The sequence below is a fragment of the Crassostrea angulata genome, chromosome 4 (assembly GCF_025612915.1).
Source record: "Crassostrea angulata isolate pt1a10 chromosome 4, ASM2561291v2, whole genome shotgun sequence".
Lineage (NCBI taxonomy): Eukaryota > Metazoa > Mollusca > Bivalvia > Ostreida > Ostreidae > Magallana > Magallana angulata.
This window is the reverse complement of record NC_069114.1, coordinates 6057078-6201256: the sequence shown is the minus strand read 5'-3', so window position 1 is coordinate 6201256 and position 144179 is coordinate 6057078. Positions and strand designations below refer to the sequence as shown.

The 144179-nt window shown below is 34.2% G+C and overlaps 9 protein-coding genes and 2 long non-coding RNA genes across 16 annotated transcripts; 7 read left to right on the top strand and 4 right to left on the bottom strand.

The window, feature by feature from the left end:
* Positions 1-1474: 1474 nt before the first annotated feature.
* On the bottom strand, positions 1475-12859 carry LOC128179658 (solute carrier family 2, facilitated glucose transporter member 3-like). Its single transcript, XM_052847169.1, has 7 exons — positions 12749-12859; positions 12463-12551; positions 12204-12302; positions 11745-11960; positions 5899-5983; positions 4299-4426; positions 1475-1747 (listed from the first exon to the last, which is right to left on the bottom strand). The coding sequence occupies exons 1-7, from the start codon at positions 12828-12830 to the stop codon at positions 1559-1561; spliced, it is 888 nt and encodes a 295-aa protein (XP_052703129.1). The 5' UTR covers positions 12831-12859; the 3' UTR covers positions 1475-1558.
* A 16472-nt stretch (positions 12860-29331) lies between these two features.
* On the bottom strand, positions 29332-33392 carry LOC128179676 (uncharacterized). Its single transcript, XR_008243116.1, has 3 exons — positions 33224-33392; positions 32583-32642; positions 29332-29476 (listed from the first exon to the last, which is right to left on the bottom strand). It is a non-coding gene; the product is annotated as an uncharacterized LOC128179676 (long non-coding RNA).
* A 3476-nt stretch (positions 33393-36868) lies between these two features.
* Positions 36869-40347, top strand: LOC128179654 (E3 ubiquitin-protein ligase TRIM71-like). The gene is made up of 2 exons (XM_052847165.1): positions 36869-36969; positions 37680-40347. The coding sequence occupies exon 2, from the start codon at positions 37724-37726 to the stop codon at positions 39383-39385; it is 1662 nt and encodes a 553-aa protein (XP_052703125.1). The 5' UTR covers positions 36869-36969; positions 37680-37723; the 3' UTR covers positions 39386-40347.
* A 12432-nt stretch (positions 40348-52779) lies between these two features.
* On the top strand, positions 52780-55719 carry LOC128179652 (uncharacterized). Its single transcript, XM_052847163.1, has one exon. It carries the CDS (start codon positions 53027-53029, stop codon positions 54692-54694), a length of 1668 nt encoding a protein of 555 aa, XP_052703123.1. The 5' UTR covers positions 52780-53026; the 3' UTR covers positions 54695-55719.
* A 3498-nt stretch (positions 55720-59217) lies between these two features.
* LOC128179673 (uncharacterized) lies at positions 59218-63884 on the bottom strand. Its single transcript, XR_008243113.1, has 2 exons — positions 63759-63884; positions 59218-59482 (listed from the first exon to the last, which is right to left on the bottom strand). It is a non-coding gene; the product is annotated as an uncharacterized LOC128179673 (long non-coding RNA).
* LOC128179657 (uncharacterized) lies at positions 59404-61727 on the top strand. The gene is made up of 3 exons (XM_052847168.1): positions 59404-59536; positions 59982-60107; positions 60260-61727. Exons 2-3 carry the CDS (start codon positions 60053-60055, stop codon positions 61312-61314), a joined length of 1110 nt encoding a protein of 369 aa, XP_052703128.1. The 5' UTR covers positions 59404-59536; positions 59982-60052; the 3' UTR covers positions 61315-61727.
* Positions 63885-72929: 9045 nt separating the features above from the next.
* On the top strand, positions 72930-87097 carry LOC128179915 (glycoprotein-N-acetylgalactosamine 3-beta-galactosyltransferase 1-like). 3 transcript variants are annotated; one of them, XM_052847595.1, is made up of 8 exons: positions 72930-73013; positions 77146-77272; positions 80050-80147; positions 80420-80452; positions 80622-80639; positions 82407-82463; positions 82775-83442; positions 83984-87097. In XM_052847595.1, exons 2-8 carry the CDS (start codon positions 77226-77228, stop codon positions 84218-84220), a joined length of 1158 nt encoding a protein of 385 aa, XP_052703555.1. In that variant the 5' UTR covers positions 72930-73013; positions 77146-77225; the 3' UTR covers positions 84221-87097. The 3 variants fall into 3 exon arrangements, with proteins under 3 accessions (XP_052703555.1, XP_052703554.1, XP_052703556.1); XM_052847594.1 differs by having other exon boundaries at positions 72959-73043; XM_052847596.1 differs by lacking the exon at positions 80622-80639 and having other exon boundaries at positions 72959-73043.
* An 826-nt stretch (positions 87098-87923) lies between these two features.
* On the bottom strand, positions 87924-99900 carry LOC128179914 (E3 ubiquitin-protein ligase RNF168-like). Its single transcript, XM_052847593.1, has 5 exons — positions 99821-99900; positions 95832-96134; positions 94343-94413; positions 92095-92244; positions 87924-91753 (listed from the first exon to the last, which is right to left on the bottom strand). The coding sequence occupies exons 2-5, from the start codon at positions 96118-96120 to the stop codon at positions 89729-89731; spliced, it is 2535 nt and encodes an 844-aa protein (XP_052703553.1). The 5' UTR covers positions 96121-96134; positions 99821-99900; the 3' UTR covers positions 87924-89728.
* Positions 99901-107911: 8011 nt separating this feature from the next.
* LOC128181589 (stimulator of interferon genes protein) lies at positions 107912-122839 on the top strand. 4 transcript variants are annotated; one of them, XM_052850049.1, is made up of 7 exons: positions 107912-108063; positions 112567-112780; positions 113274-113506; positions 113727-113825; positions 115328-115560; positions 120881-121067; positions 121561-122839. In XM_052850049.1, the coding sequence occupies exons 2-7, from the start codon at positions 112590-112592 to the stop codon at positions 121725-121727; spliced, it is 1110 nt and encodes a 369-aa protein (XP_052706009.1). In that variant the 5' UTR covers positions 107912-108063; positions 112567-112589; the 3' UTR covers positions 121728-122839. The 4 variants fall into 4 exon arrangements, with proteins under 4 accessions (XP_052706009.1, XP_052706008.1, XP_052706006.1 ...); XM_052850048.1 differs by lacking the exon at positions 107912-108063 and adding an exon at positions 108163-108338; XM_052850046.1 differs by lacking the exon at positions 107912-108063 and adding an exon at positions 108977-109552.
* A 60-nt stretch (positions 122840-122899) lies between these two features.
* LOC128181128 (uncharacterized) lies at positions 122900-125288 on the top strand. Its single transcript, XM_052849397.1, has one exon. The coding sequence runs from the start codon at positions 123551-123553 to the stop codon at positions 125021-125023; it is 1473 nt and encodes a 490-aa protein (XP_052705357.1). The 5' UTR covers positions 122900-123550; the 3' UTR covers positions 125024-125288.
* Positions 125289-125816: 528 nt separating this feature from the next.
* Positions 125817-130733, top strand: LOC128181129 (uncharacterized). Its single transcript, XM_052849398.1, has 3 exons — positions 125817-125886; positions 127934-128089; positions 129447-130733. Exons 2-3 carry the CDS (start codon positions 128056-128058, stop codon positions 129848-129850), a joined length of 438 nt encoding a protein of 145 aa, XP_052705358.1. The 5' UTR covers positions 125817-125886; positions 127934-128055; the 3' UTR covers positions 129851-130733.
* Positions 130734-144179: the final 13446 nt, after the last annotated feature.

Below are 144179 nucleotides of genomic sequence, written 5' to 3'. Positions count from 1 at the left end.
AATAATCCTGAGTATATGTCAGGATGTATGTAACCGTTGTTTACATGATTTTCAACTTGGACATGGTCTCCAGACTTCAGCTTCACGATGACTGTCCTGCTTATTTGGGTTAAAGGGTTTGAATTGAAACCACCAGCAGACACGCAGAGTTTACCTTTAGTTTTTTTGTTGACTTTTATAAATAACCAAAGCCCTGGGTAAGATAAAGAATCGACAACAAACATGTAGGTTCCCGCCACAGGATACGTGAACACTCCCGTTCTTACGTCATATCTGTTCCCGTCATTTGTCAGGACTGTGTTATATTTTACTGTTTGTCTAGCTCCAAGTCTTAGAGGTTTTGACAAATTCACATTTTCTTTACAGACTCATTAAATACTCCATCATGAGTAAAATTCTCTTAAAACACATGTATTCAAAATGATTTCAATCTTCGTTCGTAAAATAAATGGTATTCAGGTACTACACCGAGACTTATACGTTTTAAGACACTACGTCACAAGATGGCAATTTAAATGTTTTGTTAAACTGTTTGTATCAACCGATTCAAATGTATATCGTAATAGCTCAGTAATTAAAGTAGCAGACTATTCACATGGGGCTTTTGTTCATGTTTTCTGAATGACATTTTTGAAAATATCATTTTTTTTATCTAAAATTGCACATTTTTCCGCATACTTGACACATATACTTTTTATTGATCATGCTATCTATCATAATCAAGTAATTTTCTGCTGATTTTAGAAACTATTTCAAGGTGTAGTAAGGCACCTTAATGAGTTATTAAAAATGGTAAATAACGGCTGAAGTCGTAAGTTCCTTAAGCTTATTCATCGACTTGCCAATATTTGTTCGAAATATTTGTTTTTTCAGGCATGTGGAAAAAAAAGGGCTCCTTGTCATAGACTTATTGATCATTGATTTAACCTGACTAAGTACATTTGTTTAAATAACATTGTTGCTGTAGTTGATTGGTTGAGTGTTGAATATACATTATTAAAAAAAACATTGATTGATTCTTTTGTTGTTATGTTGACTAGTTGTACAAGGTTACACGTTTTTAACCTTCGATTACAATTTCAAATATTAGTCAGACATTGTTGTAAACAAGGTTCCAGCTATATGCACACAAATTACAAGTATTTCTATAAAAAGCGTTAGAAATGCATTTCTAACGATCTACCAAAGTGTAAGTGTCAATCTTTGAGTTATACGCAAGATACAGACATAGTAGTTCTTAAGGGTCATGCCTTGTTTTTGTTAACATTGGTCCATATATCGGTAAAATATCTTTCATTGTTTAAAGAATTAAAGAAGTTAATATATTCCAAATACACTTGTAAATGATTTTGCTTTACAATTAGAAATGTCTTATTGAGACATGGTAAATCTGATCAAAATCGTGACTATACCCCTATACAACAATTACACAGTAGTTTTATTTTTCTTCTAACAAGAAATTTAGATTAGTTTTTTCTAATACTAAATGCATACACTGGAATGCAACAAAGAAAGATTTTATGAATCGCGGAGATGCATTTCTATTGTGGACCTTGGTCTATGGTGTATTAATAGAATCTTGCTGAATAATGCTTTCATAAACCATCATGTCAGGCCTTCTAAACAGCAGTGAAATTTGTTCAAAGGTTTTCCCTTTTGTCTCTGGGACTCTTCTGTATATGAAGTTTAAGAAAATAATCAGCAGCGCCACAAACGGAAGGAAGGAGTATTGATGAATTGCCAGCTCCTGAAAATGTATATTTTCAATTCAATTTACAAAGTGAATGAGAACAATATTACTTTATATATGTTGGTAAAATACAGGTCAACAATATTTCTTAAACAGCTATTTTGTTATTGAATGTGATTTATGTCTATTAAAGATGAAATTATGACAACGGAAGAGAAACGGTACGTGCATATGGGTCATTCTCAAAAAAGGTGGTATTGGGTTGTTCAAGGGCACTAGAAAGTATAATCCTTGATTTTTGCCAAGTTTCACTTTTATGCTACCTTTGGATATATATTAGCATACATATTGGCACATAAACAGTTAATTCTAACAAAATCTTAAAATTTAGAAAGTTTATAAGTTGATTTTTTCACATTATTTGACTGTTCCCACTCAGAGTTTGTGACTTTAAATAGGTTTTGTAAGGTAGTAAGACCATTTTTTATTAAAATAATAGGGTCAAGAGATAAAAGGTAAGTAAAATACCTCTCTCAAACAAAAAGACGAAGAAAATATATGAACAATAATTTTCAGCGAGATCGAGTTTGTCTGTACATGTTTTTATGTCCATGGTGTAACGAAACAAAATATTGGTGTGTAAGAGTTGCTATTCTTAGTAATTTGAAAGATAATTGATACCTCCTTATTCCCATCGTATAGCTATAAACAATGATAGAAGACAAAATAGCTGAAGATGAAATTTACTCAATTTTTATAATGATAAGTAAGTAGAAATAAATGTGTAACTTTTTATATTGTCTTTGGGCTAACAGGAAATACTTAGGAAAAAGAAATATTTAGACATCCTGGAAAACAGACAAACTATTGCTATGTGTTGTTGTAGCAGATAATATGCTCTTTTACTCTGAGGGAGCAGTAATTATTTAGCAGAGACAAGTTAATTCATAAATATGTCCTTTGTGTAACAGTCCTTGGTGTAACAAGAACAAAAAGTTACACCATATACTATCACTGTTATCCCAGAGACTATAATTTACATACTTTATTTTTTTGGGAAAGATATGATGAAATTATTCAATAAATATATCACAATGTATCACATTTGTTAGTTTATGCTTATATATAATGTTGAAGCATCTGTTTGCTGTAGATCTAGATTATTTCTCAATCATGCAATATTTTGTTACTCCAAAGACACATACAATTAACACCAAGGACATATGACCTAAAATATTCATTTTAAAAAAATTCAGCATTGTCAAATCAAATCAAATTTATCAATTCAAGTATAATTAATATTGAATTTGATATTGGACTTACAGCTTAAGCCAAATTTTCCCTAAAAAATATTATTTGACTTTAAACAATATGTGTTACCAAGGACTTTTAATTTTACACAAAGGAGTATTTCAATTCCCATGCATGTATTTCTGATAGAAAAATTAATAAAAGAAGTATTGTATAAATACATTTTATGACAGATTATGCAATGTAGTATAATAAAATACTAAAATTATTCATCAACTAGATAAAATGGTGTCCATGGTGTAACATGTTGTGTCTTTTGTATAACAAACTTAAATTTTACGCCTGAACTTGTATAGAATAACAGTAGCATGTATAATATATCCGCTGAAAAGTGCATTTGGTAATTTTGAATTCATTTAAAATACATTCAAGCTTTCAAAACAAATTGAAATATTAAAACTTTGATTCTTATAACAGACAATGTCCATGGTGTAGCATAAGTGTCCTTGGTGAAACATACTGGAACTAAATTGTGTAAATAATTTGACTTTAGGGGCACTATTATGCACATTGATAATGATTACTGTTAAATATATGCATTCATAAGTTATAGCTATGAAAACATTCAGTTGTCTCTATTTTGAAATCTGATATTTTTGTGTTTAAATAAAGGTTGTCCTTGGTATAACATCTGGACTAACAATAATTGTCTTTAGTGTAACATCCCTTATTTTGTTTTTATTTTCAAAGATTTTTCAAGAAATATTGAGGTTTTTTCACTTAAGATTATTTTTCATGTCACTTACAAGTGTCTCCCAAAAAAAAATCAGACATTAAATGGAGAAGAAGTTTTCAGTGTGCAATACAATGTCATGAGATAGATGCATATTTCTCATTCACAAGCCAAATATGAAAAATTAAGGAAAATACATTATCAAATTCTTGTTTTATGATTAAGTTCAAGAAAAACTTCAAAAAATTTAACTTTAACACCAAACCAAATGCATGAACAATAAGATTTAATGAAATTTATGAATATTTCTTATGCGTTACACCAAAGACTGTTTTCTTTTCATGTGGTTGTAAATATCATATTTTTATAGATTTTCATTTGATGTACTGTTGGCATATTTTAGCAACCAAACATCATGATATGCCCGATACAAACTATGATAAATTCAATCTGGTTGTGAGTACTTTGTTTTTAAACAAGTGGTACTTGAAAAAATCCACCTTTTTTGAGAATGACCCATATAATCGTGTTAACATTGTAATTAATGATCATGCAAGACCCTTTTTCTTCCCACGTATACGTTGAAATCAAAATTTTAAACACAGCCGTATAAAATATACTTACATTCAATAAAGGGAAAACTAGTCCAACTGTGAAGTTAGAGAACCAGTTTACCATGGTGGACACGGAAACTGCCGCTGATCGCGGACCTTGCGAAAAGATCTCAGCGACCATAAACCAAGGTATTGATCCTGAAGTAAGAATGAGAGATTAATTCGTTGAGAAATGACTGCAATGTTATAGTTTACCTTCATCGATAATCAAACTAATATTTATCATTTCAATATGGCATTACGAAAAAGTATGATTTGATAAAATTAAAATACAAATGTACATTTTACATAGAGTTAATTAAAGTGTTTTCATTCAAAATCAAAAAGGGGAAAAATAACTTTCCTATTGCTATCAAACATTAGGTATTGTGATAAACTTTATTTGCAACTGATTAAACATTTCTCTTTCATTTAATTGGTAGCTTCATTCTCGAACAATGTAAATAAAAGGAATAGATTTTTAAACGGGCATAATCACAATTTTCTTTAAATTTGACTGTTTACAAAAGGACTATGAGCGGTTTTATGCATTCTTTGCCCCCAAAATCAAAATTTTAAAAAGAGGTTTAAAAAGAAGGGGAAAGATAGTTAAAATCATATTGGAAATAAAGGTGTAAAAAGTTATCACCACAGTGACGTCATAATGTAGAAATGACGTCATGAAGATTGCATTATTTTGATAAATTGATGGTTTTTCGACTGAGAAACATCGAGCGCAGGCTTGCTCAAGTACCACTTTTAAATATAATGTGTATAACTATCTGACAAAAAAAAAATATGTTAAAATCGCACTTGAGCAGACCTGCGGTCTTTACTTCCGAATGAAAAATATGGAGCAAAAATGAGAATATTTTCATTTTTGTGGAAATTTGAGGGAATAAGGGCATTTAAGTGACGTCATAGATAAACAGCGAATGAACAATGATGACTAAAATCAAGATTTAAGTTATAGGCACCCTCTATACAACGATTTGTGAAGATTTTATTTTTATACGATACTATTTAAAGATTGGTTGAAATCGGGGGTAGATATTTGACCATACCGCACATAGTCCTTTTATTAAATGGTCATTACAAATGGTCAGTACAAATTTTGACTTCAGTTTTAATATACGCGAACATCTTACAGATCTTACATTTCAATGTAATATGTTTACCTTAAACTTTTCTATATGAAGGCTTATTATGAACTAAATCAATTTCTAATGTTGATTATCGCTTTTTATTTTATCATAAATAATCTACTTTTTTTATTTGACAACCTAGATGTAAACAATAACCTAACATGAGCCTTAATTACATAACAAAAAATTGTGAGCACTGCATTCTTGCTTATAATTTGAAAACTAGCATTAAAATCTTTGCTTACCATTAAAATATTACATTAAAGTTGTAAATATTAAAATTTGAAATCCGCCAAAGACTGAACACAATGTTGCATGTTCCTCAACTACCCAGGTTTCTGTGAGAAATCTATTTTTACTATGAGAAGTTGCCAGGGGACACTTTTTTGGAAAGTGTATATTGAAATATGAAACATGTTTATATTATGTGAATCATGAATGAAATTAATAGGGATGAAATATTAAAATATATTTTACTGAACACACCTGGACCTGAGGCAAATGCAATGATGTAACATATCACAGACACGATAGCTAGGTAAGGCAGCCATACGACTGTTATGTTCAGTTCCTGTGAAAAACAAAAAAACATTTAATGGTTTTTAAGGATCATTTAATACTGTTAGGCAATGACTAAATCTCGAACATGTTTAAAAATATACTACGACATAAGTGAAACATAGAACAAGACTTCTGCAAACATTTCGTTACTGTAGTGGAAAGACTTCTATTATAGTGAGGTAATGTACAAAGAGAAAATAGGTGTATATCGCTTACCTACGCAACAACGTCCGACTTAAATTTAATTGACAAAATGGCTTCACTATGATTATTTATTTATAGAAATATGATATCCTCTTCCAAAAATTATGTCAATCTGACTATACGCGTTGTTGCATGGACATATTTCAAAATTCTCTTTAAACACCTGCTTTTTTACCTTTATATTTTATCTTTGAATTCTTTATGAGAAAAAAAGGAATTTCAACACCTTTGTTTAACAATTGTGTTGTTATAGTATATGTTTGCCCTTAATAAAGAGCTAGAGCCACGAAGCATCAAAAATTGCCCTATCATTAAAAATTACCATATTTTGGTATAATATAGGGTAGAATCTTAGCTTTTCATAACTGTTTTTCTTTTTTCGATATCTATCATACTTTTTTATAAACGGAGTTTACAATATGGCATTGTTTTGATGAAAAATGTAGAACAGACGTCATTTTTGTTAAGTAACGTCACGAAATGATAAAACTACGTATGACTTGAATCTAATGAAATAAACAAAAAAAACAAATAAATTATCATGTAGACATTATAATTAATTTATGAAAATCAATTTATTGATGAAAATACCATGAAAAGCTTTTTTACAATAAAGTTTCAAAAATATTACAGGGACCAGTGCTGAAGGTCAATATAACAGCGGTACATTTAAATATGTCGGTGTGTTAAAAGTTCTTTTTTCTGCAATTTGAAACGGCCTGAAGTAATGCTGATGATGCGCAGTGTATAACTGAGGATTAATCATTGAATTCTACCAATGTAATAACAAATTATTAAAATTAAATATATAAATATGACAGAGATACGGTAATTGAATTTAATAGAGATATATGTAATCTCGAATTTTGATGCATTACTGTAAAAGTCTGTGTACATTATTTTCATGATTATTTTACTTGTTTCAAGGCTTCAATATTATCACCCAATCCTGGTGCTTTACAGCAGTTAGATGCCAGGGTTCAATCCTTTGAAATGTTTTATTTTCCCATTTTCCCGTGGGCTTACCGTGCGTTCATGTGCGCTCACCTTGCGTTCACTTGCGCTCTCCGCTCCGTTCCCGCTCATCGTTCACAAAACGCCCACCGTGCGTTCACAAAGATTTCGCCTTGCGCTCACTGCGTTCGTTTTGTGTTCACTTATTGTTTAGTCAGATAATATTATATTTAGGCTTATAACAATACAAACATGTAGTTTATTGTTATTATTTCCTGATTACCAACGAAAATTACCTCCCAGGGCACTCCGAATAAATCGTTTATCTTGCGTTCACATAGAGTACATATATCGTTCAACGTTCACTTTGTGCTTGCGTTTGCGCTCTGCGTTTGCTCACAGTTCACCGTTCATAAGCGTTATCCAAATTCGGCTCAGTGTGCACTCACCGCGTTCGTTTAGAGTGCACTCACTGTGCGCTCACCGCTCACGAACTGTTCAAGTGAAAAATAAAACCTTTTAGCGACTGTGTATATGTAATGGATATACTAGTATGCCGAAAGCAGTTCTGTATGAAATAATATAAAACAGTTTCGAGGCCCGTTATAGGGCCGAGAACTGTGATATTTTTGATACATAAGTGTTTGAGGCATATATCGTACTTAAATCACTCCATTGAATATCATTGTTGATTCCTGAGACAGTCCGATTTTAAAGAATAACAGTATTATTAAGAAGCTCTTTAATAATCGGACTGTCACAAGTAAAAATTTTGACTGCTGGAACAAGGGAATGACATTACAGCAGTGTTTTAATGTTCATTAATTAACTGAAAAAAGAATATCGATTTCTTTAAAAATATTCTCATGAGTTAATTATTCCTTATAAATGCCATAACGTCTATTCATTCACATTTCATTTTTTCTAGTGATATTCATGTCTTTTGAGAATTGTTCCAAGTGATAAGCTATCCGTAAGAGAGAGAGAGAGAGAGAGAGAGAGAGAGAGAGAGAGAGAGAGAGAGAGAGAGAGAGAGAGAGAGAGAATGTGGGTTTACTATTTTGAAGCGAAGATAGGTTAAAATGAACATTTTTATTTAAAACATCAAGCAGTAGCACATAAATAATGTCGTAAAATTGTCTTGAAAAGTCGAATTCATAGCAAGCATGTAGAATTTGTGTTATCATTTGTATAGATTTGTAATGAACCCGGCCGTAAATCCATTTTTTCAGAGGGTAGGGAAGGGGGGGGGGGTGGTTGAATGGAAACAAATACCGTTTTAAATCTCTCTGTACTCATCACTTTTTTTTTTTAGAGAAAGGGCCCGGCAATCTGAATTTATTTTTATATGCAATACAAGAAAAATTTTAATTAAATTTAACGCATAAATTGATCAAAGATAATTTCAATCGAGAATTTTATAGGCAAAAGTAAGTCACCGATGTACACACGTTTAGGGTGTATTTTTTATTTTATTGGACAAATGATCAACAAAGACATCGCAATTAGGATTAGACTTCTATATAGTGCACATGCTAATAAAGTATTCTAAGCTGTGTTTACCAAAAGCCGTCTTCATCGAAACGGACACAATCGATCTTTTAAGAAAGGAGTGTAACTGCATGTAACGGTTCACCGGAAATACATTGACCACGCGACGAATCAACACTGATCAACAGTGGCTGATAAAGAAAAGACGTATGCATTGGCAAAATGTTTTTATACAAGGGGCGATGGCTTAATATTCAATTACAGCTGTACTTAGGAATTAAATAATCAGGTTTTTTGACGGAATAAGTTAAGTTTATCATATATGTAGGCCTACATGTTTACACGTGATGTCGACTGTCTTTCTCCCGCGGTATTCAGGAACACGTACTTGTGTAAAAAAAAATCGCTTGCATCTTTCCTTTCGTTTAATGCATTTCACCGTTTGACAAAAAACCCACAACTAGCTACTTATACATGCTATCGCTTATTCTAAAATTATAAAGGTACATGTATAGGAATATATTTACTTACGTACGTACAATGTTAACTTTGCCAATTTAATTTTTTCTGTTTGTTAGCAATGTTCATGTATCTCATACTTTACTGAAATTGAATATTACCGTGGTACATAGAAATAATGCTTTTTAAAAATGCAGACTTTACTGGTAAATTCTATTGGCAAAATACTGAAAGAACTCAAGAATCCATGTACAGATTCAACTGACGTCGCAAACGTCAAACTATGACGTCATTGATGATGCACGTTGTAAGCATGAATCCACAGTATAAAATTACTAGATAAAACATGGTAAAGTTCAGTTTATATGCAATTCTTCCTCAAATATTTAATAAAATAAGGATTTTGTAAATAATCACAAATAATTCTTTATCATTATGAATTAAATTTCAATAAAAAGGAAGCAAATAATTACCCTAAAATAGAGTGGTCTGTTTTATTTTCTGTTACTAAAATTTTCAAAATTTGTAAAATACACATTGGCCACACTTGAGTACCTCTACGAAATTTTGCAGGCAGAAGCATTTATGCAATATCTCTCAGTTTTAAAAGTTTCAAAGAGGTACTCAAGTGTGGCCACATTCAAAATTGGGAAATACTGCAGTAAAATCTACAATTTTCAGCTATTTTTAACGATCATAGTATGTTTGATGATGCGCATGTGCTAAACGGTGGGGCCGAAGTGAAAAAAATTCATATGCCTAGATGCAGAATATTGTGCCCTACATTATAAGTAATTACAATTTGTATTGTTTCAAACTTGAGTTTTGTGAAAATTTTAAGGCACATTTTGATGCTTCGTGGCTCTAGCTCTTTAAAACGCCTTCATTTTCACTACCTTTTTTTATCAATTTATGAATTTTCGCCCTAATTCCCACCATGGTACTATATCTATCAAACACAACCTGGACACATTATCAGCTGCACCCACAATATATCGTGGATTCCCTTATCATATGTTTTGGTATGGATAAAGTAAACAATACTTTCGACATGCTTACTTTAACTATGGAAATTATATTTACAGGAAGTACTTTTTTAAAAAAAAATTGTAACCTGTCTAGTTTAGGGATATCTCTTACATTCTTCCGGATCTTGGCAAAACATACTTCTATTTAATTAATAGGTTGCTTTGACTAAATTTAAAAAGTTTTTACCACTATGTTCTAAATATGAATCCACGTATATTTCTGATATTTCTGTTCAAATTTTTGAATCCCAATATGAAGGGAAGTTATGATATAACTGCCATTTTACTTGATTTTACTGCATACATCCTACATTTTTTATTAAGCATTTTCTCAACATTCCCCCTTGGAAGAGGGATTGGTATTTTCTTTACACAAACGCAAACGTCTATACACAAAGACACTCTGTATTAAGTTTTGAAAATGAATTTATTAATGTCAAAGATGTTAAAAGTTTACAAAATAGAAATTGAAAAAACAAACGTGTACGTACATACAGAATCTATAAGAATTAGATTAGGAAAGTTTAAAATGTTTAAGTACAAGTGGACTAAAAACATGTATTCGTGACGCAAACCTTTGTAGATAATCAATTATGTCAGCTATCAACAGCTTTTAATTGGTTAACAACCATCCAGTAAAAATGGATATCGTTAAAGGAATAGTAAAATGATCGCATGATATATAAACAAGAACATTTAATGCACTGCGCAGAAACTAAAGTACAGGTGGATATCATTACATCGGATATCGGTTATCTTGAATAGCCCGTAAATATCAAGTTTTAACGTCAGTCCCGATTGCATTCTCTAAATAATTCATGTTTAAAATTATCTTTTACCTGACAACCTCTCAAATCATACATTCCATCTAGGCTTATAGATAGTAAAAAACATAAATGAAATCTTATATACAAATCTGTTTTAGGTGTCTGACATTTGATAAAAATAAATAAGACCAACAAAACTCCTTTCTTTAATAATGTATTAATTTTTACTACCGTTAATCATTAAGTAAAACTATATATGATATGACATAATTATGGCCCCCATAATTCGCCATTTTTTAAGTGTTTCGGGTACATTAAAAACTTTTTTAGAAGAGTTGATATAAAATATATTTTTCATATATTTATTTGATTTTTTTGCTCTCACTGGCAGTATATGACGTCAGAAGTGACGCTATTTTTAGAATTCAATCAAAATCAGTCAAAAATTGACATTTTTCTTATCTTTTTACGAATGGTAAACATAGAGCGCATGCTTGAACAAGATTTATTTTTTTTTGTCACTTATAAGTCTTGGCTAGATACATCTCTGATTAAAATATTTTGTTTGTTCAAGCATGCGCTCTATGTTTTCTGAAAGAAAAACTGCTTGAAAACAAGCTGTTTTATGCTAAAAATGCAAAAATGGCGGGAAAAGGTTGTCTTTACGATGTCATATTTCTATATTGTGGGCACTTGAATCAAATGAATATTATGTAAACACATATATATTTGAACTAAAAAATCAAAGAATTACAGTAAAATGATGATGTTCATTTTAGGGGGCCATTTTAGGCCCATATCATATATAGTCCTTTGCTTGCTTGTTCTTAAGTGCCAAAATTTAATTACGAGCAATGTATGTACTTACTTTGATAAGTATTAGAGACAGAGCAAGAATAGCACTGAAGATCAGTAACCCTCCCACTCCGACTAACAGGAGGGTACGGCGTCCGACTCGATCCATAAGGAACGCAGATACTAATGTCATAACGACATTGACCCCTCCTGTTGCTATGGTAGCATACTCAGGCCAATGTGCACTTAAACCAGCTGTTTTAAAAATTTCGGTGGAGTAATATATCACCTAAATGGATATGAAAGGAAGACATGTGCACTGCTTAATTTTTCTAGTCCAACATTGAAATGGAAGAAATATGTTTTGTAAATACTGAATGGTTAGAAAAATACTTACAAAATTGAAAGAATAAAATAAAATAACGTCTGTTAATTTATCGTTGATAGATATATCACATTAATTGTTAAACCCAAAAGAAATTTTGTTCTACAGTAGAATTCGACATGGTGAATTTGTATAGACATTTCTTACAGCGTTGATGCCACTAAACTGCTGTGTCAGTTGTAGAACTACGCTTATAGTCAACGGCTCTCTGAAAAATTTGTTCCGGAACAAATCCATGAAAGCAAACTGGAATAGGGAGAGAAACACGTTTTTTACAAAACTGTCTTTAAAAAAATACCTATTACTGTTAGTTATAATTTTATCCATTATGACGAATATGACTGTTCTCATATTGATTCTTTATATTAGTCGAGTATTATATTTCGCAATTAGCATCTTTTGTTACCTCTGGCATCCTCGTCTGCGTCTCTGCTTCCCTTTTCATTTCATCCATATCCTCTCCTACATCTTCAGTTTCCCTTAACCAGATTAGAGCTATCAAATAAGTAATGAAATATTCATCTTTTTCGTGTATAAATGTTTTATCGTAATAAAAAAGAAAACAATTTTGCAATATGCAATACTTTGAAACAAATAGAATAACTCATTGAAATGATAAAACATTAGATACTTTATACCCATTATGTAATCTTTATTTGCAGAAAGTCAAACCTTACTATTTGGCTTCTGACCTTTTTCAGCCTTGTTTTCATCCATTGCAGTAAGCATTAGAAATCGCGGAGATTCTGGACACCATGGCAGAGAACACAACATTATAACTATTGGTACAACAGTCGCTCCTTCAAATCAAAAAGTAATTTTACTTCCACGTGTATTTCTGGTCTTAGTAAGCATCTTATTAAAGCTATTTTTATATAAGTCGCACTTTCAAATTCAAAATTATTCATGAAATTTTACCAGAGTAATCACAGCATCAACGGTATTGTTATAACAGTCGTACCAACATCTTAGCCATGGAAAAGACAGTCTCGCATTCATACCATAAAATAATAAAAGACATATTTCTTGCTCGTTGTAATTCACTGAAAACATACTCAGCAAATTTATGCCTTCGTATAACAGTGATAGTTTATCTTAATATAATGAATATGGCTTAATACAAATAAAAAAAACAAGTACTGTTTATATTTACTCAAGTCGTATGGCCAAAGGTCTTTAGTACCCATAACAGAATCCAGTCCCAATATTTGAGAGACCAGAATGCCTATGTTGATGGCTAGCTGGTGGACGACCCCAGCAAATCCTCTCAGAGACGTGGGTGCTATCTCCATCAAGTATAACGGGGCAGCCCCTGAGTTTATTCCTAAAGTTTTTTGTTTGAATTAAAAAAAAATAGCATGTACATTGCAGTTATAGACATTATATAAACTCTTTGAGACGAAATGATTGCATGGTTTTATTAGAGTGGGTGTTATTTTCATAAACATAAAAAAGAAAATCAGTTAAATAAGTGATAAAAAATTTCTGCATTATTGCAGGAAAAATATCAGTAGTAGTTTAAAAAGTATCATAATTAAAAAAGTTAAGAAACTACAAGATCGGTTTTTCCTTGTGATAGGAATCCATGATAAAAACAATAGTATGAACTGTTGTCAGTATGATCACGATTTTTTGTGAATATCAATGCAAGTTTGTCAGCTTTGGAAGATATTTATGTTATTTCTTCTCATATATACGAAATGATAATTAACTACGCACAGAGAGGTGTATATTTACAGTACTTGATAATGGTAGAATTGTAAGTATACCTGCACATATCCCGACCAAAAGTCGACCAGCTATCAACATTTCATAGGAGTTTAAAAAGTTAGAATAATACATCAATGCAGCTGATATTAAATGCAAGGCTCCTTTTCTGCAACAAAAATTCCTCATTTAAGTCAATGCAAACTAATTGTAGGCATATATCTAAGACATAATATTTCCAATAAATCTATATACTCCATATAATATTTATATTTCATTCTATTAAAATAAATCCGAGTAGTCTTCCAGTAAGCATTGAAACACAGGAACTTGGAAAGAGGTTTGAGCTACCTTCCGTATTTATTGCACCAATACCCTGCGCTGAGCCCCCCAATCATTCCACCCAATGCAAAAACAGAAACGGTAGTGGCCCAAAGAACTGAGATGCTTATGGTACTGAGGTACTTTGAGGAGTTTTTTCCTTGTCTTTTGTTGTAGCTTGCGTTGTAGAAATCTTTGATTATCTACAAAAAAGGCATAATAGGTGCTTCTAAAATATTCACATAAATTAAATAGAATACAATTACTGACTGTTCCAATGATCCATATACAGTCGTGCGCATGGTACTACATGTAGTTCCTGAGAACATCATGTTAGCTAGCTGTAAAACTTTAATTAAGAAGTGAACAACAGATTGTACTAAATACAGAAGTCATTTAATGACATATTAAAGTATCTTAAATTTTCCCAATTTGAGAAAAAATGTCGATAATTTTCCCAATGGAGAGGAACTCGGCCCCGTACCAAAAAGTGCTGTGACAGCCCTGTACTATTAAGGAGGATCTATTAGTAGGTTCACCAGATCACTTCTTGTACCTATCCACAGAAGAACAGCACAAATTTTTGATTTAATCAAATCTTTCACTATTTAAGCCTATGTAAGTAATTCAAATGTGTTGAAACATTTAAAACATTTAAACTCTAATTTAGTAGACACAGTATTTTTTCTCACCAATTTGGGACTGGGGCTGGGGCCCTTTCAATTGGGAAAAATAGCGACAAAACAAGAAAATTGGGGATATTCGTTTTTAATGATTATGATGAAATCTAATGATTTATATCATTTATTCGTATACCAATTAAAGCACAATACTTCTTTTTCAGATAGGTAAAGTTAGCTACTAGTAACTGGCTACTAGTAACTGGCTACGAGAAGTAAGAAAACCTAGCTACTAGTAACTGGCTACGAGATAAAATCAAAGTTGGCTACTCGTAACTGGCTACCAGTAACTGGTTTCGAGAAGTAAGAAAAGCTAGCTACTAATAACTGGCTACGAGATGAAAGAAACTTGGCTTCTAGTTACTTGTTATTGTTCATGTGAAAACACATACCTAGGATTTTTATCGGTGTTCTTAAGATGTACATTGCACTATATCACTGTCAATTGTCAATATATCTCAAGTAGCTGTATATTTAAATTGAAGATATATGCCAGACTTGCTAATATCAACATTATGTCAAGTCATCCACATAATATTACGACACAATTACTCAGATATCCCTCTTTATGTAGTCAGCTTCTTGTGAATTTTGTTACAAATATCTTTATTTTTTAGCGGGTTTGTCAATATATCTCAAGTAGCTGTATATTTAAATTGAAGATATATGCCCGACATGCTAATATCAACATTCTGTCAAGTCATTCACGTAATATTACGACACACTTACTCAGATATCTCTACTTATGTAGTCAGCTACTTGTGCATTTTGTTACAAATATTCGTATATTTTGGCGGTTTTGTCAATATATCTCAAGTAGCTGTATATTTAAATTGAAGATATATGCCAGATATTGTATTATCAACACTCCTTTAAGTCATCCACGTAATATTAAGAAACAATTACTCCGATATCGCTCTTAATGTGGTCAGCTACTTGCGCATTTTGTTACAAATATCCTTATATTTTGGCGGTTTTGTCAATATATTGCAAGTAGCTGTATATTTGAATTGAAGATATATGCCCGACATGCTATTATCAACATTCCTTCAAGTCATCCACATAATATTACGACACAATTACTGAAATATCTCTCTTTAAGTGGTCAGCTACTTGTGCATTTTGTTACAAATATCGTTATTTTTTACGGTTTTGTAAATATATTGCAAGTAGCTGTATATTTAGATTGAAGATATATGCCAGATATGCTATTATCAACATTCCTTCAAGTCATCCAAATAATATTACGACACAATTACTCAGATATCCCTCTTTATGTGGTCAGCTACTTGCGCATTTTGTGACTAATATCCTTATATTTTGACGGTTTTGTCAATATATTGCAAGTAGCTGTATATTTAAACTGAAGATATATGCCAGACATGCTATTATCAACATTCCTTCAAGTCATCCACATAATATTACGACACAATTTCTCAGATATCCCTCTTTATGTAGTCAGCTACTTGTGGGTTTTGTTACAAATATCGTTAATTTTTGGTAGTTTTGTCAATATATCACAAGTAGCTGCATATTTAAACTGAAGATATATGCCAGACATGCTATTATCAACATTCCTTCAAGTCATCCACATAATATTACGACACAATTTCTCAGATATCTCTCTTTATGGAGTCAGCTACTTGTGCATTTTGTTACAAATATGGTTATTGTTTCACGGTTTTGTCAATATATTGCACGTAGCTGTATATTTAAATTCAAGATATATGCCAGATATGCTCTTATCAACATTCCTTCAAGTCATCCACATAATATTACGACATAATTACTCAGATATCGCTCTTTATTTGGTCAGGTATTTGCGCATTTTGTGACATATATCCTTATATTTTGACGGTTTTGTCAATATATTGCAAGTAACTGTATATTTAAACTGAAGATATATGCCAGACATGCTATTATAAACATTCCTTCAAGTCATCCATATAATATTACGACACAATTACTCAGAAATCTCTCTTTATGTAGTCAGCTACTTGTGCATTTTGTTACAAATATCGTTATTTTTTGGTGGTTTTGTCATTATATCACAAGTAGCTGTATATTCAAATTTACGATATATGCCAGACATGCTATTATAAACATACCTTCAAGTCATCCACATAATATCAGGACACAATTGCTCAGATATCCCTCTTTATGTAGTCAGCTACTTGTGCATTTGCTACAAATATCCTTATATTTTGGCGGTTTTGTCAATATTTCTCATGTAGCTGTATATTTAAATGGAAGATGTATGCCAGACATGCTATTATAAACATTCCTTCAAGTCATCCACATAATATTACGACATAATTACTCAGATATCGCTCTTTATGTGGTCAGCTACTTGCACATTTTGTGACAAATATCCTGATATTTTGACGGTTTTGTCAATATATTTCAAGTAGCTGTATATTTAAGCTGAAGATATATGCCAGACATGCTATTATCAACATTCCTTTAAGTCATCTACATAATATTACGACACAATTACTCAGATATTTCCCTTTATGTGGTCAGCTACTTGTGCATTTTGTTACAAATATCTTTATTTTTTGGCGGTTTTGTAAAAATATCTCAAGTAGCTGCATATAGAATGCTGATATATACAAATCATGTTCATTCTAATATTATATTAGGACATCCACATGATATTACGACATAGTTACTTATATATCTTTCTCAATCTCATCGGCTTTAAGTGCATTTTGTTATAAAAACTTCCATTTTCAACAGTTTAGTTGATAAACCTCAAGTAGCTGTGTAAAAAAATGAAGATATCTACTAGTGGTTGATTTAAACATTCTATAAGGTCACCAACAGGATATTATGACACGATTACTTAGATATCCCTTTAAATCTCATCAGCTTTTAAAACATTTTGTTAAAATGTTGTTTTTTTTTGAGGATTTTGTCAACATTTTTCAAGTAGCTTTATGTATATATTGCTCATATTAAAGAGTCATGTTTATTTCAACATTCTATTAGGTCATCCACATGATATAACGTCACAACTACTCAGATATCACTCATAATCTCGTCAGCTACTACTGCATTTCTTTATAAATATCTTCATTTTTAACACTTTCCATGTTACTCAAGTTTCTGTACATAGAGATTAAAGATTAAAGATATCTAGTTTTTAATTTAAATATTGAAGAACAAACAAAAAAATTTAAAATCAAAAAGATTGTAAAAATCTTATCTGTAAGGGGATGGGGGAAGGGGGGGGGCAAAATTTACTTATAATTTCAATTTCACTGGTTATTTTCTTTCATTCACTTCATCTTTTTACGTGCACACAAAAAACGTATGGGGAGAAATAAAAATATTTGTAACAAAATGCACAAGTAGCTGACTACATAAAAAGAGATATCTGAGTACCTGTGTCGTAATATTATGTGGATGACTTGAAGGAATGTTACTTTAGCAAGTCTGGCATATATCTTCAATTTAAATATACAGCAACTATATATTGACAAAACAGCAAAAAGATAAAGATATTTGACAAAACCGCCAAAAGAGATATCTGAGATATTGTGTCGTAATAATATGTGGATGACTTGAAGAAATGTTGATAATAGCATGTCTGGCATATATCTTCCATTATGATGTACAGCTACTTGAGATATATTGACAAAACAGCAAAAAGATAAAGATATTTGTAATAAAATGCAGAAGTTGCTGACCACATAAAGAGCGATATCTGAGTAATTGTGTCGTAATATTATGAAGATGACTTGAAGGAATGTTGATAGTAGCATGTCTGGCATATATCTTCAAATCAAATATACATCTACTTGAGATATATTGACAACCCAGCAAAAAAATAAAGATATTTGTAAAAAAATGCGCAAGTAGCTGACTACATAAAGAGAGATATCTGAGTAATTGTGTCATAATATTATGTGGATGACTTGAAGGAATGTTGATAATAGCATGTTTGGCATACATCTTCAGTTTTAATATACAGCTACTTGAGATATATTGACAACCCAGCAAAAAAATAAAGATATTTGTAACGAAATGCACAAGTAGCTGACTACATAAACAGCGATATCTGAGTAATTGTGTCATAATATTATGTGGATGACTTGAAGGAATGTTGATAATAGGATATCTTGCATATATCTTCCAATTAAATATACAGCTACTTGAGATATATTGACAAAACTGTCAAAAAATAACGATATTTTTAGCGAAATGCACAAGTAGCTGACCACATAAAGAGCGATATCTGAGTAATTGTGTCGTAATATTATGTGAATGACTTGAAGGAATGTTTATAATAGCATGTCTGGCATATATCTTCCAATTAAATATACAGCTACTTGAGATATATTGACAAAACCGCCAAAATATAAGGATATTTGTAGCAAATGCACAAGTAGCTGACTACAAAAAGAGGGATATCTGAGTAATTGTGTCGTAATATTATGTGGATGACTTGAAGGAATGTTTATAATAGGATATCTGGCATATATCTTCAATCTAAATATACAGCTACTTGCAATATATTGACAAAACCACCAAAAAATAACGATATTTGTAACAAAATGCACAAGTAGCTGACTACATCAAGAGAGGTATCTGAGTAATTGTGTCGTAATATTATGTGGATGACTTGAAGGAATGTTGATAATAGCCTGTCTGGCATACATCTTCAGTTTAAATATACAGCTACTTGAGATATATTGACAGCCCAGCAAAAAAATAAAGATATTTGTAACGAAATGCACAAGTAGCTGACTACAAAAGAGCGATATCTGAGTAATTGTGTCGTAATATTATGTGGATGACTTGAAGGAATGTTGATAATAGCATGTCAGGCATATATATTCACTTTAAATATACAGCTACTTGCAATATATTGATAAAAGTGTCAAAATATAAGGATATTTGTCACAAAATGCGCAAGTAGCTGACCACATGAAGAGCGATATCTGAGTAATTGTGTCGAAATATTATGTGGATGACTTGAAGAAATGTTTATAATAGCATGTCTGGCATATATCTTCCATTTAAATATACAGCTACTTGAGATATATTGACAAAACCGCCAAAATATAAGGATATTTGTAGCAAATGCACAAGTAGCTGACTACATCAAGAGGGATATCTGAGCAATTGTGTCCTGATATTATGTGGATGACTTGAAGGAATGTTTATAAAAGCATGTCTGGCATATATCGTAAATTTGAATATACAGCTACTTGTGATATATTGACAAATCCACCAAAAAATAACGATATTTGTAGCAAAATGCACAAGTAGCTGACTACATAAAGAGCGATATCTGAGTAATTGTGTCGTAATATTATGTGGATGACTTGAAGGAATGTTTATAATAGCATGTCTGGCATACATCTTCAGTTTAAATATACAGCTACTTGAGATATATTGACAACCCCGACAAAAAATAAAGATATTTGTAACGAAATGCACAAGTAGCTGACTGCATAAAGAGAGATATCTGAGTAATTGTGTCGTAATATTATGTGGATGACTTGAAGGAATGTTGATAATAGCATGTCAGGCATATATATTCAGTTTAAATATACAGCTACTTGCAATATATTGACAAAAGTGTCAAAATATAAGGATATTTGTCACAAAATGCGCAAGTAGCTGACCACATGAAGAGCGATATCTGAGTAATTGTGTCGAAATATTATGTGGATGACTTGAAGGAATGTTTATAATAGCATGTCTGGCATATATCTTCCATTTAATTATACAGCTACTTGAGATATATTGACAAAACCGCCAAAATATAAGGATATTTGTAGCAAATGCACAAGTAGCTGACTACATAAAGAGGGATATCTGAGCAATTGTGTCGTGATATTATGTGGATGACTTGAAGAAATGTTTATAATAGCATGTCTGGCATATATCTTCAATTTAAATATACTGCTACTTGTGATATATTGACAAAACCGTCAAAATATAAGGATATTTGTCAGAAAATGCGCAAGTAGCTGACTCCATAAAGAGAGATATCTGAGATATTGTGTCGTAATATTATGTGGATGACTTGAAGGAATGTTTATAAAAGCATGTCTGGCATATATCGTAAATTTATATATACAGCTACTTGTGATATATTGACAAAACCACCAAAAAATAACGATATTTGTAACAAAATGCACAAGTAGCTGACTACATAAAGAGAGATGTCTGAGTAATTGTGTCGTAATATTATGTGGATGACTTCAAGGAATGTTGATAATAGCATGTTTGGCATACATCTTCAGTTTTAATATACAGCTACTTGAGATATATTGACAACCCAGCAAAAAAATAAAGATATTTGTAACGAAATGCACAAGTAGCTGACTACATAAAGAGAGATATCTGAGTAATTGTGTCATAATATTATGTGGATGACTTGAAGGAATGTTGATAATAGGATATCTGGCATATATCTTCCAATTAAATATACAGCTACTTGAGATATATTGACAAAAGTGTCAAAATATAAGGATATTTGTCACAAAATGCGCAAGTAGCTGACCACATGAAGAGCGATATCTGAGTAATTGTGTCGAAATATTATGTGGATGACTTGAAGGAATGTTTATAATAGCATGTCTGGCATATATCTTCCATTTAAATATACAACTACTTGAGATATATTGACAAAACCGCCAAAATATAAGGATATTTGTAGCAAATGCACAAGTAGCTGACTACATCAAGAGGGATATCTGAGCAATTGTGTCGTGATATTATGTGGATGACTTGAAGAAATGTTTATAATAGCATGTCTGGCATATATCTTCAATTTAAATATACTGCTACTTGTGATATATTGACAAAACCGTCAAAATATAAGGATATTTGTCAGAAAATGCGCAAGTAGCTGACTCCATAAAGAGAGATATCTGAGATATTGTGTCGTAATATTATGTGGATGACTTGAAGGAATGTTTATAAAAGCATGTCTGGCATATATCGTAAATTTGAATATACAGCTACTTGTGATATATTGACAAAACCACCAAAAAATAACGATATTTGTAACAAAATGCACAAGTAGCTGACTACATAAAGAGAGATGTCTGAGTAATTGTGTCGTAATATTATGTGGATGACTTCAAGGAATGTTGATAATAGCATGTCTGGCATACATCTTCAGTTTAAATATACAGCTACTTGAGATATATTGACAACCCAGCAAAAAAATAAAGATATTTGTAACGAAATGCACAAGTAGCTGACTACATAAAGAGCGATATCTGAGTAGTTGTGTCGTAATGTTATGTGGATGACTTGAAGGAATGTTGATAATAGCATGTCAGGCATATATCTTCAGTTTAAATATACAGCTACTTGCAATATATTGACAAATGTGTCAAAATATAAAGATCTTTGTCACAAAATGCGCAAGTAGCTGACCATATGAAGAGCGATATCTGAGTAATTGTGTCGTAATATTATGTGGATGACTTGAAGGAATGTTTATAATAGCATGTGTGGCATATATCTTCAGTTTAAATATACAGCTACTTGCAATATATTGACAAATGTGTCAAAATATAAGGATATTTGTCACAAAATGCACAAGTAGCTGACTACATAAAGAGCGATATCTGAGTAATTGTGTCGTAATATTATGTGGATGACTTCAAGGAATGTTTATAATAGCATGTGTGGCATATATCTTAAAGTTAGATATACAACTACTTTTGATATATTGACAAAACCACCAAAAAATAACGATATTTGTAACAAAATGCGCAAGTAGCTGACCACATAAAGAGCGATATCTGAGTAATTGTGTCGTAATATTATGTGGATGACTAGAAGGAATGTTGATAATAGCATATCTGGCATATATCTTCAATTAAAATATACAGCTACTTGAGATATATTGACAAAACCGTCAAAAAATAACGATATTTGTAGCAAAATGCACAAGCAGCTGACCACATAAAGAGCGATATCTGAGTAATTGTGTCGTAATATTATGTGGATGACTTGAAGGAATGTTGATAATAGGATATCTGGCATATATCTTCCAATTAAATATACAGCTACTTGAGATATATTGACAAAACTGTCAAAAAATAACAATATTTTTAGCGAAATACACAAGTAGCTGACCACATAAAGAGCGATATCTGAGTAATTGTGTCGTAATATTATGTGGATGACTTGAAGGAATGTTTATAATAGCATGTCTGGCATACATCTTCAGTTTAAATATACAGCTACTTGCAATATATTGACAAAACCACCAAAAAATAACGATATTAATTTTGTAACAAAATGCGCAAGTAGCTGACCACATGAAGAGCGATATCTGAGTAATTGTGTCGTAATATAATGTGGATGACTTGAAGGAATGTTTATAATAGCATGTGTGGCATATATCTTAAAGTTAGATATACAGCTACTTGTGATATATTGACAAAACCGTCAAAAATTAACGATATTTGTAACAAAAGGCGCAAGTAGCTGACCACATAAAGAGCGATATCTAAGTAATTGTGTCGTAATATTATGTGGATGACTTCAAGGAATGTTGATAATAGCATGTCTGGCATACATCTTCAGTTTAAATATACAGCTACTTGAGATATATTGACAAAACCGCCAAAATATAAGGATATTTGTAGCAAATGCACAAGTAGCTGACTACAAAAAGAGGGATATCTGAGTAATTGTGTCGTAATATTATGTGGATGACTTGAAGGAATGTTTATAATAGCATGTCTGGCATATATCTTCAATCTAAATATACAGCTACTTGCAATATATTGACAAAACCACCAAAAAATAACAATATTTGTAACAAAATGCACAAGTAGCTGACTACATCAAGAGAGGTATCTGAGTAAATGTGTCGTAATATTATGTGGATGACTTGAAGGAATGTTGATAATAGCATGTCTGGCATACATCTTCAGTTTAAATATACAGGTACTTGAGATATATTGACAGCCCAGCAAAAAAATAAAGATATTTGTAACGAAATGCACAAGTAGCTGACTACAAAAGAGCGATATCTGAGTAATTGTGTCGTAATATTATGTGGATGACTTGAAGGAATGTTGATAATAGCATGTCAGGCATATATCTCCAGTTTAAATATACAGCTAATTGCAATATATTGACAAATGTGTCAAAATATAAGGATATTTGTCACAAAATGCACAAGTAGCTGACCACATGAAGAGCGATATCTGAGTAATTGTGTCGTAATATTATGTGGATGACTTGAAGGAATGTTTATAATAGCATGTCTGGCATATATCTTCAATCTAAATATACAGCTACTTGCAATATATTGACAAAACCACCAAAAAATAACAATATTTGTAACAAAATGCACAAGTAGCTGACTACATCAAGAGAGGTATCTGAGTAATTGTGTCGTAATATTATGTGGATGACTTGAAGGAATGTTGATAATAGCATGTCTGGCATACATCTTCAGTTTAAATATACAGGTACTTGAGATATATTGACAGCCCAGCAAAAAAATAAAGATATTTGTAACGAAATGCACAAGTAGCTGACTACAAAAGAGCGATATCTGAGTAATTGTGTCGTAATATTATGTGGATGACTTGAAGGAATGTTGATAATAGCATGTCAGGCATATATCTCCAGTTTAAATATACAGCTAATTGCAATATATTGACAAATGTGTCAAAATATAAGGATATTTGTCACAAAATGCACAAGTAGCTGACCACATGAAGAGCGATATCTGAGTAATTGTGTCGTAATATTATGTGGATGACTTGAAGGAATGTTGATAATAGCATGTCATGCATATATCTTCAGTTTAAATATACAGTTACTTGCAATATATTGACAAAACCGTCAAAATATAAGGATATTTGTAACAAAATGCGCAATTAGCTGACCACATAAAGAGCGATATCTGAGTAATTGTGTCGAAATATTATGTGGATGACTTAAAGGAGTGTTGATAATACAATATCTTGCATATATCTTCAATTTAAATATACAGCTACTTGAGATATATTGACAACCCCGACACAAAATAAAGATATTTGTAACAAAATGCACAAGTAGCTGACTACATAAAGAGAGATATCTGAGAATTTGTGGCGTAATATTATGTGGATGACTTGAAGGAATGTTGATAATAGCATATCCGGCATAATTCTTCAATTTAAATGTACAGCAACTTGAGATATATTGACAAAACCGCCAAAATATACGAATATTTGTAACAAAATGCACAAGTAGCTGACTACATAAGTAGAGATATCTGAGAAAGTGTGTCGTCATATTATGTGAATGACTTGACAGAATGTTGAAATTAGCATGTCGGGCATATATCTTCAATTTAAATATACAGCTACTTGAGATATATTGACAAAACCGCTAAAAAATAAAGATATTTGTAACAAAATTCACAAGTAGCTGACTACATACAGAGGGATATCTGAGTAATTGTGTCGTAATATTATGTGGATGACTTGAAGGAATGTTGATATTAGCAAGTCTGGCATATATCTTCAATTTAAATATACAGCTACTTGACATATATTGACAATTGACAGTGATATAGTGCAATGTACATCTTAAGAACACAAATAAAAATCCTAGGTATCTGTTTTCACATGAACAGTAACAAGTAACTAGAAGCCAAGTTTATTTCATCTCGTAGCCAGTTATTAGTAGCTAGCTTTTCTTACTTCTCGAAACCAGTTACTAGTAGCCAGTTACGAGTAGCCAACTTTGATTTTATCTCGTAGCCAGTTACTAGTAGCTAGGTTTTCTTACTTCTCGTAGCCAGTTACTAGTAGCCAGTTACTAGTAGCTAACTTTACCTATCTTTCTTTTTCTAGAGTTCTTCAAATTATTTATTATTCTGTTCAGTCTTTCTTGAAAATTTTGATTACTCGCGCAAAGTTGTTTTTTTTTTAAAATACAATTAGGAATTTTGGGTCCCAAATTGGGAAAATATTAGGAAATTTTCAGTTGGGACTGGGGGCCCAAAAACACTTACTAGAAATAATATCAATATCTGGTAAAGGACTTTAAAGTTCAACTCACTGATAGAAGCTGTGTCACAAGTTGGAAAATTTCCTTCACCTGCATTTTCTCTACAAGAGGTAACATCACAAGAAGAAGATCCAGCAAAGCTTGCCTACAGAAAGCAAAATAAACAACATTAGGACAAATGGGTGGTATTTTTGAATTAACAATAGCACTGTATACAACTTAGCATTCATCTTAACTTAAAAACCAAAAAAAATTACTGCATCCAACCTTTTAAATGATGAAATGCCTTCTTCATGGAACTTTTTTTTATATTCATCACAGTATGTGTTCACAAGCTGAAAGAGAAATCAACACAACTCCAATCACAAAACAAGCTATCAAGACCAAATTCTTTTTTCCAATGGTTATTTAGTGGTTTGCACAGATTGTAGTACATGTAATATTTAATATTCCACCTTCTCAATCTCATGTCAATCTAAAATAAGAACCTGCATAAGAATGGAAGCCAGTGCTACTGTAAAATAAATACAGCAGTGTCCGCTATGTGTAGGTAACACTTGGTGGTTTCTAGGACAGCAAATCGGGCCGTGTCCTTGGTGTTCTCTGGTTCCGTTGTAAACAGATTGAACAAGATCGGCAGGAAGTTCTTGGCAAACCTTGCCACCTCTTTTTTGCACTCCTCTGTAAAATAAAATTCCCTCACGTCATTGAAACTCTAATGGATGTTTGAGCATCATAAGAGCAACGCTCTGTCACAGACTTGCATGTACGCAGCACTGTTAAGGGCTACTTTATGGTCCTGCCAACCAGAAAGTACGAGAAATGTTAACTATGACATCACACAAAACAACTAGTCATCAAAAATGCCAAAAAATAAAATAACTCTCGATTGTTATTGGTAGAACACATTAAACCACAACTGTCTCTGAACATGGCAAAAAAAACTATCCATGACATGTAACCAAACTCTTCCACAGAATAATTTTTTTCATAGCATCAATAGCATCTTGCAATTGCTCTTTACATTTTCATCAACTGTGGTGTTACCTTTTTCATTAAAGGTACAAGTCTATTCTAAATCTCAGGTTGAGTTATACAAGAGTGATCTCTCTTACAAAAGAGTCAATGTACCTTAAAATAGAAAGAGCATTTAAAGCAGACGGCAACAATGATCGAACCCAAATATCTGTCTTCCTCTAAAACTCGGCAACATAGCTCGCTTCGTGGTATGAACCAATTAGTTCTTCTCAAATCTGAGATTACTCAAAAAAAAATTCTTTGGTATTTTACTGAAAAAAACTAAGCTACCATTGGCAAATAGGTTATCTATCATCTCCACATTTCAGATTTATCTCAAAAAGTTTGTCACAATATCTTTTTCCCCAAATCTCAGCCGAGAAAATTTTTTTCTGAGTTTCTCAGAAAATATTGAGCTTAAAAAACAGAAATCTCACCGTCCTCTTCGCTGTTGTTGATGAGCCTCCTCAGGTCAGACATAACTTCCACCCTCAGGTTTTCTCCCTCACTGGAAAACAACAGTACAATCATTATGTATTACCTGTATGAGGTCTATGGCTTTACTACAGCTTGAGGTTTGTAATAACATAGGTTACAGTTAGAGGATGTATTACCTATGTGTGGTCTGTTTGGTTGGTTACAGTTTGAGGTTTATTAAAGAAATAAACAACGTTATTTAGTGAACATGGCGTTATGAATAGCGCGCTAGCGCATCATGGAAAATATGCCAGCAGAGCAGTTGCTATTCATAACGCCATGTTCACTAAATAATCGTTGTTTATTACTTATATTTGCATTTTACCACTCGCAAATACCCTGTATTAGCCTAGACCTTGACATTTAGCTATTACATCAAAAGTAAACATTTAGACTGTAATGTATCTTTTTAATTCACATAGATTTGTTAACAGAATCAATGATATGTTATAACAGTAATTCCTTTAAAATGTTATCAAAAACATGGTTTAATATTACATGTAAATACGTCAATTTTAATGGAGTTGGAGAAAAACACATGATGTATCGTATAGTGGTTTAAATCTATAACGTCATGGAAAAGTATATATAACGTTACACCTTTATGACGTCATAGTATACTGACAGAGCAATTGCGATTATAGAGAAATAATTGCAGCTCCTCCGTATGGGCTTACAGTGGGGAAGAACAATGGAAATGCAAATATATTACATTAGTTACACTGTGAGGTTGTATTACCTGTATGAAGTTGTATGTGTAAGTTTGTATTAACTGTGTGAGGTTGTTTTACTTGTGTAAGGTTGTGTTACCTGTGTGAGGTTGTGTTACTTGTCTGGAACTGTGTTACATGTGTGTGGTTGTGTTACCTGTGTACGTTGTGTAAACTGTTTAAGGTTGTGTTACCTGTGTGAGGTTGTGTCACTTGTCTGGAACTGTGTTACATGTGTGTGGTTGTGTTACCTGTGTGAGATTGTGTTGCCTGTGTTAGGTTGTTACCTTTGTAAGGTTGTACTACCAATGTGAGGTTATAATACCTGTGTGTGGTTGTGCTTTCTGTTTGAGGTTGTGTTACTTGTTTGAGGTTGTGTTACCTGTTTGAGGTGTGTAACCTGTGTGAGGTTGTTACCGGTATGAGATTGCATTACCTGATGAGGGTTTTTTGTAACTTGTGTGAGGTTGTGCTACCTGTGTGAGGTGTGTTACCAGTGTGTGTTTGTTACCTGTGTGAGGCTGTATTACCTGAGATTGTATTACCTGCATGTGGTTGTGTGGTTTTACTTCAGTTTCAGGTAACAGTTTGAGGTTTATATTACATGTATAAGTATCATTGTGAGGTTGTATTACCTGTATGAAGTTGTATGTGTAAGTTTGTATTACCTGTGTGATGTTGTGCTACCTGTGTAAGGTGTGTTACCAGTGTGTGGTTGTTACCTGTGTGAGGTTGTATTACCTGAGGTTGTTTCACCTGTGTGTGGTTGTTGTTCCTGTGTGGGTTTGCTACCTTTATAAGGTTGTATTACCTATGTAAGGTTGTAATACCTGTGTGTGGTTGTGTTACCTGTTTGAGGTTGTTTTATCTGTGTTAGGTTGTGTTATTTGTTTGAGGTTGTGTTACCTGTTTGTGGTTTTGTTACTTGTGTGTGGTTGTATTACCTGTGTGAGGTCTGTGGGTTGGTTACAGAAGCCAGGTAATAGGGACCAGATCTACCTCTGCAGAGCATCGTAAGACTTGCACACCACTTGGTTACCAGTGGACTTCGCCTCAAGAGCTGTCTAGCAAAATACATCAAAAACTGAAAATACATCACTTCTAAAATCATTCTATAATTATTAAAAAAAAAACCAAACAGCCAATCACAAACAATTAAAACAAAAGCTTCCAACAATCATAGCCCAGATTTCCAAACACAAATGAACGAGAGAATATAAGCAATTCTTTACTGTTAAAGCTAATCAAAATTGACTACCGGGGGTATGTGTAGAAAGTAAGTAACCATAACATTTATCTACCATATATATATCATGCCATTGAAGTATTCTTTAACCAACTAAACATAAATAGACTTATTACCTTTTCAATGCACACAGAAGAAACATTATATCTCTTCTTGAGTTTAGCAGCCAGGGGGAGAAAGTAGGTCGTAAAGAACCCTAACTCTGTGTTTCCAACATTGTCTCTGATTACTGGAATCAGCCAGCTATGAGGAAAGGTGCAGTCATCACTGAAATAAACAACAAACAAAATCTTATGGACAACCAAGTTATTCTTCATTGGTAATTACTGAAATGTCTAACACAAATAAGATGTGTTTTTAACGGAGATTATTTTTGAAGGTTTTATACTACATATATTGTAGCTTCAACACTATGCACTCAATGATAACATGAGGCTAAAACAAGAGGCCCACGGGCCACCTCGCTCACCTGAGCAACAATAGGCATGATAAAATCAGCTTCATGGAGTCATAATACAAAACATCTGCACAATGTGGTGTAATACATGTAGATCCTATTACAAAATCAAAGGCCGGAACGGCCACAAAGGCGTCGAGCTGACATTTTCTTTTATATAGAATGATATCAATAATTTGAATTTCTGTACTAATATATATAGTCGTTTATCAAATAATATTAGAATAAAAAAGGAAATAAATTACGTTTTGTGCTGTTTCAAAAACAATAATCAGTATATTTCGTTATAAAATAGGTAGTGATGAGTTTATAATACAATAACTTATCATGGTTACAAAAATCGAAGAAATTTCAAAGTTCAAAAAAAATTATTATTTTCTTTGCACATTTCACAGGCTCATAATTTGATTACATTAACAGTGTGTCCCTAATTATAATAATAAAACATACTATTATTTATTTCAATTCCCGTTTGAAACAAGATTACCTATGCTATGGTTGTTTACAAACAAATCCACAACACGTGCTATCTAAAATGCTCGACCAAACCAACTGCATTATCGTGTTTATTACTTGCAACAAAATCTCTGGATAAGTTGATCGCTTACAATTATTTTGGAGACCATGCCCGATAACAAATACATTTACATATCAAATTTTATTTCTATCGGGCACAGTCTCCAATCAAAATGTAAGCGATAAACTTAAATAATATTTTAGTGAATGTTTACATTGCACCTTATTGTATTCATCCGCCATTTCTTGATCAAGCAAATTTATACTAATGCAATGAGTTGTCAATAACCAGGGAGGCAAAGTTGGTTTTTTTGTACACAATTTAGTTGAATAAAAGGAATACAAATCTTGTAATACGTTTAATACTTCAAGGAACTTATTTTTTATGCGCATTAAAAAGGCGGTGCAGTGCATGAATTTTTGGACGATTGCTAATCCAGACGATCGCTAGAAGGCTGCCGAGCATTAGCTCGACGCCTTAAAAATCAGTTTCCCCCTGGATTTTCTTATATTTATAATCAAGTCCCTTTTCTAAGATGATATCACATTCAGCATTGCAGTTCTCAAAAAGACCCTTAACAGTTGTTTATATAAAACAGTTATTGTGGTTATTTACAGTTCTTAGCCAATATATTCACTCTAGACACTCTACTGAACCATGATTCCAAATTTGGAAAAATTCAATACATGATAATGGATTTTGCAGCATTGATACACATGCATGAAATCTGAAAAAACAGTCCAGTCATAATTTACCTAAACAACATATAGCTCATTGGCACTCGATGCTCTTCAAATAGCATAAATTGAGGAAACTTTAATCTCAAGGATTAAAATACATGTAAAACATGTACATAAACCTTCAATATTTTACCAAATTTGTTTTGTTCATATTCTTATGAAAAGGCTCAATTATGTCTGATTTTCTAAAACTTTTGTTGTAAAAATCATGCATTTTCTTTTAGTTACAAAAAAGATTGTTTTCAAATACCATGAAAAAGGTATAATAGAAAAGAATATGAATTTCCCTATCCATCAAGGTATTACATGTAGGTATTGGTTTATTAATAATAAAGTTATATGACACTATAATGTGAAGCCCTAAATTCAGTTTTTGCTCCATTTTGATGCTAGCTTGAGATTACCTCACCTATGACGTCATAACGACGTCATAGTGATGATTTGTTTTTACTCACGCAAGTGTAATATTTGCTGAACTTTTATTAAACGAGGCCAGGCCTAATTTGTTCTGCACTAGATTTTTGAATGAAATTTTTACAAGAATTTCTAATGATATAATTATTATTTTAAGATTAAAAAATAAGACATTTACCACACCGTTTGTTTAAGGGGTCGTCTCAAAGTTTGTCAATTTTTAACATAGGACCCTATGGGATTTTGCTTGAAATGTACCAATTTTGCACATTTTTTAAACTTCTGCCCTAGGGATTTCTTTTTCTGTTCTACATATTAAAGTTAGTGCTAAAAGGCATTAAATGGTCAAATAAAAAAAAAACCTTTTACCTCCTGGTTTGTTCCAGGGGTCTTATCAAAGTAATTTTTTGCATGCCCAATTTCCCAGTTTGTCAGATAATGGCTATTTTTTATTTGACAAAGACGGAAATGGTGATCTTTATAATATTATTAAAACATTCAGACATATTTAAGTAATAAATAAATATATAACATCACATATTAAGGGTCATTAATATAAAATACATGGTTAATGTCTTGAAATAAATGAAATAAGCGATATTCAGGCGAGTTGAGAAAACGTGACAGAGGGCTAGGCTTGCTGAACCCTCTTCACGTTTTCGACCCAAGCCCAAATATAGCTTATACTTTGAGACATTTATGTTTATTCCTCAATATAATATCAATTTTACGCATAAAACGAGCTATTTTCAACAAATATCACGGAATATCTGGAGTTGAAACTCTCACGCCATGGCGTCAACAAAGCAAAAAGATGACGTCACAATACAAAAGAAATGCTGCACGAAAGCGTGCGTACTCGTTCTGTACTCGGCCTCGTTAAGCCTAATTTCGGAACAAATGCACCATGACTTAACTCATCAAATATATGTCATAGGGAAAAGAAACTTGCTAATAAGGAGGTTTTTTTTTACTCTTGTATATTGTTACCATGGTAACAAATTTAACAAACTTTATCAAAAGACATATCCTGTGGAAGAGAGTCTACATTTAACTAAAGTTTAAAATCCAGAAGAACAAGAAATACCCACTAAGTCTGTGAAATATGTATAATCAATAAAAAGTTTTCCAGTATCTAATATTCTAAATTATCTGCATGTAAAATACTGGCCAGGGTATATTAGTTTGTACAGGTTCCTTCTTTTAAACTTGGACGAGTGTACTTACAAAATAAATTTTACTTACATCAAGTGTGGCTCATTGTTGTGTTTTATTCTTTGAAGAAGATTTCAATTTACATGTTATCTAAAATGAAATGTTTTGAATTTAATTCTACATGTAACAAACACTATCCCCAACATTTGCAATTCCATGTCAAAAGCAGTCATATATTGAGAGAGAGAGAGAGAGAGAGAGAGAGAGAGAGAGAGAGAGAGAGAGAGAGAGAGAGAGAGATTAAGAGAGTAAGAGAGAGAGAGAATGAGAGAGAGAATGAGAGAGGGAGAGATACAGAAAGAGAGAACAGATAGGCAACAATAACTACATCTTCATGCACAACACATATATACAGCCTAAAGACCAACACCCCCCCAATAACATTCAGTATCAACCCCCACCCCAACATATTGATCTTTTTTTTCAATAGTATGAATAAATCAATACTACTACATACTACTTTAAATGATAACTGATAATTTTTTTTAATCCGGGGGTGGGTGGGGGGGGGGGGGGGGGGTGATGGATATATCCTAGAAAATGTGTTATTAAAATGATAACACTTGTTGATCTTGTTGGAAATTTAGTTTGTTCACATAAATGAGAAGATGTACAAAAGAAAAATGCACGTTTAGCATAATAATTGCAAATTCACAAGAAATATGCCTTACCAGCATGGAGCTCAATATGGGTATAGCCCTCTAATGCATTTTCCATAGGTGGTAATGTTAACGTTTGGATTGATAGCTCCGGCCCTAATTTTCGTTCAGCAACGAGGAACCTCTTGAATGAAAGCTAATCAAATTGTCTCTTTCTTGTTAAAATTTCGTGGTTTGAAGTTATATTCGTTTTCCGGCGCGTCTGTATTGAAAAACTCTGAAAATGAAAGTAAAAGTCGGGAATTTCTCAGTTTTGGAAAGGGTGTACATCAAACAATTTGAATTCTTTTCTTCAAATGATAATTCAATTTTGACACTTGTTTTTAAAATTGCAAATCCTCTTTTCTGACATGTGTCAAGCATTCTGGTTTAAAATGTCCCATTAAATGTATATACACTCTGCAAGTTTAGGGACTATTTTGCTTAAAGGCACTACTTTAATTGTTGTCCTACCGATTCTAAAAATAGTTAGAGGGATATACCCATATACAGGATATAAACCTACATCAAAATCTAAACCCCTTGTGAGGCCAAATAATCATTCAGGGGCCAAAGTTTAAACAATTTTACAGAATCAGCGATATATAAAAATGCTTCCCCAATTAACTGAATCCCCAATGTGGCACTTCTCTTAAAGATTGTGATTTGAACAAATTTGTATCTACACTATCTGAAGTTGCTTCCACTAAAGTTACAGCTTTTACAGGCAAATGTTTTTTTAGAAAAAGATTTAAAGATATTTTTCTTTATATTCCTATGTAAAATTTGTCTCCCCTTCCCCCCTTGTGACCCCACCCTACCCTCAAGAGTCATGATTTTCACGACCTTGAATCTACATTACCTGAGGATCGATGCTTACATATAAGTTTCAGCTTTCCTGGCCAAATAGTTCTTGAGAAGAAGATTTTTTTTAAGATTTACTGAATATATTCATATGTAAAACGTCGCCCCCCCCCCCCCCAAAGTGGTCCCACCCTACCCCCAAGGGTAATGATTTTCACAACTTTGAATCTATGCCAGCTAAGGATGCTTCCACACAAGTATCAGCTTTCCTGGCTGATTGCTTTCTGAGAAGAAGATTTTTAAAGATTTACTCAGATGAGCTGTAAAATTTTCTAATTTTATAATCCTATGTAAATTTTTAAACTTCACCCCTCTCCCCCATTGTGGCCCCTCCTTACCCCGGGGACCATGATTTGAACAAACATGAATCTACACTATCTGAGGATGTATCCACAGAAGTTTCAGCTTTTCTAACCAAATGGTTTTTGAGATGAAAATTTTAAATATTTACACTAAACATTCCTATGTAAAAGTACGACCCCCCCCCCATTGTGGCCCGACTCTACCCCTGGGGATCATAATTTTCACAATTTTAAATCTACACTACATGTCAGGGAGCTTCCACACAAGTTTCAGGTTTCCTTGCTGATTGGTTGCTTTTTAAAGATTTACTCTATATATTCTATGTAAAACTTCGACCCACCATTGTGGCCCCACCTTACCCCAGGGACAATGATTTACACAAACTTGAATCTACACTATCTGAGGGTGCTTCCACACAAGTTTCACTTTTTCTGGCCAAATGGTTTCTGAGAAGAAAATTTTGAAAAATATCAACAAATTTTCAATAAATCCTAATTATCTCCCCTTGAAAGAGAGCGCGGCCCTTCATTTTAACAAACTTGAATCCGGAGAAGAAGTTTAAAATGAAGGAAGATTACAGAGAGACAGACGGACGGACGCTGGACAAAAAGTGATCAGAAAAGCTCAGGTGAGCCAAAAACCAGAATAAGTGCTTCATAAATGCACCCAATGAATATTTCACATTAGCTCACAGCAAAATTAATGAAGAAAATTATCAGACAACAAACTATGGAATAAAAATATTTCTGCCCTCAGTCTCTGTTTTACGTCAGCTACTGACTCCTCTCCTGTGATGTTGAGAGGAACATGCAGCTTCCAGACGTGTCGTGGTCCGAGATAATTGATGGCTGCATGCTCCTATAGTATGGTCAAGCTCTGCTTTGTAAGGATATCAGGGACTGTCCTGCAGCTTGCCAGTTGACAGCACACCCTGTGTAAAGGCACAATACAGGAATCAAGTCAACACAGTCAATACACAATATGAATTTCACCTTGTGGCTTGAAACTATTGTTATCGATAACATTGTTCATATTACTTTTGTTTTTTAGTAACTTAGAGTAACCTTAAGCTTTTAAATACAAAATGTTGTTTTTAAAATTGATCAGCCCGATTCCAATATTCCTATATACATCCACCCTCCTCCTCAAACACACACAACTACAGATTATTTTTTTTAAGTGGGGTGCATGTTTTTTGAAAAAAAAAATAAAGAATCTAAACCGAATGTTTTATACGGTTTCTCTGTTTTCACCAAATAAAGTATGCTGTTTCCCGTTTAAACCTTAAGGTTCCTCGACACACCAAAATTTTATTTTATGGATCGATAGAGAATCTTTTTTGAAACATGATTCCACAAAACAGAGATCAATATCGGCTTCCAGTTATTTTATACGAATTGTTTTTGTATTTTTTCAGTGAAATAGGAAAAACTGTTTTGCAGACAAACAGAGTATATTAGAGCTTAAAACTTGTTGTCAATTAATGTGTAATATAATTATAAATAGATTCATGCCAAAGATCGTTTGGTCAAGTGTTTAATTTTTTAATTAAAAAAATATTTCTAAAAATCAAAATTGTAATTCTTTAATATCTTTTTAATCTATGGATAAAATTTTAAAAATATCATATAGTCACATAAACTATTTACTAAACAATGATATTTTTAAAAGAAATTGAAATGAAAATGCGAAATTTTGGAAAAATTGCTATTTATCAAATTTGAACCGATCCCGATTGAAAAAAACGATCCCGATCAGAATTATTTTAAAATTGAAATTTACAAATAAACTGCAGTTTTTTTTCTAAGTAATTGATATAAATTATAAAGTTAGTAAATGACGAAACCATTTTACAGCTAAACAACCTGAAATTTTTGCAAAATTCTGATTCATTCTAACTTTATGTGATTTGTTCGGGATCAGTTTAATTACAATCGGGATCGGTTCGATTTTAAAATTTTCCATTTATACTTTAATTTCACTATTTGGTTTCAATTTCTTGTTGAAATATGATTGTACAGCAATTGTTAAATGCGAGTAACAGTTTATCTGCAGTTTTTATCCATAGATTTAAAAAATATCTACAATCCTTTTTTTTTCATTTTCATAAATATTTTTTTTACAAAAATATTTCAAAGTTTATCTAGCCGTTTTTGATATGTATTTATAGATAATTGTATTGTGCATTAATTGATAACAAATTTTTAGCTCTAATATATCTTGTTCGCAGCTAAAACGATGTTTCCGGTTTCTATAAAAAAATACAAAAAAATTCATATAAAATAATCAGAGGCCGATATAGGTGTCATTTTTTAATAATCATTTCTCAAAGACAATTCTTCATCGATCCATCAAATAATGCATTGGTGTGTCGAGCCACCTTAACAATGTTTGACCTAGATTTGAGAGTACTCCGATATCTGATTTATCTGTCCTTGTCATAATACAGTTGTGTACCTGACATTTAAGTCTGAATCACGTGATGCTGTACAGTTAGGTAGACCAGGAACAATAAACACCTGCGGCCTGCCATATTGGATTTTTTCAATATTAGAACACTGTGGTTCTGAAGTGTTCATAAAAGTAATCTCTGGAAACCCTTGAACATGCAGGTATGACTTTTCTCTTAATATCAATTGGGTTTTTTCTTCTTAATAAATGTATCTAAATCTTTTTCTATGACTGGTAATTATTTTTCCATCGGAGATTTTTTTTTTTGGGGGGGGGGGGGGGTGCTACATCTAGCTAGTGTGTAGATATTAATGATTGAGACCTTACAAATAATCATGTGCAAGTAATTATTTTGGAATATAAATTGGTTTTTATTATATTTGATTTTGAGAATTTGAGACTTTGATCTTAGAATTAACCATATTGTGTTGACCTGAAGAACAACAATTTGCCATCTACATGTACTGATTGGAAAGAGAATGTTATAATTGCACCTATAAATCCCATGGATAGCTGGGAGACCAGGAACAAATATTAAACACCCAGAACCCGCCATGTTGGGTTGTGATGTTAAGTAGTTTACCTGTGGATTTGAATAAGTAAGTTCTTCAAAAAACTTATTTATAAATAATCTGACAGTTTTATAGACTATATCAAGTTATAAAAATTTATTTACAATAAGTTAATTAAAACTGTTGTTGATTGATAGATAAGTTCCATGCACCTACAAAAACAATAGCATGTAATGGTATAAATTAATATATTGCATGTACATAGGTACTGCATAAAATTAATTTGATGTCAATTACATTTAATATTATTCATGTAATTTTGACAATACACATATTTACATGTTCTAAATTCTTTTCAGATAAATGTCGATCCCCCTAGATAGTACATAAAGGTTCCCTAACCATGGACCCCAGGAACAGCGCCCAGGATGTTGTACGCTGCACCCTGTGTCAGTACTCTGTGGCCCCCATGTACTGTGAAGTTTGTCATATACACCTGTGCAAAGACTGTGTAGAGACACATTTCTCTGATTCCTCTAAAGTTCATAATGTGGTGCCACTTAAACAATATTTAACCACTCTGAACTATCCCAAGTGTAGGAAACACCCCACCAAACAATGTGAACTCCACTGTGAACAATGTGACATTCCTGTTTGTGCACAGTGTATTTCTTCTAAAAAACATTTAGGACATATACAAGTTGACATTCTTAAAACCTTCGAAAGCAAAACAGAACAGTTGCAAAAAGATTTTCAAGAATTGGAGATATTTATTTATCCTAAATACAAAGAGATTGCATCTAACATTCCAGTACAGAAAGCTGATCTGAGTAAAAACTCCCAGAAATTGACAACCGCAATCGACAAACAAGGAAAAGTCTGGCACAGAGAAATAGACGCCATTATCACAAACCTGAAATCTAACGTGGAGGAAATGGGATCCAAACACCTGGTCGTCCTGAATAAACAGGAAGATGAAATCACACACACAATTTCTGAAATCACACAGACCATTGCTGAACTGAAGAAGTTACTGAACTCCAAAGATGTATGCCTTGTCTCTGAGTACAAATCCAGGAACACTGAATTCAGAAGATTGCCTCCTAAACTTAAAGTGTCCTTACCAAACTTTAGGCCTCAGGAAATCCACACAGATCAGCTGATTGAACAGTTTGGTTCTCTGTCAGCATTATCTTTTACAACAGAGGAACAAGACTACAGCATGCCGCCCCAGGGAGCCGAGTCCTCTCCCCCAGACCGGTCACTGATGGATGTCCCCCAGATCATCATAGCTATAGACACAGGGTATACACATCTATACGGTGTGACGTGTGTGAATGATACAGAAGTATGGACGCGTGGTGGTAGAAACAACATGAAACTCTTCAACCTGCAGGGAGAACCAGTGAAGTCCATCCAAACCAAGTCAGGGAACGCTCCACGTAACGTAGCAGTGACAAGGAGTGGTAATCTAGTTTATACTGATTACTATGATAGAACTGTGAACATCGTGAAGAATACACAGATACAGACAGTGATCAGACTTCATGGGTGGGAACCTCGCGGTGTCTGTAGTACCTCCTCCGGTGACCTCCTGGTTGTCATGGACAGTGATGATGATAAACAATCCAAAGTTGTGCGTTACTCTGGCTCCACAGAGAAACAAAGTATTCAGTACGATGACAAAGGACAACCTCTCTATTCATCTGGTAGATACATCAGTGAGAACAGGAACCTAGATATCTGTGTGTCAGACTATGGAGCCCATGCAGTAGTGGTGGTCAATCAGGCCGGGAAACTCCGGTTTACCTACACTGGTCCTCCCTCTACTACCGAGGGATCATTTGATCCACGCGGCATCTCAACAGACAGCCAGGGTCGTATCCTGACAGCAGACACACACAACCACCGTATCCACATCCTGGATCAGGACGGACAGTTCCTCCGCTACATTGACAACTGTGGTTTACAGCGTCCATGGGGTTTATGTGTGGACACCAGAGACAACCTCTTTGTGGCTGAGAACAGAACAGGTAAAGTGAAGAAAGTACAATATTATATGTAAATCAATTAACTGCATAAATTATATGTAAACAAATGAACCAAGTATACATTACATACTGTGTGTAGATATTACATGTAAAGACAGTGTTTGTATTGATCCTGAATATACCATCTACATTAGATGAGAATGCTGTGTGTGTTTACTACATATAGGTATTTATCATTACAGGTAAAATATACATGATCTGTGTTATTGGGTCATGTAAGTTTTTCTATTGGATGTAAACGAATTGTTGACTGTATTTATATAACATGTAGGTTTCCATGTGTATAATTATAGTGCATGTCATCAAACTATGTGCATTTTAACACCAAATTTTTAATGCAAACAATTTGTTTCTTTCATATTACATGTAGACTGTCCATTCTTGTATAGTATATAAACAAAATGGCTGTGTTTATGTAATTGGTAATGTGTATATTAAATGATTCAATATTCATATTACATATCAACAAACTCTCTTCATCATTAGATGCATATACGATAAGAGTTTATCTATAACATGTCAAACAGTCTTTGTTTTTTACATGACACAAGGTAATGGTCTCTATATGATTAACTTACATGTGGTTATCTGAACAAACTTTTTGTTACATGTTTTAATAACGAAGGTTAATGGACGCATAGCACTCAATTCTTTACCAGCAATGGAGCGAGGCCACAAAGGGACTGAGGCCCATTCCTTATAAAGAGGAGTGATACAGGTATATTAACCCAAGTAGAATACAAACTGTCTTAGCTAATTAGCATTACTTACCTTTAAATCTCAAGATTTAGAGTAATTGTGTGTGATTTTTTAACAGCCTTGTTTTCTCTGCTGAATGTTCAAACTTCAGAAAATCCACATCCAAAATATTCAGGTCCTTGTTGGGTTTCTTTTTTTTGAGTGTTTAATTTCCTTATCTGATCAGACATCTTCCTGAAAATGTATTTAGACAATGAGTATATATGTTTTTTGTTTTTTTTAAACATGATTATACTATGTATGGATTTTGTGAGTTTTAAACAATAAAACTTTAGTCAGAGAAATAATGTGTAGTGAATTAAACAAAATTATATACATGTATCTATTTATCATATATAAATTATTAAATTTTTATTCTATAGTTTTTCATCCACTGATCCCTCTGGTGGGAAACATGGGGGGGGGGGGGGGGGTCCTGACAAACTTACCCTAAAAAAATCAAACTTCTAAATCCACATTGTAAAGTTACCTAAAATAGGCCTCGCACTCTCCATCGGCTCTCCTCCCGGAAAACATCTTTATCACTCGGATCGCCATAGGAATTCTTTCTGGATCCGCGTATATGCCATCGAACTGAAACGAATGTCGTATTGATTCAAAGAAACATGAAATATAGACATGTTATGCTATTATCTTGTTTAAAAGAAGTTTGCATGATTAAAAAAAAAACGTTTCTTTGAAGGGCTTACATGTTTAATATTTTATATAATAACTTTCATCTTGATCTTTGTCAGAAACATTCGGGGTTTTTGTTATAAGGCATGAAGACCTATTCTGACTGCTGTGCCCGAGTACATGTATGACAACAACACACAGGGGATTTTTTTTTTATAAATAACACAGCACGCTGTTGAAATTTAAAATAATCCATAGGCCTAATGATATATAAATATAAGCTATATGTATAAAGTACCCTTAAAAATATATCCATCTGTTTCCTCCAGACGACAAGTACCTTTCCGTAGTTGTGACCCGAACCCGACCTTGATATGTACACCCTCCTCTTCCAATTGTAACTAAAACAAACATAAATATATTAAAGTTGGTGTAGTTATCATTTTTGATTAATAGTCAGTTACTAGCCTTTAATATTACCAGAAATATGTATTAAATTTAGGATAAAAAAAATCCCTGCGGCTTGCGCTAATCTAGAGGGGAGGGTGGGTCAGATGGTAGTCAGATCAACTGGAACTATAATGTGAAGCCCTAAATTCAGTTTTTGCTCCATTTTGATGCTAGCTTGAGATTACCTCACCTATGACGTCATAATGACGTCATAGTGATGATTTGTTTTTACTCACGCAAGTGTAATATTTGCTGAACTTTTATTTAACGAGACCGGGTCTAATTTGTTCTGCCCTAGATTTTTGAATGATTTTTTTTACAGGAATTTCTAACGATATAATTATCATTTTAAGATTAAAAAATAAGACATTTACCACACCGTTTGTTTAAGGGATCATCTCAAAGTTTGTAAATTTTTAACATAGGACATAATGGGATTTTGCTTGAAATGTACCAATTTTGCACATTTTTTAAACTTCTGCCCTAGGGATTTCCTTTCTGTTCTACATATTAAAGTTAGTGCTAAAAGGCATTAAATGGTCAAATAAAAAAACTTTCTACCTCCTGGTTTGTTCCAGGGGTCTTATCAAAGTAATTTTTTGTATGCCCAATATCCCAGTTTGTCAGATAATGGCTATTTTTTATTTGACAAAGACTGAAATGGTGATCTTTATAGTATTATTAAAACATATTTAAGTAATAAATAAACATATAACATCACATATTTAGGGTCATTAATATAAAATACATGGTTAATGTCTTGAAATAAATGAATTAAGCGATATTCAGGCGAGTTGAGAAAACGTGACAGAGGGCTAGGCTTGCTGAACCCTCTTCACGTTTTCGACCCGAGCCCAAATATAGCTTATACTTCGAGACATTTATGTTTATTCCTCAATATAATATCAATTTTACGCATAAAACGAGCTATTTTCAACAAATATCACGGAATATTCGGAGTTGAAACTCTCACGCCATGGCGTCCACAAAGCAAAAAGATGACGTCACAATACAAAAGAAACGATGCACGAAAGCGTGCATACTCGTTCTGTACTCGGCCTCGTTAAGCCTAATTTCGGAACAAATGCACCATGACTTAACTCATCAAATATATGTCATCGGGAAAAGAAACTTGCTAATAAGGAGGTTTTTTTTACCCTTGTATATTGTTACCATGGTAACAAATTTAACAAACTTTATCAAAAGACATATCCTGTGGAAGAGAGTCTACATTTAACTAAAGTTTAAAATCCAGAAGAACAAGAAATACCCACTAAGTCTGTGAAATATGTATATTCAATAAAAAGTTTTCCACACTTTTTCTAAATATTCTAAATTATCTGCATGTAAAATACTGGCCAGGGTATATTAGTTTGTACAGGTTCCTTCTTTTAAACTTGGACGAGTGTACTTACAAAATAAATTTACTTACATCAAGTGTGGCTCATTGTTGTGTTTTATTCTTTGAAGAAGATTTCAATTTACATGTTATCTAAAATGAAATGTTTTGAATTTAATTCTACATGTAACAAACACTATCCCCAACATTTGCAATTCCATGTCAAAAGCAGTCTCAGAGAGAGAGAGAGAGAGAGAGAGAGAGAGAGAGAGAGAGAGAGAGAGATTAAGATTGAGAGAGAGAGGGAGAGATACAGAAAGAGAGAACAGATAGGCAACAATTATAACTACATCTTCATGCACAACACATCTGTACAGCCTAAAGACCAACACCCCTCTCCCCCCACCAACATTCAGTATCAACCCCCAACCCAACATATTGATCTATTTTTTCAATAGTATGAATAAATCAATACTAGTACATACTTCTTTAAATGATAACTGATAATTTCATTCAATTTTGATTATGATAAACAAAGATAGGTTTTGTGGATTAAGTACTAACCAATATGGTAGTTTTTTACATGTTTAATAAAGAGTGCATACCTACATCTTCGGTACATAGTCATGTCACATGCATCATTAGACAAATTAATTTACTTAAATTTAATGCGAATCTATCATCATAAATATAGAATTGGAACCTAACAGACACTAATACAATTCCCTTACAATGCAAACTAATCTTAGATACCTGGACACGGCTATACTCTGTCCCAAGATATTTTGGATTCACATTTGGCTTAATTGCTTGATATTTATAAATACCTCAGGATTCAAATGATGTTCATTCAAAAGTATGAAAAATTTCAAAGATTTCTCAGTCAAAACGCCCCTGTTAGCTTATCAGGTTTCAATACAATGCTAAAAAATGTGATGTCTACGGAGATTTTGTATTGCAGCAAGCCCGGATGATAACGTTGAAATATTGCGCGATGTATTCCGAGTGTATTCCGAATGGAGAAAAAATGTAAACATTCCCATTATAAATCTCCGTAAGGAATCTGTTTTCGTTCTTGTGAATTTTTCTGAGTGACAGTTGATAATGTGTCAATGAAATTATCTTGGAAAATATCCCTTTCAACTATTTCAATTGCACTTCTTTCACAGGTAAGTGTATTTTTATTAAAAATCGTACAAATGTGCTGCATAAATATCTTGGGACAGACTATAGAATAAAGTATTTTTCCTCACCAGAAAATTTCTGCTTCTCTACTTTCACTTTTGCTCGCTTGAAATGATCGCACTAACAAGAGGCCCATGGGCCACATCGCTCACCTGAGAAACAATAGGTATCATAAAATCAGCTAAATGGAGTCATAATACAAACTATCTGGACAATGTACACTAATACATAATACATACTTTGTATCTAGACTACCTGAGGATGCTTTCACACAAGTTTCAGCTTTCCTGGCTGATAAGTTTCTGAGGAGAAGATTTTTAAAGATTTACTCTATATATTCCTATGTAAAACTTCGACCCCCCCCCCCCCCATTGTGGCCCTACCCTACCCCAGGAGTTATTATTTTCACAACTTTGAATTTACACTACCTGAGGATGCTTCCACACAAGTTTCAGCTTTGCCGGCTGATTAGTTTCTGAGAACAAGATTTTTAAAGATTTACTCTATATATTCCTATGTTAAACTTTGACACCCCATTGTGGCCCCACCCTACACCTGGGGGCCATGATTTTCAAAACTTTAAATCTACGCTACCTGAGAATGGTTCCACACAAGTTTCAGCTTTCCTGGCTGATAAGTTTCTGAGAAGAAGATTTTTAAAGATTTACTCTATATATTCCTATGTTAAACCTCGACCCCCCATTGTGGCCCCACCCTACACCCGGGGGTCATGATTTTCACAACTATGAATCTACACTACCTGAGGATGTTTCCACACAAGTTTCAGCTTTGCTGGCTGATTAGTTTCTGAGAAGAAGATTTTTAAATATTTACTCTATATGTTCATATGTTAAACTTCGACCCCCCATTGTCGCCCCACCCTACCCCCGGGGGTCATGATTTTTTACAATTTTGTATGTACACTACCTGAGGATGCTTCCACACAAGTTACAGCTTTCCTGGTGTTATGATTCATGAGAAGAAGATTTTTGAAAATTTCTCGAAAATTTTCATAAATTCCTAATTATCTCCCTTTGCAAAAGGGCGTGATCCTTAATTTTCACAACTTTGAATCCCCTTAGGCTAAGGATGCTTTGTGCCAAGTATCACCATGTAAAATGTATATTTTACATATTGCGAACATTTTCTATAGTTTAGCTTGTTGGTAAATTAACGTTATTTACTCTTCTTAATTATCGTGAAATTCCTCCTGACTGTGATGTGATAGAATGTAAATTAATGTTTATCAAACGTCTTAACTGTAACAAAGAAATAAGACATTTAAGTAATCAAGTGTAGCTTTAGGAAATATACTTATTATAGAAGGGCAGGATTGAAGGACAATGGTTTCAGCTAAGAAATGTGTGTTTGACACTAATAGAGTTAATGCAATTACATAACAATTAGCGGATTAACGCAGGTGAATAAATGGGCGTTTACCTGGACGATGGTCAGTTAGGATCAAGAAATATATTCTCTGATTGGATGATTTATACATGTCAATTATTTAGATGGTCACGCCAGTAAAATATTATTATATGTTTTACAGATGATTCTAGGTTAGTTGAAGAGAGTAGAGAGTCAGAGTTGATAGTTAGAGGTTAAGAGTCAAGATACAAGTCGTCCGTCTAACCCGTTACGTTTTACTTCACTGTCATATGTAGGTTAACATTAAGTTAGAATTATTAATAAGCGAGTTCCCCCTTTTTAATGTTTTCAGAGTGGAGAGTAACTGTTTGTATAATTGTGTTATTAACTGGAATAAATGTGGAAAATACAGCGAGTGTTGAGCTAATTCCCTAGTAATCGTCCGGTACGGAAAATACCCCATACGGTACAAAACGGCGGTTATAATTGGTGGAGTATCCTGATTTCCCAAAGATGTACCTCTCACAGGAAAAATAGACATTTCAACCTAGACATGAGGAAACGTATAAGAACGGTAGGACGAGAAGTTACGGACAACTGAACGGACAACGCCTGAAACGCAGTGAAGATGAAGTTCAATATGGATATTTCGAAATTCGCGCCAGCCAACTTTAAAGGGAATTTTAAAGAAAATGCCGAAAAATGGATTTTTCAGTTTAACTTGTTCGCAAAGGCGACACAACTTAACGATGAAGAAATACTACAGTTCCTGCCTCTACTTGACGGGAAGACACCACAGGATATAGAAAAGCGTCTCCGAGTTGCTGAGGTTGCAGAGAGAAGAAAGAAGAAAGCGGAGGCGAGTGAAGTGGAAGCGATCAATTCAGTGTTTGACAATCTGCAGAAAAGGGTCGACGAAATATCAAATAAAGTGCTGCGTGATACAGAGTGTGTGAATCAAGTTTGTGATCAAGAAAATCAAATAGTACCACCATATCAAAATCCTGAAAATGTGTGTATTAATCCAATTTTTCAAAATGTGCTACCATATCAAAAGTGCGAATCTGTGTCTTTTAATACAAATGTGTCCCATTGTACAAATCAACAGAGAAAACCGCCCAAACATTACAGAACACCCTGCTTTCGTTGTGGTAAGTGTGACCATTTTCCTTCACAATGTCGCTGTATTACTAGAATGTGTAGATTATGCAAGAAAATCGGGCATATTGCAAGAATGTGCCCATCAAAATTCAAACGTTCGAAGCCCCGTCAAAAACAAAAAGTTGTTGGGTCTGTTTCTAGCGATGAACATCAAAACAAGGTCAAAGCTAGGGTTGCCGGTCATGTTGTTTCGGCTTTAGTTGATACATGGGCAGACATTTCTATCATATCTGAAAAGCTATACAAAAAGGCGAAATTGCACAGAAATTATCCTCTTCAAAATTCAGTTACGTTTGCACAAGGTGTTACTGGCACTCATCTCAAAATAAATGGTCAAACTACAACTCCAGTTGAAATCGGCAACCTTGAGCTTCATCAGTCATTTCATGTCACAGATCAGTGCTCTCAAGATTTGATTTTAGGCCTAGATTTTCTCAAAACACAAAATGCTAAAACTGATTTTTCTGAAGGAAATTTGATTTTGCAGAAAGGAATTACAGTTGTCCCATTTCTGAGAAAAGATGAAAGTTTTGTGTGCAATATTTCATTAATCAGCAGTGTGAAAATTCCCCCCAGATCTGAAATTATTGTACCAGTTCAATCAAATCACAAAGATTTCTTTAAGTCAAAATTTGGTGTCATTGAAATGAATTCCGCACTGACTGTACTCATTCGGTTGTAGGAGCAACTTGCTTGGTTAAAATGAAAGACAACAAATCTGTAGCAAGAATTATGAACCCGACTAATTCAGAAATTAACATATCAAAAGACTTATCTGTAGGCAAATTCTATGAAATTGAAAATGTTACTTCAATTATTGGAAATGAAAACAAACAGGTTTCTTGTGTGTCACTTTCAGATAAGCGATGCAAAACTTCAAACGCTCAAAAAGCAATAGATATGGGTATTTAGATGGTCACGCCAGTAAAATATTATTATATGTTTTACAGATGATTCTAGGTTAGTTGAAGAGAGTAGAGAGTCAGAGTTGATAGTTAGAGGTTAAGAGTCAAGATACAAGTCGTCCGTCTAACCCGTTACGTTTTACTTCACTGTCATATGTAGGTTAACATTAAGTTAGAATTATTAATAAGCGAGTTCCCCCTTTTTAATATGTACAGAACGGAGGGTAACTGTTTGTATAATTGTGTTATTAACTGGAATAAATGTGGAAAATACAGCAAGCTATTTCCCTAGTAATCGCCCGGTACGGAAAATACCCCATACGGTACAAAACGGCGGTTATACAATTTTGATTGAAATTGGCCAAGTGGTTTTTGAGAAGATGTTGAAAATGTGAAAAGTTTACAGACAGACGGACAAACGGACAGACAGACAAACAGACGGACAGACAGACAGACAGACGGACGACAGACAAAATGTGATCAGAATAGCTCATTTGAGCTTTCAGCTTTTAACAAACATTTTAACAAACTTTTTTTTTTTTTTTTTTTTTTTTATTTTACTCTCAAGAAACATAATAAATAAATTCAATACAGTTTTTTAAATATTCTTTCACGCATGCTCACTCTCTCACACTCAATCTAATTGGTAGAGGCTGCTTAAATTGAAAAAATAACAAAAGAATTAAACCAAAAAAACAAAAAAACAAAAGAAAAACAAAAACAAAAAAATCATATGGTAAATATAAAAGAGTAAGAATATTAGAACGGATGAAAGCACATAAATTGGTAATTAATGAACAAAGTGTTAATTAAGACAAATAACATGACTAAGATTGAATCATAGTGTCAAAAATAGAATACCAGGGTTGCCAGGTATTGACAAATTTTTGCATTTCAAAATTTTTACAAGCTATATATTTTTCAACCTTGTATTTGTTAAATAAATAAGATAAAAGTCCAGAAAGGCATGGCAGTTTGCCTTTTTTTAAACAAGTAAACAAATATTGTTTCGAACATAGAATAATTAAATTAATAACTTTGTTGTTTTTAGACATTGGAAGTTCACCAAACAAAATATTAACTACATTAAAACCAAGTCTTAAGGACGTTGCATGGTAAATATGCAAGCTTAGGTTGCTCCATATTGTGGATACTTTTTCACAGTTTATGAAGACATGCTGAATTGTCTCAACTTCATGTTTACAAAATGAGCAACAGTCAGAGGACACCACCTTAATTTTCTTTAAGTAATGATTCACAGGTAGAATTCTATGAAGTTATCTAAATTGTAACCATTGTAGCTGAGTGTCTTTGGTTGTTTTAAAGCATACATTAAAAGCATCATTAACACATATGTTGGCTCCATATTGAACTAACTCTGATTCCCACTTGGATATGGAAGTAGGAATTACATAACAAGAGTTTAATTGTCTATACACTACATTAGTACATTTATTATGCAACAACAAAGATTTATAATATATTGGAATGTATGGAGTAATAAACCCTTGGTATGAATTTTTTGTTAGAAAAGATTTAAGATATCTTGATATGGCACTTACTACACTGTTATACTGCATAATGCAGACATTCATATTGAATCTATGTTGAAAAATATCATGTGGTAAAAGATTTCCATCCACATCAAGAAAATCACTGATTATTTTGACACCCTTTTCATACCAGCTTTTTATAAATAGTGTTTTCATACCCATTTTAATATTTGTGTTATACCAAACAGGAATACTAGGGAGGTTTTCTTTGACGAAACTCCCATTAAAAGATTTTATAACACAGAGAAAAGAATTGAAAACATCTTGCCAAAAAACATTATTTTTTGGAATTACACATTCTGATATGAATGCATCACCAAAATCAAGTAATTTGTTAACAATTTGTACACCATTAATAGCTTCAAAAATATCTATCCATGATTTTTTACCTTTAATCAACCTTTTCAACCATGAGCATTTCAATGACATAATAAATTTGTTCATTTCTAACATTTTTAACCCTCCTTGTTGATAGTCTTGAGTTATAACTGAACGCCTTATTTTGTCACACTTTGCATTCCAAACAAATTCAAAAATGTCTTTATTGAGAGATAAAATTGTCTCCCTTCTGGGTGTCGGCAATGATATAAATAAGTGGTTGATTGTTGGAATGATTAAGGACTTTACTACAGTCACACGACCAATTGGAGTAAGAATTCTTCTATTCCAATGTTTTATCATACTTTTTATTTTAGGAATCTGCATAGAGTAGTTTAGGTCAGTAATTTGTTCTAAATCAACAGAAAAACAGATACCCAATAAGTTAAATGTTGTTGAACCCCAATCAAGTTTCCATCTAGAGTGATGAAACACCTGATTTGAAATTTTTTTCGATCCTATCCAAATTATTTTTGTTTTAGAGCTATTTACTTTCAACCCAGATAGTTTTGAAAAAAATTCTAAAGTATCAAAAGCTGTAAATAGTGAATTAGGTGAGCCATCAAGAATTAAAGATGTATCATCAGCATATTGACTTATTTTATGTTCCTTACCATGTATCAGAATGCCCTTAATATCATTATTTTCCTTTATCAAGGCTGATAGAATCTCAGCACAAAGAAAAAATAAATAAGGTACAACAGGGTCTCCTTGCCTACATCCTCTCTCAACACAAAGTTGGTCCGATAAAAAATCACTTTGTAAAACAGCTGCCTTGAAATTAGTGTTAAGAATCTTAACCCATTGTATAATGTATTCACCAAATCCGAAAAACTTTAAGACTTTGTAAATAAAAGACCAAGAAATTGAATCGAAGGCTTTTTCAAAATCTATTAACACTAATAGTCCTGGTATTTTCTTAACTTCAGTAAAATGCATTAAGTCATATATAAATCTGGTATTTTCTCCAATGTATCTTCCTTTAATAAAGCCCGACTGAGTGTCAGAAATAAGATAATCTAAAGTAGATTTAATTCTCGAACTAAGACAACCTGAAATAAGTTTATATATAACATTCAAAAGTGTAATCGGTCGCCAGTTTTTTAAAAATTGTCTAGGTTTATCTCCCTTCGGCAAACATGATATAATTCCCAAACGTTGAGAAATAGGAAGTTCCTTTTTGGAGAAAATACAATTTATTGACTTCAGAATAAATTCCTTTAGGTCAACCCAAAAGAATTTAAAAAACTCGACAGTATATCCATCGCTACCTGGGGATTTATTGTTTTTCATGTTTTTTAAGACTTCATAAATTTCATTTTCAGATATATTTCTGTCCAATGATTCTGAGAGACATGTATCTAATTTTGGAATATGGATTTGAATAATATCTTCGAGGTCTAGGTCCAATAGTTCAGAATCTCTTTTTGCATAGAGATTTTTGTAAAAAGTTTTAACTTCATTAAGAATTCCTGCCTGGTCATAGATCATACCACTTCCTTCTAAATCTAATTTTTTAATAGTTTTATTAATATAATTACGATTTTCCAAGTTACAAAAATATCTGGTAGGCTTTTCTCCTTCCTCAACCCATCTAGCTTTACCTCTGATCATATGCCCTATCATCTTTTCTTTCCTAACGTTTCTAGTAATAATCTCTTTTCTTCAACTGCATGTAGATTAATATTTTCCTCAGACTCTAATTTATCTATTTCTTTGAGTAATGATTTTTCTTTATTTTCTCTTTCCTTTTTTTCCTTTCATTTTAACAAACTTGAATCCGGAGAAGACGTTTAAAATGAAGGAAGATTACAGAGAGACAGACGGTCGGACGCTGGACAAAAAGTGATCAGAAAAGCTCAGGTGAGCCAAAAACCAGAATGTACAAGAACATTAAGGTACTTCATAAATGCACCCAATGAATATTTCACATTAGCTCACAGCAAAATTAACGAAGAAAATTATCAGACAACAAACTATGGAATAAAAATATTTCTACCCTCAGTCTCTGTTTTACGTCAGCTACTGACTCCTCTCCTGTGATGTTGAGAGGAACATGCAGCTTCCAGACGTGCCGTGGTCCGAGATAATTGATGGATGCATGCTCCTATAGCTCTGCTTTGTAAGGATATCAGGGACTGTCCCGCAGCTTGCCAGTTGACAGCACACCCTGTGTAAAGGCACAATACAGGAATCAAGTCAACACAGACAATACACATTATGAATGTCACCTTATGGCTTGAAACTATTGTTATCGATAACATTGTTCATATTACTTTTGTTTTTTAGTAACTTAGAGTAATCTTAAGCTTTTAAATACAAAATGTTGTTTTAAAAATGGATCAGCCCGATTCCTATATTCCTATATACATCCCCCCTCCTCCTCCAACACACACAATTACAGAATATTATTTTACATGGGGTGCATGTTTTTAAAAAAAAAATTAATGAATTTAAACCGACTGTTTTATACGGTTTCTCTGTTTTCACCAAATAAAGTATCCTGTTTCTCGTTTAAACCTTAATATTTACATTCTACTGTGTTTTTCCATTAAATTCCGTGATGTTTAAATGCCTCTAAATGCAACAAGTAGTCAAAGGTCAATTTGACGAGTTTTATTATGACGTAACAAACGTTGAACGCTGTAAACTGCAACGTCACAAGCGAAAATCAAAGTTCACGCTTGTGGCTGTTATTGTGGCTCTTCCATTAATAGTAACTTACCCTTAGGATAAGATAGGAATTTTAAGGTATGAATCACATTTGCAGACAAGGCAAGAAGTTAAAAAAATGTAAATATAAGCATTAAATCATGATTTTTTGAAGTATACACTCTCATAACTGCAGCGGTGTGTGCATACAAATTTTCATAACGCGCTAACGCGCGTTACTCAATTTGTATGCACACACCGCTGCAGTTATGAGAGTGTATACTTCAAAAAATCATGATTCAATGCTATAACAATGTTTGACCTAGATTTGAGAGTACTCCGATATCTGATTTACCTGTCCTTGTCATATTACAGGTTTGTACCTGACATTTAAGTCTGAATCACGTGATGCTGTACAGGTAGGTAGACCAGGAACAATAAACACCTACGACCTGCCATATTGGATTTTTTTCAATATTAGAACACTGTGGTTCTGAAGTGTTCATAAAAGTAATCTCCGGAAACCCTTGAACATGCAGGTATGACTTTTCTCTTAAATCAATTGGGTTTTTTCTTCTTAATAAATGTATCTAAATCTTTTTCTATGACTGGTAATTATTTTTCCGTGGGAGATTTGGGGGGGGGGGGGGGGGTGCTACATCTAGCTAGTTTGTAGATATTAATGATTGAGACCTTACAAATAATCATGTGCAAGTAATTATTTTGGAATATAAATTGGTTTTTATTTTCTTTGATTTTTAGAATTTGAGACTTTGATCTTAGAATTAGCCATATTGTGTTGACCTGAAGAACAACAATTTGCCATCTACATGAACTGATTGGAAAGAGAATGTTATAATTGCACCTATAAATCCCATGGATAGCTGGGAGACCAGGAACAAATATTAAACACCCAGAACCCGCCATGTTGGGTTGTGATGTTAAGTAGTTTACCTGTGGATTTGAATAAGTAAGTTCTTCAAAAAACTTATTTATAAATAATCTGACAGGTTTATAAAGTATATCAAGTTATGAACATTTATTTACAATTAGTTAATTAAAACTGCTGTTGATTGATAGATAAGTTCCATACACCTACAAAAACAATAGCATGTAATGGTATAAATTAATTAATATATGGCATGTACATAGGTACTGCATAAAATTAATTTGATGTCAATTACATTTAATATTATTCATGTAATTTTGACAATACACATATTTACATGTTCTAAATTCTTTTCAGATAAATGTCGATCCCCCTAGATAGTACATAAAGGTTCCCTAACCATGGACCCCAGGAACAGCGCCCAGGATGTTGTACGCTGCACCCTGTGTCAGGACTCTGTGGCCCCCATGTACTGTGAAGTTTGTCATATACACCTGTGTAAAGACTGTGTAGAGACACATTTCTCTGATTCCTCTAAAGTCCATAAAGTGGTGCCACTAAAACAATATTTAACCACTCTGAACTATCCCAAGTGTAGGAAACACCCCACCAGACAATGTGAACTCCACTGTGAACAGTGTGACATTCCTATTTGTGTACAGTGTATTTCTTCTAAAAAACATTTAGGACATATACAAGTTGACATTCTTAAAACCTTAGAAAGCAAAACAGAACAGTTGCAAAAAGATTTTCAAGAATTGGAGATATTCATTTATCCTAAATACAAAGAGATTGCATCCAACATCCCAGTGCAGAAAGCTGATCTGAGTAAAAAATCCCGGAAATTGACAACAGCAATTGACAAACAAGGAGAAGTCTGGCACAGAGAAATAGACACCATTATCACAAACCTGAAATCTAACGTGGAGGAAATGGAATCCAAACACCTGCCAATCCTAAATAAACAGGAAGATGAAATCACACACACAATTTCTGAAATCACACAGACCATTGCTGAACTGAAGAAGCTACTGAACTCCAAAGATGTCTGCCTTGTCTCCGAGTACAAATCCAGGAACGCTGAATTCAGAAAATTGCCTCCTAAAATAAAAGTGTCCTTACCAAACTTTAGGCCTCAGAAAATCCACACAGATCAGCTGATTGAACAGTTTGGTTCTCTGTCAGCATTATCTTTTACAACAGAGAAACAAGACTACAGCATGCCGCCCCAGGGAGCTGAGTCTTCTCCCCAAGACCGGTCATTGATGGATGTACCCCGGGTCATCACAGCTATAGACACAGGGTATGGATCTCTATACGGTGTGTCATGTCTGACTGATATAGAAGTATGGACGCGTGGTAATGAAATCATGATAAAACTCTTCAACCTGCAGGGAGAACTAGTAGAGTCCATCCAAACCAAGTCAGGGAACTGGCCAAAGGACATAGCAGTGACAAGGAGTGGGGATCTAGTTTATACTGATGACAGAGATAGAACTGTTAACATAGTGAAGAATACACAGATACAGACAGTGATCAGACTACGGGGGTGGAGACCTCGCGGTGTCTGTAGTACCTCCTCTCGTGACCTTCTGGTTGTCATGGACAGTGATGATGAAAAACAATCCAAAGTTGTGTGTTACTCTGGCTCCACAGAGAAACAAAGTATTCAGTACGACGACAATGGACAACCTCTCTATTCATTTGGTGGCATTAAATACATCAGTGAGAACAGGAACCTAGATATCTGTGTGTTAGACAATAGAGCCCGTGCAGTGGTGGTGGTCAATCAGGCCGGGAAACTACGGTTTACCTACACTGGTCCTCCCTCTACTACCAAGGGATTATTTGATCCACTCGGCATCACAACAGACAGCCAGGGTCAGATCCTGACAGCAGACTATAACAACGACTGTATCCACATCCTGGATCAGGACGGACAGTTCCTCCGCTACATTGACAACTGTGATTTACAGGCTCCATGGTGTTTATGTGTGGACACCAGAGACAACCTCTTTGTGGCTGAGCACTACACAGGTAAAGTGAAGAAAGTACAATATTATATGTAAACCAAGTAACTGCATGAATTAGATGTAAACAAATGAACCAAGTATACATTACATACTGTGTGTAGATATTACATGTAAAGACAGTGTTTGTATTGATCCTGAATATACCATCTACATTAGGTGAGAATGCTGTGTGTGTTTATATCATATAGGTATTTATCATTACAGGTAAAATATACATGATCTGTGTTATTGGGTCATGTAAGTTTTTCTATTGGATGTAAACAAATTGTTGACTATATTTATATAACATGTAGGTTTCCATGTGTATAATTATATTGCATGTCATCAAACTATGTGCATTTTAACACCAAATTTTTAATGCAAACAATTTGTTTCTTTCATATTACATGTAGACTGTCCATTCTTGTATAGTATATAAACAAAATGGTTGTGTTTATGTAATTGGTAATGTGTATTAAATGATTCAATATTCATATTACATATAAACAAACTCTCTTCATCATTTCATGCATATAAGATGACAGTTTATCTATAACATGTCAAACAGTCTTTGTTTTTTACATGACACAAGGTAATGGTCTCTATATGTTTAACTTACATGTGGTTATCTGAACAAACTTTTTGTTACATGTATTAATGACGAAGGTTAATGGACGTGTAGCACTCAATTCTTTACCAGCAATGGAGCGAGGCCACAAAGGGACTGAGGCCCATTACTTATAAAGAGGAGTGATACAGGTATATTAACCCAAGTAGAATTCAAACTGTCATAGCTAATTATCATTACTTACCTTTAAATCTCAAGATTTAGAGTAATTGTGTGTGATTTTTTAACAGCCTTGTTTTCTCGGCTGAATGTTCAAAGCTTCAGAAAATCCACATCCAAAATATCCAGATCCTTGTTGGGTTTCTTTTTTTTGAGTGTTTAATTTCCTGATCTGATCAGCCGTTTTCCTGAAAATGTATTTAGACATTGAGTATATATGTTTGTTTTTTTTAAACATGATTATGCTGTGTATCATGGATTTTGTGAGTTTTAAACAATAAAACTTTAGTCAGAGAAATAATGTGTTGTGAATTAAACAAAATTATATACATGTATCTATTTATCATATATAAATGATTAAATTTTTATTCTATAGTTTTTCATCCACTGATCCCTCTGGTGGGAGACATGGGGGGGGGGGGGTATTTTCCTGACAAACTTACCCTAAAAAAATCAAACTTCTTAACGTAGCTCGCGGGTTTGCTGACGTCACAATAGGAATCGACGTAAAGAGTTGACCGTCATAGCAAACTCATAATTTTATTTTAGAATTAAGAAATGAAGATAATAATTTTTCTATTGATCGACGTATCAAAGAAAAAATTGACCGGAAAACTTCATCAATGCGCGTAGCGCATTGATGAAAAAGTTTTCCGGTCAATTTTTTCTTTGATACGTCGATCAATAGAAAAATTATTATCTTCATTTCTTATCATTTAATAAAACATTTTCAAATTAAAAAATGTGAAGTGTCATTGATTAAAAATGTAAATAATGTAAATGAAGCGGCGCGTATGAATACAAAACAACAACAGCAACAATAGTCAAAATGGATTCGCCTTCAGCTGATGCAAAGCTACTGGGCTGAATTTAATGGATTAAACACAAATAGTGAGTTAAAATCTGAACCAGCTGAATTGAAAATGAAAGGAAAATACATGCGATAGCTTGTGATATCATTCACTGTGCAGAAAAACTCGTATTAAAACTACATTTCATGTGAGATCGCTGGAATATGCAACTGGACATAACCATCCAAGGAAAAGCGATCGTGGACGAAAATAGCATATGTTCGTTATAATATTCCTGGAAAAGGAACAGCCAGCCTCGCTGTAAATGTTGATTGATCTCAAGCAGACGAAATCGTGAGAAGACGCTTAATTTTCTATTTCGTGAATCAAACAAAGTGTTTTGTTTATTTTTGAAGGTTAAACTTTCAAGTTTTTATATTCACAAGTTTGCATTTTGTTTGCTGACAATAAAACAGACACAACTTTACATTTTGTTGACAGTGTTTATCTTGGAAATTCCCGTTCTATAAATAGTGTTAGATCAGAGCAGTTGAGAAAAGTAGATCCGGCTAAAATTTTATTGATGCAGGTATCAAAGAAATTTTTCAACCAATCAGAAGCGCCGATATCTCATCAAACGAATAAATATTAAATGATTGACAAATGAGATATTTAGAAGTATAAAAGAAAATATTTTAAAAAGCTTATATGCGGTTTATGACTGTTAATACAAAGATTTATAATATCAAGTACTGAAAATTTAAAGATGTAACATACATTGTCACATTTTGTTTGATAAAGATAAAGAATGAGTGTGCGTTAGAACTCTTCCATTTAAAGACATGTTTTAAAATAGATTGTATGCATCAACTTCGCTTTTTTTTTTTACAATTATAACTTCCGTAATCTGTACTACCGATTAAATTCTTAAATTTCTTTTGGCTTGAGATAACTGTTTTATTCGATTACTTACTTATAATGTCAGTAGTTGCCTGGCATTTTATTTTTGCATTGATTGACTCTGAGTTTTAAAAAAACAAATACAGTGTATAGCAATTTTCTGTATCTTTACAGCCTTACATTAATTGCATTTAATAACATTCACAATAATGTCTAATAAGCATTAACATGTTCTAAAATGTGTTAAACAGCTAGTCTTGTCAATAAAGGCATTTCAATTTTGGTGTTCTAAGAGGTACGGAAATGATGACGTCAGGCTAACGTCGTAATGAAAATATAAGATTTTAAGAAATCTTTTAAATCTTTAAAGTTTTTTTGCCAAAAATTGGCCGAGAACACATACTGATATTTTTTTATGAATTGATTCATAATTATCTCCTCTGTTTTTGTGTTGAGTATGATTAATTTCGTCTGAATCGTTTAAAAGTTTGGAGCATAGTTTTGTAATGCGTTTCTCGGTTAAAATGTGCATTTTACTATATATTTCATTGAAATGGCGTTGGTTGATTTTATTAATGACACTGTATTTTAAACACGATAACATTATTACCGCGCAGACGAATCTTAAATAAATTTTAGAAATAAACCTATAAAACCTATGGATCACGTGGACAAATTTTCAAGGTAGGTTTTCTCACAAGCAGGTAAACCCGCGAGCTACCTTAAATCCACATTGTAAAGTTACCTAAAATAGGCCTCGCACTCTCCATCCGCTCTCCTCCCGGAAAACATCTCTTTATCACTTGGATCGCCATAGGAATTCTTTCTGGATCCGCGCATATGTCATCGAACTGAAACTATAGTCCAATCCACACTTACGTCATAAAGCCAAAATGGCGTCGGTGTCAAAGGTCATTGGGGAAAAAACCCTGTTGTTTACATTAGTAACGTTATGGCGGATCTAGTAGTCTGTTCGTTGTTTTTAACGTTTCCTTGTTATAGTAAGTTCAATACACATTAATTCTATTGAACACATATATACAATATGGATATTGTGGATATTGATGATAAAAGTTTGACTTTTGATTCCTTTTTGTCGTGGAAAATTGAAGCTTTACGGGAGTTTCTCGGCAAACGCGGGTTGGCTAAAGATAAACCAAAACGAGAGTTAGCTGCGTTGGCATATTCGGCGTACTCTATGAGGTTGCCAGAATTACCTTCATCAAAAAAGCAACAAGAAATAAGAAACATCGAATATAAAAGCCTTCTTTCTGTCGATAAAACTACTATCCCTGATCCATTTTCTTTGCACGAACGGTGGATAAATGAACGTGATGGTATGAAATCGTGGCCACCTATATTCTTGACTGATATTGTTGAGTATGCTGGAATGTCGAACAGCAATGTGAGCATGTCCAAATTTCTACAAGAATATAAATTAGGGAAAGGTCAATCATTTGTCGAGGCCAAACACGTAGGAGAGATATTTTACCATCATATTTCCCCTACATCGAGTGTATGTCTCCTTAGATCTGAGTGTATACCGTCTCAGAATCTCAGAGATGACCCACACAGATTATGGATGTGCGTTGAAAAGAACAGTGGTGTCATCAAATCCTCCTACTGTACATGTACAGCTGGGTGAGTGTTGTAACTATGTATAACAATTAAATTATCCAAATTTTGTTATAGTTCCCTTTGTAACATGCAACTAAATCACCTTCGCTAGCCAAGTGTCCGATTCATTTTTCTCATCTCCCAGATGAGAAAAACGAAAATAAACTGAGAAACGAAAATTAGAAGAAATCAGATAAATAAATCCAGTTCTATATTAAGCACCTATACATGTACTGATGCACACCTTCAAATGTAAATTCCTTTAGATGATATTTATATACATTGTAAGTCATTTTTATCCTAGGTGCGGGGGAATCAACAAGCATTGTACACTCTTCTCCTTTACATATAATCTCATTAAGCTGTATATTTCCAATACTGCAAGTTTATGTTCCGCTGTCTTATATTCACCAAAGTTTGATAGAATTGACACTATGTCAAATTTTTGGAATCTACTTAGTAGGAAAAATGAAACTGACAAACACTTTTCAATCTAATTATTTGTTTAATTGCATTAATAGGCAAATATAAGTACAATTTATTTCTAGATTTTACCAATTGAAAATCATATGCAATAGAATTTTACATAAAATTATTCAGGTTTTTTTTTCAGACTAGGCTCTCCATGCATTCATGTAACTGCTGCACTCTTTCGTATTGAAACGGCACATCGTATTGGAGCCTCAACCTGCACTTCACTGCCATGCTCATGGACTGTTCCGACCTCCAACTTAAGCTCCAGGGCAGTTCCTTCAAAGTTAAAAGACCTCAAAGTTATTAAGCCAAATCATTCATTGAAAAATGGTGATTATTATATTGTTGATAACACTTTAAAAATCTATATTTACTTGCAAATAATAAATATAAAGCTGCATATTGATTCGTCATTTATGAAGATTCTCGAAATACTTTGAAACTTGATGCATTATATACATTAAAAAGATTTATGTAAAAAAGCATGCAGTCTGTAATATATAAATTTAAAACTAAACATGAACATTCTAATGCATTCTGTAAACTACCTGTACATCTACATTTTTTAAATTATAAAATTAGATGTAGAAATATTTTGTTCTTCAAATGTCAGTAAAAGCCTGAAAAAGATTTAACTGGTAACCCTTCTCTCAAGGAGATATCACAGATTCATACACATGAATTTTCAATATGATAAGGGAAAATGAAATCATTTGAAACCAAAGGTTAATACTGACATGTTAAATCTTATCAATAACTCATATTTCAAAATCAGGTAAAAAGCGGAAACTGGTATCAGAAGAAAAGGAAAACTTTGAACCACTACAGAATGATGACAAAACATTCATGGAGTTGACAACAGCACTTAGAGATTCATTGCCAAATGCATGTGTTTTTAAAGGTATTCCTTGAAATTCATGAAATTAAACACAAAGAAAAATATCAATTGTCCAAGTAATTCATAGACAGGAACATTAAAATGAGAACTGCAGAGCACATATTGAGCATTAGTATGCAAATTCACTACCACTGATGATTATCTGAAATTTACAGGTATAGATATCCCAGAAGTAGTATGTCACACAAAACAAGAGGCGAAGGCATCTGACATCGACATCCAAGAGTATACTATACAGCGGCTTGTAGCCAATGGCTTGGAGGGCCCTCTTTCAGAACCAATTTATAGCAATGAAATAATAGAAAGACTGAACATGGCAACTGTTGGACAACACAAAAATGAGCACTGGCATGTTTTACGTAAGGGAAGAATAACATCATCCAATTTTCATTCTGTATCTTGCAAAATTAAGTACAATAGGAGCCAAAATGTAATTAGACCACTCTTGTCCAATATCATGGGATATACATCTATTAATCCTAACATAAAAGCCTTAAAATATGGACGAGAAATGGAACCAATAGCATGTGAAACATACAAGTCATACATGAAAAAAGGTCACAAAAATGTTGTTTTTTCAAACTGTGGTATTTTTATAGATTCTGTTAGGCCATATTTGGCAGCAAGTCCAGATCTCATTGTTTCATGTTCATGCTGCGGTGATGGGGTTGCAGAATTTAAATGCCCAATGATACCAAAATGTGAAAAATGTACTCATTTTTGTCATTGTAAATTGCCAGTTTTCTTGCATTGTGAAAATGAAACATTGTCATTGAATCGTAGTCATGCTTATTTTGCCCAGATACAAGGCCAGATGGCTATTACCGGAAGATTTTGGTGTGACTTTTTTGTCTATTCTTGTAATGGAATTTTCAATGAAAGAATAGAATTTGACAAATATTATTATGACGAATTACAAGATGATCTTGATAACTTTTTCAGTTTGTATATTGTGCCTGAATTAAAAACAAGAAATGTTGAAAACTCTTTAATGAAAGAGGAGACAATGGAAGTAGATGTTCAGAATGTGAAAGAAGGAAATGTGTATTTTTGTCCAGTTTGCAACAAAATTGTCCAAGATGATGTTAAATCCTACAAAGCTCAGAGTGTTCAATGCGGCAAATGTCAGCTTTGGTTCCATTTTCCATGTGTACATGTGACAAAATCATTGTTGAAAAACATTAAAGAGTGGTTGTGTCCATCCTGTTAAAAGATTTTAGTTAAATGCATGATATCATACTGTAGTTTCATCAATACTTGTTCAAAACCAATTTTCGTGGATTTTGTTTTTGACTTGATCCACAAAATTAAATGTTCAATGAAGTGCAATAACTAATAGCCATGATAATATAACAATTATGTATAGAGACTAAAGATCATTGGCCACGTTCAGTTTACATATCATTAAACTGTAAATTTTCACTAAATCCACAAAAAATTGATGATGAAACTATAGGTTTGTTAATTTAGACTTTAATAATGAGTTTCATCATAACACTCATTAGTGCTATAAAATCTGAGGGAAACCATGCAAGTTTTCTACAATGTATGTACTTAAAAGTCTTGACTTTTATATCAATATATTTCACATGGAATAAATCTTCCATAAAATAATCTTAGTTTTTGACTTTATAACAAGGAAGTGGAGGGTACATGTTACAAATGCCAGCAATAATTTTGACAATGTCATCAAGATGGTGCATGAGAGAGAGAGGTACTTCGTACTTGAGAATTCGAAAGCATTTCATACGACGAATAGCCTGTTCAATGTAAATACGCCGATTTGCAATAGCTTTTGTAAGATGAACATCTGAAGATGTCATTTGGTTTACCCCATTTCGACCTGGTGGTATCAGCAAAGTTGCTCTCTTCATGGTCAATTCCTCCCTAATAGGAAATCCACGGTCAGCCAAAACAGCATCATATGGCTCAAGCAAATCTAAAAACCCACTTTGGTTAGTGATCACCTTGTCTGACACACGCCCTCCCCAACATTCTGATATAAAATTTATCATTCCTGATGGATTTATGCTAACTAGAAACTTTCCAGTATGATGATGTTTGTAATCGCTCCATGTTTTTGCTGCTACTTCAAGATTACTTGATTTCTCAAGAAAAACTTCAGAACAATCTACAATATGCCTAACATCATGAAATGTGCTATTTTGAAAGGATGGAGGTAGATTCGACCTTACAACTTCCTTGGGAGGATTAAACACCAAAGACCCAATAGTTTGAGAAAGAACTTTAACCCAGGTTGTAAAAATGTTGGATGCTAATGTTGAAGAAATACCAAACCTATCAGCAAGGTCCTCAAGAAGAAGACCAAGTCTAAGTTTCATCAGACAAAGAATAAATTCTTGTTTTGCATCTAATTTTCTTGAGTTGCTTACAACCCTTTTGTAGCTTACTGGATTACAAGTACGCTTGGGTCCTTTCCAATGTTTCATGTGTTGAATTTTACCCTGCAAAACTCTGAAGATGTCATTAAAAGCTTGAACAGTAGGAATTCCAGTGTAAAACTTTACCTTTTTGTCATTTTTTAAAACAAGAGAAATGTTAAAAGAACTCTTTTTCTTACAACTGTTCACCTGGTTTTTCAGAGATAAATTCTCAAGTTTTAAACTTTTAACTTTTTGCTGCAATTCAGTAATTAACTTATCTTTTTCATTTTCCAAAATAGACACATCAGGGGGATGTGTGTAACTGTGGTCATTCATGCAAGCAACAATGGCATCTTGTGAAATAGGATTGTGTTCTGCTTCTTCAGAAACTTCTGTGACTTTTGCCCTCTTGTTTGGTGTCGAATCTTGAGAAAAGTTTCTTTCTGTAGGTGGAGGCCTTGCTTTAACAAGCTGGACTAATGGTGTGTAGCCCAAATTCAATGTAGGATATGGATTTGCAGGGCTTGCGGTGCCATCAACAAAATGGAAACAGCATATTCGTGAATTTTCATTGGGTATCCAATTTTTGTCACCTGATTTTCTGTTGACAGTGTTAATCCATACCCTTCTTGCTACAGGATCCCTTCTCTCAGTAGGAAACGGTATTAGTGTAAATGGTGGGGGGCAAATGCATGACCCTGTTCCATAGTTGGTGTTGTGAATTGCACACACATTTTTCATCCATTGTTCCAGAGTGTACCAGCTGTTTGTACAATCAGGCATGGCACAGTTTCTCCTTGCTACTTTTTTAAAACTCATTTTAACCAAATTTTCAAACAAACAAATATAAATAACAACAGCAAAAGTTTTCATACATATGCTGCCGTACATGTCACCAACTTGCTGTAAAAATGAAGACATGACTTCTATTGTAAATAACTCTATTAAATGGAAACTGCATACATATTTGATAGTGTTAGAGTAATGTATATTGCATTTATTATGATATATGGTAGGCCTATAAGTGGCTTGTTAAATGCGATGAGATGGAGATTTTTTTATAAATGCTTTAGAACACAAATATAGGCTACGCCTACTATTTTATGTTTACTAAAAATATACTGTTTTAAAACTTGACCGAGAATTTAACTCGTGGAGGAGTAGAGCGTTAATGGGATTGGGGTTATATTACAGTTTAAGTGCCTATTTTTCAAGAAAAAGTCATGTGTCATAATTAAAAAATAACATAAGAATGAAATATAATACTTACCGCTACATGACAAAGCCTTTTCTTTCAATAAAACTCTGTATTCTTCTTCGTATCTAAGTTTGAGCGTGCAATTGTTTACGATTTTCCGTAAGTACACAAGGGGCTTTTTCCCCATTGACCTTTGACATGATAACCAAGGCCGCTTGCGTATCGTAAGTGTGGATTGGACTATTGTCGTATTGATTCAAAGAAACATGAAATATAGACATGTTATGCTATTATCTTGTTTAAAAGAAGTTTGCATGATTCAAAGAAAAAACGTATCTTTGAAGGGCTTACATGTTTAATATTTTATATAATAACTTTCATCTTGATCAGAAACATTCGGGGTTTTTGTTATAAGGCATGAAGACCTATTCTGACTGCTGTGCCCGAGTACATGTATGACAACAACACACAGGGGATTTTTTTTTTATAAATAACACTGCACGCTGTTGAAATTTATAATAATCCATAATAATATATAAATATAAGCTATATGTATAAAGTACCCTTTAAAATATATCCATCTGCTTCCTCCAGACGACAAGTACATTTCCGTAGTTGTAACCCGAACCCGACCTTGAAATGTACACCCTCCTCTTCCAATTGTAACTAAAACAAACATAAATATATTAAAGTTGGTGTAATTATCATTTTTGATTAATAGTCAGTTACTAGCTTTTAATATTATCAGAAATATGTATTAAATTTAGGATGAAAAAAAATCCCTGGGGCTTGCGCTAATCTATTCTAGAGGGGAGGGTGGGTCAGATCAACTGGAACCACCCCCCCCCCCCCCCCCCCCCCCGCTCAACTAGGATAATCAAAACGTATAAGATTAACAGTTAAGTTATGGTAAATTGGTGTTGGAACCTCTGGCAAACAATTTTATTCCTCGAAACACCCCTTACCCCTTTCAGGCGCGTAGCTAGGCGTACGAAAGTACGCAAGTTCTTCAACATCATTTAAAGAAAAAGAAAAAGCCACGAGTAGGTCTTCCGTTGTTGATGCGGGTTGAAAATATATGTGATATGGTGTCAAACGATTATAATGACTCAACTTTCAGTTCTGCTTTTGTTATAAAAACGTGTTGTGATTGAAAGCCTGTATATAAAACGTGTTTTGTAAAAGAAAGGAAAAAAATGTTTTAGGAAAATTATTTGTCGAACACAGTTTGTGTAATCGTTTCAAAAATTCTTTAAAAAATGAGATGTTTAATGGCGAGTTAAATTTTCAAAGGGTAGCAAGCATTGTTATAAACAGTATGTACTCATGATTCATGTCAGGAATTGTATTCTTTTTTATTTAAACCGAACCCGTCCACAAAACACGTAACCTTTTCTCTAAGATAACTTCTTTATTTAGATCTTTCTAAATTTTTGAAGACTGCAAGTTTAGAATTGTTACGTGCTGACAAAATTTAGTAATTAGTCAAAATTGAGGGCATCTCTGAACTTTTCTATAGGGAAATGTGTGTCGTCTGATATTATTTAATGATACGAGTAGACTTGGACATTTAATATGATCAGTATGATCAGCTAAAAAAAAAGATTAGCGGGAGAATTTATGCAAAAGCGAGCATCTAAATTTTACACCAGATGGTGCTGTTTCATAGAGACACGGCTATGTAATGTGAATTAAATAACCTTATTTATTTACAGAAATGAATATTACTTCTCTCGACGATGCAATAATATGCAAAATCCTTATTTTTATGTCAGTGGGTTGACTAATTAAATTGAAAAAAAAACTTCAATTGCGCTTGCGTAAATTGGAATTCTGGGAAGGAATTAGACAGTCCGTTTTAGAGAAATTCGACGAAGTTATGAAACTGGTCAGTTTCTAGATCAAACTGCGCATTGATGTATTAAAAGACTATCATGGGTATCGTCTGTAGCCACGGTCCGGAATCCGTATGTGCAGTCATACATTGTATGTATATCGATACACCTTTACCTCCTCACCTACAGCCTTACAAATGAGGGTGCAACCATCATATACACATGCATAGTATTATAGTTCTGGAAACTATTTATCTTGTATTTTAATATATTGGGTATTCATTGTTCACCTAAAATTAGTATTCCACTGGCTGTAGATAACTTTGTAAGTAAATTAAGTTGCATTACAACCTCATAATACACAACTTCCATTAAAAGGGTTTTTGTTATACACAACTTCAATTAAAAGGGTTTTTTTTATCAATTTTCATACAATCTATCTCACTTAAGTGTAACTTTTGAGAAGTGCATATATTTTTGGGAGGCAGATATGTCTACGAAATAGAAATCTTTTATTCAGTACTAAGGATTGATAAGTTGCTCGCGTTTACACATACTGCAGTACCGTTAGATATGTTAGATTCCGGAGACAGAATCAAGCATTGTAAAAGGCAACACTTTTCCACATGAATACTAGCCAGTGTGTATACAATAGCTGGGTTGTCATCAGATCAACCTATAATCATTGTACACTTAAAGATAAGATGTTTAACTATTATACTTCTTATTTTCTTTAAAACAAAAACACACATATTGTAGCATGTAAATTTGAACACAGTATCATCTTATTTACTAAAGCCCCTTTCACAATTGGCGCACGACCACTTTACACCACTTTGCGATCGAAATTTTTGAGCTTCGCACGAGCTCTCGAATACGTTACACGAGCCCTCGCTTACGTTGCACGAGCTTTCGTATTCGTTGCATACGTTTTACTGGTCGCATCAAGTCTCCTATGAATAGTGGACATGCACACTATTCAGACGCGACCCAACGCGATCCAAATTATCGCAGTGCAACGCACGAACATTAGTACGAACGTTTTGTGTATTCGCAAGAGTGATACACGATTTATAAAGATCGTAAGATAAATCGCTGGTGTTTATGCGTCTGTTTTGCGACCGTGAGACTCTTGCTCAACGTATCCCATGTAATCTTGCAACGTTTTACTATCATTGCACGACTTATCAGCCTCAATATGCCATGCTTTACTATTAGTATATATACCCTGTATAAATATCTCTGTTTCAGAACAAAATTAACAATATTCATTTATTGCATGATGGTGAGGGAAATACATGTATGAAGATTTATTCCCTCAAGAAAAATCATATTTGCCGAGGGCTTCGCCCGAGAGAAATTTGTTTTTTTCTGGGGAATAAATCCTCATATTCCCTGAACGTTAATGCAATAAACTTTTTATTATACCAAGCAACATATGATTACACAAAATACGTTGATTTCTAATAATGTTTTACTTTTCAACAGTTGCAACATTAACGTCGTGATTGTTTGATTTCCCGTGCAACTGTCTTACTTTTCTTTCATAAATCATAGATAGTTAAGTTGGTTCTGAGATATAAAGAGAATCATAATGATTAAATATTTTTTATTTAATCATATTTGTCTACATCGTATGCTCATATCTGCTTTTTCATTCCTATATATGATATCTCCATGTCACGTGACTTTCTAGACCAATCAGATATAATAGAATAATCATATTGAGGTATAATAATAAATGCTGCTGCATATCTGTACCTTCTTGGGCCTCATCTTTTCTCGCTTCCAACTATGTCTACTGAATATGGACGGTGTACATGCCCCCGCTGACTCGCACGATCATTCGTACCATGGAAGGCATAATCGCACGTCCAATCACATTGGCGCACGTTCAATCGTCCGATCACCTAGTCTCTCGCGTGTTCCTATCGTATTATCTTTCAACAGTTCCTTTCATTGTACAACAGTCGCATATAGACGCAAGATATATCGCAAGATTCGATGCGTTTACATCGCACAACGATCGCTTAGATCGTGCGAAATTCGTACGAATACTTTTTTCATATGCGATTATTTCGGCAACAATTGGTGATTCATATCTATTTTTTTCGGTCCCACGAATATTTGGTCGCTTCTGCTCGTGCGCCAATTGTGAAAGGGGCTTAAGATCAACATTCTCTAAACATAGATACATCATCAAGTTAAAATAACTGCGACGTATCAAATGGTCAGATAACCTCAGTTATAGATTCATAGCTTGCAATTCTTGTTTTAAAAAAAACAAGGATCTTGTCCTGTTTCTTGTTTACATTTATGTAGCTAAAGAAAGAATTACATTTATTAAACAAAATAATATGTAAACACTTATGAAAGAAATTGTTTAACATTGTTGAAACAAAAAAACAAAAACAAAAAAAAAACCTTGGCAAACTTGTTGCAACCCACATGGACGAGAGCTACATAACAAATAATTTTTAGCTCAGAGTTTCAATCTGGCTTATAGCTTGAAAAGGGGACGTTCAAATTTTAGCTGACCGTTAAAAATACTTTGAATTGACATTTATTTGTAGAAGCATAAAATGAAGGATACACAGTTTAAAAAATATCAGACATTCCTTCTATATATATGCATTTGTAAAATGGAGACTTACTGTTGCAGGTGTATTGACGACTCCGGTGTTGTAGCCCAACATAAAAGACGAGCCACACACGCATGCTGCTATGGCAAACGCAAGGTTTTTTGTGTAGTGCTGAAATTCGAATTTATTTTACAGGTGAAAAATTAATGAACAAATTAAATCTTAGCATGTTCCATTTTTTTTCATTACACCGCCACATATGCTATAAACTTAACAAAACCTGTTTCTCATACCATTTCGTTTCTTTACGTTGGCAGATTTTAGTTTTTATTTTAAATTACCAAACATCAAATTTCGGAGTATGTATGCATTGTAGCATATTTTTTCAATACAAACATGCTACAAGAAAGAATGTATGTGTTATCACAGCAGATTAAGTTGAACTATCAAAATTAGAACAACTAAATAAACAAAAAGTGGATGTCTAAAATATTTGCTAACTTTCATATTTTGTTGTTGTTGTATAAATGATGTATTGCAATATTTGGAGAGTTCTTAATTGACGAGAGCAATTTAACCTTTTGACGAGGCGTGATAGGACATTTGCGCAGTACTCTGGTACATGTACACACACATCTTTACTCTTCCTAATAACAGTTTATAGATACTCGCTTACTAATTTAATTTGTTGTGCATACCTCACGGTCGACGCAATAAGCAAACTATCCGATTAATTTTTTGGCATGCTTATTCCGACATTGAATGATACCATGTGTAAAATAATATAATCAGTTATATTTGAAATATGGTATTGTATATCAACCTTTTAAATTTGAGATATCCAAAAATGAGAAAAAGAATGATGATTTTTCCAATGTGATCCGTAAAGCGCAATTTTTTTTTTTTTTTTTTTTTTTGGTCACGTCATAGGAACAAATAAATTGAACTATATTTAAACATATCAATCTGAATTGTGGTAATAAAATGTTTGTCACTTACTCATATCTACTAGGAAGTCATTTTTATATCTGTTTTATGTACGATTAAAATGTCAATATGATATGATAATATTTAAAAAAAATTGTTCAAGTGGAGCAAGATATTGGACATAATCAAATATAGTCCTCAATAGATACGAGTACCTGACTTTAATTTGATGGGTAGTAATAATACACAGTGAATCTAAACAGGTAATATTTTAAATCCTGGTTCAATAATTAATGTTATCAAATTACTTTATGACATCGGTTTGACAAATATCATGGCTTCAAACATTCAAGTATGCATCAACAAATGTATGAAGACAAACGTGTGTAAACAATGAGAAAGAAAATATAGTACCCGTAACTAATTTTATGAAAATGCGAAATATTTATGAAAATACAAATTATTATTAAAAACATAGTTTCCACACTTTAAACAGTACCTGCTTAAAGAATGGTCAATGGTGGTAAGAAGCTAATCTTTCTGATGTTCTAGCGTTTTAATGTAAATGCAGCAAATATGTGAAAAGAATTCAAAAAATGTTTTTTTTTAATAATGTGCTTTTTCAAGATGAGATTAGCAAATTTTACACTACACTCATTCAAACTATTTCCACTATTGCTGTTCATTGAGATAGTTTAAAATAATTATAATTAGTGGGGAGTAAATAACAAAAAATCTGGCATACAACTTTTGTACAGTGACGCATAATAGCTGATATGTACAACTGGTTGTAATGTCAGTTACGTTGGTTAAACATCTAGTTTATGTTGAATAACACATAATGTATTTCTTTCTTTATTAAACACATTTCATGTGACTTAACCAACATTTTGACAGGTATTTAAAATCTTTAAAACGTCAGCTTAGCATACGGAATTTGAACATTTGAAACAGATGTATATCTTTAAGCTAATTCTTGCATAAAAGAGATAATTTAATAATGAAACTTTACATTGCATTTTGTAAAATTAGTGGTCGGGTGTTTGGATAGTGGAAAATCATTAAAACCGTGGGATTTTTTTTTCTTGGCACAATCGGTAAGTCATTTAACTTTTATACTCAAGCTATATATCACTCATTTTCATGATGTTTGATTAGTATATCTACATGCGAGCTTATTGGAAAAAAAGTAATGTTTTAAAGAATGATAATAGAAATATAACCTTGATTTTTTTTTCAAATTTAATGTTATTTAATTTACGTCTTTAAAAACTTCCAAGAAAGGCGAAAATGAATTCAAATTGAGCGCTGTTGAACGATTATATTATTCAAGTATTCATAAATACCCTAAAACGAGTAAACTGAAAGAGATTGCTAAATCAATCCAATAAAAGAAGTCATCGATACCCGTTCTGTGGCGACCGTCACGTCTGCGTCATGTGCCCCTGTTATTAACGTTTGTTTCTCTTCAGTGTTTTCTGAATTGTGAATTCCTCTTCGGAAACCAAGCAACGGTTGTTTTTCCATACTCAATTTAGCGTCACACTTTAAAAGTGGGGACGTTAATTACTAAAGTGTGTTTTCATTTCATGGTTTTGTTGTGGTGGCAATCACGTGACACTCATGTGACTTTCATATTGTTCGAATGTATCTAGATGACACTGCTATGCACAATAAAAATATCGGCAATTTCTGCGCCGAATTTTTTTCCATACTCAATTTAGCGTCACACTTTAAAAGTGGGGACGTTAATTACTAAAGTGTGTTTTCATTTCATGGTTTTGTTGTGGTGGCAATCACGTGACACTCATGTGACTTTCATATTGTTCGAATGTATCTAGATGACACTGCTATGCACAATAAAAATATCGGCAATTTCTGCGCCGAATTTTTACATTTACACAGTTTAGTGTAGATTTTTTTTTTAAATATTGCACAATTGTATTTTTCCATACGACACGAGTAAAATTAATGTGTTATTGAATTTATCCTAATATTCAATGACATTGCAATGGAATGCATAAGTTTTTTAAATTCACAACTTATTTATGTATGGAATATTTTCACATCATATACTGAATTGAATTAAAAAATTATGCGATCTTTCTGTACTAGTTTATACAAATCATAAAGATTTGGCCACAAACTGGATGACTTTTCCATTCGTGAAATTGTATGATCATGCGTGAACATGTAATATAAAGTATATAACCAAAGATGTGGAGGCAATTATATATAACAAACTCGTTTTATCTTAACACGCACTGATTGACGCGATAGATTATGTAAAAAGTCACTAACATTCATTTTATTGATAGAAAAAACCTGCTCACCTGACTCTGTCCCAGCAACCAATCAGTGATACGCAGATTTGACCAATAGAAAACGTTGTGGTCAGGATGCAGACATTGTTTAAACTTGTCGGAGTCGTTAAAATTGAACATAACGCAATTTAAAGTCATGACAAAAAAGTATAGTGTCTTTTCCGATGTATTTCATTTTATCAAGTAAAAATGACTACATGTTGTCTTTTATAAGATGAAATGAAATATATCGGAAAGGACAATAGATATAATAATTATTTGGTATTTTGTTGTCGCCAGAATTGCAATTTTGATTAAAAAAAATATATTTGGCCTTTTTACCATGCGTGTAAGTAATATTACAGGTAACGATATGAATGATTTAAACTTTAAAGATATAACACTACACCCATTATACTTTTCCTGACCATATCTTCCATATTGGATCCCAGAAACAACAGTTATAACTATATATTTTTTTGGCAATTAAAAAGTACGTTCATTACGAAAAACAGAAATGAAAAAAATGAATATAAAGAATAGAATATGCATAATCTTTTCACAGCAAAAAAATATGTTAAAATGTTTTTATATACGCAAATTGTCATAGATAGGCCGGGCTTCTTGCCAAATAAAATCGAACATATTTACATAATTAAATAGTGATCGTCTGATTGCTAAACTGATAAAGAAGGAGGCAAAACAAATTCATCCGCATTTTATCCATATGTCATTTGTCGAAGGATAAGTAACAAAATATGCTCAAAAATAGGTGTAATCATCACATATACACGTATAAAAATGTATAGATATCCAACATTAATGCAAGATATAGAATCAAATATGTATGTATAAGAAAATGAGGTATTTTTATTTCAGTGTTATGACTGAGCGGTTTTAACACATTTTTAAAGCTTTCAGCTCGTCTTTTTTAAATTAATACAATATCAAGGTAACAACATCGAAAAAAGTCAGATGAATCAAAGTATGTGAAATCTTTCGATTTTATCTTACAATATTGACTTTATAATTACCGTAATGATTTTTTGTCAACTTCATTGTCGGTATCTCAAAGTGAGAGTTGCATATAACTACTGACCTTGGATTAACCCATTGCTAAAGCATGCTCATATGACGTTTAAAAAACATGCCAGTTTAAAACAAAAATCGGAAATGGCAGTTTTCATGAAGAATAAATTTTGTTTTAAGGAGGCAGTATTACCTAACAGCCATATAGGATTCCCCTTAGATAAAACATGATTTGCCACATTTTTCTGTGCAACCATTTAAAAATTCATTTTATGATCTTAAAAAAGTTAAAATGGAGTTTCCAGATTTTAAATTTACTGTCTTTCCACAAATTTATTTAAAAATAAATTTGTTGTTGTCCTTACGACAAATTTTCATAAGAAACAAATTTAATATTTAAATAAATCTGTGAAAAGACACTACATTGCAAATATGAGGCGAACGCAAATTAAAGGCGAAAGAACTCTGGGCGAAGGGACTCATGGGGCGAATGGACACGATACCTCCTATAAACTACCATTCGGATGACACTCGCCCTTTTCCATAACCGATAAAAAGAAATGGCCGAGTAGTTACGATTGATAAACTACATGCATGAAATGAAAGTAGAAATAAGGGTTGGAGAGGGCAGTTTCAACATGTTTGAAAGAGGTACGTAGACAACAAACAGACTTGAAACAGGTAATGATGGTAAACTTATTAATACTAAACATTTGCTTTTGCATGAACATGATGAAATTGTTTTAGTGAATTAAGTAATTATCAAACGAGTAATAATAATAAATCCAGAGACGTCATAAACGATTCGTCGAGACTGAAAATTTTTGGGGAGACGTCCGTCAAAAATTTTCAGTATCGACGAATCTCACCGTACTCACTGAAATTACATCATTTAAAGAGACTTTTATACTCTGCACTGGGCTAATATATAATTTAAAATTATATGATCATGTTTGTTTAAGAAATTAACATCAAATGAACGTGTTATTTAAAAGCACAGGGGCTTGGTTGTTGGATAGTAAAGAACTATATATGATATTAGTCAAATTTGGCCCCCAAAATTCGCTATTTTTAAAATGATTCATGTACATTAACTTGTTGTGTTATTTTATAAAAGAGTTGACATGAAATATGTTTTTCACCCATTTATTTGATTTTTATGCACTCACCGGCAGTATATGACGTCAGAAGTGACGCTATTTTTATAATTCAATCAAAATCAACAAAAATTTGACATTTTTCTTATCTTTCTTCAAATGGGAAATATAGAGCGACTCTTTGAACAAGAACGAACTTTTTGTCACTTATAAGTATTGTAAAGAAACATCTTTGGTGAAAATATTTTGTTTGTTCAAGCAGTCGCTCAATGTTTCCTTAAAGAAAAACTGCCTCAAAACAAGCCGTTTTATGCAAAAAATGAGAAAATCGCGGGAAAAGGTCAACTTTATGATGTCATATTTTAAAATTGTGGGCACTAAAATCAAAATGAAAATTATGAAAAAACTTCACATGTATATTTGTACAAATAAAACAAAGAATTACAGTAAAGTGACAATGTTCATTTTAGGGGGCCATTTTAGGCTCAAACCATATATAGTCCTTTCCTAATTATTTGTTCCCGAAGGAAAAATTGATTAAAATTGGTAATCTTATGTGTATTTCTGTGTATTGCAATAAATAAATTCACTGAAACCCCCCGTTTCAGTCATGTTAAAAAAGTGTATTCAATGTACATTAAAAAAAGTAAAGGGACGACACTCGCCATCTTGGATTTATAGGGGGTCCTCGTTTCAAGCTATGTTTCAAACAAGTTCTTCCATTTTTCCAATGATTTCTGACAAGATCTAGGTTGGAAAATATTCAATTGACTTATTCCTATCGTCTGACTACATCTGTACGCTGCATAATAAACATATTGTTCCGAAATGTACTATATACTTGCCAAACTTATCGAAAGTTTACTTTTGAGTGACGTAAATTCTTTATATAATCACTGAGATGTTCCGAAAATGTATGATAAATCTAGAGAGAGCAAAAGTTCCGCGAAAAGTTATCCAATGCTTTCGGATCTCCTCAGTGATTACATGGAGAGTTTGCATCAACTTCCGTTGCTTTCGATAAGTTTGGCGAGTTTCTAGTACATTTCGGAACGATATGTTTATTATGCAGCATACAGATGTAGTCAGACGATAGGAATAAGTCAATTGAATATTTTCCAACCTAGATCTTGTCAGAAATTGTTGGAAAAATGGAAGAACTTGTTTAAAACATAGCTTGAAACGAGGACCCCTTATAAATCCAAGATGGCGAGTGTCATCCCTTTACTTTTTTTAATGTACATTGAATACACTTTTTTAACATGACTGAAACGGGGGGTTTCAGTGAATTTATTTATTGCAATACACAGAAATACACATAAGATTACCAATTTTAATCAATTTTTTCTTTGGGAACAAATAATTAGGAAATTTACTATCCAACAACCAAGCCCCTGTGGTTAAAAGTTCACCAGGATATGAACATGGTTTTGCATAAGACTTTAATTTAAGTATCTCTTACAAAAAATTTTAAGTGCTTTGTGCCGAAAGATATTTTACAGATTTCACTTAAGATTGCACGAACAAGATTACTCCTCTACTTACTAATGATCTCGATACATTACACTTTAGTATTCAACTTTTCATTCAAATTCTTGTGATCATGTTGGAATATTGCCAATATTGCTCATATATCTGCATCTAAAAGCAATGTCTAACCACCAAAAACAAATATGTTGCATATTTATTGGCAAAATGGGAAAAATGTAATATTTATTACATTAACATATGTAATTGTTGTATTTATATACTCATTCCTCCTTTCCTACTACAGATCGTGCCGTGACCTTCCTTGTTCAGGCATATATATGTTATTAATAAGTCCTGACAAGGTGAGCTTGTGTTGGGTCTTCGGGGTCGAAGACTATTTAAGGAGGGAGGAATGCAGTAGTTGGGGCTATATGGACCGTGGATATCAGCCTGGGTAGCTCAGTGGTAGAGCTCCTGACTAGAGTTGCAGGGGTCCCGGGTTCGATTCCCGGTCCAGCCATATGTTTTCGTTGTATTTATTTACTCATTCCTCCTTTCCTACTACAGTGGTAAACAAGATAAGTTCATTGAGTTGTATTTGAATCAGCTAGTTAGTCTTTACAATACTGGCTATACGATTTTTAAATCTTTAAAATAAGGCCATAGCTGCGCAGTTTGACAGCTGATCAATGTGATTAAAAAGGCATTGTCCTGTTCTTGTATGCATACTTTTAAAACAAAATGACATGTAGGACTTCATATTTATTGCTTTTATATCTTTTGGCAAATGTACAAGATGGCCGCACATCCCCCTTAAGGTGTGTTGCAGGTTTTATTAGCTAGGATACTCAACACAGTAAGGCTTGAACCAGCAACCCTTTTAGTATTACTGGCCCAATGTCTATGATCATTAAGCCATATTCTAAGGTGTGATTCATTTTTGCCTTTAGTTACTTTAATTGTATTAACTAAGGTGTGTTGCCGGTTCTATTATAAATGCTCATAACACTTTGCACAAAATAATAAATGTCGGAGGCATAATCATTGACATCGTCGGAAACCCATGATCGTTCTCTTAGGAGGTAAGAGAAGCGAGACAGGACGTGGGTTTCCGACGATGAATTATTGATTGATTATTTATGATTAAAATGAATCAACGGCTTTTCTATATACTTTTACATGACTTTACTCTTAACAAGCATGCATAGCATTCATCAATAATTTATATTTCACATTAGCAATCTCAAATCAGTAGGGTATACATTACAGCTTTTTGACCCTTTTCCCTTGCAAATATCACTGACTTTTTTCCCCTAATTTCACCTGTACTATTTCCCATTATTTTTTTGTCCATTCCCTAAAAAAAATCCAAAGAAATGTTTATTGTTTATAGAGTTAAGAACTTAGTACAGTGTCAGTCATATTTTGCCCTGTTTTAGAGTGATTTTTAAAAATATCACCAAAAATGGAATTGAAACATATATTTACACAAAAATACCAATTAACTAAGAATCTATAAATAGTTACCTGATAAGACTTTCACAGGGGTAATTGTGATGTCACAAACTGTGCATTTTCCCGTAATTTTCATAAAACTGAGCAAAAGACACCAATTCCTAGATGGTTTTTTAAATAGAAAACTATGTCCGCAGCCACGCCCATGATAAAACTCACATTATAACTTTATCATGTTAAAACACATAAAATATATTAATTTTGTTGTGGGCGACGGCTGCGGACACATTTTCCTCTTCAAAAATCTATGAGAAAATGTGCCATATTTTTCACCATTTTTGACTAAATCTTAGAAATGTGCGAAAATGTTGAAGTCATAATTATTTTTTGAAACAAGATAAAAGTGTATAACTTGGCATTTCATGTACACACATGTTCAAGATAGAATATGTCTATTTTCATGAGATTTAAACAACTTTTGAATTTTAGGGCAAATATTAGAAGAAACTGTAAAAGAACACTGGAAATGAATAATAAAACATTATAAAAGAGTTAGAAAAAATCAATTTAATTTACTGTACAGGTATACATAACTTTATCTATATAACATTGACTGTAACTGTAATACTAGTTTTTCCCATTTGACCAAGACTTTGATGATTTCAATAAATTTAAAAAGCCACAGGGCCCTTCTTGTAAACAAAAATCACAGAATTATATCTGCATGTGAACAGTTTCTGATGCGGTTTATTTTTGTACAGACGAATGAACGGACGTGAATGAATGGTCCAATGAACAGCAGTATAGGACTGGGAGCATTTCCCGAGTTGTGGAAAAATGAATGGCCATACTGACATGTAACGAGTACTCTCGGTTAAAATCAAGCAGGTAAGAGAATTTAATGCTTCAGTAACATGAATTATAAATGAAATATTTCTATTCAGCAAATTATGCAGATATTTTTTATATACAACATTGTTACTTAGAGAATTGATATTTTTATTGATTTTTTTATATACAACATTGTTAGTTATTTGATATTTTTAAGAACTGGTGTGAATACTGTAGATTGGCAAATTAAATCACTATGGTTTTAATTTTATTGTTTGCAATTTTTATACCCCCCGCAAACGAAGTTTGGGGGGGGTATATAGGAATCACCTTGTCCGTCCGTCCGTCTGTCCGTCCGTCCGTCCGTCCGTCTGTCCGTCTGTCTGTTCGATTCGTGTCCGGTCCATATCTTTCTTATGGAGAAACATTAGAAGTTCTTACTTCACACAAAGATTGCTTATGACCTAAGGGTGTGTCATGACCTTGAACCAAGGTCATTCGGGCAAGGTCAAGGTCACCAACAGAAAAAGTGCAAAATTCATGTCCGGTCCATATCTTTTTTATGGAGAAACATTAGAAGTTCTTACTTCACACAAAGAATGCTTATGACCTAAGGGTGTGTCATGACCTTGAACCAAGGTCATTCGGGCAAGGTCAAGGTCACCAACAGAAAAAGTGCAAAATTCGTGTCCGGTCCATATCTTTTTTATGGAGAAACATTGGAAGTTTTAACTTCACACAAAGATTGCTAATGACCTAAGGGTGTGTCATGACCTTAACCCAAGGTCATTCGGGCAAGGTCAAGGTCACTCACAGAAAAAATTGCAAAATTCGTGTCCGGTCCATATCTTTTTAATGGAGAAACATTGGAAGTTCTTACTTCACACAAAGATTGCTTATGACCTATGGGTGTGTCATGACCTTGACCCAAGGTCATTTGGACAAGGTCAAGGTCAATGGCAGAAAAAAGTGCAAAATTCTTGTCCGGTCCATATCTTTCTTATGGAGAAACATTGGAAGTTCTCAGTTCACACAAAAATTGCTTATAAGCTAAGGGTTTGTCATGACCTTGATCCAAGGTCATTTGGGCAAGGTCAAGGTCACTTGCAGAAAAGAATAAAACTCGTGTCCAGTCCATATCTTTCTAATGGACAAATATTGGAAGTTCTTAATTCACATCTAGAATGCCTCTAACCTGAGAGTATGTCATGACCTTGACCAAAGGTCAGTTGAGGAAGTTTAAGGTCATTGTTAAAAAAAAATCGGGCTCAGTATACCACTAATTCAAAATGTTTATATTAAGTGGCTGCTTGACATGTGGAATTTCGTTTGGTTCGAGTCATGTTTGTTAACATAAGGATGCAAATGTCCTCATGCATTAACAGTTAACTTGAACTAAAATGGAATTTAAAGAATAGAAATTGGTTTGTGTACTCATATAAGCATTAACAGTTTTAAAAAATAGAGCAATTGATATTTATATAGGTGGACGATGAAATAGATTCATCCAATATTTTCTATAATAGAAAAAAATACATGAGTTATGATTTTTCTTAGCGGGGGGTATCAATTGTGAGTTTGCTCACAGTACCTCTAGTTCATTTTTCCGTGAGATTAAACCCATCGTGAATACCATAACATTACTTGTTAATATCAAAAACGCTTCAATGCTTTTATTCTGGTCATTGCAACATTAATTTAAACCATGGCATTCACGTTTGATACAGTTTTAGAAATCAAGGAATTTTAAAACTGTGGAATTAAAACAACTTACAGAATAATCTTTACTAGGATTTGTTAAATATGTTTAATGCAATAGCGTGCAGTTTAAATCAAGTTGGTTATAAGTTATAAACATGCACAGATATGTAGAGAGCACTATTAGTTTACATTTGCAGTTGTGAGTTCATGTTTTAAAAGACTAATATTTACATTCAGTGTATATTACCCCTTATGGATGTTTGCAAAGGGGCAAATGTTTGCGACGTTCAATTTTCTATGAATACACTTTGCTTATTCACGCGCCATGAGCACAGATACAAACGTCTTCACATGTTTTGAGTATATTTATTTTTTCCGATGACATCTAAAAATAGGCATTCAGTGCTTAACTAATTAATTTTAGAAGCCTTCACTTTTGCATTGTACATTTTTTGTATCATTTGTATTCATTGTAATTAATATTGCTTCTTAATCTGAGTTCTTCCTTTCAACGACTGTTTACAATTTACAGTTAGTGTTCATATCTTTATATGTATGTTTAGAAATGACCTAGTACATGTATATGGATAAAAAGAAAGTGTACATGTCAAAACAACTCAACCATAACAAATACCTTTAATCATTTGATTAATTGGTGATATTATGATTATGTATGATTATGTACCCTTATAAAAACAATAAACATGTTTTGAGTGTATGTTGTAACTTGACATTGTACATTTGGCATTAATAAATGTTAACACCTCTCTCTCTCCCTCTCTCTCTCTCTCTCTCTCTCTCTCTCTCTCTCTCTCTCTCTCTCTCTCTCTCTCTCTGTACCTGTACCATTAATACTGTTTTATAGATTTTTACAACATGTAGCTAAATTGGCAAAAACTGCATATTCTAATACTTACAATTATTCTTTTATATATATACGGATTAATACCTCAATTATTAGGATGTAGTGAATTAAGTACATGTATAAGAAAAAGAATCTGTTCAATAACAGAAAATGAAGTATGATGAAGTTTATGTTGACAATTTCTTTTTTAATTATTTATATCTTGTAATTTACAGTCTTTCATGGAGAAATATGATACTTTTTCCCAAATTTTTTTTTCTTATTGTAGAATGATACAATTCAAAAGCCCTTTCAGGACCTCGAGTCGATCAACTGTATATTGGATTGTTGCCGTTTCCTTTCTGGTGGTTATTATGTATTATTGTGGTAAGTATATATACAATGTACATGTGTAAATAAAAATGCAATGACATTTAAATGCATGAGTCAGGAGTACTAGGATTTGCCAGATATTGCCTGAAAAATTGGATAAGAAGAGGTTAAACAGTGATCAATACAGCGATTGACCCCAGCAAAGGGCAACAACTTTCATTAATTTGATAATTATGGCCATGCATTGGTAGATCAGAACCCCACAATGTACTGTGCCTTATATTTTTTAATTAATGTGTTTTGTCAATATTTTTGGTTTCTTTCAGTGTTTAAGCATAAAGATAACACAAAGGAGCTTGGTAAGTATTTTTCTTTTCATAAAATAATTCAAATTTATTCTGCTTGAAAATAACCATTAATCTGCTAATGAAAAATAAATTGTGAAAAAAAAATTTTGTATTTCTTCAAAAGACACAAAATCTTTAAATTCATGATTTCTGTTTATAATACCCAACCTTAAAATTTTAGAAATGTTAGATGCATATGGTAAGATTATAAAACCTGGAGTGTATGTAAAATATTACAGTTAGTGTAGTCTTTGGAATTTCCACTAAACCTTGCTCACCACAACTTGTCATCTCAATCATTTTAGATTACTTTTGTTTTTGTTAGGTTTCTTTTTCTCTATTTTTCACTTTTACTACAATAATTATTCTTTTTTTCTCAACATTTTTCTTAAAACTCAAATATCTCGAATATGCTACAACAGATTTTTATGAAATTTTCACTAATAATACAAAATATCAAGGTCTTTTATCACGTACATTTTTGTTGATGACGTCAATTCCGGTTGGCCATTATATATATTCGTTTTTCTTTTTGTAAAAAGTGATTTTGTTCTCCCTTTTTCTCAAAATTTAAAGATAGAAAATTGAAAGTTTTAGGAATGATAGATTTTTGAATTCCTAAGGCCAATCAGGTAGAACCACGATTGTCCTTCACTTCCGGTCTGCTGAAACAGCATTTTTGGAAAATTGTGTTTTAAAAATTTTTCAAATTAAAAAATTTACAAATTTTTTCCATCAGAATATGTTTTAAACTTTTTAAATTTTAATATGACCAGGTCGTCCGTCACTTCCAGAATTGATTCCAAAATTTCGATTTTTGAAATTTTAAAGCATATACATTTTGAATACAAAACTAAAAACCGTTTTAAAATCGGACAACGCATTGCAGAGATATTGAAGTTTAAAAATGACCTTTTCCAGAAATCTTAATTTTGCAGTGTAGGTTCAAAAATTAGTTTAAAAGGAAGTTAATATAGTAACTTGTACCAAATGTCAACATTTAAATTCAACCCTATCATTAATTCATAATCAAATGAAAGACCCACTCGTTGCTCGCAACGAGATCGTGGCTAGATATCAATATAATTTGATATAGTATATGATATATATACACATTTTAATTTTATGATTTGTTATAATATAATTTAAGAAAGTGATTGTTTGTTTATTCACAATCCGTTATGCATGTACAAAATTATTTCTTCAATTTAATAATTCTTTCACATGATATAAAACAAAAAAGTGAAAAATTTTCAAGTAAGCAATATATTTGAGATGTTTTGACAGGAGTTTAACATTATATAGTTTTAGTTTAGAATTTAATTCATCTTAAAGCTAGTGTAACATTATGGTGGTCAGTTTTCTCTACTTTTATAAACTGCATTAACAAAATTAACGAATGCTTTTAAATTGAAGACAATTGACTATTATACTCAAGGACATATTCGCCTCTATTATCTTTCCTCCTTTCACCCTCGTCGTCCGCAGGGGATTTCAAGACTGGCAAAATTCAGAACAACTTTTTATTAAAAGTACATTGTTAATGAGGCCATTATAAAAATATTGTTTAGAACTGCTGCCTGGAGGTCTCTGGACCCAGGAGGGAGGGAAAGAATTTGTTTTCAGTTTTTCAAACTTGAAATTTATCTAATAAAAAAATTGTTTAAAAAAAAATCTCCATATTAAAAAAAAAGTTCTTTATTTTTTTGGTTATAAAATTTTTTCAGCGGGCGGTTTTTCAATGAGCCTGTAGGCTATTTTAAACAAACAATAATTTTTTTTTGGCCTAAAAAAAGAATCTATTAAAAGAAGTGTCTGAGCGAATTCAAGAGGGGGGGGGGGGGACCATTTGCAAGTGTAGAAAGGGGGGAAAAAAACCAGGACAAAAATAATCTTTCATTCAGTTTGTAAATGTAACAGCCTCAACTAATTCACCTACCGGGTAATTATCTTTTTCTTCTTTCAGGATTTTTGGAAAACGTCAAAAACTTTCTACTGAAAACAAAGCAGAGGGACAAACAATGTAAGTTTGCGCAAAGATAGAAGAAAATTTCACTAAGTAATAAAAATGTTTATGTTAATTGAATAATAAGAAGAAAGTTTTGGTGTAAACAATTTGTCTACACATGGAATTAAAAGCTAGGAATTATAAATTACATTTACACCATGGATTTCTGATATAATGGTAATAAGATAGCAAGTTTCAATACAATGTAAGGTGTATGGTAGATAAGATCAAAATAAGATATAGCTATACAACATTGATTTTGATATTGACATTATTGTTGGTAATACATTACCAGTGTACTCATAACATGAAATAATTTGTTACAGATCTTGCTAATGAAAAATCCTATCTGGAAGAAAAGGCGAAAAATCTGAAAATTCTGTGTTATACGATGACAATTATGGCCAACATCAAAACAAAGGCAGTGGCTGTGAACAATACATGGGGAACTCGCTGTACGAAACTCGTGTTCATCACTCCCGAGCCGAGCTCATCTCTACACACGTTACAAGTAGACGTTCAAGAAGGGAGAAGTCACCTTACAGACAAAACCGTCAAAACCCTCAAAGTTCTGTATAGGACTTATAAGAATGATTTTGATTGGTTCTACAAGTGTGATGATGACGTTTTCATTGTCATGGAAAATTTACGTCATCTCTTGGCCAAACATGAATCTAGGGTACCAGTTTACATAGGCCACCAGTTTAGAGTGCGCACAAAGCAGGGATATTTGTCGGGAGGGGCAGGGTATGCTATAAATAGAAGAGCCCTTGAAATGATAAACGCAGAGGGTTTCGATGTGCCAGGGAGGTGTGACGTCTCTGGAAAAGACGAGGATCTTGACATTGGTCGCTGTTTTGCGAAAATTGGTGTAAAAATTTATTCCACTGTTGATACTCAAGGTCGACAGTCTTTTCACCCATTTGGTTTTCAGAGAGCTTTTTATGGACATGAAGGGGGTGAAGTTTACTATGTATCAAGGCCTTATGAAACGGTAAATATTAATATAATAAGTATAGTTCTTATCAGTACATTATGTACCAAATTATATTTTAGAAAGTGTTGGGGAAGGCATCTCCAACAGACAAAAATGAGTATACCTTTAACTTCAATTTTACTGTTTATTTCCTTTTTTCAATTTTTACATGGTCCCATTAAAGTGAAGGGGGGGGGGGGGGGGGGGGGGGCAACTCCATGTTTATTCAATTTTTTGTATGTAAATTTAAGGAAAATCTTTGCTGCTCAAAAAAACTTTAAGTCATTTTGTGCTGAAAGTCAATTTATTATTTACCGATCAATTTATCCTTCTTAGTACTGTCGATTTTACAGAGTGTGATCCGGTTTTCTTGATCACCACACTGTAGTTTTCTGATTCTGTATCAACACTCTCTGAAACTGGTGACGTAGTATGCATTTAATAACGCCTCTGAAACTGATGACGTAGTATGCAATTAATAACGCCTCTAGTTAGCACGTTTTAAAAGAGTTTATTCGAAATAGCTAATGTGAGATTTGCCTGTTTCTGTACCTGGCAGGGTCCGGGTTGCTGCAGTGAGTTCACCGTGTCCTACCATTATGTGACGCCAGAGGAGATGTACCTGATCGAGTTCTTGTTATATCACACCCAGATCTATGGACGACACTCCACCGCCAAAGACAAGGAAATCTTCACTGACAAAGAGGCTGTGATAGCTGACAAGGCCCCCAACGAAGTCCTGCTGACGCCCAGATACATCTGGCATTATTTATATAGATACTCAGTGTTTGAGTGAATGTGATTTTTATACAGTTAGAGGTTTCTATTTGTTTGTTAAGTTTTTAGAATTTTATTCTTTCTGTAATGTTGTTGATATTAGATTATAATGATATGCTCCAGCAATCGATATTTGATATAGGGTATTAGTTTGAGAGCATTTGTAGAAATTTTGGTTTAAAAAAATCAAATATCATTAAAAGCATTATTTAAAAATTTTAATTTAATTTAAAGGCATTATATTTACCTCAGAAAGGTACCATTTCAGACAAAATTCTTTTGATATACATATTACATGTATTACTTTTCAGTGCACATAGATCTAATTGAATGTACTGGAAACAGAAAAAGAAATTTGTATCATCAATATAATAATGCTTATTCTGTGTATATTACTGTACAATCTATATAAAATTCAGCATTTTTTTAAACTTACAGTCAATTAATGATCGAGGTATTTCTCAGTGTTCAACAAACTTTGCCTGGCAAAAGATGTAAAATGTTGGTATGGGGTACCCAAGAAATACACAGAAAAAATGAGCCACTATGAATATCAATAATTTCACAGCTCAGGCCAATGTTCCCATGGATCAGCCTTAGGCTATCATTTAATCTTGGTTATCATTTCAACTAAAAGTGAACTTAAATGGTATTCCATGCTTTCATTTAAAATCCTAGATACATAGAAATCAAATAAGTTCCTTATTCATTGTGCTGAAAACTTCTTTGCTTTATATATATATATATATATATGTATGTACATGTACTTAATAGCTATTTTTCAATATTCCGGTAATTTGTACAAGTACATACAAGTAAGATCTCTTTTGCACAATAGGTTCCATGAGTATTATGTGGATTGCCATTATGATCTAAATATGCACTGTCTAAATTGTTTTGAAAGCTTTTCTAAGAAGTTTTTAATTTTTATATGAATTTAAAATATTGATTAGTATAGGCAAGTTTCCCTGTCATTTTCTAGGAGACATGTAGATATTCATTGATCACTCATATTGTAATCAACTGTTTTTGATCTCTTAAGAGGGCTCGGTGGGTGTGGCCATTTTTAGACTGCAATGTGATCTCCTTTTAAAGAAGAGTTCTATATAAAGTATAGGGAAATACCCAAATTTGAATGGTAAAGGATATGGATTTATTCTTGACTAAATAATAGTACAAATCATATAATAGTACAAATCATATCTTAAAATCTTAGGTAGATCTGATTGTTAATTTTTTGACCATCCAGCCCCCTTTAAGTTTATTAAATTAAAGTTAATGGTAATTGCTAAGTAACTATTTTATATGTGTTGATCAATCCGTACATTCATATACCCCTGTGGTCTTTGTTTTATTGCACATAGAGCAATGTGCAATACATCAATCAGCAATCACTTCAAAACTATTAAAATGAAGATATCATTGTAAAATATTTATACTTATTTTGTGATTGTCTGTTTGTCTTGATCTTTTAAGGGTAATGGAATATTAATGAATCTATTTGGAATAAAATATCTTATAAGACTTTGCACTAAAATTAGTATTGCACTTAAAAAGTTTAACATTCTTATTTTGTGTACCTCACAGTCAACAAATCAAGGTCAGATCATCATTTTTTCAGTGAGGGTACATCTCATACAAGGTCTGAAACTTATATTACCATCCATTGTTTTGCAGGGGAGGTAGGGTCAGGGGTGTTGATTTTTGTGATCGGCTTCCGCCAATCACAGTTGTGTCCATATGAGGCATCCAGCAAATTTTACTATTTGTGCACCCATTGCACCTTCCTCTACTTTATTTACTATGCAATGATAACCTCATTTAAATCTTTTACATGTATATTACTTAAAACATTACTCTTATCTGTTTGCCTTGTAAATAAAACATTTATACAGTTAATACATACATGTATAATGATTTGATCCAAATTGCGTAAATTTTTCATAACAAATGCATAAGAATATTTATCAGAAGTACAATTCGCCTACTAAATGTAAAGCTTATTCATGCTTCGCTATTTCGGAAAACACCAAATCGTGCAATAAATAGTTTATTGCATGTAGTGTAATGTTTTCTTAGTATACATTAACAGAGCTGACCAAAGATAAATTACATGCTGGTAATTCCTTTAAAAGGAATACTTGTTCTAATATTGTTAACTTTCCTGTAGATGCTTATTTCTAGCTTCATTATGCTTTTTTTTTCTTTTGTGATCAATTACAGTATAAGTAGAGTGTGTTGCCCACCTTATTATACCCCATTCATGTCATACATGTAGTTAAGGGCCAAAGATATCGGCCTGGATAGCTCATAGTTAGAATGCTTGATTAGAGTTACAGGGGTCGCAGGTTCGATTCCTGGTCCCTCCATATACTTTTATCATTTATTTTGCTAATTCCTCTTTTCTAACTACAACATTATAATACAGACCATACAGCAATGTACTGTAAACCAATTTTTATTTGCGACGACATTATTTCGTGATTCACTTGCGATAAACTGGTTTGCGACGACTAAATTTCGCGAATAAATTTCATGTTGTTATAACAACCATACAAAAAAGCTGGTTCGCGGCGATAAATTTTTACGATGAGGATCTCGCGAAAGTTCCTTGCTCGTGAATAAAAGATGGTTTACAGTATATGAATAAATATTATTGAATTTTGTATTAAATGTCTATCCAATGTACATGTTGCACCATAGCATTTATTTATCGTTGCTTGCCAAGAAATTCCCACCAGTATTCTTTGTTTCTGTTCTTTTAAAATTAGACTACTGTTTTATTTACATATACATGAATGAAGATAAATGTTTGTGTTCAGAAACATGTATCTGTTGAATATACTGGAATATGTTTATTTTTTTACTGTGGAAATAAACATCAGTATTATAAATATTCTTTTTTTTTTTTTTATTTAGTACAGTTTACAAAATGTGCCATTTTGAAAATCTACTAAAAAAGAGAAACTAAACTCTGTAGCTAAATCAATGCTATGTATTTCTACAACAAATCAATCTATTTATCTGAGTATTTTGAGTTTATAAATTCACCTATAGCGACTACATTGATTCTCATCGATATTAACATCACGTGCACAGGTCTAAAAACCAGTTATGTTCTACATTCAGATCATCCAAAATGACTTTTTGTGGGAATTTCAGAAATTGACTGCTTATATTTTGACCTGCATCTAAATGTGAAATCAAATTTTAAATTCATCAGATTGGTAATGTTAGAACCATTTTAACAAGAGCTTGGACTTGGGTAGTTATGTCAAACTGCCTTCTAATGTAGGCCTGTCTATTTCATTGCTGGCATTACAGCTATGGCTTTTTGAAATCAACAAGATTTGTCTAGCCTTTGAGCTAAGACTACGAAATCAGTGTGTATTTCGCTTGAAACCAGCATCATTTTAACTTGTGAGGCAAGAAATGGATGGTTACATCCTACTGAAAGTCCAAGGTTGTGTTAAAATGGTTCTAAGGTAAAATACTACTCAGGATCTGCTGTATCTTGTTGATTGGATCTAAGATTTAGGTCTCATTATTTCAATGAGTCTCAATCAAATTAAATTGAGAAATAGCCTCAATGTTTTAAAAATTAATTGAAAGTAAGCACAAATATAATACCTAACATATGCCTGAATATCTGATTGTAATGTCATTATTTAATATCGTAATTATTAAAACTACGGTATTTCTAATTTCAAGTAGAAGACACATTTCATCATTTGCCTTAATTTATTTGCCAACAATCGAATAAAAAGCATAACAATACACCTGTACAGTATGTATAATACATGTCAACAGTACGACTCTTTAACAAGAACACGGGAATGGCCTCGGAACAGTCTGTCTGTACATATTCCTCATCATTGAAGTTTGCACCACAAATGTTTGGATATGGAATAGAGGAAAGCGTTCTAGACAACAATAACCCCCCCCCCCCCCCCCCCCCAAACATCTGTCAAAATATCATTAATTCTTGAAATTTCAATTCTTTGATTGACAAACTCCATCCCCTGAATTTTTTCCTTGGCACAGACATACCCAGCCCCCCCCCCCCCCCATCTTCCTTTCCATGGAGCATACGGCACATAAACTCTGGAACTGTCTTTCTGACCTCAGAAACAAAGTAAGTAACACCTCAGTGGAATATTAACACCGTATTGTAAACAATAATTATTGCTCAACAAAAAATAATAGGGAATAAATTCACAGAGTAAAATTATTGCAATACCATGGTGAATTATTAGGTAAATGTGATGTAAAAAATGTAAGAATTAAAAGCAAATTCATGAGCAGTTTCTTCTGTAATTACTTTCTTTCAAAAAATGGTTTCTCAGTGTGACAGCAATATCTTCAACTCAAAATGATGAAAACAAGGGTGAAATATGGAACAGATACAGGGAAGCTATATGTATATGATACACGTACATTGAAGTGGAGACATAGAAACACAGCCTGTTTTACAAAATCAACTTGTACATGTAAGTCATTATAATTTTTTTTTTATCATTTATCAAATGTTACATATACTTAAAATAGGCATAAATCCCCCCCCCCCCCCCTCTCTCTGCATGGAAGAAGTATCCAAAATTAGGTTTCATGCCTTAATTGTAAAACATTATTTCAATTTCATACTCTGTTTAAAAATAAAAGTTATGCCTTTAAATTCTGTTAGGACTGACTATAATTTTCTACACAATGAAAATCACAGCTTATTATCAATTAATTAATAATTCATTTTGTTTGTGGAAAAATGCCCATTTCATAACCAAGTAAATCACGTAAATATTTACAAGCAATACTAACAATACAGGTACATACAATAATTGTCAAATGTAACATTTCATCAATGTATTTGAAAAATATGAAATCAAAGCTAATTGCACTATTTACAGAACTAAATTGTTGTAGATAATCAGACAGTATAAAATCTATGCGCTGTATTTGTAAATGAACTGATTAACAATAAATTAATTGTAAAAAATAAAATAAAAAATGTAAATAATTTACTATCCGCCATTTTCTAAAAGAAGAAACAGAATTTCTGTTCTCAGTTGCAATGATAATTTATGCCTACCCTTCTTATAACTGACTTTCAGAGGATCAATCGTATAAATGTTTAATTATCCAGATGCATGCAGAATTTTGTTGGGGAAGGATAAGGGTTGAGGAATATTTAAAAATATATGGAGTACTGTGACATCATCAAGATATTTGGGGTGTAAACTAAGCATCGAGCATACATATCAAGAAAGCAAGTTGCATGAATGTATATATATCAAGCAATGGAGACATTTTTGCATAAGCAATGTAAATTGCAATTCCACTTGCATTGAACATTATTTACTGTTGCCCTAGTTACAGCATTTATTAACCCCTCCCCCATAATTTCATGAAATATTTAATTCAAACTTCATATTACGATCATTGTCATTCTGAGCGGGTCTACCATTAATTCAAAGACACCTTAAAAGAAAGCAAACTTGTGTGTTTACATAGTCAGAAAAATAACAGGGGCTCATATGGATAGCTTTGGTTTCCTTCTGAAATTGTATTCCTCTGATGTCCCCTTCAGTTTGAAAAAGCAGAACCCAGTTTTAACCTCCATCTCATATTGCTTGGCTAGTTCTTCAGCCAGTTTCCGGTCTAACATTTCCTGGGTCATTTTATCCACGCCACTCTCATCACTCACTCTAAAATCGGCATCTTCCTGCATACATTGGTTATTTTCTATCGCCTCTTTAACACGCTTCAAGTTTGAGTCAGTACAGAAATTAAAGAGGGAGTTTTTCCCTCGTGAATGTTGTACAGTCTTAAGTTTAGATTTGGCTGAGGGCAGCTTCAGTTTGGAACTAGCTGTGGGCTTGTCTGTCAGTTTCCTTCTCTTTTTGGATTTCTCATCGCTTACTGATGAAGCTGTTCTCTTTTTGGATTTTGATTTTAAAGTGAGGCTTAACTCCTCCTTCTCCTCGTCAATAACATCACTCACGTTGATACTGTCTCTTGAACACTCATCCACCCCAACGTCTTGTCCACTGTGAGATGCACTTGTCCACATGGGATCAGGGTTGTACGGTTTTCTCACTCGCTTCGGATATGATTTCACAATCTTCTGTTCTTTCTTCCCTCTCTTTGCTGGGCCGTCTTTGGACTGTGAAACCTTAACTGGTTCTCCATGCAATGTTTTATGAGCTGGTGCACCATCCACATCGTCTCGACAATTAGCCTCAATATGAAAGACGTTCTGTCCGGTACAATCCTGGGACCTCTTAATCCAGTCTGTGATAGTTCTTTGAGGGCTTCCAAAGCTTGGCTTTGTTCTCCCTGAAACTTTTCTAGATTTTTTCGGCACACTTGGACTCTTGGTTTTTGTTAACACTGGGGATTGATTTCTCAGCATCCCAAAAGAATCACTGTTGATGCTTTTTGGATTGTTCTCCTTCATGGGTGGAATGTCAAAATCGTCCTCGTCAAACGTGGGCTCCAATGGAATCACAAGTTTCTTCAGTTGGTATTTGTTCCCTTCCAATTTCTCTTGACCCACTGTGTTCTTTCTGGTCTTGCTCGGTATGGAATCTTGGTTTTCCTTTACTTCATTATCTTTTTCTAGATCAATCACAGCAGTTAAATGATGATCTCCTTTCTGATTCTTTTCAGTCGACTTCTCATCTAAATCACAACTTCCTGTCATTGTTTTGGATTTTTTGCTGTTTTTTGCGTCTGTGCAAGTGGATTTGGACAACTTGTTCACAATGGACTTCCTTTCTTCCTCCAACTCCGACAGCCTTCTCTGCATAATTGGACTAGAAGCATCAAGGTCTGATAGAGTTCTCACGGGGGATCCAAACTCAGTCTTGTTCAGATTTCTTGGGGTGGTGCGGATCAGGGGGGTCTCCACAATTTTCCCGCTTGCAAGTTTGCGGGGCGGAGTCAGAGGACAGGCCCTGATTGGTCGAAAGTGACTGATTTCGTGACTGATGCTGTCCACACTGTCTGAGCTAAGGCATCTTTCGACGACCTCCACCGAGTCTTTATCAAACATTTCACCATCACTCCGCTCATCTATGTTTTCAATGGTTGTCTCTAATGAAGGAAGACCAAGGGACACATACTTTGATGGAAGATCCTCATCGATTTCCACATCCTCCATTCCGCTTCCACTGGTACAGCTGCGTGAAGACAACCCAGCAGAAGACAGACTCCTCGACACAAGTTCTCTCCCTTTGTTCTGCAAGGCAGATTTTTCTGTTGGGGTATAACAAAAAGGTGATGTCTCACCGTCCTTAGTTTTTAGCTGTCTTGTTGATTTCTCTGTCGGGCTGACACATGCGTACGGGTACGGTGACATAGCCTTCCTGTTGACCTCATCGGCCGCTTTGAGTTTTTCAGCCTCCCTCATTTTTCGGAGCATGGAGTCGATGGTGGAGGGGGGTCGGCTACTGGAGGCACTACAGGAGGAGGTGGAGGACACACTACGCGTCTGTCTGTCTGTGTGTCGCCTCTCCTCACCAACCACACACACCGAGTCATCACCTCCAGCACTCTGTAATACATACATACACACACTGCATAAATAGCCAATGTAACTGGTCAACAGCACGAAAACCTTTCGCAGATGTTTATAAAAATTAAACAATAAAAGATTATCATTATTATAAATATTTACTAGTGGTGCAGAAGAAAGAATTATTTTGCCCTATCTAAAGTTTGAATGAACTAAGAATCTATGAATACATCAATTTACAAAACCAAGTAATAAGTAAGAACAATATCCTTTTCTGCATCAAACCAAGGTTTCCAAAATGTGTTAAACAAACTTTTGATAGCTTATAAAATACTTTTAGCTGCCTCACAACTGATTGCTCTATTCTTATTCTGACTTACCTGGTTGACCTCTTGACTGATCTCCTTGGCTAGTTCCCTGTCCCTGTTTTCGAGTTCCCTCCTCCGGGCCTCCTCCTCTTCCAGTTGCCTGATCAGGGCCTCGCTGGCTTCCTGTTCCTTTCTGCGCTCCTCCTCTCTCTGGGCCTCAAGCTAAAGAAGAAAAGTTTTTCTACATGTCAAATAAGATAAAAAAAAAACAAAGATTTTTTCTCATCCTTCACTTCATTGTGTCATTAACATCAGATCAGTTAAATAATGAAAATAGGTATATTTTCCTTTGATTCACATAAACACACGATCAAGAATGACAAAACAGCAACAGGGGACATTATGTATGCATTTTCAATTCTGGCATTAGAACAGCATTCGAAAAAAGGAAATTTTGCTATGGTAAAACATCAACCAAGAATGATTAAAGAACATCTCAAATGCCTAGCAAAGGAAACCAAATTTTAACACTTACTAAACATGCTTAACTATGATATTAGAAATCACAATTGCTAGCAAAGGGAAAGTTAGAAAATGTTACTCCTCACAGATCCGTAGTCAAAATTGGTTTTTCCTGCATGGAAATATAATCCTCTGGGCAACAGATTTCAATGCATACCCTTCTTTAACATATTTGAAGCAGGGATGGGGTAATTGAAAAAAGTATTTGTAATTGAGTGTAATTAATTACATTTTTCAAAGTAATTGAAAGTAATTTGTAATTGAGTCTGTCTTCAATTACAAGTAATTGAATGTATTTAAATACATTCCAAAAATATTGTGTATTTTCAATTACTTTTCAATTACATCTCAATTACTTTTTTTCTAAGTTTAAAATATAAAAAAGGTGTCTTATAATCTAATAACAGCTGCAGATCTCATTGTTGTTAAGCAACGTATTTTTGACCAAGCTACACAGTATATTTTTTCTCAACTAGATATTTCTAGTAAATGCTCTTTTTTCAAATACCTAATTGCAACCCATAATTTACAATTTTATTTAAGGAAACCTATTCCAAACAAATATCAAAAGTGTATTTCCAGATTCAGGTTGTCTTCACATCAATTGTCGATAGAAACAGGTCGATTTTATAATATTGAAAGACACAATAGAAATTGTTTTTTATGTTCAAATTCTATTGAAGATGAATTTCATTTTATTTTAATATGTCCCATATACGAAGGCTATCGCAAAAAATACATTAAGCCTTATTACTGGAAAAAACCTTCAATGTGTAAACTTCTGCAACTTTTTAATGTTGAAAATGTAAAGGAACTATGTAATCTGGGTAAATTTATTCACTTTGGTTTGAAATTAAGAAAAGATTTACTTAATGCAAATTAGATGTTGATATCATATGTACACTTCTGCCACATTCTCCTGTTAACCTACCTGTACGTGTATATTGTTTATATTTATTGTACTGATGAGCTGTATAGCTTAAAGTTAATAAAGAACTTGAACTTGATAATGATAAATAGATTTTATACATGTTTGGCATGGACTTTTGTTTATACAATAATTAAATGTCCCATAATGTTTCGTATGTTTATACAGCATAACACACTGCCCAGGGCAATAGGTAAAGATCTAATTTTGTGGAGGTTTGAACTCCTCTAATACCCAAGAACCCCAATTGATTTTAGACTTAAAGGGAGTCAAAATATCTCTTTCTTGTGAATTTTAGCAATTATTTTTTATATACTGATATGCTGTACTGCGGAAAGTTGTACTTTTTGAATAAACATAGTTTTAATATGTGAATAAAAATTAATTCACTATAGAGAAAATATTATTCAGAACCAAAAATGAACTCAATGGTACTTAATGAATTTAATGTTAAAGGAAATTTTCTAGAAATTTTCAAGAAATCTTATCTGAACTGAACTGTACAACCTTTAAAAACATAACCATACATAAAGCTCTGTATATCTTAATGCTGTTAATATATATATATATATATGTTCTCAAGATTTAATAAATAAAACTAAAGTATTTGAAATGTAATTAATTACATTTATCATAGTAATTGAGAGTAATTAATTACATTTTAAAAAATCAATGTAATTGTAATTGCAGGTAATTGATAAAATTGTCAATGTATTTGAAAGTAATTAATTACTTTTCAAAGTAATTGACCCCAACTCTGATTTGAAGCAAACAATTTATATAATGTACAAATTTATACTATAGAAGTCTGACAGCAAATAAAGGGCCTAGCATGACAACTTGTCACTGGTTAAAAGTGTGAATGCTTACCCGTTTTAACTGTTCTTCATACTCTTTGCGAATTTCTCCTGGCTGTGCAATGCTGATCACTGGCTGAAACACTGAAATATAGCAAACTCTGTCAAAGTAATGTTAAACATACAAAAGTTTCAGAGGTGTTTTTTATTTTCTGTATAACAAACATGTTCTTTTCCTTATGTCTTTGTGATGATTTTTCTTATAAGTGTTCACTGAAAAATTTGTTCTGTAAACACTAGTTCTGTAAACACTACCTGGCTTCGTCATGCTTTAAATTTTGCGTTTTTAAATATGCGTACCAGTATATGCAATAATTCGTAATTGTACTAGATAAAGCATGCAAACTGAAAAACTCATTTAGTATTGTAATACATTGTGTGTCTGTCATCAATAACTTTGTACAGTACTTTTCTATGCAGTATGGTAAAGAATAAAATAAAGAAAGAAATAAAAAAGCTCATCATCTTACATCTCATCTTCGCTAGCCAAGGGTTTTCGGTCCACTTTGCTCCCCATAAACCCTTGGCGGATTTCATTGCGAAAACTCGGTGATGTGGTGGCGCTATCTAGCGAGCAACTTGAGTTGCGCCCCTTGCATATTTACATTTTAATCGAATTAAACAACGGGTATATACACACTACGGCATTAATACAACTTGAAAACATGTTGACTACCGAATATCGGAAGATAATTAACGATGCTATTAAATACGAATTAAGTTATAAACTAGGGAATGCATGGAATGTTTTATTCATAGTGTTTTGTAAGGACCTGTACCAGGAGTGAAAAAGTCGCGATTTATATCAAAGCTTTCATGTCATAAAACCAGGTATCGTTGTCGTAAATATTGTGAACCAAAGAAATTAAATAAAATAAATCTCATTGAACCTTTAAAAGCAATAACCATAAGCAGGAACATATATACTAATGGGATGGGCAGCTTGTACATTCGCCATGTTTACTGCCCATGCTATCACGCGAGCCTTGACAAGTTTGTAGAACTATGTTCAATCCCAGTAAAATATATAGGTTTTTTAAGCGATCTGGTTAGACCATCGTTGGCGAGGCACTGTACTCGAGAACTTGTGTCTCAATTTGTTAAAAGCACCGAATGATTTACCTATGATCACACACGTGTTTTCTTTTAAAGTTTATATTTACAAGCACTGCGATTGGATCAGCCACTCGCAGCTGCAGCCAATCATAAAACGGAGCTCGTCACCGAGTTTTCGCAATGAAATCCGCCAAGGGTTTATGGGGAGCAAAGTGGACCGAAAACCCTTGGCTAGCGAAGATGCTTACATCTGTATAAAATAAAGCACTTTATCATTTCAAAAAGTTTTACCTAGATTTTAATTCAATAAAAGAAGTAACTATTTAATTTCATTTCAGTAAGATTTGTACCAGTTGGTATATAATTCAGGAGAAAATAAGGTTATTCAATCATAAAATCCTCAAGTCCTGAAACCTTAAATTTCAAACTAACTTCTACATTTTTACCTGGCTCCTCTATGCTGTCGTCTAGCCCTTTCTGTCGCTTTTCCACTTTTTCCGGAAAAAGTTGCTGAATCTGCGTCCAGAGTTTCTTGTTGACCAGGGTTCCATTTTTTGAGGAGCGTCGGGCCCACACAGAGATCCGAACGCGACACATGGGGCAGGCCAGGCTGGCCTCCTCAACGTTCTGCTTGAAACAGGGGTAACAGAGGGTGTGTTTACACGGCATGGTCACCGGCTCTACCATGATGCACATGCATATCGGGCACATGCAGTCCTCTACCGACAAAGTCATTCTGTCAGTTGAATCTGAAAACACATATATCAATTGCAGCATATTTTGGATTTAAAACCAAATAACATCTTGTTGGTTAATACTATTGAATCAACAATGTTTGAACCCTCAGGTACATGTATCTATAAATAAATAATTTAAGAAAATTTGCTGCATAAATATCAATTTTGGGACAGAGTATAGTCTTGTTGATGAATGAGCAATTGAGACATAAAAGAAATAACAATTAAATGTGGTTTAAGAGTTGAAGAAATTTGAAATATATTATATCCCTGACCTGTACGTCCCTCAAGCTTCTTTAAGATGCTACTGCTTTAACCCAGGAATTGTGCCTCCAAGTTTGTTTACAACATTTTGTTTCTTACATTATGTTTTTTATCACATTTTGGTATCAGTCGAAATAAAAATAAGAAAATATACTTTTACCAAAATGAAAAAAAAAATAACAAACAAACAACAAGAGGCCCATGGGCCACATCGCTCACCTGAGGAACAATAGGTATGCTTAATGGAGTCATAATACAAACTATCTGGACAATGTACAATAATACATGTAGATCCTGTATAAATAAAATCCATTTTCCCCTGGATATTCTTATGTTTATAATCATTAGTCCCTTTTCTAACAAGATGATTTTATAGTCTTATCATATGTTGAGTATTGCAGTTCTCAAAATGATCCTTAACAATAGTTTATATATTAGATATAAACGTACATCAAACTATGAACCTTCTCGGGAGGCCAAAGAATTGTCCTGGGGCCAAAGTCTTAACAATTATAAAGAAACATCTGGCTGATTAGTTTCTGAGAAGATTTTTAAAGATTTACCCTATATATTCCTTTGTTAAATTTTGACCCCCCCATTGTGGCCCCACCCTACCCCTGGGGATCATGATTTTCACAACCATGAATCTACACTACCTGAGGATGCTTTCACACACGTTTCAGCTTTCCTGGCTGATTAGTTTCTGAGAAGAAGATTTTTAAAGATTTACTCTGTTTATTCCTATCTAAAACATCGACCTCCCATTGTGGCCCAAACCTACCCCGGGGGTCATGATTTTCACAAATTTGAATCTACACTACCTGAGGATGCTTCCACACAAGTTTCAGCTTTCCTGGCTAATTAGTTTCTGAGAAGAAGATTTTTAAAGATTTACTCTATTTAATCATATGTTAAACTTCGACCCCCCCATTGTGGCCCCATTCTACCCCCAGGGGTTATTATTTTCACAACTTTGAATCAACACTACCTGAGGATGCTTCCAAAGAAGTTTCAGCATTGCCGGCTGATTAGTTTCTGAGAAGAAGATTTTTAAAGATTTACTCTATATATTCCTATGTTTAACTTCGATCCCCCATTGTGGCCCCATCCTTCCCCCGGGGGTCATGATTTTCACAACTATGAATTTACACTACCTGAGGATGCATCCACAAAAGTGTCAGCTTTCCTGGCTGATTAGTTTCTAAGAAGAAGATTTTTAAAGATTTACTCTATATATTCCTATTTTAAACTTCGACCCCCCATTGTGGCCCCACCCTACCCCCGGGGGCCATGATTTTCACAACTATGAATCTACACTACCTGAAGATGCTTTCACACAAGTTTCAGCTTTCCTGGCTGATTAGTTTCTGAGAAGAAGATTTTTAAAGATTTACTCTATATATTCCTATTTTAAACTTCGATCCCCCATTGTGGCCTCACCGTACCCCGGGGGTCATGATTTTCACAACTTTGAATCTACACTACCTGAGGATCCTTCCACACAAGTGTCAGCTTTCCTGGCCGATTAGTTTCTGAGAAGAAGATTTTTAAAGATTTATTCTATATATTCCTATGTAAAACTTCGATCCTTCATTGTGGCCCAACCCTACCTCCGGGGATCATGATTTTCACAAATTTGTATCTACATTACCTGATGATGCTTTCACACAAGTTTCAGCTTTCCTGGCTGATTAGTTTCTGAGGAGAAGATTTTTAAAGATTTACTCTATATATTCATTTGTTAAACTTCGACCCCCCATTGTGGCCCCACCCTCAGGTGAGCTAAAAAGGTTAAGTTTACAATACAATAAGTTGTTAAAGTTGGTTTCTGGAAGAACAGACTTTGAAAATTTTCTTAATAAATATTGACAAATATTTTACTTTTTTAAGCTTTAGTTTTTAAGATCTGTGTACAAACATAGAATTGTGAGCAAATCGCTGTATCTTGCTTATAATTCGAAGCTTAACACTCAAATATGGTTAGTAAATAGAAATTGTAAACAATTAAACACAAGAAACATGCACTACATGTATAACAAATAAAGAACACAATTTATTTTTTCGAAATGAATCATATATATATACATGTATATACCTACATATTTCCGTCAGCGATATCAAACTCTATTTAAACTGAATAAACTCGAAAAAATGCCGAGCATCTCAACAAAACCTATTGCATTAATCTACATGTACCATTACGCAAAAGATAATGCCGAATTACCGATAGAATGAATTGTATTTCAGTACCCGTCCCCTACATCCGATTTTGCTTAATTTGCGCAGGTAAACAGTTAACTGTTTGATTTACCGAAGTCTCTGTTTGATTTGATACGTAAAAATCACGAAATACAGACGATAGTTTCCAGGTTACAAAGCATAATGAGAACGAAACGAAAATCAGAACAAGCTAACACCAAAGTCATGTGTGAAAACTGTCAACGCATTGAAATATTTAGCCTCAATTTACTTCACAAAATCGGCACTAATATATTTTGTATGTTTCAAAATTTCCCTTCATACGCGAACTGTTGCACAACAAGCAAATTCATCATAGTCAGATCGACCCTTTTTCGTATAATGTCATGGCTGCTTTAAACAAAGAACCTCATTTTAGAAGTATGGAATCATTTTACCGGATGCCGAACCTGAAGCTATTAAACTGATTGAAACACGCATTTCCTTTATTATTATTTTCGTAATAACTCAGATTTGAAACAAAATTTCCACTTAATTTTTGCAATTTATATTTTCCTTCCCATAAGGATAATTTATGCTAAACTATGTTGAATTTGCCTCGGTAGTTCTTGAGAAGAAGATTTTTAAAAATGCACCCCCCTTTTTCTACAGTTTCAAGGTTTTCTCCGCTTTGAATACAGATCAAACTTTTATTTCTGCAATTTATATTTGCCCTCCCATAAGGATGATTTGTGCCAAATTTGGTTGAAATTGGATAAGCGGTTTTAGAGAAGAAGTTCAAAATGTAAAAAGTTTACAGACGGACAGACGGACGACGGACAAAATGTGATCAGAATAGCTCACTTGAGCTTTCAGCTCAGGTGAGCTAAAAACACAAGGAAGATGGAGTGTGTGGTGGTGGTGGTGGTGGTGGTGGTGGTGGGGGGGGGGGGGTGTCTGTATGTCAGTGTCGTTCAGTATGGTATTCACTTAAATCAGTTGCAAAGCTCTATATAACTTCAAAACATTCAACACTCAGTTTATCAACAGAACATATCTACATGGTAGAGAAAGCAAAAAATAAAAACCAGCCGTGTGCTGTTGTTTACGTTAAAAAATCTGCAGGCGACATTTGACCTGTCTTGTTTCTTAAAGTTAACGTCAATATTTCAAACAGCGAAGATGTATCCCCCGTATTAAATGAAAATATAGGTTTTGAAATGCATGATCAAACAAATTATTACAAAGTTACTTACTGGTGGCGACGATAAAACAACAAATAGCAACGTTGGTGATCCATAATTTTGAAGGCGGCTGGCGCGATACCAAATTTAGAAACCGGAAGTAATTTCTTTTGTTAAGTCAGTCCTAAGTTTTTCGATAGAGGGTACAGAGCGAGCTAGTTTTTCGACTAAATGTACATGTAGATAGTCCTCTTTCATCTAAGCCATTTTAGGATTTGCATATTTTGGGAAACAAAAAGAAAGAAATGAATAAACAACAAAACAAAAAAAATAACTTTTTTATAAAACACCATTTCAAAAAAGTTTTAACAGGCCTGTACGAATTACAATAAAGTCTGATTTAAAAAAAAAAATTCAGCAAATTATATTCATCACACAGTGATTATGTTTATAAATGTCTTTGAAAAAATATATCATTGAAATCTTAACAAAATTAATATACATTTATAAATATCAAAAAAGTTTTAACAGGCCTGTACGTTTTACAATAAAGTCTGATTTTAAAAAAAAAATTCAGCAGTTTATATTCATCACACAGTGATCATGTTTATAAATGTCTTTGAAAAAATATATCATTGAAATCTTGACAAAATTAATATACATTTATAAATATCAAAAAAGTTTTAACAGGCCTGTACGTTTTACAATAAAGTCTGATTTTTAAAAAAAATTCAGCAGTTTATATTCATCACACAGTGATCATGTTTATAAATGTCTTTGAAAAAATATATCATTGAAATCTTGACAAAATTAATATACATTTATATATATACAAAGCAATCGGGATCGTATCTCCGCTAGCCAAGTGTCCGATTCGTTTTCTATGGTGGCATATCTCTGCCCCTTGTGTGCAAGTTATTTTTCTATATATCAAATATGTCGACATGCAAGATAAATATGATGACATGCTAGAAGGTTATGTCAGCATGCAACATATCTATCTCGACATGCAAGATAATTGCAATCAAATGAGAATTATTAAAAATGTCAAATATCGCCAACATGTGACATTCAAGATGCTAAATGCAACTTATTTATGTCGACATGCAATTTATTTATGTAAACATGCAAGATAAATATGCTGACATGCACCTAATTTATGTCAACATGCAACTTCGTTATGTTCACATGCAACTTATTTATGTCGACATGCAGTTTAGTTATGTTCACATGCTACTTATTTATGTCAACATGCAACTTCGTTATTTTCACATGCGAGATAAATATGTTGACATGCAACTTATAAGTTGCATGTCGACATAACTAAGTTGCATGTCGACATAAATACGTTGCATGTCAACATATTTATCTTGCATGTCAACATAACTAAGTTGCATGTCGCGACATAAATAAGTTACATGTCGACATAAATAAGTAGCATCTAGCATCTTGCATGTCAAATGTGGACGAGATTTTATATTTTTTGAGATTTTATAAAAAATTTATTTGATAGCAATTTTCTTGCATGTTAACATAGATATGTTGCATGTTGACATAACTATCTGGCATTTCAACATATTTATCTTGCATGTCGACATATTTGATAGAAAAATAACTTGCACATATATAAGGGGCAGAGATATATGCCACCATAGTTTTAATTTCCCTTTGTCCCGCGATTCGTACACTTGCCTGGCTAGCGAAGATGTCGGGATCCAGGCCTCTATGCCGAGGCGCATTTTAATATTTGATGTGTTTCGTATACTCAAAATGCAATAACTTCATTTTTATTTCACATATTTTTATATTATGGATTAAATTTATAATTTTAATAGAGAAACAACGCAAAATAAAACGAAGTACAAACAACACAAATTGTATTCACATATTTGATAACAATAACTGAAGTTTTGATTTGAGGTAGCTGCAGAACTGTAGCTCTCCGGGAAAAAAAATATTGACAGACCGGAGAGCTAGCCACCCATTGAAAAAATTGTATATTTATTGCGCAGAAAAACGTGCGCTAGTTTTCGACTGATTTACCTTATTCATACGCAAATTCTGTGAAAACAATTAGTACCATTAAATTCTTCATGCAATTTACTGATATCGCCTCTTTATTTGCCTCAGACTTTCAACGAAACACGCTACCGACCTCGGAAACTCAAGTATGTTGAATTTACATCGAGATCGATAGTCGCCATTGCGATTTTTATATGAAAAATATGATCAGAAGTGATAAAAATGTTAGGTACATTAGATTTTACACCAAAAAATTAAATAAACAATTGAGAGAACAATCAAAATCAATGTTACAGGAAAACAACAGGCACTTAGCATCGGAGGGGGGTTGGGGGTTGGAATGGGGGCAGGGACAGGGGGACGGGACTGCCCCCCTCCAGCACACGTTTTCTCGCAGCAAATATTTTTCTTGAATTAACTTATAAAAAAGCAAATTAACATACAGTTGCACCGCCCCCCCCCCCCCCCCCCAATATTTTTGGGATCATGTAAAATTTGAAATGAAAGAGAGGAAATAAACTGTGAAATTGAAGTTAAAGGTACACTTAGCCCCCTACCCCCACGGATTAGGATTTTCAATTATTTAAAAAGTATTTTTGAGTTGGGTTTTTTTTCAAGGCAAGATTGGATGAGTCTGCCCTCAACCCACTTTGCTACGATGCTAGGTGCCTGAACAAAATATCATGGTTTCATTACATACATGTATGCTAGTATAAAGACTTTATGTAAACCAATATTATCTCGTGCATTGTTCCTTTCACCAGGTTCTACAAACACCTTAGTCCAAAATACATAAAAAAATCCAAGACTAGGAGGGGAAAAAAAAGAGAAATCTATTTTCCTTTTTTTTTTACTCAGGACCTATTTTGTTGGGGGGGGGGGGGGATTTGGGGTGAACAGGTCACTGACCCCTTGTAGATCTACCCATGACCTATCACCAGGGTCTGTATACACATAACCAGGGTCAGTATACCCATCACCATGGTCTCCAGGGTCAGAGTACGTATCACCAGAGTCTGTGTGCCCATCACCAGAGTCTGTACACCCATAACCAGGGTCAGTATACCCATCACCAAGGTCTTCATAGTATCACCAGGGTCAGAGTACGTATCACCAGAGTCTGTGTGCCCATCACCAGAGTCTGTACACCCATAACCAGGGCCAGTATACCCATCACCAGGGTCTCCATACCTATCACCAGGGTCAGAGTACGTATCACCAGAATCTGTGTGCCCATCACCAGAGTCTGTACACCCATAACCAGGGCCAGTATACCCTTCACCAGGGTCTCTATACCTATCACCAGGGTCAGAGTACGTCTCACCAGAATCTGTGTACCCATCACCAGAGTCTGTACACCAATAACCAGGGTCAGTATACCCATCACCAGGGTCTCCATACCTATCACCAGGGTCAGAGTACGTATCACCAGAGTTTGTGTGCCCATCACCAGGGTCTGTATACTCATCACCAGGGTCTCCATACCTATCACCAGGGTCAGAGTACGTATCACCAGAAATTGTGTGCCCATCACCAGGGTCTGTTTACTCATAATCAGGGCCAGTATACTCATCACCAGGGTCTCCATACCTATCACCAGGGTCAGAGTACGTATCACCAGAGTCTGTGTGCCCATCACCAGAGTCTGTACACCCGTAATCAGGGCCAGTATACCCATCATCAGGGTCTCCATACCTATCACCAGGGTCAGAGTACGTATCACCAGAGTTTGTGAGCCCATAACCAGGGTCTGTATACTCATAATCAGGGCCAGTATGCCCATCACCAGGGTCTCCATACCTATCACCAGGGTCAGAGTACGTATCACCAGAATCAGTGTGCCCATCACCAGGGTCTGTACACCCATAACCAGGGCCAGTATACCCATCACCAGGGTCTCCATACCTATCACCAGGGTCAGAGTACGTATCACCAGAGTCTGTGTGCCTATCACCAGGGTCTGTACACCCATAACCAGGGCCAGTATACCCATCACCAGGGTCTCCATACCTATCACCAGGGTCATTATATCCATCACTGGAGTTTTTGTGCCCAACAACGGGGTCTGTACACCCATCACCAGGGTCAGTATACCAATCACTCGGGTCTGTACACCCATAACCAGGGTCAGTATAACCATCACCAGGGTCTTCATATCTATCACCAGGATCAGAGTGCGTATCACCAGAGTCTGTACACCCATAACCAGGGTCAGTATACCCATCACCAGGGTCTGTACGCCCATAACCAGGGTCAGTATACCCATCACCAGGGTCTCCATACCTATCACCAGGGTCAGCGTGCGTAACACCAGAGTCTGTGTGCCCATCACCAGGGTCTGTACACCCATAACCAGGGTTAGTATACCCATCACGAGGGTCTCCATACCTATCACCAGGGTCAGAGTGCGTATCACCAGAGTCTGTGTGCCCATCACCAGGGTCTGTCCGCCCATAACCAGGGTCAGTATACCCATCACCAGGGTCTCCATACCTTTCACCAGGGTCAGCGTGCGTATCACCAGAGTCTGTGTGCCCATCACCAGGGTCTGTACACCCATAACCAGGGTTAGTATACCCATCACGAGGGTCTCCATACCTATCACCAGGGTCAGAGTGCGTATCACCAGAGTCTGTGTGCCCATCACCAGGGTCTGTACGCCAATAACCAGGGTCAGTATACCCATCACGAGGGTCTCCATACCTATCACCAGGATCAGAGTGCGTATCACCAGAGTCTGTGTGCCCATCACCAGGGTCTGTACGCCAATAACCAGGGTCAGTATACCCATCACGAGGGTCTCCATACCTATCACCAGGGTCAGAGTACGTATCACCAGAGTCTGTGTGCCTATCACCAGGGTCTGTACACCCATAACCAGGGCCAGTATACCCATCACCAGGGTCTCCATACCTATCACCAGGGTCATTATATCCATCACTAGAGTTTGTGTGCCCAACAACGGGGTCTGTACACCCATCACCAGGGTCAGTATACCAATCACCCGGGTCTGTACACCCATAACCAGGGTCAGTATACCCATCACCAGGGTCTGTACACCCATAACCAGGGTTAGTATACCCATCACGAGGGTCTCCATACCTATCACCAGGGTCAGAGTGCGTATCACCAGAGTCTGTGTGCCCATCACCAGGGTCTGTACGCCAATAGCCAGGGTCAGTATACCCATCACCAGGGTCTCCATACCTATCACCAGGGTCAGAGTACGTATCACCAGAGTCTGTGTGCCTATCACCAGGGTCTGTACACCCATAACCATGGCCAGTATACCCATCACCAGGGTCTCCATACCTATCACCAGGGTCATTATATCCATCACTAGAGTTTGTGTGCCCAACAACGGGGTCTGTACACCCATCACCAGGGTCAGTATACCAATCACCCGGGTCTGTACACCCACTACCAGGGTTAGTATACCCATCACCAGGGTCTTCATATCTATCACCAGGATCAGAGTGCGTATCACCAGAGTCTGTACACCCATAACCAGGGTCAGTATACCCATCACCAGGGTATGTACACCCATAACCAGGGTCAGTATACCCATCACCAGGGTATGTACACCCATAACCAGGGTCAGTATACCCATCACCAGGGTCTTCATATCTATCACCAGGATCAGAGTGCGTATCACCAGAGTCTGTACACCCATAACCAGGGTCAGTATACCCATCACCAGGGTATGTACACCCATAACCAGGGTCAGCATACCCATCACCAGGGTCTCAATACCTATCACAAGGGTCAGAGTACGTATCACCAGAGTCTGTGTGCTCAGGACCAGGGTCTGTACATCCGTAGCCAAAATCAGTATACCCATCACCAGGGTCTCAATACCTATCACCAGGGTCATAATGCCTATCAGCAGAGTCAGAGTACGTATCACCAGAACTGTAAACATATCACCTGGGTCATTATTCCTTTTAGTAGGGTCAGTGTTCGTAGTACTAGGGTCTGTGTGCCCATCATCATGGTCTGTATATTCATAACAAAGGTCAGTTTACCCTTCACCAGGGTCTTAATACTTTTCACCAGGATAGTGTACGCATCAATAGGGTCTGTGTGCCCATCACCAGGGTCAGTATACCTAACACAACAGTCAGTGCACTTATCATTAGGGTTTGTATATCCATTACCTGAGTCAGGTAATACTGACCCTGTTGATAAGTAGAGTGACCCTGGTGATAGGTATACTGATCCTGGTGAAGATTACACATACCTTGGTGATACGGACACTCATGACCCTTGTGATAGGTATACTGTCTCAGGTGATGGTTATACTTACCCTGGTTATAGATTTTGAGATTCTGGTGTTACGTATGCTGACCCTTAGAATATCTACACGTTTTTGTATACCGACTCTGGTGATGGATACATACTGACCCCTGTGATTGGCTACAGACCCTTGTGATACGTACACTGACTCTGTCGATAGGTATACTGACCCTGGTGATAGAGAATGTGATAGATATACTGGTGATAAATGTACTGACTCTTGTGATAGGTATACTGACATTGGAGATGGGCCCTCAGACCCACGGATGCGTACACTGACACGGCCGTTAGGTAAACTAACTCTGGTGATAGGTAATAGGTACAGTTATCCTGGTGAAAGTCTACTGATCAAAGTAATGGATGTACAAACCCTGATGATAAGTGCACTGACTGTTGTCATAGATATACTGACCCTAATGATGGGCACACAGACCCTATTGATTCGTAAACTATTCCTGGTGATAAGTATATAGACCCTGGTGATGGGCATACTGGCCCTGGTTATGGGTGTACTGACTCTGGTGATGGGCACACAGACTCTGGTGATACGTACTCTGACCCTGGTGATTGGTATGATGACCCTGGTGATGGGTATACTGGCCCTGGTTATGGGTGTACAGACTCTGGTGAAGGGCACACAGACTCTGGAGATACGTACTCTGACCCTGGTGATAGGTATGGAGACCCTGGTGATGGGTATACTGACCCTGGTTATGGGTGTACAGACTCTGGTGATGGGCACACAGACTCTGGAGATACGTACTCTGACCCTGGTGATAGGTATGGAGACCCTGGTGATGGGTATACTAGGCCTGGTTATGGGTGTACAGACCCTGGTGATGGGCACACAGACTCTGGTGATACGTACTCTGACCCTGGAGACCCTGGTGATGGGTATACTGACCCTGGTTATGTGTATACAGACCCTGGTGATAGGTCATGGGTAGATCTACAAGGGGTCAGTGACCTGTTCACCCCTAATCCCCCCCCCCCCCAACAAAATAGCTCCTGAGTAAAAAAAAAAAAGGAAAATAGATTTCTTCTTTCTTCCCCTCCTAGTCTTGGATTTTTTATTTATTTTGGACTAAGGTGTTTGTAGAACCTGGTGAATGGAACAATGCACGAGATAATATTGGTTTACATAAAGTCTTTATACTAGCATACATGTATGTAATGAAACCATGATATTTTGTTCAGGCACCTAGCATCGTAGCAAAGTGGGTTGAGGGCAGACTCATCCAATCTTGCCTTGAAAAAAACCCTAACTCAATTTAAATACTTTTTAAATAATTGAAAATCCTAATCCGTGGGAGTAGGGGGCTAAGTGTACCTTTAACTTCAATTTCACAGTTTATTTCCTCTCTTTCATTTCAAATTTTACATGGTCCCAAAAACATTGGGGGGGGGGGGGGGGTTGCAACTGTATGTTAATTTACTTTTTTATAAGTTAATTCAAGAAAAATATTTGCTGCGAGAAAACGTGTGCTGGAGGGGGGCAGTCCCGTCCCCCTGTCCCTGCCCCCATTCCAACCCCCAACCCCCCTCCGATGCTAAGTGCCTGTTGTTTTCCTGTAACATTGATTTTGATTGTTCTCTCAATTGTTTATTTAATTTTTTGGTGTAAAATCTAATGTACCTAACATTTTTATCACTTCTGATCATATTTTTCATATAAAAATCGCATTTTTAAATTGCACATATATCAGTTCGAAGTTCCTCCAAATAGCTTTCGAATTTCCTCCCAATCGTTTACCGATCCCGATGGAAAGTTGGTTCACGCATGCGCACATCCTGGTTATAGTGCCTGGTTATAGGATATAATAATAAAAAGTACCCTATTCTATACCTCCTTTGTTTACATGTAAAAATGGCGACTATCGATCTCGATGTAAATTCAACATACTTGAGTTTCCGAGGTCGGTAGCGTGTTTCGTTGAAAGTCTGAGGCACCACATGAATTTACGGGACTGGTGATGGTGTTTAAAAGAATATCCGAGGCAAGTGAACAGACGATATCAGTAGTAAATTGCATGAAGAATTTTATAGATTTGAGGTAAAGCTGTAAATTAATGTAGAATCCCTGTGCTCCAGAAAGACGCAGCAGATCTTCAGTCTACAAAATTGTCTACAAACTGATAGAGTACATTGTCATTGACTCTCACCCGCATAGCACCACCGGAGATAAGCACCGACCCGTCATGGCACGGAGAAGGATTTAATTAAACATTAGGACTTTGTAATTGAATGTCACAATTCAAAAACAGTTGCAATGGTTATTTTAAATTTTAATTAGAAAACAAATACATTGCTTTGTTTTTTAATTACTAGTACATATTTGTATATGAGGTTTCACGAAGCCGCAAATTTGTCTATGATCGTTAAGATCGCATTTGTGACCTCAACCAATCAGTCTTGAAATAGAGAAAAGACAGATATCTGGTATTTTATTGTACTCTTAAATTAAATGTGACATATTAACATTTTTAATTTTTGGTCTTAAAATAATGTGTAGGCACGTGCCTTAAGTGCCTAACGGCAGCTACGCCACCGAATCTGTGACCTTATATTAGACCGTATATTTACCTTTAGATACTATATTAAAATCATGAAGAGGGTATATGGGGGGAGATCAGCACCAGGTTGCATAATAGCAACAACACAGGGTATTTGTTCAAGTTCATACAGAACTCTGAAAGAAGCTAAACGTAAACAGAAAATACAAGCTGATAAAGGATCGAAGTAAGAGAGAAATTTTTCATATTTACATCCCACCTACCCACCCCCTTTACGGGGAAGGGTTTTGACAATTGGCGAACGAGTTTTTCTTTGGGGGCTATTTTATTTGGGGTTTTTTTAAGGGGGAAGGGAGTTGCTTGTCAAAATTTTGAAAGTCTGCCTTCCCCTTTTCATAATCGATGCTATATGCCTGCATGTGATTATATTATAAAAATCATGCATGCAGTTATATAGATGTGCATGTCAACATTCTAATTTTTAATACCTTTTAGAAAACATAAAAACACATAACTTGGAAAGTCTACAAAATTGGTGTCATAGAACAGCCCCAGATTTCTGAGTGCCTGGGAGTGTCAGAATATATTTTTAGTTACATAGTATGATTTATGATATCCGGGATAGAGTTTTAAATGTTACAGTGTATATACTGTAGTTATGTCTTTAAAACAATAAAACACAGTAAAATATTGGAATTAGTGATATCAGTTTTGACATCACCCATCACCCATAAAGCACTCCCCACTCACACACCATTGCATAATTTTTCTACTTTCACTTTAATCATGTGTATCTCGTTTGCATATTTACGTCGATACTTAAGTGGTTTATACATCCTTCTGCTTTATCTGTAAGAATTTTTAATCTTGATTGATGTGATGAGAATCAATTCAACACAATTTGAAAAACATTGTCGAGTTTATTTGGATACAGAACTTTCTGGAATTTCGGAGTTTAAATTCTCTGCTCCAGGTTAGTGATTTAAGCCAGCAAGTTTTACCTGTTGATAAAATGTCTGTAGATTAAGGGGGCGCCTGTAAAGTGCGAAACGAAATCGAAACGAAACGAAACGAAACGAAATCGAACGAAACGAAACGAAACCAATCGAAACGAAACGAAACCAATCGAAACGAAACGAAATACTAAAGGGGACATTCTAACATCAATTTTCTTTCTATCGATTTGAAATATTGTAAAAATGAAACGATCGAATACAATGTGATTTAGAGCATACTAGTTGGTTACCAGTTTCTAACATATAATAAGAATTGTTGTAATATGTATAGCATGAATTTGGACGTCGTAATTTGACAAAATTAACTTGCAATATAAAGATGATTATACTGTAAACGTATTAAAAAAACTGTCTTTAACCCTTTGTCTATGTAATCTATTTTGTGTTTTTGGCGGAATACGGCGTCCGCAAAAGTACACTGCCAAATGTAAAATCTATAAGTAGATAAAAAGGTAAATTCAGAAATGCGCTAATTCAGATCCATGCTAACTTGTTGAAAAATGATATTCCGCCAAATATTGTACACCCGAAATATAGTGCGTTTACAGTATTTACGGAGACATTCCAACTACACGATTTTTTTTATATCGATATGAAATATTGTAAAAATGATTCAAATACATTGTGCGTGCGTGTGAAAGGGGGAGAAAGAGGGTATCATGTTTGATTTAATGTTAAAAACAGGTATCATGTTTGATTTAAGGTTAAAAACAGGTAAAAACATCTTTATATTGCACGTTAATTTTGTCTAATAACGACGTCCAAATTCATGCTATACTTTCTTATTATATGTTAGAAACTGGTAACCAACCAGTATGCTATAAATCACATTGTATTCGATCGTTTCATTTTTACAATATTTCAAATCGATAGAAAAAAATTGTTGTTAGAATGTCCCCTTCAGTATCATCATCATATCTCTATCTCTCTTTCTTTCTCTCTCTCTCTCTCTCCCAAAACTTGCGTATATATACTTTGCTATGTGATGTCGCTGATAAGTTTTAAGGCATCTCTCTCTCTCTCTCTCTCTCTCTCTCTCTCTCTCTCTCTCTCTAAACGTCTGTATATAATTTAATGAAACAAATTAGAAACATTAAAAGGTATAGGAATGTACATCACTTATTTACATAATTATATAATTTTTGCAAATTTCGGATAATCGGCTTAAAAATTTACAGCGGCAATCTGAAACATACAGGTAGTTATATTTTATGGTTCAAAGATTTATTTCAATGAATTTATTTTCACTTTTATGTAGTCAAAAATGATATTAGTTTTGTTTAAATTCCGTTTCGTTTCGTTTGATTTTTGGTTTCGTTTCGTTTGATTTCGTTTCGTTTCGATTGGTTTCGTTTCGTTTCGATTGGTTTCGTTTCGTTTCCATTGGTTTCGTTTCGTTTCGTTTCGTTTCGATTTCGTTTCGCACTTTACAGGCGCCCGATCTGGACATGTCCATATCAGGCTAAATATTTTCTAATTTTTTATCTCAGTATTAAAATGATACTAGCCTGCAAAGTTCATTGTCTTATTTGTTAAAAAATGGCATGCATGCATATATTGATATATATAGGTGACGACAAACATAATTTTTTTTAAGTGCATCAGTGCATATCTAAGAGTTTTTCAACTATACACAGATGACGCGGCGTGGTTTTCCCCATTCTCCGCAAGGGTTTATGGGGAGCAAAGTGGACCGAAACCCTTGGCTAGCGAAGATGGTAGCCCCCGGTCTAAAAAAAAAAAATCGAATGTCCCAGATCGTCCATTCGAATTTTTCCAGACTGGGGGCTACAGATCTGCATCTACCATATTATACTAGTGTATATATATATATACAACTGTACTGAATATAGCAGGGGCCAAAAAAAACCGGGAGTTATAGGGGGGTTTTTTTCTTACGGGGGTGGGAGGGTAGGGGGTCACTAGTCCAGACCAAGCACCACATCGTGGAAGCCATTTTAACCCATCTCTCTAGATGTAAACAACATCACACGGCTGGTTTTTATTTTTTGCTTTCTCTACCATGTAGATATGTTCTGTTGATAAACTGAGTGTTGAATGTTTTGAAGTTATATAGAGACTGAAGTTTCCCCAACTAATTAAGGACGCTATTGGACGCTATATAGCACGAATCATATACCAAAGTGTTCATTTCCCGTGGATGGTACTTTAGGCAGCTTTAATGATCTGTCCTTAATTGATTTAAATTAGAATGAACCGAAATAATAGATGAACAATTGTGAAGTACATATGTATATGACACTGCTTATTTGTAACAAATTAGTTAAGACCGGATCTAGATTGTTTTGCTAATTATTTAAGTATTTTTTGTATCATTAATTATATGTCGTTCGATATAATATGTAATTGTGTTTTCCCTTACAATATAATATTTGAACATTAATTTCTTTATGGAGAAAAATGGCGCACACAGTTTTTTATCAGGTAGGGTAGATATAAATTCCGTAAATAATAAGAGTGAGTTCTAACACATTTCTTAAAATGTGTAGTTTTTGAGGGGTTTATCAGCTGCAGTAATAATAATAACTGTATTATGTTTGTAAAATTTTTAAAATTTGTATTGAACAAGAAAACAATCGACACATCATGAATACATTAGAACCATTTTAACAAGAGCTTGGACTTTGGGTAGTTGTGTCAAACAGCAATGTGACGTAGGCCTGTCTATTTCATTTCTTACCACTCAGCCATGGCTCTTTGACATCAACAAGATTTGTCTGGCTTTTGAGCTAAGACCATGCAATCTGTGTATATTTCGCTTGAAACCAGAGTCATTTTTAAATTGTTTTGACGCAAGATATAGATAACTATGTCCTACGGAAAGTCCAAGGCCTTGTTAAAATGGTTCTATACAATTTATAACTACATTTTGACCGTATTTCGTAACTAAACTATATAACATTCAGACCATGCAATTTCTGTTATTCAAATCTGTGTTCCACTCCATTAGATACGCCTGTGACGTCACTGACCATGTCTGTACCGGTCTTACGTCATCCCCACGTGTACCACGCCTTCATTTCCTACTGCGCAGACGCAGACACCAGTCACGCTCGAACGATTCTGGACTCCGTGGAGAGCCGTGGTTTTACCTGCTGTTTTGCAGAGAGAGATTTTCTTCCGGGAGAATGCACGTCTGATGTAGTTGTTGACGCTATCCATTGGTATTTCAATTTGACCCTTTTTGTATTTTTTCTTAATATCCACAAAATTTTCCGTCACAGATATTATGGATTGCATTGCACCACATGTGTTATATATAAAAACCGGGGAGGGGGGGGGGGGCTTTTTGGCATTTTTTTATTGGGGGTGGGGATGGGAAGGGAGGTTTGATGCACTTATTTCAGCGGTTTTGTAAATAGCTTGTGAACATTCTAATTGCTTAATTTGCATTCTTGTGTAAACCCTAGTAATAGTTCATTACGTACACATACATTAGTATTTTTGTTTACATGTATGTTTTACATGTTTTTTACCTTTGTCAGTATGTAATCATACATTAGTATTTTTGTTTACATAACATGTCTGTTTAACATACTGATTTGTAATGATAGCAAAAAAATTCGCTTAACACGAAAGACTAATTTGACGAGGTCTTTGTGAAGATAAGACTTTGTAAGGTACCAGTTCTTAATTTGAATTACTTTTTTGTTTTAGTTCGAAAAATGTAATTCTAGTAATCTCCCCGGCCTCGTTACAAAGTGAGTGGAGCAAGTTTGAAATGCTGATGGCCGTGGATGACTCGCACCAACGTAACAACGTCTGCCTCGTTCCCGTATTACTGGGCGGGGTCAAGGTCGACGATCTCCCGCCACCACTTCGACCTTTGACCTGCATAGAACTCATGGACGACTTTAGGAACACAGATGATATCATTCAGGCCATCAGTAGTATGTTGTTCTATAACCATGATAAATGTAAAATTCAATTTGTACCCTAGAGTATTTTGTTTCTATTATTTGAAATTCTAAGAAAGAATTCCTTAAATTTGAATTAATCCTTAATTCTTTAATTTTTACTTAAAGTTAGAAGTGACTGAAAAAGGTTATCTATTTTGTGTTTGTTTGTTTTCATTATTCTATGATGATATTTTTCCTGATTTGTTCGTAGAACCAGAGGATACCTGGGAAAGTCTATTACCTGTTGGTAACCTGGCTCACGGTTTTGCTTGGGGATACTATTATGGCTACCTCAAGATCATTTTACCAGGTTTATATGCTTCTTCACACAGTATATAACGTTAAATGGTCTCTGTGCAGAATTTCTATGGCTTTACTTCCCCCTCTCCCCTTTCAACTCCTCAAAGTCCACAACAAAAACCCAATGCAACTCTACATCTGGCACAAGGAAAATGTGCAGTTGCCTTTCCTACTGTACTGAATACACTTATTTTAGGGGAAATATAATGTTTCATTTTTATCTCTAGAGTATCATCCTCCAAAAAAATAATTTCACTATGGACAGCATCGTTCATATCTTATATGGGAAAATAACGAGGCTTCCGAATATGTCAGTTGTATGGTATTGTTGGCCGTGTCACGTGTCTGCCTTACTTTATTCAGATGACGCATTTTTAACCGGGTTTTCCAACGGAAAAATCCGGTTATTAAAATGGTGAAAATGGCGGGCGGGCGGGCGGGCGGGCGGGCGGCTGCCAAAAGGGTACCTTCATTGTACGGATAACTCCTCCTACAGTTTTCAAGATAGGAAGTTGTTCTTTTGCAGATCAATTGTACATATATCAGAGGTGTGCATATTGCTAGGATTTTGAATTCCGATAATTTATCAAAAAAATACCAGCTTTTGAACTTAGTCATTTTTTGGCAAAATGTTGCATATAGGGTACCCTCATTGTACGGATAACTCCTCCTACAGTTCTCAAGATAGGAAGTTGTTCTTTTGCAGATCAATTGTACATATATCAGAGGTGTGCATATTGCTAGGATTTTGATTTCCGATAATTTATCGAAAAAATACCAGCTTTTGAACTTCGTCATTTTTTAACAAAATGTTGCATATAGGGTACCCTCATTGTACGGATAACTCCTCCTACAGTTCTCAAGATAGGAAGTTGTTCTTTTGCAGATTAATTGTACATATATCAGAGGTGTGCATATTGCTAGGATTTTGATTTCTGATAATTTATCGAAAAAATACCAGCTTTTGAACTTAGTCATTTTTTGGCAAAATATTGCATATAGGGTACCCTCATTGTACGGATAATTCCTCCTATAGTTCTCAAGATAGGAAGTTGTTCTTTTGCAGATCAATTGTACATATATCAGAGGTATGCATATTGCTAGGATTTTGATTTCCGATAATTTATGAAAAAAATACCAACTTTTGAACTTAGTCATTTTTTGGCAAAATATTGCATATAGGGTACCCTCATTATACGGATAACTCCTCCTACAGTTCTCAAGATAAGAAGTTGTTCTTTTGCAGAACAATTGTACATATATCAGAGGTGTGCATATTGCTAGGATTTTGATTTCCGATTATTTATGAAAAAATACTAGCTTTTGAACTTAGTCATTTTTTGGCAAAATGTTGCATAAACATGTAGGGTACTCCATTTCACTGGATACGGGTTGACATGGATTATGGATACAGTTTACATAAAAGAAAACCCGGTTTGCTGTCACATTGACAGCTTTTCACTTGTTAGACTATAATGTAAGTAAGTTACATTGATTGCCATTTACTTTCAGACTTAGATAAGACAGTGAGACAATGGCGAAGAGTGAACAACGCAGAAGGAAGGATGAGTGAGAAGCTATTTCTTTTCTTCCCCCAGAGCTGCCGATGTCGAGACTCTATAGCAGACGAGAGTTCCCTCATCAAACATCGAGGCCATCTGCCGATCATTACCAAAGACAGAGCCGGCATCATAGAACGTCAGTACAAGAACACTATATATAGCGTGACGGACGACAATGGCGAGGCGAGTGTTCGAATTGTCTCATCAAATTACATCAAGAAAATTGTTATCAATTCTTTACTTGTAGAGAATGAAATTATTCAGGGTTTTTCTCTCCCATATATCCTGCTTTTTACGATTTGTGCATTAATTAAACACCGGCATTTATTTTAAAAAAATAATATTAAAAAAGATTGCTCAGCAGACATGTATAATTACATCCTCTACTCTGAAGTATCAATATTCTTGGTTTCTCAAGGTAGTATGTCGTGAATAATATTTAGATATAAATTTTATCGATATTTCTTTAACTATGATGATTGTACATGGTTTTAGAAGTCCTCGCTAACCTGTATTATTATATATTCTTTGTAACGCGTTATCTGATTGGTTCTAGACAGTCATGTGTCAGGGAATAAAATTTCATACTTCCCTGGCATCGTCATATTTTTCATCATATCCACCCCTTCGAAAGCCACGTGAATTTTCATTCAATGCCTTTAATTTAAAAATACCGAGGATGGGCATACCATGTATATAAACAAATGATTAATTCTAAAGAAAAAAAATTGCTTTAACTCGTTTGATATTAGAAACTAACATATATAGAAACCGGTAAACATTCACTGCGTTATTGCTTTTAAAATAGTTGAAAAAATATTAGAACCAGATGTACTCTAAATTATCACGTGTGGTTCGATATAGAGCTCTAATAAACAAGTCATTGCATGAAGGTTCGGGAGATGAGAAGATTTATTCCCCTATAGAAAAATCAAATTCTCCTTGGGCGTTGCCCTCGAGATACAAGATTTTTCCTGGAGGAATAAATCTTTAATATCCCCCTCACCATCATGCAATAATTGTATAATACAGTGGGGCCTCAGATATCCGGACGCCAGATAACCGGACGCTTCAGTTTACGGACGATATTATTTGGGAACAGATTTTTTATACGTTATTTTGTCTCATTTATCCGGAATTTCGTGTTCCGGATCCGGACGGTCTGTTTTTACCACAAAACACTGATTTACTACTAATCTTGCTTCATTTAACCGGACGGTAAAATTTAATGATACCCTACTCAGTACAAAAGATTACCCCTGTCAATTAAGTTTCACACCTTTTTTACGGGCCAGACCCTCATGAGTAGCTATATAGCTTGTATAAACACACTGACTTCCCAAATCACTTTCAAAAATTGGAAAATTGCGAACAACAGTGTATCACACACATATCACACTTGGAGACAAAGAATTTAGCTAGATTCGGTTATTAGCTCACCTGAACCGAAGGTTCAAGTGAGCTTTTCTGATCACCCGTTGTCCGTCGTCCGTCCGTCCGTCCGTCCGTCTGTCTGTCTGTCCGTCCGTCTGTAAACTTTTCACATTTTCAACTTCTTCTCAAAAACCACTGGGCCAAATTTAACCAAATTTGGTACAAAGCATCCTTATGGAAAGGGGGTTATAAATTGTAAAATTAAAGGGCACAGCCCTTTTCAAAAGGGAGATAATTGCGAAACAGTAAGTATAGGGTGCATGTATTTAAAAATCTTCTTCTCAAGAACCACTGCACCAGAAATGCCAATATTTACACAAAAACTTGTATATATAGTGAAGATTCTAAATTGTAAAAATCGTGACTCTCGGACCAAAACTGGGGCCCCAGGCGGGGTTCAAAGTTTAACATTAAAATACATAGGAAAATGTTTTAAAAATCTTCTTCTCAAGAACCACTGCACCAGAAATGCCAATATTTACACAAAAACTTGTATATATAGTGAAGATTCTAAATTGTAAAAATCGTGACCCTCGGACCAAAACTGGGGCCCCAGGCGGGGTTCAAAGTTTAACATTAAAATACATAGGAAATTTTTTAAAAAATCTTCTTCTCAAGAACCACTGCACCAGAAATGCCAATATTTACACATAAGCTTGTATACATAGTGAAGATTCTAAATTGTAAAAATCGTGACCCTCGGACCAAAACTGGGGCCTCAGGCGGGGTTCAAATTTAACATAGATATACCTCAGGAAAATGTTTAAAAAATCTTCTTCTCAAGAACCACTGCACCAGAAATGCCAATATTTACACAAAAGCTTGTATATATAGTGAAGATTCTAAATTGTAAAAATCGTGACCCTCGGACCAAAACTGGGGCCCCAGGCGGGGTTCAAAGTTTAACATAGATATACCTTAGGAAAATGTTTAAAAAATCTTCTTCTCAAGAACCACTGCACCAGAAATGCCAATATTTACACAAAAGCTTGTATGTATAATGAAGATTCTAAATTGTAGAAATCGTGACCCTCAAATCAAAACTGCAGCCCCAGGCGGGGTTCAAAGTTTAACATAGAACTACATATGAAAAATGTTTAAAAATTTTCTTCTCAAAAACCACTTCACCAAAAATGCCAATACATACACAAACGGTTGTATATATAGTGAAGATTGTAAAAATCGTGACCCCTGAACAAAAAGTGGGGCCCCAGTAGGGGTTTAGATTTTAACATATATAGGAAAATGTTTTAAAATCTTCTTCTCAAGAACTATAGTGCAACTGTTTGGGATATTACTATGCATACATGTACATCCTTAAATAATGTAGATTCAAAAAACTGTAACTCCCGGCACCAACAATTGATGGGCACCAAGAGGGGTTCAAAATTTAAACATTTTAAAAAACATAAAGGAAAAGTTTAAAAATTTTCTTCTCAAGAACTACAATGTTTTAGTTTGTGGAATTTCTATGCCTTCGCTCATGTAGATTCCTAATTGGTAAAACCGTGACCCCCGGACCAATACTGGGGCCCCAAGATGGGGTCAAAGTTTATTATAGAAATATAAAGGTAACGTTAAAATATCTTCTTCTCGAGAACTACAATGCCTGAATTTGTGAGATTACTATCATGCATACAACCTTGGATAATGAAGGTTCGAAAGTTTTAAAATAGTGGCCCCTGGACTAATACTAGGGACCCAAGATGGGTTTAAAGTTAAATGTAGAAGAACCGGTATATATGGAAAATGTTTAAAAATCTTCTTTTCGAGAACTACAATGCATCAATTTGTCAGATAACTACGTAAGCACCCTCAAATAGTGAAGATTCGAAATTATAAAAGCTGTGACCTCATTCTAATACTGGGGCCCCAAGAGGTGTTCAAAGTTTAGCATAGAAATATAGAGGGAAAATGTTGAAAAATCTTTTTCTAGGGAACTATAATGCTTCAGCTTGTGAGATAACTATGCAAGCATCCTTAAATAATGTAGATTCCAAATAATTAAAACTTTAGCCCTGGACTAATACTGTAGCCCCAAGAGGGGTTCAAAGTTTAACATAGAAAGATATATTGAAAATGTTTTTAAAAAGTTTTTTTTGAGAACTATAATGCTACAGTTTGTGAGATTATTATGCAAGGATCCTCAAATTGTGTAAACTCTAATGTAGTGGAACCAAGAGTTATCTTTCTTGATGTTCATTCCTATGTTACTGTTTATGTTGTTCAAGCCAACCATAAACCTCGGACCATAACTGGGTCCCCAGAAAGGGGTTCAATGTTTAAAATAGAAAAAGCATATGCTACGAAATGTAATGTTACAAGGAACTGCTGTTCAGGTGAGCGATGTGGCCCATGGGCCTCTTGTCATTTTTGTCCGGTTAATATTTCATGACAAAATAATAAAATAAACAAGAGTTCTTTATCTCTTAAAAACGTTCATATCAACAGACAACTCTAGCATGTGTTGCTATATGGTATGAAAGGCAAAAAACTTAGTATCAACACTATCATTATCATTCATGACAACAATAGACACATTTCAGATATCCGGACGCTTCATCTATCCGGACGATTGAACTTGGGAACGAAGGCGTCCGGATAACTGAGGCTCCACTGTATTTTGATTTAAACATGCAAATTGACCCATGCACAGTTTGTATATGCATCGTTTCTTAGCATATATAATTCTGTATACAGTGTGATTTTCGCCGTGTCACACTTAGTTGTAATACATTCGTTCCTTTAATTGTTATAATCTGACGGAAGACGAAGGATTACCTGGTATATGAAGCTATGCATAATCACATCGTAAATTATCGTGCATTGATAATTGTTACAACTATAACTATTACATATTTATATTTGATATTTATGAATGTATCTGTTATGTGGTGAACATGACGGCATAATTAGTGATACAGTGTCCCTAATCTTTTGTTGAAACTGATATCTGAAAAAAATTGGTAACTAATGTTTTTATATTTAGGACTTTGCTCCTGCTATACGAATACAATATGTAATGTGTTTCAACTATCTTTGATAAATTTTTAATCAATCTCAATCTAATTAAAATTAGATTCTTCACGCTCTCGTATTTGATATGTCGCTGTGAGGATCTAACAACATCCTCACAGCGACATATCAAATACGAGAGCGTGAAGGATCTTATTAAAATTAGATTGAATCAATCTTAATCAAATATACATTAATCAATCATGATATTCGTGAATTGAGAACAGTTTTGTGTTCGTCCCTACACTATCAATGATGGTAGATGGGACGGGGGACAATCTGGAACGAACTTTTCTGGATTTCATTACCACTTTTAGTGTCATTCTGCATATATATGTTTTAGAAATAACCCTAACCTTTGTGATTATCTTATCTGTGACGCAATGAACAATGCGAATAGAGTTGATAAAAAACCGGTATTCGATGACATAATTTTTAACGACTTCTTTATCAAAACCGATTTCTGAAAAAAGTATGACATATATTTGTATGACTTTGTTCCACAACATTATTTAAGGAATAAGGAATCATTCTTTGAGTATTATGAGGTAATAATTTCGGTCGTGGCGTGATCAAATCCAATAAAGCACAAATGGCTTTATGATAGATTTGTTCACGCCCCAACAGAAATTATCACCTCATAATAATCAAAGAGTGATTCCTTATTACTCGTTTTTATATGATTTTCAGAAATTGTACGATAAAATATATGAATATAGATATGCAAACCCCGCTTGCATAGTGTTATCACAGGCAACGACACTGGTAAATGTAAATATAAAATTTTATGTCGTACACAACGGAATCAGATGCATTGTGATGTAAATGCTTTGTGAAACTGTATCGGTTGATCGATTTGATTAAATATTATTATAGCTCCGTGGTTAAAGCGTTGGGCGTGTTAACGACAAACCCCGAGTTCAAATCCACCCATTGACTAAAAATTTAGAATTTATTTGATATATACATGTATTTTGTTTTCCGCTGATTTGAGAAACCATTTTATGATAAACTGAACCACCTTAAACATTAAATCCAATTCTGTTTACTATAGGACTACTTTTTTGCCGGAGAGTACATTGGAGTGATTCATACGATGTTTGAAATGGAACAGAATGCTACCACGGGACTGCAGACGCGAGAGAAATACGTGCAATCCATGAGGTTCTACCTGACGCTCAAACGCATCTTGGACACGGATCCAGAATGCTCGAAAAAATGTAAAATTGTATTTTACAAAGGTAAATATTTCTGACACTGCATTTTTGTCAGCATGATACATTTTTTAAAATATGTAATATATATAATTGGTCTATGATAATCAGGGAATGATTGAGAAATAAGGAATCATGAGGTGATAATTTCGGTCGGGGCGTGGTCAAATACAATAAAGCCCGAAGGGCTTTATGAAAGATACTCAAAGATGATTCCTTATTACTTATATTTATATTAATTCCCATTTGAACGATTTAAAACAACATTACTTTAAATCACTATTTCTTATGTAGCACATTCTATGTATCACTACGCGGCGCAGCCAATACCGTATTTTATTTATGCTATAAGACACGCCCATTTGGTGTCACTCATGTTTTATGAAGTTATTGGGTTTTAGGCTTCAAAATTGATTAGTAACGTTATCACAGACAAGAACAGTTGAAAATGTGAAGAAACAGAAAACCATGCAAGAAATGAGGTGTTGCTACATTATACCATGACATCTTTCTGTTCTAGATGTCAATAATAGTTCCGACGCCATGCCCAGACTAATCTGCAATGAAATAAAGAACCAGCTACGGAAAGAGTCGTCAGACGACACGACAGTGTGTATAACGCCATTTAACAGCCCCTTCCCGTCCATTAGTTCACCCGATTTTGCGCGGTGTTCTCTAAAAAGCTAAAGTTCCACAAACATGGTTAAAAGTGAGCCAAACATCTACCGGGAAGAGAGCGGGAAGACAAAGTCAGTGGAAAGAGGATAACGTGTTGATAACAGGATTCTATGGGACTGTCGCCATGTTCGCTTTGCAAGGCAGGAAAAACTGCTGACTGTATTAAACATTTGTTCGTGTCGCTCAACAACTCAATGTCTGGACCACCATAGAGGTTCTGGAAGTTGACCTTGTATACTTTCCTTTGAATACTTAGTATGCTACTATTAGTTTGATATTCTTCCGTTGGTTACCATTGCAAGAACCCTCTGGAGAAATTGATTGATTAAATAGCTCTTATACATATGGTTCCAAGTCAATGAAAATAAGTTGGGCGCAAAAGATAACTATTTTCAATGTACATATATTTGAGTGTTAATTAATTTAACTCGGAATTTCTTTAATCCGTAGAATTCTACGGTATTGGTGCTACATGATGTAATTATGGAGGCTGGAAGGTCAACAAATTCACCGTCAGATCTACGTAACACTCTAAGATACGATTTGTTTACCTAGTAACTATTATAAAGAAAAAATCCACGTATTTTTTTACCTTTGGATTTGGATATTTTTATTTTTATTGTATGTAGCTCTTCTCCTAAAGGAGATCAATACAGAATATGATAAAATCATGTCTATATGAGCTCAATTTGCGCTATCATATTGAATTCTTTTTTGTGTCTGATGTACCAGTGTTTTACAACAATTTACAGTCCATTTTGTTCTATTTGTATTCTTGTATCACATTAAATATGTCCTTCTACTTGCCATATAAACATTGAATATTGTGAAAATATGATTATCTTAAGATCACCGAGAGTCAAATCTGTGTAATATACCGCAGCGGTTACTGTAAACTCCTTATTAAACGCGAGGAATTAATTTCCGCGTAAAATCGCGAGATGCAGTCCTCGCAGACTTTTAAATCTCGCTCTTATTTTTCAGACAGTTTTGTGCTATATGTAATCATAACAAAAAGATAGTGCTCGCGATTATATATTTTCGTAATTTGATGCAAAAAGCGGAAGCATGGAATTAAGTACTCGCGTAAAATAGGGAATTTACAGTTATACTATTGTTGTCATTGTAATGAAAAAAATGGCGAGGGTGGGGGAGGTGGGGGGGGGGGGGCAGAAAATTAATAAATATGTATAAAATGAATCCTTCAGGGTTGCCAACATATTGATTGCCTCGGTTTTATTTACATTAATTTAAACTTTTTGGTTAAAGGGTTAGAAGAAAATTTTCGAAACATAAGCATGATTGTTTTTGTATATAGTTAATTAGGTCTTGTCTTTAATACATTGTATATGAAAAAGCAAAATTGGTAGAACAGTGTTTTCAAAACCCCTGTATAATAATATCATGAACAAGACTTTTAGTTTGAAAAAAAGACATAGAATTAACTAAACGCCATGATGACTGCCTAATGTTTGCAAGCAATTCTTTTTTCTTGAATAATTTTCTTTCACTCCTGGACTGTGAGAAATGCAAAACAATTACATATGTAGATGCAAGTTTACATGTTGATTTGATAATGAATATTTTTGTGGAAGACTATTAAGGTTTTTGACATTTGATCAAAATGAACGTAAGTGAGCATTTAAACAGTGGATATTTAGTAAATTACCTTCGTAAGCATGTACATGTGTACATGATAACATTTTAAAAACAACAATAAACAACACATCTTTTTAAGGCAAAGTTTAATCTAACCTAGATTACACGGCAGTTAATACTAGTATTCTGCTATCAGAAGGCGGTGTCATCCCACTCTGAGGTCATTCAAGGTCATGACAAGCCTGATAAATAGTTCTGTAAGACTAGATATGGAAAGTGCACCAACATTAAGGAGATCAGCCTCTGTCTCGCGACAGCTGTCCACAATGGCGGGTAGAGGGAAACTCTTAAAATTACCCATAATCCTCGTATCAGTTTCTCTTGGGATATTGTGTGGACACTTACTATTCCGGATTTCTGGTTCTCGATCGGACTCGAGGTCACGTGAGAGTGGTCTCAGACTACGTGAAACGCCAGAGAGAGACTCGGATTCTTCTTTTCATCAGCCACCAGCCGAAAGAGAGGGCATCAGTATTAAAAAAGATATGAGCATACAGTTCCGGACACACCAGTCCAAGAATTATTTCATCAACGTCGGAGGAACGTATCCAAAGAGCCTAGAAATATTTCTACAGACTTATCCGGCATCCGAACTTTTTTCTCTTGTGTCTTTCATACCGGATGAGACGTACGCGCCATTTTACGATGCGTTTGACGACCATCAGTTAATCAGCCCGGCGTGGATTAGCGCAAGCGAGGAAAAGGAAGAGCAGGTTCCACTCCAACCGTTTGGAGAAGATGAAGCCATGGTTAATGTACCCGTGGTTGACCTAGCAGCATGGCTTCAGAACAATACTCACCCGGACGACTTTGTAATCGTGAAAATGGATATTCCTGAGGACGAAGAAGAGGCTCTGATGACGAAGCTGGTTCACACCGAAGCCGTGGAGTGGATCGACAAATACTACACCACATTTCCCGAGAATCAACACCACAAGCTGCAGACCATCTCCGAGGTGTACGGGCTTCAGATCTTCGGCTGGGATGATGTGAACGAGACTTTCAGTGATTTTAATGACGTCAACCCGGTGAAAGTTCCGCCCGGGGCGGGCTTTGTGAAGAGGGATTGTAGATCCTCTAACTCCACAGACATGTTCGCTTTGTTCCTGTATGTTAAAGATTTGTCAGTGAAATCTTTACGCGCTCTGAAGATGCTGGCGGCCTATAACAGTGATACAGACGAAAGACTGGATATCGGAGTTTTTCTGCCGTATGATTTGATTGTGACTTATGGCGATTTAGCAGAGGACCTTTTTTTAAAGTTCCAAGGGGGTCTCTACTTAGAAGTAGAAAAATATCGAAACAAGACGAGCAACCAGCTGAGGAATTCCGTTACCAGGATCTCGAACATATGTGCAAAGTTTCAAACCCCGATGATTTTGCAGTACATATTGTTTTCTGAACAAAACGAAGACATTGCTAATTCTATCATTTCATTACGCCATCAAACCGTGTTTTATAAGCTTGATGACGTGGCATCACTGATTTCATATCCGTTTGAAGATTCGATGGCTGGGTTCAAACCGAAATCTGGAACAATTTATTCACTAAGTGTTGAAGAAAATGATAATGAAAAACTTGCCGTGTATTTATTGAAACATTGCGAAGAACAATTGATTTCACTCATAAAATGTGCTATTCCGTGAGCTACTAATGTCCTCTTTACGTAGCATTGTGTTCAAGCAACAAACATTATATTTGCAACAGAGTTTCAATGCATAAAACTACAGACCTATAAGGAGTAGTTCCGATAAAAAAAAAAAAATAAAAAAAAACATCATTTACTTCACATTATCGATAAATATGAATAAACCTTCTCATTTTCGAGCTTTATTTACAATAAAGTACAAACGAGGGAACATTGAAACAAATTCATTGTTGAGTACCATAAGCATAAAGAGTAGACCAACGAAAAGTTGTAAAATTATTCACATCACAAGGCACTGCTTAGAGAAATCAAGTCTTTCATTGAAAGCCACAGGGTGAACTTGCCCTTAACCCCCCCCCCCCCCCCAAATAAAAAAACAACTGCCAAATATCTTAACAGTTTGATGCGATTGATTTGGGAAGTTATAGAAGCATATGCATTAATAAGAGTTGCCTGTATGTTTGAAATCCTAGCACGTACTGGATAACCTCAAAGGCATCGTGGTTAACCGTTGTAATGGGGATAAGGAAACTGGGCAGAAAAACAATAATTTCTAAAACCAAGATGTTTATTCCGTCACTTCTTGTGTCCTCGAGCTCTAAATTTATCCCGTGGTCCGTGTCAAAAGGGCTTACTGTCACTCTCTACCCGCCAAATCCGATTGTTTTCCATCTTGTTCTTTGATCCTTCAACTCTTGAACTTGATTCGTCAGCGTTGCTCTGACGTCATAATGGAAGTATAAGGCTTTTGGTGTTCTGTTAATTTTCAGTTTACTATTTTGTACACAATGGCACACTATTGTCTGTTCTTACAATTGAGATATTGCTTCCTTATATTCCATCTGCAGATCTTCGTTTCAGGTAAAATATTTTTTGTTTATATATTACTATTTCTCTCAGATTTCAAGTTGAAGCAATCATATCGCATTTTTTCCACTAGTTTTGAGTTTTTTGTTCGTGTGTCTTTTTTAAATTTTTTAAAGAAAGAACGTTATATGAAAGTTGATAAGTTTTGTATTTCATATGATAAACAGTTAGAAAAGAGGAAAAAAGACACTGTGTATATAATATATATACATACAAGTACAAATTAAAAAGTTAGGTCATATAAATCATGGTAGAGATTACAGTGCATGGTATGATTGTGTTTGATATTTTTTATATGTCTGACAAAGAAGATGGGTGGATAAGGCGTGTAAAATGCCCATACACGGTCGGACAGGCTACTGAAAAATTAAAGTACCAATAAATCTGATGTTTTTTTAGAATCATTTAAAACAATATGTATTTAACGAATCATTGATTTTTAACATATAGGTATGTTCAATACGTGGAATGTGTTGACTGAAACATGCGTATACGTATCAAAACCTGCAAATACTGTCATTTTTTAGAACTTCAAGGCATTTTCTTTTATAGAGTGGGTCTGTGCTCCATATTTTTCTCATTGTCTAATTATTAAAGGTCTATTGGAAAACAAACCGATTTCAATCAGCAAAAACGTGGGGAGATGACCCACTATACATTAAAAATATCATTTTGTATCCCAACAATTGAAGGTTTTGAAAAAATAATACAAGTCCGGTAGTTCGTGGCCAAAGTCGCACATAATATTTAAAAAGCCCACTTTGTTGTGTCTGAAATGGCTCAGTGGTTAAAGTACCTGACATAAGCTAACCTTATATATCTAGGGTTTTTATGTTACAGGTTCGATACCACCAAAATTTCCGACAATATACTTTTTTTCTTATTTTTGTTAAATATATCAAAAAGTGACTATTGTTAGAAATTCTGCTTTTGCAAACTTGTATTATAATATATTTGAATAGATTTAATTGGGGGAAAATAAATTCAAAATTATATTTCACTGCTAAAGCGAATGGGCATTTGCGCCATCTTATTCCCCCATCTTCTTGAATAAAAAGTATAATGATATAGGAATTGTTATGTTTCGTTAAAACCATATTTTAGTACACAATTTAATAAATATCATAAAGAATATAAACCGGTTGAATACAAGCTCCGAGCTGAAAACGCAGGGCGGTGACCAGGCTTGGGGCGAATTACATTGTAAAGTAATGCATGCATTACATTACCATTACTTCATGAATTTGGGCATTAAATTACCATTACCATTACTTTATTTTCTTGAAGTAATGCATTACATTCCCATTACTTGAGCAAAGTAATGCATTACCATTACCATTACTTTGTGAAAAGTCAAAAATATGTATTAAAAAAATAAAGCTAAATAAAGAGTTTTTGCAAATGTTTCAAATATAAAACACTCTTTAATATACCTACAGGTTCATGTTCAGTATCAGGTTCAAATTTCATGACTTATACATTGTACAAGATTCTTTCTTTATTTGCTTAATATATCATCATAATTATGGCATTATGAGCAACTTATCACATAAGTAAACTGATATTTAGAGACATTTGATATGGTACAATGTCTGGTATGAATTTAAGACACAGAAGTACATGCACAAGAGAAAAAAATTATGGAATAACGTTGCAGATATTAAAAGCTAAATAGAGATATTACCCAAGATTACACAAATCTTTAACAATTTTGACATTAAATTGTATTAATTTATGAACAGAGGGTTTTTACAGTAACATTTCTAAACATATTTTAATCGGATTTCTTTATACCAAGGACACTTTAAGACAAAAGACCTTAAAAATATGCGATGATACTTAAATATTTCACTCTGATAATAAAGTTATTCATATTTGATTTAAAATAAATCGGGTATTAATTTCTGAAATGCTGAACAAAACTGCTGTCCGTGACTGGTATTGAGTTTAGACCATTTGTTGTATAAAGTTTTAGATATAACATCACAAATAGAAGAGAATGATGTTTACATCTGACACGTCTCCTTCATTCTCTATGCAGGAGAGGGTTGCTGCCGACAGTGGTCTGTCCAGCCCCTGGTCACGGGCGGATATGGATGCGTCCGGTCGGTGGAGGCCGCTTACAGCGCCAGAAAATGTCTCCTTAGAGGCCATCACCTAGCAATGGTGTCAACCAGGAAATTTGTCTGCATTAAAGGTCTCTCTCTCTCTCTCTCTCTCTCTCTCTCTCTCTCTCTCTCTCTCCCCCCCCCCCTCTCTCTCTTATAAACTTAATTGGTGGGATTAGTTTACGCTTTTAACTAAACCACCTTGCGGTCTATAAAGCATAAACTGTTCAAACTCAATTTAAATATATACTTTTATAAATTGGATTAATTCCTTAATTAAGGAAGGAGTCTTTTTTATATTATCAAACATACTTCTTATAATAAGAAATGCATGAAATTTTGACACAGTCAAACGGATCATATTACTTAATGATTCTATCAGTTTAATTAAATTTGACCTTTTTGTTTTCGGATAAAGGCCAGGTCAAGGTCACTACCTTTTTCCTCAACGCAAAGAGTGATAAAAATAAGTGTAGCTCTTTATAGTTCTGTAGACATTTGTTTAAGATTTGAAGATTCAAATCTTCAATGAAATCATAGACCATGAGAGTGTCTATCAGCTTATACTACTAAATTGGAATAAATATTTATTAATACTAAAATTGATATTGCTTAGCCCGCATTTCCTCTAATTTTCTTAAACTTTGAAGAAATTTTGATTATTTTTTTATGCTTCCAATAATAAAATATTTCTAATTTTTATGTATTATGAAGACTTTATATAAAGATATAAATTGACAGAAAAGCTAATATATTGACCGTTTCATAAGAGAGAAAAACTGATTTTAGTGATTTTTTCACAAAAATCAATGTATAGAATGGGCGCTTTAAAAAGCTTATAAAAATGTTATTTGATAGGCAAATCATATTTTAAAAACATATTCTGAAACCCAAGTATCATATTAATAGTTCACATTAGTAAAAAAAAATCCAACATTATTGTTATTGTTTTTAAAATGCTAAAACAGACTCATTATATATATATAATCTGCAGCAATTCTGAATTGCGCAACATGTGATATTTTCCTACGCCAAAAATATAGTCCTTGTTCCATTCTAAACATTGATTACATTTTTCTATGCCAAGTTGTATGATAGTAAAAAAGAAAGAAAAATATACTATTTTAGTTTCCTTTCATCTTGATTTAATGAACAATTAATCAAATTTACGTTTGGCAAGTCGAAAACCAGAAAAGACTCCTTCCTTAAGGAGACTGAAAGGTTAAGAAATCAAATATACATCAGACCTGTCATAAACTTCTAAATATGATGTTTTGGGCCATGACATATTTTGTTTAGTAAAAAAAATCCAAATATTTTAGCTTTAAAATTTGCACATTTTCCTATATATCTTTATACAGATTCCTTCGTCTAAAGGAGGTAAATATAGCACAAAAATGGCCCCGACCATCGAGTCCTCTTATTTATTCAAGATTTTTTATTTAGACGAAAAATACGCAATAAGACCAATGCTGCCAACGACCGCTTTCCGAACTACAGTGACGTCACTCGACAACTCGAGCAATAACATCAACCAAGTTTCCAAATCGAACCCAAACAGTGATGAAACCACCTCAACTTTATCTTCTGCCTACTTTACTGTAGAATCCACTGATGGTGGGCTAAACTTTACGGACAAAATAACATTTCCTGTCCCATCCTCGGAAACAGAAGTCGGCAAAATGACAACGCAGAAAATAGTGGCGGATTTTCAAAATGTCGATAGAACATTAACTGGCTCCAAGTCGGAGTCGGTGAAGGACACAAAACTATCTCCTGACCTTGTCGAGATCACCGAAAAAGAAAAACTGACGAAATCATTAGTGTGCTGTAATCCTTCACTAGTGTGAATAAATCAATCAAACATTTGAAAATATATTTCTGAACTGGTTTATTGTATTCAATATTCGTCATCTATTTAAAGGGGCGTGGTCACGATTTTGGCCAAATTTTATTTATCAATTTTTATGGTTTACAATGCTTTAGTACTAGTAATGCATTTCAAATGATAAACCAAAATTAGAGTGTTGGTCGTAAGATTATGAGCAAGATGCAATCTCTCGATTCTTTGCTAAACACAAGGTTCCTACCTTTTTATTATTATTTTTTTTTTTACATTGGTACATATATATACCGGTTAAAGTTCTTTTTCATGGTGATTTTTATTTCTGCTGATTCGTTTTGATACATATTGAAATTTCCTATGTGACCGCATAGAATCGTACGGTGCTAGGAAATTCGTTTGGAACTGCATCCGTCGTGTGCAGTACGATCGGGGTGTGGGAATGTTGGCGTATATAGAGGGTACAAAGGTATAAGGTTATGAGGCGCGCTGTGGGTCGTTATTTTCATTCTATTTTAATCTGTCCATTTTATAAAGAAATTAGAAAGTTGTATGTAAAAAAAATATTATTATGAAAAGCCTTCTGTCATTAAACTCGTTCAATTACTCTCAACAAAGAATATCAAAGAGTTGTGCAATTTGGGCAAATACCTATATAAATGTTCAAAATTACGATAAAAATAATATTTAAATTGTTGCTTTTGTTTTGAGAATATACTCTTCATTATCCTGTTTAATTTTGTCATGTACATTTTACACACTCATATGTGCACTAATATATGCAGTCTAATACAAGATTGTGATGTTTTTAAAAAAATGTCTACATATGTTTGCATGTTCACTTTACTTATGTATATATGTTAAACCTATGAATCGTATGGTTCTTGGTAATAAACAATACAATACAATGAGCCACATTCACTTTATGTCAAAACATGTGAACAAAAACGTCACCCAAGCTCTGTTTACGTGACCGAGAATCGCGAGCTCTGTATCTCGCAATAACTCAACGACTGAGTCGGACCATCAACATTTGGTTGCCCATTAACAATTAATGCTTTACTGAAACATTATTAATATAAAAAAATCGAAAAAACTTATTTTTGTCCAAAATCGTCGTGGTCATGCCCCTTAATACCTGAAAAGTGTCTCTCTCTCTCTCTCTCTCTCTCTCTCTCTCTCTCTCTCTCTCTCTCTCTCTCTCAAATAAAAGTGATGCACGGAGGATTCCAATTTCATTTTATTAAACGAGTATCAAAATTATTAAAACAGTTTTGCATGCATGCATGTCATTCAACAAACAGTCATGTTACATATAAGTGAGACTTACATAAAATTATTATGACCGCGTGAGTTCCGAAATCAGAATTCTTTCAGCAAGACTAATTAAGCACCGTATTCCAAAATATTTAAATAATATTTGTAATTTTTGCTCTTAATGATTAAAAAATGACAGGTAACAGCATTAAAAAAATGAGTAAAAGATTTCATTTATTCTACACAGGAAATGCATTGGATAATCACATAAACGTAATGACTCTGGAAATGAAAAGCAGATAATTACACAATTAATGTTGTAGTTCTCAGCAAGACGTGAAATAATACCATGTCACATTGATATAACTAACGTTCTAGTCCGAAAAGTGTCGAACCCCATTTCACCAATAAACTTTGATAAGATAATCATGTGAAAAAAATGACAAAAAGAAAATAATATTTCAGAAGTATAGTTTAAAATAGAGTTAGAATAGAACCGTGACGATTTTGTTTTGCGATATTTTTCATGATGTTCAGTGTATATATATATAGCCAAAGCCCGTGTACATAACTGTGACTGAATACGCAATATATACAGTGCACGTATAGCTGTTAATTATGACAAAATTATGACACTTCCGGGTCATTGCTACAGATAAACGTGATGAATACCTATGACCTATGTAGATTTTCTATACCTACATGTAGGCCGATTTCTAGACTTTGATTCAAGGGATATGCATTATCTAGCTATATAGGGTTCTAGAAATTGTGTAAGAATTCAACTGAATGCCTATAAACATTATTTTGAAGATGAAACTGTTTTTTGAAAGCCATAAAACATCATCATGTTTAGATCTATATGACCAAGCCCTGTAGGCATTTTTGTATATTTGGTGTCATTGAGACAATTTAAATAATCTGCTAGTTACATGTAAGCTAGAACTTTTGATAAAATGTTTTTATCTCTATTGCTACAATCAGAGAAAATAAATGTTATTTATGTCTCTGCTGCAATATTTTGGAAGCAGAGGTTACCTATTCGTCTATGTAAAAACCAACGAATTCATTAAACGCGAAAAGGCTACTGCCGTAACCTATATACCGCCGTGTGACGTGTGTCTGTAACAAATCATGTGTCGATAACGTTTTCTATTCATAAAATTATCACGTACAATACATTTACACATAAAAATACATACACTGTACATTCAAAATTTGTCTTAGCGTAAGCATAAATAATAGGCTAATCAGATCCAAGTTTAGTAGTGATGATCTAACTTAAACCGGATAGAACCGGTTTTCAACGAAATACGTACGTTAGTAAACAAAGCGCCGATCTACATATATATTCGTCCGCAGTGCGTCATGAATTTATAATAAGACACTGTAAAAAACCCAGTATTTTTTATCTGATTGATATTCTTTAATGTAAAAATTATGATTAAACTTTCGGGTTTTATTCTTTATCAGAAATTGATTCAAAGTTTTTGAAATTTAACCAGCGATATCTTAGAACTATTTACCCTGCCTTTAGCGTAGGGATACGATTCGAGAACACTATAAATACCATCCCGAATATTCTGTTGACTACGCAGAAGGCATTCGATGGGGAACAAGGAGGTTTGGTTGGTGGTCTTGTGACGAATTCGTGTTTTGAAGGGGTTCTTTGGCTTCTTCAGATAAGTAACTCATTGAAAAAGTGTCGTGGTGCTATTTAAGTCTTCTATTATTTGCCATGTCTTCTTAATTTGGCTTCAATATTAGGATCAGACTTTTTTTGAGTTTTCAAGATGGCGGGCTTCATTTCATGGGATGCTAAATGGCTGACATATTGGATTTATTTTAACGGACATCATGATTTTATTGTTTGATAGCTTCTTTAAATAAATCTTTGATTTTAAGAAGTTTTGTGATGTGTTAATAATGGGTTGAATGAAAGATTAATCAGTGTTAATGGCTACCCTTTTTAGGGTAGTTGGTATTTCCGATCATTTCTCTGATGCCTTTTTCAGTGAAAGCGTTCATACAATTGTATGGGAAAAGAAATCCCCGTTGATGGCGAAAGCAAGTATTACGAAGGATTGTTATAAATAAGTACACATGTTGCAAAGTAACAATATATTGTTTCTCGTTTGCATGCAGACATTGTAGCCATATTTTGTGGCTTTATCTTCCATGTGCGTCTGCTTTTAGTACTTTCAGATCCTTCACTGAATATTGAAAAAGCATGAAGATGGTAAAACCTAAAAATCATAACTTGTAAAGTTATAAGTTAAGTTTTTTCAACAAATGAGATAAAAAGCAGCAAATTAATTTGCGTAGAGTTATATATGAAATATGTCTTTTATGAATGAACTTTCAGACATCTAGAAAATTCTTGGAAGATAAATAGATTGTTGATTGAAATGAAAAGCACAGAGACGGTGAAAAGACGTTGAAAGCAAGTATAATGCAAGAATTTCAGTGTCCTGAATAATGAAACTTGTAAGTAAACTCTGAACAGCAGAGATGCACAGACTTGTTTTTACAGATAAATATATCAAATGCTCACATACAAAAAAGGTAGTAGTATATAGAACAAACAAATTATGCGGAAGAGAAAGGACATGGTGATTCAAGTAGCCATGATGCAAGTAAGCCCACTAAAATCATGTAAGTTGAGTAAACTAAATCTGTTCATTAATGATGTTATGCTAACCAGATTAAAGTAGATTGTACAATATATTGAAAATCGAGTTAATTGGATTAAATTTGGAAGCAGGGGACACCTTTTTCTGCAGGTACATTTTGCAGATCGCGTGAAGTTATTTGTGAAGACTGATAGACCATTGGTAAGCTGATGATGCCATATCTAACTGGTTTTAAAGGGTTGGGGGAGAATGTTCAAGTACTGGATATTTTTTTATAGAAGGCAACGTGGATGAAATGCAATAGCAAGGTTATATTTAGATTACATAAACCTGTCCAGTCCATTTGATTCTACTTGCTCAAAGCGAATTCTTGATGTAACCTTGATCGGTAAGAGCAATTCCTTATAATTGTCTGTAGACTAGATGAAAATGAATGGGGAAAATACAAATAGAACTGCAGATAAGATAGTTGCTTTAAATTTTGTAAGTGAAATGTATGTGAATATTAAACGCCTACTTCATATGTTGGATAATCAAATTCATAAACTTTGTACATTGATAAATTTAACAGTGGGGTTAGGGTGGGGTAAACAATATATTTGTGAGAGAATTTCAGAGCCGTGTGAAAGCCACCATTTCAAGTAGAAGAGTATGTGGGTGATCGACTTCCCAAGGCTTTAGTCCACTTTAAAATGAAATCCATAGAACGATCCAATCGTGAGACGGTCCAAAGCTTTGATGAACGTAAGCAGTTGTCCGGTTACTGGTACATCATTTATTACAAAGATTAGAAGTTTTTGAGCTGTCTTTAAGTATTCAAGGTTTAAAATCAGTAGTATTGTGGTGTTGCAAAAGGAAGATTGTTTTTGAGATAATTAGTAGAGCTCTCCGACGCTGAAGTTAAAGACGGATAAAGTTGACCCAGCCATGCCAAGGTGTATTGGTGAACATGAAGGTGAAAACTACCCTATAAAAAAAATATTTGGTGAACCATTTAATTTTATTATGAATTTAAAAGATAAAATTTCAATCGGGGGGATGAAAGTGGGGAAGTGATTTTTATCTAGTTACAGATGACTTGAAAGGTGACCTCACTTTGGGTGAAACGCCCATGTTGATGCCCGAGAATAGTATTTCGGTGTACTAACAGTTGGCCAGTCAAGTAATGGTAACCCTTAATATTGCGTAATTTTTGAAAGATGTTTATATTGAAAATGAATAACTATATGTTTAGAGTCTCTGCTAAACTTCTAGACAACTTAATATCTGCAATTAGGTTGATAAATTAATTGATTTTTTAACGTTGGGAAGGGGGGATTATGTGGCTTTTATGTTAGCAATTTTCAGATCCTTTGGGAGTGGCCTGTGATGGTCGTGTATTGCATTGAACCTGGAAATTTCTCATAACCAAGTCTTCGCAGAACGAGGTAGTTTTAACCTTGCATTGAAACTTCTTTCTAAATGATGCCATATTATTAACTTGTTTATCTTGTATATATATATATCAATTGATCTGCCTTAAAATACATTTTCGAAGTGTAACGTTCAAAGGTGAAACAAAGTAAATGTTTGCATCTTATAAAGGGGGTTGGGAATACTAATGAAGTTATTGCAGATTTGGAAATGCTGCCCATCTAGCCTACTGTGATTCCTCTAAGAGCTATAATGGGAAAATCTTCAAAAGGAATGGAATATATGTTGGTTGCAGTACTTTTGCAAGTTTAAAATGCATACTTAGTATATTGTCTATAGAATGGAGAATTTATTTGAAGAAAAAAAAATATGAATTGGTAAATACATTGCAATGGTGTCTGATTGTGCATATTTTGGGGGGGATTTGGGGAGTGGTTCTTAGTCTTGCAGACCCCTGACTGAACCCTTGACCTGGTGACCTGATTAGAAATTCTGACGAGCTCCTTGTATTGAAAAATAAAGATGTCCAAAAGACAAGGTCTCAACGTGCGAAGTGTTTTGGGTATTGTAAGTCTTTAAAAATGGTGGTGTGTTTTTTGCATCTTGAAAAGTGGTTTCTATTTAACTAAACTCAGTTTTTAAATTTCAACTGTAACAATCATTATATTCAGTAATACAAATGTGTGCGTTGCAATGTGTGTTTTGTTCAAATGTATCAAATAGATGCTGCGCCTACCTATTCCTAGTGGTGATAACACCAAGTCACAGGTGACCAAGTACTTAAGTACCGGTATATATATTATCTTTATAATCTGCTTGTAATGCATTGATTGAATTATTTTTATGATAATGACTTTCTCCTTGTATTAAGTTCATTGGTAGAATGCTTTTGGTTTTTTGGTCTGTACAGTTTTTAGGTTCAACAACATGCCCATTTAGCTATTGAACACCCTTACAGTTTTGAAACAGCTCACCTAAATTAAACTTTGCCTTTCACAACTGATTTAAAGCTTATAGCTTGTGTAAACCGGAAACTTGTGAGTAATGCTTGAATGTTGTTTAAAATCTTCTTAGTAAATCTTGAATGATTAATATAATTCTTGTAGAAACTCTTGTTTGCTTCATTATATATTTTTCTTGAACTGTGTATTTTTGGGGGGGTTGGCACCATGCTTTACACATTTTTTCAGTGTGTTTGGTACTGTGTGACCGAGTGCATATGCCTGGAATTAAACTGGTGACCTTAGCTGCTTGTGGGAGCTGAAATGTTAAAGAACGGCAACCCAATTCTAATACGCCTAGCACTGTATTGTCGTACCTGTCCAAAAAGTAGTGTATACTTGCCCCATTATTTTTCACTTGTGTATGTAAACTATTTATAGTCATTTTGTATTTACAGATCTTATTGAAGTGATAGTTGCATTTTACAAGTATTTTCCTTTTTGCGAAATTCTTATCACTGTGTTACATGGCTAGATTGAAATTTTGAAGTTGAATTTTAAACCCATTTATAACAATATCATTTACTTTAATTTATATTGTGGTTATTAAGCACTCTTTTTTTTTTTACAATTAAGCTATTTGGTTTTGAAAGTTACTGGCATGATATATTACACCGTTTCAGCTATGCCATAAAGGAGGTTTTTTTTGCTAACCTATATTTTTAGATCTAGATGATTTGGACTGCCCAGATCTTATTAATGAGTATTGCTGTGAGGACCTGCACCTAACTGTGCTTAGTATGTACTCTTGTCTTATAACCGTTTATAGCAGGATATATTTGATGCAAAAAATTAATACTTATACTTCTTTCTCACAAACATCTCTCCTATCAATTTCATGTGTGGTATTGAGCAACACTATTTTGTGCAATTTTTTCTCCCAAAACTTTCTTTTCAGAAGGGACTATTAGACTTTCAGATAGATACCAAATTAACAAGGGGAGATATGCTATTAGATAACCAACTTAATGTAATTTTTTGACAGTTGACATTCATTGGGGGGTGGGTATTGTTTATGGAGGAACAGTATTGATATTAGTTTCAGATGAGATTAGTTCTCTGTGAATTTGAAAACCGTAGCTGTGTCGATGTCGCTGGATAAGAAGCACTTTTGCTGCCCAAAACAGACCTAAGGTACTCATTATCCTGACCACCGAGCTCTGTAAGCTTAAACTAGTACATTTTTTTTCTACAGGTTAATCTCGAGTTCTTTATAGTAGTGGGGGGAGGGGAGTTTTGATGGATGATATTTACTTAGTTTCCAGAATTCTGTCCTATCAAAGACCCACAAAAAAGTTGTAAATTTAGACCCAGTGTGCTTTATTGAAATACTGATTGAAGAAATGCCATGGATTATTTCACAAGAGTTGGCAAGTTTGTTTATTGTACTTGTGAACATTTTTTGTAACATTTTTTACTTAATTGGGGGGAGGGGAATTAATAACCACTGCCTGATTAGTTTCAGAACAAGACGTGTGTTGATGAATACTCAGCAAACCCTGTAAAGCTAGTCCACCTTTACCATAATCTTCACTTAACCAGGAAAAGTGTCAAAATGGTGGGATTTCTCTTCATGATCTAGAAGAAGTGTAAATAATGCCACAATTTCTTTTTTTGGTCAAAGCTGACAAAACACTGCCCAAGTTGCTTGTGTATCAACTGTTGCAGGGGGGAGGAGTCTGTTTTTCTTGTGTTTTAGGTGCACTGTAATGATGTACGACCTGCAAGTTTAAAGATTTTCTGCACTTCATAACCCCAGTCCACTGAGTAGCTGATATGGGAGGGGAACAGATGAGAAATGTATGGTAGTGAAAAACGTCTCGCAGTCAATATTGAACCCAAGAAGCAAAATGTCCACCAGGTTGCTAGGGAACCAGCAAGTTTCACTTAGTTTTGTAGGAACGGTGATTCATACATCACAGGGGGGACAATTGGGCCTTTTTCTCCCATGCCTACTTGCACATCTGTATCCTGCAGAGCATGGATCCCTGACCAAAGTCAGTAGTAGAGCAAGATCTGCGCCTGAACAGGCAGATTGTCCACACACCTGACTGACCTCCAGGCTAGGTCCACTGGCTATAGTCTACACCATCATCCCAAGCTGTCTAAGTCATGCCAGGTTCAATTTACTATTCATCCTTATTTTAATCTGCAGCACTAGTGAGATTTCTTTATATTGCAGTTGATCAAAATGTTTAATTTCAACATTTTTGATATGTCTGTATTTGAAGACAATTTGGAAGGGGGGATGGGGTACTTAATTGGTTTTGCTTAGCTTCAGAAATCAGGTACTTGGAAGCCACCAGTTACCCATCAAGCATCGAACCTGTAAAGTATAATTGTAAAGGAACCAGTTGCTGTGAATAATATAGATGCAAAGGACAAGAATTTTGAATTGCTTTCACTCGTCGCCCAGTTATTTCCCTTGGATCAGAATCATAGTGCAGCTGTTTCAAAGCCATAGCTCTGGTAGTGTAAAAATTGTGATTCCTAAAAAAGTTGCCTTTTTTTTTTCTTTTTTTTTTTTTTTTAGAAAATAGTAATAGTCATCAGGTGTAGAAATGATGCAGCATATTGGGGGGAGGGGTTCTTAATTCTCCAACATGTTTCAGAGTGGGCCACCGTGTAATGAGTTTCCATATCGTGAACAAGTCTTTTCCTGTATGCAGTTGGAAGAAGCATGAAAATGATTACAGAATCAAGTGTTTAAAGGAATGCCATGTTAATTGTCCATACTCACCACGTGTGTGTAAGCCAAAAACACCTCGTTTCTTTTTGGTTAATTTTGATGCCTTTTGTCGTAGAGCATGTTCTTGATGCTTTATTTACAGAATAGAATGTTGGCCATGGAAGTGTTTTCTCATAATTGTCATCAAGGTTAAAGAAAGCTTCACTGGAATTTTGTAATTTGATGCCTCATATCAACCCGAGAAAGGGGGGAAGGAAATGCTAGTGTTATGGAATTAGTTTGCAGAAATACCACCTTCACAGTTTAAAGTATAGGAGGAAAAGTCTCTTAATGGACCCATGCAGTTCCTTAGTTTTCGCTGAACAATAAGAAAAACCAGTCAAATAACCCTAAGAAAATCACAATAAATAGCTCCTCTCCGTTCAAGTTATGAAGATGGATACTAGTGTAAAGATATTTTGGTGAAGTACATGGAATTAGAGCAAGTATTTTTTTTTTGGATTGAAAATAACTCCACAATTATTTTTATTAATTGGACAATGCACACCATGCTTTATCATGTGTAGGGGGGAAGGACGTTTATTTGAATTTTGCAGAGAGAAAGTGCTGTAGGAAAGTATGCTGGATAGATCAGAGGGAATTTATGAAAGTGAAAAAGCGCAGCCTTCCTTGATTTAGTGAAGAGGTATTGGTGAAATTGCAAGTAGAAAATAGGCTTGAAAAATTTCCATATAGTTTAGGACACAGCTCTAACTTATTCAGAACAAAAACCAAGTTAATGCAAGACAAAAAAGGTAATGACATCCTTCGAAGAAAAAAAATCACTGTCTTGGGGGGGGAGGGGATTATCATTTTTTCAACATGTTTCAGAAGCCAGTTCATGTAAAGGATCTTGGGGCCTGTTATCAATTCTTCTAGATTGCACTGAATGAAGAAGTAGAAAAGGACCCTAGGACTTCAGATGCTAAAATGTTCAAGTGGATATGTGTGTAGTGAAGACTAATTATTTTTTTTTTTTAACCATTATGTGATTTGGAGAGGATATTCTTTCAACTCTTTTTACAGAAAAGGAAAAGGTTTTCAGATATTGCATAGTAAACAACTAGGTAACGCCCAAATGCTTAAGATATCTCTACATAGTGAGCTTGGAAGGACCCACATTTCCATATTTTAGAGAAGTTCAGAAAGTCCAGCAATTTATCCAGAAACCATCTGGCAAGTTCAAATGTTCATTTTTTAAGTAATTTGAACTCTGGGGGAGGGGAATCCTAATTCTATTGAGTTAGTTTCAGAGACAACTTCATGCGCAACATTTAGGATAAGTGTGAATTCATTCTTGAATGGACCTATGCAGTTCCTAAGTTTCATTATACCAAGGGGGAAACCTGCCCTGTAAAAATCCCATCTCCAGACCCCACCAATTGAAAGTAATGAAGATGGAAAGTGTGAAGAACCTAATGATGAAAGCCCAGGAGTATTGCAAGTTTTTTGTTTGGATTAATGAAAAGAAATGGTTTAATAAACTATGCAACTAAATCTTCAAATATAAGATATGGAAAGGGGGGCATATCTTTTAAAATTTTTCAGAGAAAGAACCAGATGGAAGTGTTTTAGTGACAGTCATTTTAATGGGAAAACTACAGAGGTAACCTTCAAGAATAATAAATGAAGATCTTGGGATTTACTTTTTCAACCAATGTGATGCAAGAATTCCCAATGAAAATGTAGGACCATAGTTTTCTTGTGTAAAGTCCAATATGCTGTTTGTGCCATAAATTTAAAGGTAAAAATTCGATATCCAAACCCTTCATTAGACCAAATAAAAATTTTCAACAGTTTCCCAAACATCAGAATTGCTTTCTGTATTGTTTTGGGGGGAAAGGGGAGCCTAACTTTGCCTGCCTAGTTTCAGATTACAGTTTGTTTAATCGAAACGCCACAAAGTAAATGGGATTCAAGTCTGAAGTCGTTGATGGGACCCCTACAGCCCAGCTGAAATGTCAAGATGTAAGCTTCTATGGGGATTATCAAGAAAGAAATGGGAAGAAAAGAATATGTAAAGTTTTGTGAAGATCAATGTAATACAATTGTTTAAATCAGCAAGACAACATGAGCTCTTTATTTGATCATAATGGACATCTTAATGGGGGGACGGGATGCCTAACAATGTCAACTTGCAGAGTTCTAGGCCCATGAAGTTGAATCAAGTCGGCCCAGTATGTGAAGAAAAATCTCTGGAACTTGGTATGAAATATGGTATTGTCATCTCATTAAAGAAACAACTAGTAATAGCCAAAATGCCATAAAATACTACATGAATGAATTAGAAGAGAATTAAAGAGGACATCAGATACTTAAAGAATTCATAAGAATATAATACAGATCTATATTTGAAAGCAATAGGAAGGGGTTTTCTTGAGAATTTTTGTAGAAATGAAGGAACAATGAAAAGACGTGGCTGTAAATCAAGGCAAGAATCTTAATCGGAAGAATGAATAAAGTATTTCATCAGGTGAAGTGTAGTGTTAATGTGACCATGTAGTTATTTGTGACCTTGCTTTCCTGTGTTTTGTTTTTGGATAATGAAAGCTCTTGCAGAAAATTAAAGAGTAGCCCGTTTGTGAAAAGGACCCATCATCGTGTTCCATCGTTATTGTTAAATAGTCAAGTCTACAGTTCCCTGTGTCGTGAATACTGTCCAACAGGACCTATTGTGAGTGTCCTAATTTTAAAAGTATAGAATTAATATGGTATAAATGCCAATTATTATTAGATTTTAATCGTTATTTAAAATTTTTGGGGGGTTTGGGGGATGATCAAGTGTGTCCAGTTTTTTGCAGGCAAACGAGTTCCTAGGAACAGAGTTTGAAGAATGTATACACTGTATAGTCCATCATTCATTATTTGGCTTTAGTAAGAGTTTTTCTTTTAACCTGTATCTACGTTGTGTTTTAGTTAAAAACTTAAATGTATAATCCAAAGATCATTACATAGTAAACTGCTTTTCTGTTATTGCTTATGATGCAAAGTAAAGATCTAACCTTAAAAGCTTTCCTATTGTATTGGGTTTAAAGTGTTTACATTGAGATTTTTCTTTCCTCCTTTAATGTACACTGACTTAATTGTGATGTGAATTAGATTAGGGGTTGGGTATGTTTGATTTGCATGTCTACAAGTAGGATGGACTTTTCTTGACAAGCATTGGATGTAGATCAGCTGAATTATACTCCCTGCTGCTATTGCACAGCCCTGTTTGTACAAAGAGCTACAGGTATTCTCCTCTTTTCTCATCAATCACTTGTATCTGTAACAACACAAACCTAATTTGATATTCGTTGAGTTTAATAATAATCAATCCCTTGCTAGATTTTTTTCTGTGATTGGGTTTTAGAAAAAAAATTTGTCTTTAACTTATAAATTGTGCTTTTACATGTATTTATTCAACCAACATTAATACTTTCTAAATAATTCAACATGCATGTTTTGATGTTTTTTACACTTTATGAAACAAAATAATTAGATCTTTTACCTTTGTATTCAAGATTTAATATCTATGTTCACTAGTACTGATAATGCCAATGTGTTCAAAGATTAGCAATGTGTATTTTGTGTGTATGTGCCATTAGATGCTCTCTTTTAGTTGACAACTTGGGTGCTCTGGCAATTTATCCTCACCAGAATGTAAGGAGTCTGTGATCTAGCGTCTATGTGTACTCTCTCGTTGCCTACACAGATCTTGTCCCCTGTATATCCAATCCAACACTGTAACATGTAATCTTGTGAGCTGGTTTCTGTATAGTGTGAAGATAAATAGCATTAGAAATGATTCTGCGGCTTGCTGAAGTCCACCATTTAATTTTACCCTATCTCACCACTGGCATTTCATTTTTCACTGTTTGTTGTTATACTACTCTTTAATATTTCTTTCGTGTGGAATAAAGTAGCCTTGGTGTATAAAAACAGTAATATTTATCTTCTCTGAACTAGTACTAGCATGATTTACAAAGTGTTGTATAATTATAATGCATAGCCATCACATGTTTGGTGGGGGAAGTTATGGTTTTACTGTATTATAGTGCTAATTTTATTTTCCACTGATGTTTTTGAAGGTACATGTAATAATACTAAACCATGTTGTAGCATGAACTTGCGCTTGAAACAAAGTTAAATGATGTTACCTGCTAAGTTTTCACTCCTTTGCTATTTTCACTGCTTTCTGGAAATATGACATCATATTTTTACTGAATTATTGAATACTTTCTCCATAGAAACTAATATTTGATTATGTCAATTGTTGCGTTGTAATTTGACATCTCTAAAATTTGTATAATTATAAATTGACTATTCTAGAAATTGTCCTAATTATGACTAAATTTAGGAAACAAATGTTGATTTATCAAACCATGTGTTTACATGTGATGAAGGTTTTACTGTTTAAAGTGATTTGAATGTGTCTTGTTCAAATTGTCCCGTGGTTATTGACCACGGGACTTGGTGCTTTTATTTCTGTTTGTTATTTTGACAGGGTTTATGCTTGGCCTCAGTAAGTTTTCTTGTGAAACATATTCCAATTCAAATTTGTAAACATGTCACATGGTGATTTAAGTAGCCATGTTGTTGGTTTAAATTACTCTCTTTTCTGTTCATGTTTATTTAACTAGTTTTTGTTTAAGGGGTGAAATAAATGTGTTACTGTTTCTAAGGGTTAAAACATGTGGTAGTGTGAAGTTGACTGTCCTGTTAGCGAGCTGCTCTCTGTATGAGGGATTAGGATAAGGTTGTGTTTCTGTTACAGATCGGAGGCCTCGGGTGTGGACGCAAGTACAGTATATGTGCCTGGCAAGATAAATATGTACATACGTTAGGTGTTTACCCCAAAGATCAAAATTTGGCATGGTCAGAGAGTGAGAAAACACTTGCCTGCTGGTCAGAGCATTGGACAAATCTCACCTCCCCCTCCCCTCACAGAGGGGAGTTAGGGTTGGGTGACCGGCTCGCAGCATACAACTGACCACTTTTTGGTTCCCCCCATAAAGATAAAATTAAAGATTTGATGTAGAAATAATGTTTAAAATTAACAGAAACCTAAATGTAAATTTAACCTACATGTGAAAGTAAAGTGTTTTGATTGAAAATCGATGAATGGTGTAAACTTTATAAAAATAATTTAAAAATTCAATTTGTATTACAAACTTTTTCTTCAAAGTGAATGTTGAAAATAATTGTTTCAAACGTACTATGAAAGTACAACTCTGTTTTTGAAAATCTAATGAAAAAAAAATTGATGCAGATTTCAGATTGTATTGAAATAAATGAAATGCTAAAATAAAAATATATAAACTG

Bases quoted from the DNA above. Each gene is read 5' to 3' on its own strand.
- LOC128179658 (XM_052847169.1), bottom strand. From the start codon at position 12,830: ATGTTGTGTTCTCTGCCATGGTGTCCAGAATCTCCGCGATTTCTAATG. The intron at 11,961-12,203 runs GTAAGAAATGTC...ATATCCATTTAG, and splicing joins AGTTTAGTGGCATCAACGCT to GTGATATATTACTCCACCGA. The intron at 1,748-4,298 runs GTAAGTATATTT...ATACATTTTCAG, and splicing joins TAGTTTTCCCTTTATTGAAT to GAGCTGGCAATTCATCAATA.
- LOC128179654 (XM_052847165.1), top strand. From the start codon at position 37,724: ATGGACCCCAGGAACAGCGCCCAGGATGTTGTACGCTGCACCCTGTGT.
- LOC128179652 (XM_052847163.1), top strand. From the start codon at position 53,027: ATGGACCCCAGGAACAGCGCCCAGGATGTTGTACGCTGCACCCTGTGT.
- LOC128179657 (XM_052847168.1), top strand. From the start codon at position 60,053: ATGGAGTTGACAACAGCACTTAGAGATTCATTGCCAAATGCATGTGTT. The intron at 60,108-60,259 runs GTATTCCTTGAA...TGAAATTTACAG, and splicing joins AAATGCATGTGTTTTTAAAG to GTATAGATATCCCAGAAGTA.
- LOC128179915 (XM_052847595.1), top strand. From the start codon at position 77,226: ATGGCCATACTGACATGTAACGAGTACTCTCGGTTAAAATCAAGCAG. The intron at 77,273-80,049 runs GTAAGAGAATTT...TTCTTATTGTAG, and splicing joins TCTCGGTTAAAATCAAGCAG to AATGATACAATTCAAAAGCC. The intron at 83,443-83,983 runs GTAAATATTAAT...TGTACCTGGCAG, and splicing joins TATCAAGGCCTTATGAAACG to GGTCCGGGTTGCTGCAGTGA.
- LOC128179914 (XM_052847593.1), bottom strand. From the start codon at position 96,120: ATGACTTTGTCGGTAGAGGACTGCATGTGCCCGATATGCATGTGCATC. The intron at 94,414-95,831 runs GTAAAAATGTAG...GCTATATTTCAG, and splicing joins CGACAGCATAGAGGAGCCAG to TGTTTCAGCCAGTGATCAGC. The intron at 92,245-94,342 runs GTAAGCATTCAC...TTTCTTCTTTAG, and splicing joins ATGAAGAACAGTTAAAACGG to CTTGAGGCCCAGAGAGAGGA.
- LOC128181589 (XM_052850046.1), top strand. From the start codon at position 109,459: ATGAGAATCAATTCAACACAATTTGAAAAACATTGTCGAGTTTATTTG. The intron at 113,507-113,726 runs GTATGTTGTTCT...ATTTGTTCGTAG, and splicing joins TATCATTCAGGCCATCAGTA to AACCAGAGGATACCTGGGAA. The intron at 113,826-115,327 runs GTTTATATGCTT...ATTTACTTTCAG, and splicing joins CCTCAAGATCATTTTACCAG to ACTTAGATAAGACAGTGAGA.
- LOC128181128 (XM_052849397.1), top strand. From the start codon at position 123,551: ATGACAAGCCTGATAAATAGTTCTGTAAGACTAGATATGGAAAGTGCA.
- LOC128181129 (XM_052849398.1), top strand. From the start codon at position 128,056: ATGGTGTCAACCAGGAAATTTGTCTGCATTAAAG. The intron at 128,090-129,446 runs GTCTCTCTCTCT...TTTTTTATTTAG, and splicing joins GAAATTTGTCTGCATTAAAG to ACGAAAAATACGCAATAAGA.